The sequence below is a fragment of the Lathamus discolor genome, chromosome 1, assembly GCF_037157495.1.
Source record: "Lathamus discolor isolate bLatDis1 chromosome 1, bLatDis1.hap1, whole genome shotgun sequence".
NCBI classification, from domain to species: domain Eukaryota; kingdom Metazoa; phylum Chordata; class Aves; order Psittaciformes; family Psittacidae; genus Lathamus; species Lathamus discolor.
The window spans coordinates 139592063-139713958 of record NC_088884.1 but is presented as its reverse complement, the minus strand read 5'-3'; the positions used below and the strand labels follow the sequence as shown (position 1 = coordinate 139713958).

Here is a 121896-nt window from a genome sequence, read left to right as displayed (position 1 = left end):
ATTTCTTTCTTCTTTAGACGTTTCCGTCCCATTTTCACGATTCACCTTTTATTTTACTGCTATATTAATACTACCAATTCTAACAGTTCTTTATAACTTTTATTGTCTAATCAATGAGAATGTCATGAGATCTGTTTTTACAGTAGTTTCAAATAACATATTTATATTTCTTCAGAAAAATGCAAACAATCTTTGCTGCTTAAAACACATGGCCAAATACTCTCTCAAGAATTTTGCTACAGTTTAATGTTGTAGACCTGTGGTCCTTTCCTGAGGTGAAGCTGGTAGTAATGGAGAGTCTAGGACAGAATCTTTACCTGTATAAGCTGCTGAAACTGAAGTGTATATGTGTATATATATATGATGAACTCTGACAGCTAGATCTCACCTATATATTAAAGAAATAACGTCAGGGTTATAAATGAGACTAGAATCACAGAATCACTGGATGGTTTAGGTTGGAAGGGACCTTTTAAAGATGAGATTTAGATCATCTAGTTCCAAACCCCCTGCCATTGGCAGGGACACCTTCTGCTAGACCAGGTTGCTCAAAGCCCCATCCAGCCTGACCTTGAACAATGCCAGGGATGGGACAGCCACAACTTCTCGGCTCAACCTGTTCCATTGCTTCACCACCCACACAATAAAGAATTTCTTCCTTATATCTAACCTACTTTTCATCAAATGAAATAATGCTTTGAATGAAAAAAAATTTTGTTTAAAGAAGCTAGAAAATGATACATACATACAAATATAACAACTGTCAGGATGCAGTGTCAAAATGGGTAAGCGGAGTTAGTGTCAGCATTAGCTACAGATTTTATTCTATAGGAGGGACAGAGATGCTTAGTCAGTTCATCCTTTCTGTCTTTGTTGGGAACATGCACCCAGCAGATGGTACAAATATGTTCATTTAAGGTCTTTGAACTCTCAAATGTCATTTCATGAATACAATCACGAGTACACACGAGTCTGTAATCTATTTCCTACTGGCTCTGTGCACTTACCCCCACAGTCACATGTTTCTTCAGATAAGGTCCACAGCTGGAACATCAAGATGAAATCCCAATGAAAGTGTGTGTACATGCCTCCATCAGGGTTACACTCCACAGCCAGTTAACTGGTTTTTTTTTTCTGCAGAGAAAACTGTGCATTCAGTTTCTCGTTTGTCATAACCAAACATAAAAATATTTTCCAGTGAATAATGGAATTGCCATGAAACTAAATGATGAGCTAATTTCCTACTGACAGAGAATAGGATGCTAACAGTATTTGGAGTGCTTTTAAAATGTGATGCTGATTAATTCTGCATTTATTCAATGCTACATTAACTTTTTCAATCACTCAGCATCAAGTCCTTTGCACTACAGACTTTCCCAGCACTTGCAACAAGAATAAAATGATTTCTACGTTAAAGAATACACAGAATCAATTAGACGGGATAAAAATATTATTAAAGTATTGTACAACATATTTCTGTTATCAAAGCTCAGAATTCTGTATCTGTGGCAATTAATTGCAAAGGACTTGAGTTTTATTACTTAATTAAAATTAATATAAAAAATTACTTGAGATTTCTGAGGGGAGATAGCTCAGATAATCATGGAAACACTATGATATAGTTAACATTGGGTTTGGCACTAAGCAAAGTGTTTTTTTCAGCTATCTTGCAGCCCTGCAATTTTGCTACTAAGAATGTTCTTTGTTCTCAGTTTTTAGTAATAATAATCTGTACTTGTTAAAGCACCTGTGGGCAAGCAGCTATATCACAATCGGTGATTCAAACAACCCCTCCCAAATGAATTTCACAAGGTGTCTTTTAACTGTATTCATTAGTAGTGCAGACATTGATTCAAGCTATTTTTCTTCTCTGAAAGATGAGTAGCAATGCATTTTAACTCTCATAACATTATTTTTACCTTTTTTTCCTGTGTAAATCAATAATTGATAACACAGTGAATCATCTCATTTTAGAAAGAAGTGTGACAACCACTAGAGCTATCAGATGCCACTAATAATTTGTTTTTCCATTTTGTAGATGGAAAATAGGCAATTTTAGAGTTTAGTCACAAGAACTGTGATTTTGCTTAAGCTGAAGAGCAGTATTTTCATGCCTCTTGTTCAAAAGAAAGTTTCAATAACCCCCACCTCAATTGAAGAAAGATTTGAGCCTGCATTTCCAAAATCTTGGCCAGAAAGCCTCTTCAGATGCTTGAAGCTCTGCAGCTGCTTGTGACTGCAGGCATTGCCATTCTGGTTTGGCTGAGTATCTAGGGACTCATTTCATGCCTATACCTGTCAGGGGGTCACAGGTTTCAGGAAGCAATTCAGTATTCATGAGTCTAGAGAAAAAATGAAGCTGTAGGGAGTGTGTAGGGAATGCTTGCCAGGAAAGTGAGAAGGAGGTGGAGTTCTCAATGCTGCTGTAATGAATGCCTTGTATTTTGTTTTAAATGAAGAAAATGCAGGAATAGCACTGTAAGTAGGGATCATCATGCAAACTCAGGACCAGCTTGGGGGTCTAAGGTGCTACTACATGATATTGAGTTGACATAGGCCAGAAGCCTCAAGCGTGGCTTTGTTATATTTACATCTAGTGCTTGGTGCCTAACACCACATCAGCCTCTACTTGTGATTTGCTGGGATAGGGTAATTTGCTTCCCCTGTGGTTGGTTCCACGTTTTGTTTGGTTTACCCCTGTTGCCCCAATTAATTAGCTTTCTCCTCTTCCTTGTTCAGATTCCTTGGCCCTGTCCCTTGAAAAATTGACAAATAGACAGAGGCTGTGGTTAATGTGTGGCACTAGCTGTGGCTCAGTTTTATTTAATAACACTGTGTTACTCTGTGCAGTGAATTGTGATTAATTGCTTCTCCACTACTCTGCCAGTCTGTGAAAAGGCCAGCATTGCAAAAGACCAAATCAGAACTCCCCACCAAATCTCCATAAGCATATATAAAAGGTAAACTTTGGTGAATGAGGTCTGATTGGTAGAGGAATGAAGTGTTTTGACGAAAGAAATGTGCCCATCTCTGACTCCTCTTCAAGTTTGCAATTTTCCCCTCAGGTGTAATCATAGAATCAACTGGTTGGAAAAGACCTTTAAGGTCATCAAGTCCAACCTTTACCCTAGCACTGTCAAGTCTACCACTAAACCATGTACAAAACAGGTTTGACCTGCAGATCTTGTGAGAAGCTTTTCCTCTTCGTCTTTCTCAGCAAACAAAAACTGTGTTATGTAAACCTGTGTAGTTTCTGTTATTTGGTTTACCACGTGTGGTTTTGATTTTTTATTTTAGTCAGTAAATATAATTTCTCCCTCTCTTGCTTTCTTTCTTAGTGCCAAAAAGTACACAATGGCTTTTTAATATTTAATTAATGGGATCGTTTTACAGGTTTTAGTTTAAAGGTAACCATAGCACAAATACATTCATTATTAACTGCAGAACGGCAGCGTAGCTTCTTGGGAACCCTCTTTAGTATAATATGAGAACCCCTCTCAGCAGAAAACAGTGCTGATATTGTTGTTAAGTGTGACAAACTGGCAAATGCAATGGGCACCACACTGGAACAATGCAAACTGCTCATATCAATGGAAGAGGCGATGTTTAAAAGTGAGGTGAAGGGAGACAGTGAGAGGCTATCGAGGAAGGTTCGATTCCGTGTTGCATCCTCACACAGCGGGAGAGTGCTGAAGGAGGTGTACGCCGACGGGGAGGCTGCTGACTCACTGGACTCTGAGTATGCTAGTAGCTCGGAGACTGACCAAACCAGCCGGCTGAGTGAAGTGGATGGGCAGCAGAATGGACATGTAGGGTCTGAGTGTGACGAAAACGAGAACGAGCAGGACGACTTGCTCATTTTAGTCAGAGCCACTAAAGAGAGAGGTTTTGGTACAAAGCGAGTCAACATCCTCAGCAAAAATGGCACAGTCAGGGGAGTCAAGCATAAAGTCAGTGCTGGTCAAGCCCTCTTTGACAATTTGGCAAAAGTTTTTCAGGTAGGTGATGCAGTTCTGCTGGCTTTAAGCCCTGTGTCTGTCCCTTTTAACTCCCCGTGTTATTCTTCCCTTTGTACAAACCTCTCTCATTTTTGATTTCTCAATATTATGCCTCATTCCTATTGCTATCCACTTGCTGCTGTTGCACAGAAGGGGCTCATTGCTCTATCAGGTGCACAACAGCTCCACACTCCAAACCGACGGAACCTTTTCTTTCAAAATTGACCTAAGTTTTGCTGAGTTGAAATGTGTAAGTTGTGCTTCCCATGTATGGACCAGGAAAGAAACATAAGAATTAACTGGGCTTTATTGGAGGTCTCTATAGATCCACTGTGCACAAACGGATCCTGTTTCCACTCCTGTTATATTAGTCCTAATGAGTTTACAATGTTATCTGCTGTCCCCCACATGTAAATATGTATACTTGCAAGTTCCATTGTGTTTAAATTGCAAAGTAGATCAAATTAGGTGCAGGATGGCAGCAATGATCGTTCTCCCACATGAAAACTTCAGAGGAATTAAACTGTAGTCAGTGGTCTCTTACTAATATCTATTTTCAGTCTATTTTGCAGAAGGAGCAGAATATCTGTATTTGAAACAGTATATGCCATACTGATGCTTTACACAGAGAAACAGAGGCCTCAGAAAAATCAAGATGAAAGTTCTAAAAAATTTAGCTCATATATATAATTTATCTATATGCACTATTCAAGCCTTTAAATCATTAATATACCATTGAAGGAGCAACAAATATGAAACCAAACACTTTCTAAAGGTTTTTATAACACAAAAATTATGAAGGTCAGTTAAATTAACCTATAATTGGTTTCAAGGCACGGTTTAAAAAAACATTTATGCAGTTTTAAAGCATGAGGAATTCGATATTAGTAATGACTTTTTGTGAATTGAAATCTTCTAAAGTTATTTTGTACTTTGAGGCTAAGTAATTTCATAATTCATTTAGGAATGGCTATGGAATAACAGTTTCTTGCTTCTGAGTATAAATTTATCCTCTATGTTGTATGTAACTTGTAACAGTTTTTCTGTCAATACTGTTGTTCTTGTGAAAGTTGGATGTTTCAAAGATGAATTAGCTGCTCATTTCTGTTCTTTACATCACATAGCACTCAAGTAGCTTGCTCTCTTTCAAGCCACTTACCGAAGAGTTTGTCCTTGAGTTCTCTACTCTGATAAAATGTGTAACAAACTCACTTTCTCTAAACAGGTATGAGTTAGGAAGTGTTAACTGGAGCATATCTGGGTTCTTCTCCAAACTCGATTCCTAATACTTTTCTGTGTTGTTTCACTACATGGAGTACATCATTCCATCTCAGTAGCCTCATTCCCTCCTAAAAGCTTTTTTTCTGCTGCATCAGTGACACTCAGATAAGAAATCTGAATCAGCTAAAAAAGTGGGCCTATTTGAAGACATATGAACCTTACTAGTGTCCCTGTCACCATGCTGTTTCTGCTTCTGGTTTTGGGTTGGAAGTTCTTCAGATGAGGTTCATGAAATCAATGTACTTTGACTGCAGTGTTCTTTCTTTTATTCCTATCAGAGATACAGCTAGAACCAGCACTATTGCCATGAGGTGTTTTGCTGGAAGAAAGTAATACTTGAGAGGAGGCATAGCCATTTGATAACTTCATGAATTTCTATGTAGCTAAGTTTACCACAGTCCATAATTAAAACCTGCAAAATACTGAATGGTTTACAAGATGATGAGGATCTCGTATTGACAATATTTTACAGCAGAAGAAAGTGGAAGAATTAAATTGTCAGGTGAAAACAAACAAAACAGGTTTTCATTGAGTATGTAATTAAATTTAAGAATTTTCTGCCACAGACCAAAAGAATAGAATCATAGAATCACAGAATCAAATAGGTTGTAAAGACCTTTAAGATCATTGAGCCAAACCATTATCCCAGAACTGCCAAGACCACCACTAAACCATGTCACTGAGGGCCTCATCTACACAGTTTTTGAACACTACCAGGGACGGTGATTCCACCACTTCCCTGGGCAGCCTGTTCCAATGCCTGAACACCTTCTCTGTGAAGAAATTTTTCCTAATATCCAACCTAAACCTTCCCTGGCACAGCCTGAGGCCGTTACCTCTTGTCCTAGGTGGGTTTTGAAAGCAGATGAGGGAAAAAAATGGGAAACTGAGCAGCTTCTGCTTAGGCAAGTCTGGATGGCTGATTTCCAGAAGCAGCTGTATATTCTTACCTAAAGCATCCACTGGATCAAAGACATAGCAATACAGAGAACATAATGATTTGAGGTTTCTACACAAACAAGTTCCCATTTCCCCAGAGACAAGAGTCTAGTGAAGCAGAATGACAGTTTGCCTGTCTTTTATGCCATACTGTGAGCCAGTTTTCTATGCCACGTGGTGACCACATAGGAGAGCAAAGCACAAGGGCTGACTTTGGGACTGAGTCGGAACTGCCTGCTCCCAGTGTGAAATATGATCAAAATCCATCCAATTACAAGTGAAGTAATGACTTTCAGGATGAGATTAGGGGATGATTTCTAGTTTTCTGTAATTATATTCCAGATAAGTAATTTCACAGTAATGTCACTTATATATTCAAATATATGATAAAATAGAAATATGTCTTTATTAGAAGATAAAACTCAAAATCTCTTGACCTGGGCATTTCAGTAAGTTCTCTCCTTGATTATGGGAAGTCATCTGCAGTTACGTGTTTCGTTTCTCTTTGATAAGCAACAGCAGGTGTATAACAATAGTTAAAGTGTACAAAGTCCCTCATCCCTGAGGAGAGCCCATCTATGCCCCTTTGATGATTCAGCAGTAGATGAACTCATTATATATAGCTAAGAGTCGGTGTCAAAGCAGGTATTTATAATCTCAGAGTATGCACATGAACTCTTGACAGTCCTAAATCCAGAGCACTGTTAAATTCTTGAATGCAAACACTTCTTATTTAATGGATCACTTATTAACTAAAATGTGCATACAAGAAGCCAAATACTGAGTATGTGTGTATCCTGTGACCCTGAAACTAAATTTTTGTTGATTTTCTGCGGTGTCAGGATTCTGATTCTTCAGCCTATATCTGCCAGCTCCTGTACTGTGCTATTACTGTAGATCCACAGAAGCTTCCTGTGATAGAGAAGTCCTTTAATACAAATAACTCTGCTCAGATAGTCTAGGTATAAGCAGGGATTCATTAACTGGGCTTTGTTAAGTCACGCAGTCAAGACCTTTGGTGTTTTCTGTTCAAATATCTGTGCTAAAAGCACTTCTATATATTTTTATGTTCCATGGAATATTTTTTTCTGTTTTCTAGCTACAGTCTTTCTACAGAATTGGTTCAGGCAGTTTCTTTCCACACCAGACTCATCTGAAAAAGATCACATCTTCTGTAGTTTTGGGGAATTTTAAGAGACTGATGTAATACAGGAAGTATTTATAGATGAAAAGGTGGTTTTAGTTGTTGTTGCTATATGGTACAAGCCTGGCCTGAGAATGTATATCTCCTGCCAAGCAGACATGCATCCCCTACTGCATCTTCTATACACTGAGTAGTACTTCTATATTACGCTTTTATACACTGAACACTTTTATCACCAGCAGAATCAGCAATTTCCCATTTCCACTGTTCCCTGAGAAGCGAAGCTAAGTCCCTTGCAATGGCTGTCTGTGTCCCTGGATGTGAGCTGCTCCAGTTCTGCGACAGTCAAAGGCCTGTCCTGCACCACTGCTGAAGCTGCTGTGAGCCCATCGGGAGCAGCTGTGTGTGGCTAGGACCAGCATCGCCATGGGGACAGGGTTGGATAGGTCACGACATGTCCAGGGATTTTCTCAGCTTCATGGCAGGACATTCTGTGGAGGAGAAACCAGCCTTATTGATGCTTACAGGGATCATGGTTTCCATGGCAATCTCTCCAGCCTTTTCCTCCCAGGGGTGGATGCCATAAGGAGAGCGTTGACATGGCAACCACATCCTGGGGTGGATCCTGCTTGGTGGAGAAATGGAAGGCCAGTAAGTGGTCATCAGTGGAGGGCAGGGATGGTCACATATGTCCACCTGTCATGTGCACCTATCCTGGGACTGGAGGAGTGGCCTCCTACAGGGCTGGCAATACAGCGATCGAACAGTCAAGAATATTTTATTTGTGAAAAATGTGCACTACTGAAAAACCTGAATAACAGAAAGGATCTGGAGCTCCCAGTTTCCCTATTCATGCACCTCCTTGGTATAAGTCAGATTATCGCCTGCTGAAACACTAAAACTGATGGCATCAGCAGCTCTGGAACTGACCTGGGATGTGACCTGCTGATTGCATAAGAAGCATAAGTCCCTTCTCTGCATATCCAAAGCAATTGTGGTCTTATTTCAGAATATTACTAAAATTTTATTTTCTAATGCTTGGAATACTGTTAAAGTGCAGACAGGTATGAGTATTTCCTAAATTTCCCCATATAAAATAATAGAGAAATGGTTCTCGTTTCCTCGAAATAAATATAATTCTCTTCATTACCAATTTTTATGACTAGACCAACCCTATGATGTCTTCCAGGTGACACAAAGCAAAAATCCTTGGGTTGCCTGCAGTAAGTAGTGCAGCAATCATTTCACGCGAGACAGCGTTTCCTTCAATGTAATGGAGCTCAGCCAAAGGTTTTACACAGGTGTCTCCTCATTTGCACTGTTTCAGCATGGGTCTTTTCCTCCATTTCCATACTTACACACTCCACTGGCCTTCCAACCTCCTCTGAAAGGTCACCTTCTGCTAAATTAGCTACAGATCTCACTCTCATGCAGCTCCTGCTGACATCTATTATGAAAGGGCAGGCCTGGTTAACAAATGTGATTAATGCCTTTGTGAACATTGCATCAGAGGTGACATGGGTGAAAAGTCAGACATAATGTACCTTGTCTTTACCATATTCTCCAGCTCAATGTCTCAGGTAGAGCTAACATCTAAGGCTGCCAAGTGCAAGTCAGTGTTCAGCCTGATAAAGAATTAGCTTATTAATGCTTAGATAGAGAGGTAGGAAAGAGTTAAGAACTGGGTGGAAGCTCGTTAAGAGGAGAGCTTCTGGTGTGGTTAGGATCACCTTCAAATTTCTTTACTTGTAGGTGACCTGGGAAAGTGAATACACAGCAGGACATGCAGAGTTTACAGAGCAGCAGGGCTAGGTGATACCATCGAGAAAATAAAAGTCAACAGCAAAACCAACTGCCTCCCGAAGAAGGCAGATGCAGAAAAGTGCTGTTAAGGAAAGTTTCTGGTTCAATAGTACAAGGGTGAGTGGTGCACTGTATACCACTCCAGTCCCTGGAGCATCTATCACTACAATCCCCCAAACTCTGGGGAGGGGAGAGATTGAGAGAAAGGTCTGCACTTCCACTGGAGAAATCATGATGTTGTCCTCCTCGCTTCTTTGGCAGATGATCAGAGCTGTCACTCCAGCATCACTGGACTGTGAACTCACAGACTTCTGATAGGACTGGACTGAGATTGTAAAAGGTCTCCTGAATTTTCCTTTCATGTTTTTACCCATACACACTGATCTGTGACTCCCAAGTAGGCATAGCTTGTAAAATGAAAATACATGCTTGTACCTACTAATAGCAATCTTAGGGAAACCTGACAATAACCTAAAGCCATAGCATTTGCTGTGGTAATACCACTTACATGGGTGGAGATGAATCCCAGTGAGCTGTAGGTATGTAGGTATTTCCTCTAAGGTATGAAGTTCCTGTCTATGCTTCTAGTGCTAGCAAGTCTAGAAAACTAATTATTAAACAGTGTCACACTGAAATCCACTGAAGAACAGGAAAAATTGTAATGATGCAGGGCATCAAGTGATTAGGAAAAGTAGGTTTCTGTTGTTACAGGACAACTGTTGTTAGAAGGACAACTGGATCACCACTGGAACAGGCATCATGTCCTTTCACCACTTCCTTTGTGCTTTCCTAAGTGCTTTGATCTGTGATCACAGTGCATGGGACAGTGTTTCAGCTAATTCAGTTGATTAAGTCACAGTTAAACCAGGCAGTTTCTGGAGATGGTGGGTGAACAGTCACACTGATTTAAAAAGATGTTTGGGTCTGTGAGATTTTAAAAGGAGCCTGGGGTTGGTCAGTACTGAGGATATTGTATTGGCATTTATTGTTCTCATAGAATCCTATGAATCAGCTGTAAAGCAGAGCTCAGACAAGTCTGTTATTAGACTGTTCATGATATTTTAGGGTTTGCTGCTGTTGGACTTGAAATACATATTTGACATGGACTTGAAATGATCCTTTAAATAGACTTTAAACCTCTGAAAGTGATATACAAACTTTGAGTTAAAAATGTAAGTAATAGATAAGGGATATCTTGACTTTTCACACTTGACACTAGGAAGCTTAGCAACAAAACCATGGTTAAATTTGCCACTTCTTCAAGACTGAATCAATAACTGAAGAAAAAAAAAATTGTTAAACGTCTATGCTGGCGGCCCAATGGGCATGCATTGGACAAATGTCCAGAGCACCACAGGGCCTCCAAGTTATCTTTGCTGTGATGCATCTTGATCCTTAAATGAAGATATATAAACGAGGACTCTGTTCTTGAGACACTAAGATGCACTGTATGAGACAAAGCAGAGGGAAGCCCCGAGACAATAAATATTTCTGTTCTCTGTTCACATATGTTTCTGCTTCAGAAGATATAAAAAGCAGGTACTTCATTTGCTTCTTGAATCACACCTACATTTGCAAGTGAGTGAAAATTGTTATGATACTGAATTTATATTTCTCCACTCCCTGCAGTATTTTTATCTGTTTAGCATAGGCAATGACTACGTAAAGTGCAAGAGAATTAACTTTCACAAATTTGCAGTAGACGTCAAGCATTAGTGGCATGAGCAGTACTATCCTGAATCTGTGCACATCAGCCTTTCCTGAGACAGAGGCTGAACTGACACACTTCCTAGCAAGGGTCTGTGAAATACACTGAAGTCTCACAGAATCACAGGACCAGCTAGGTTAGAAAAGACCTTTAAGATCATCAAGTCCAACCATTACCGCAGGACTACCAAGACTAAACAATTATCACTGAGGGTCTCATCCACACAGGTTTTGAACATTTGCAGGGATGAAAGCAGCAGTAAGGAGAAGATAATTTTGCACTTCATTAGCACCTTTTCTCTTCTGTTGCTAGAAAACAGCTTATAACAACTGACTGGTACTGAGTAGTATTGTCTCAGGCTTCCTCCAGCCAGGGTCTCAGTGCCTGAGGTCTAAGCAGGTTGTGCAGCCTGTAGGAAAATACAGAGCTGTTGCCCTGGGCTGTGAAAGAGAACAAAATTAAATTGTTCCCTCTGTAAAGTCTACGCCATGTGTCTACTTTCCCAAACAGAGTCATTTATTAATAAGCCTCATTCCCTGGCCTGACAAAAGGCACCAAAGAAGGTATGGTGATACTGCAGGGAATATCTATATACAGAATATGTGGTACTAGAGTGAACTAAGACGTCAGGTCTTCAGATTCAAAAAAACCATAGACTTCTGTCTTAGACATCAGGATCCAAAACTATGATACTCCAAACCTCTCTTTAGTGCCATCTTGTCCCAAATGCAGCAAAAGCGTTTTAGTGATGAAAATTTGACTGATGATCTGCCTTGGCCTTGTGTCTCAGTATCTCAAGTATTGACAGGACATGACAGTTACTCCCACTCATGTCCCAGGAAACCACAAAAACAGGCGTTTCTTTGCCTGTTTCACCTGCAGAGGACTTGATGCATTCCTAGTGGATCAGATCCTACACAAACTCTACATAAGCAGACGTTGTTTTGTACAAATCGTGTCTGCAGGAGGCAGTGGTGGGAGTTATACTTTTAATTAGTCACAAGACAGCATGAATAAGTTACTGGAGGGAGTGGGACACAGGCTTGCTGATTCTCAACTTGCCATAACAAATACTACTAATACACAGCATCATGCTTGACTTCCATTTCTTTCTTACTCGCCCTTAAGCATTATAGTGATGGCATTGCGTCAGCATGGCGATATTCTATGAAATAGCTAGAAAAGCTGTGACTTGCTTGCTAGGGACAAGAGGTAGAGTGGAGATTGAATCCAGGTATCCAGGTAGCCAAGACACAAGAGACTGTGAATAGCCATGTTTTCCCACCTTGTTTCATCCTCTTTCTTTAAATCTAAAAACAAATTTGCTTTCTTTTGAAAGAAAGAACCAATGTACTTGCTTTCAGGCAATGGATGTGAATGCCAAGTGGGAAAGGATTCCTCCTAGTTGTACAAAGTGAGATTCCTGAATCATATTGGCCTCAGAAAATTCTCTGAGCTGAAAATAGTAAAAAAATGAGAGTATTAAAAGGAAATACCATATATACTTGTCATCCTCTTAATTATCTGTCTGATAGAAAACTTGGAATACTAGATGAACACTAAGTCCATGCCTATGTAGTGCGCTGGGACTCTTGCATAATGTGCCTTTGTGGAACTGCTCAATAAGGTGCTCAATCTTTGAATTAACATGGAAAATCCTTCATCTTCAAATGGACTTGAAAAAGAGTAATGCTATATAAACAGCCTATGAAAAAAATCTCAGGATGCCAGTACAGAATTTCTTCTATTTATTCTAACAGGATTTTTTTTTTTCCTGAATTCCCTCTTACAACAGAAATGAAAAAAATGAACTGATTACTCTTAATCATTATTAGTAACAATAACCCTGCACTTTTTCTAGCTGTGGGGCTCAACTCAGTAACTCAGCAGGACAATTAGGAGAAAATATTTTTCAAAGTATTCTTAAAACTAGGAATGTCAAGAAAAGTTGGGGCTATTCCCAACCTGCTAGCTCATTTGCTCCTGAATATCTTCATGCATTTGGCACAGCACATACAAATTTTGTGGAACACATAAACCTGAAATAAATTGCCTACAAATATGAGCTGGTTTATATGCTTAATTGCTAGCATAATTTTTGGTCATTGACCCCTATTTCATGTGCAAACAAATGACTCTGTGAGCAAATATTTAAGGGTCCTCATTGCATCTGAGTGCCTTAGGTGAGGTGTGTTTTAGTTAAATTTACAAATATGGTAGCAAATATTTGGCTACACTGGGCCAATATGTCACAAGATCACACAGCTGTGCAGTTTTGTGCAATTGCAGAAATAGGGTAATAAGGAAGATGAAGCACAGCTCCATTATTAAAAAAAAAAGTTCAACAAAGTGAGGAAGTTTTACCTTAGTGATACAATTCTCCAGGCATGAGCTAATGCATTGGTTTCATGCCATTAGAAGGCATTAACAAAGTTCATCTAGTAAGTTAATTACATTACAATTCCATCTAGTTTACAGATCTTAGAACTTTTCTGAGTTCTGAACTAGGATTTGCAATTAGTAGCACTAGAAATCTGACACAAACTAGACAAATATACATGTACATATGCCATAGTTACTGTGTTACAGTGACCCAGGAAAAGTCTATTTTAGCAGCTGAGCAAAACCACATTTCAGGAGTTACCTGCTGCCAGTTTAATAGGCATAGAGGTGTCATTGAGGACTATTTCCTTCCCTGAGAGAGAAGAAATGATGCCATGCTTTATTTGCAGATAACACTTGCGAGACTTCTCTGGTCTGTCAGCAGCCTGCTCTGACATTAATCTCCCAGTATTGACAGTTTATTACTCACTACACCAACACAAGGTACATGATTAACAGCTTGAAATGAAAAAATAGTCAAAGAAATACTATTCTTTTTTTATTTTATTTAATTTTTCTGGAGCTTTAACCCGTGTTTCGAAGCATCATAAATTTATAGCTTAAGTTCAATAAAATGTGCTTCAGAATGGAATTTGTAGCTAGAGAGAAAAGGGTACAGCTTTAATCCATGAAAATCTTCGTCATTGCTGCAGCATCCAGTACTAGGTAGTACAAAGCATGAAACACAAATCTCGCTGAATTTTTCTAAAACTTGATGAAAAGTAGTAGGAAAGCATCCCCATTCTGTTGATTTTGAAAAGGAGCTGGAAAAATACATCTCCCCATCCAAACAAGGTAATATTGTGGTTTTGCTTGACAGAGTAGTTATGTTGTGGAGAGGCTGCTGCAGCGCGACACTTTACAACCTCCATCATAAAAAGCAACAGAAATGGTCGCAGATGAGCAGCTGGACTCAGTGAAGTAGAGACTCATTTCACACATGGCAGAAAGAAGACAGGAAAGCCATCATTCATTGCTAGTACACATTGTGGAAAGCATTTTAACAACCGTAGTACAATTTTGTTTTGGAACTATATCTGGAGACACCATCCATCAATAGTGTCAGAGGAGAATGTCTTCTGTACTGCAGAAATACCACACAGAGACTCGTTCTTTCTCCAGTTCTTACAAAGAAATATAGAAAATCTTACTGGCCAATACTTGCACATGGTATATTCTGCACTGACAAATCAGTCAATGCTGGTGCAAAGGCATAGAAATTTTTCTTTGGGATTAACTCCTGCTAGCCTTGCTTGGAATACTACTGATTGATAATCATCTAACAAGCTTTAAAAATATTAAGAATTGACAGCAGTCATACACTATTACTTCAGAAAAGTCTACTTCTCCATGTAACTTCTATAGGACAGAAAGCAGTCAGTTTCTAAATCTGCAACTGAAGTTACAGTGTTTTAAAGAAGATGTGATCTTTTCTTGCCCAGCTTCTCATGTCCTGCTCTTGGTTTACTAAAACTAAATGCAAAGGACTCTGCTTCCTAGCCCCACAGGCAGCTTCGAAGCATTCTGTTGCTGTTCAAGTGGAGAATGCCGTAAGAGACAAATTGATAGACACAGCAAAATATGAGACCTTTAAATATTATTGCTGGAGTTTCTGCCAAGCATCACAGGTCTTAATCTGCCTCTTGAGAGCTTCCCTTTCCAGGTGTGGGCTGATGCCTTCGATCATATTCTAAAAGATGCAGTGGATAAGTCCAGTTGCTTTTCCAAATCCCACCATGATCCAAAAATATAGCCACTTATTATAGTCCCTCCAAGCCCAAACTTAAGCTGTCATGAAGATTTAAAAGAGACAGACGTTTCTAAATGACTTGTTCGGTAAATAGATTCTGTTCATTTAAATCTGTCTGCAAAATTTTGCTGGGACATCTAGTGTTTTTGTAGCTGCTGTGTGGTCAGGCAAACAGACAAACCTCTCTGCTTGGTACATGATGTTCTCGCGGATCCTCATGTGAGATACTGTGCAGTAGAAGGGTACTTTTACAGGCCAGTGTTTGCAGCTGGATACAGGTGACTGATACTGTTTTTTTTTTTTAATCTACTGCCGCTGATCAGGAGCAGCCTTGAACCATGTAATTCCTTCAACCAGGTTGTTTTATCCTCAGCTGCTCCAGCAGATCTCTTTTGAAGTCACAACAGATAAGGGCAAGAGTTGTCAAAAGAGGAGAGATGTCTAGTGAATTTTCTGACCTGTCTTTCATGTTGTCTCAATTCTCATTTTGGCACAAGGTTACACAACTGGCAGAAGTGCGATCAGTTTGGAGCTTCAGCATTGTTTGAAGATGTGATATAATATTAGACTAAAGGTTATTATTGATTTTTCTTGCTGCAGGGGATTAAATGATATCTATGCAAAGGAGACACTGAAATATTTTTCCAAAAGAAAAACAGCCAATTTAATCACCTCAGTAGCTGCGTATGTAGTCATATTCCTTGACAAGAACACATTTAACTCTATGACATGATATAGATTTTAACCCTATTATATGAACATTATGATATGAAAAGCATGATTATATGAATATCAATTTTTGGTTTATTTTAAAAATACACATCTTTGGTCCAAATTCTAAATCAGACTACAGCATAGAGCTGTTCACACTGACCTTGTTGAAAAATTACCCCAATCACAGATATGATATATATGGAATAACAAACTTGGCAGTTATTTTGACTAACAGGTTTAGAAGCCAATATAAAGCATACAACATGGTACATTCTTATTTTACCTGTTTGGTTAAAAAGTGATAAAAAAAAAGCTTACACCTTAGGGTTTTTTTTTCAGCAACAATATTTGTAACTCTGCGCCATGGAGATGTGTTCTATTTTGCTCACACAGAAATGGTGGATGAGACATCTCTCCCCTTTTGTACATCAAAAGGGGAGCAGCCACAGTATAGGCTATTCTAGGGCAGAGCTGGTTTATGTACGCTGTCTAGTTGTATCCTCTATTTCTGTACCAAAATATCAAGCCCTTTATCTTTCTTTTTGGAACCTATTGTATGAGAAAAGGAATGAAGCACTGTATGTATGCAATGCAGATGGATCTTTAATTTAAAGAAATGAAGATTGAGTGTATAACTAGTAATTAACTACTCAAGGTTTGAAAATGGAGGTACCAAACTGCTACGTATTATTAAGTAATGAGATAGCTGGGAGTGTAGTTCCAATTAGATTAACTAATATAGGAGGGAAACAAGGTCCTTCATCACTCAGTGCTAATACAGAACAAAGTAGTGCTATAACAAGAGATTCCATTTCATCACTCCTACATATTGAGTGATAAGGCTCTCTCTCATTGAGGAGTAAAGACTGAATCAGCACTTTATCAGCATTTTGTTCACTAAGCATGGTTTAACTTTGCCTCATTCAAAGACCTGTGCAAATTCGTGACAGGTTGCAGAGTGCTTTGTGACTCTGTGAGTGAATGCTCTCTGTCCACCTGCACAATGGTCATCCTTTTCCTTAACTGTTCAGTACAAATGACAGCTTCACCTTTTACAGAATAGCCTGTTTTTATCTCAGCCCAGACGAGTAACATTCTTAGGTAAAATTTTAATTGTATGAAGTGTCAGGAAGGAAAAAGAAATGCATTTGCCAGATGTTTGGAAATGAAAACAAAGCATATTGGGAGGGGCAGGGTTTCCCAGTTGTGTTCAACACTCCTTGGGAATTTCAGGATCTCAATGCATCTCACTTTAGCTTCCATTCACAGGAATGCAGTAAAAGAATAACTTTTGACAGAAACCTTTTTATCTGCCAAGCTTAAAAAAAGTCAGGTATTCTGAATCAAAACCAGACTTCATTTAACTCTTTCCTCTGCTTTTATTTCTTAGGAAGATCAGTTGTGAAGAATGGATTGTAATTTTGAACTTTCTCTGCAACTGCAGTTGAGAATGGCACCTTATTTCATGTTACCTTCTTTAGTTGTATTCTGAGTGAGCAGAAGTACTTCTGTTGTATAAGCCAGACTGACTCTAAGGTGTAATTAATCCATGATGAAAGGCTGAAATATCTGCCAATGGAAATGCAGCAGATTTTCAACTGAGTTAAGTCTTACTGACATGGGCTTTCCTGAACACCAGTTTTTATATGCTGATTATCTTCAACACAAAGAAAATCACCAGTTGCAGTACAGGTACAAATAAGTCAGAAGTCGTTCTTTCTTGGACTCTTGTGCTCTTTCCTGTGATATTCTAGTATACTGAAGGTAAGTCTCAGGAAAACAGATCACAGAATCACAGAATCCCAAGGGTTGGAAGGGACCTAAAAAGATCATCTAGTCCAATTCACTTTGCAGAGCATAGCCTGGCAAAGAAGGAAGCGCCACGTAAAACCATAAGCAGGAACTCACCAGCTAAATGTTTTATTCACCAGTCAGAAATATGCTGAATCACATTTGTAATAAGCTCAACAGACTAGAATTCATTTTCGTAGACCATTAATGCCTTTTAGTTAACCAAACTGTAATTGACACTTGAGAGCTATAAAGGGGATCACTGTATGAGTAAACTGCACCTGGCTATGTTTAAATGTAAAATGATTGAATCAGAGATCCAAGTGTTTTTTTATTATTATTATTAGCATCTGTCAGTGTCTCTAGCAATATAAGGATACACAGGGAGTATTTTAGAAAGCATAAATGAGGGTCTCATCAAAGAGAAGAGAAAAGAAAAAGAGGGAAGGGATAGCAATCTTCTTTTTTTTTTTAAACAACCTTTATCTGCCTGCCATAGAACACTAAACAGGGTTTTCCAAAGCTGCTGCCAAGTTAAAGAGAAACGGGCTAGGGCAGGCATAGTAATTTTTGTGACAGCCATTTGCTGCTGATCAACACAAGTCTCTTTCTCTGCTATGAAATGTTTTGTTGAGTGAAGCAGCAGTCTTTACAGACAGATGGGGCCAGCGTGCACCTGATCTATCAGACACCTCTAACTGCCCCCCTCAGCAAGTCCTCCTCTAGTTCACTTCTGGCTAAAGCCATCCATACTTACAAGGATGTAAGTACCTTACCTCAAAGAGGACATGAGCTCCTCAGTGATCCTCTGCAGACAGGCAGCTAAAGATTCAAACATCTGAACAGTGTGATAAATACGCAAAAGAAAAAGCTGCTTATAACAAGAGAAAATAGCATTTGGCCCCCACAGCTAAGAATGCTGTTTAGAACAAATGTAGTGTGAGGTTTTGTTGGTTTTTAATAATTCTGGGTGACATCCTGAGAAATGGCACATATGTAAATAGTAAAACTACCACCAAAGTCTGTGTAAGTAACAGGACATTTCCTCTCAAGACAATGAAACATGTTTGAAAAATCGTATTTGTATTACTGAAAAGCAAGTCCTAATGTAACTTAAAATTTGAACTGATAGTAAGAAAAATAACTTCACAAAAAAAATAACTAGTCACTTATTCAAGTATTTAATAGAAATATAACGAGTCTAGATACATTTAACAGTTCTTGCTGGGTAAGTGACCAGTAGTCATAATCCTTTCAAGTTGACCTGCATGCTCTCTTCTTTTATTTCCAGACCTCATTTTGTTTTGAGTAGAACCAGAAAACAGGAAGACCCAGGAAAAATGAATGGAAAAATTGAACATTTTTAAACTTTAAAGTTCCATTTTATTAAAGTTTGATTCTCATTTTACTGAGTCTATTTTGCCCTGTTGCTAAAGAGATAGATGTAAAATAAACACGGATCAAATGTTGAATAATAATTATTGTTCATACTCCTACATTTAACTGTTATCACTAGGTTGTAATTCACTACTGTTAAGCAATAGGAAATAAAATGGAGGACAAATCTTCTAAGAATAGAGACTTACTCTCAGCTTTGCAGGGCTTGCACATTGTTTGGAATTGTATAACTAATACCAACATTCTTCTCATGACCCACCTGCTACCCATTGTTTCAGTTCTCTGGTCTTCTACACTATTTACAGAGGTAGCTTTAGGCAGGCAGATGCTGTGCAGCTCAAGCCATACATTTTTAATTTACTGGCAGCAGCGTTTCTTCAGGTGGCATACAGTAGGCTTGTTTTGTTTTTTTTCTTTCCTTACATTAATTAGTTTCTGTTTGCAAGGTACATTGGAGAAGTAACAATGACCTCCCGATTTGCCTGTTCTCTGACTAACTTCATGCTGTCTTTTAGCAGGCACAGAAAATGGGTAGGGATGATAAATTGTGAATCTACTATTTTTATGTTCAAATTTTGTTTGAATTCCTGGTCTTCTGCACGTTTAAAGATGCCTGCGCCTTACTCATGTCAAAGCCACATTGCATAAACTGTCATGCTGCTGTTCTGCGACCAGAGTCTTCAGAAAATGATCTCAAGGTAAACAGCTGCAGACAGCCAAAGTAGAAATTTAGCTTTTTTCTTTCCTTGTTTTTCTTGTTGATGTAACACAATCATAAACCCTCACTGGGCTAATTAAAAAAGCTATGTCCCATTAGTTTTGCATACATCAGACATGCTACTGGAGCCAAAATTAGTCTAATATGCAAAGAAAATTCAGGTCAAAATTTAGACCTAAACTAAAACACCTCCAAGTAGTCACATAGTTTATGCAAAAATATTCATATGATATTCATATGAAAGGATAAGATATGTGTGACAGTTTCAGCGCGTAAGACATGTCCAGAAACCTGGAAACTGTTCACTGCAAATGCCTCTAGATTTGATTTGTGGATGTCTTTCTGATTAGTGTTGTGGGTCCTCTGGTGGGCTTCTGTCCCATTTCGACTGATTCATTATACTCCCAGCTCTACTGAAACACAGGGTGGAGGCACTGGCTACTTTTGTGTTGGCACCATGGACATCTCTGTCTCCCAGTTATTCTTGTATCCCTTGGGCAGCACAGGCTTCTAACTCTGACCTTACGTAAATCTTAGGAAAAGATAAGGGCTGCTATTGAATCAGTTCCTCAATAGCTGCCAGAAATATCAAGTGTGGCAGTGAAGAACTCTGTCTTGAGAGAATAAAGCAGAAAGCAAGAGGCAGAAGAAAGTGGAAAAGGAGAATCTATGGATTATGGAAGGAGGGGCTGGCCGCTTGGGAGGAATATAGGACAGTTGTTAGAGGATGTAGGGAGGCAATTAGGACAGCTAAGGCCTCCTTGGAACTCAATCTTGCTAGTCGGGTTAAAGACAATAGAAAGGGCTTCTTCAAATACATAGCAAATAAAACTAAAACAAGAGGCAATATAGGCCCACTGCTGAACGAAGTGGGTACCCTGGAGACAGAGGATATAAAGAAGGCAGAGGTGCTGAATGCCTTCTTTGCCTCTGTCTTTACTCCTGCAGACTCTCCCCGAGGGCCCCGGATTTCTATAGCCCCAGAAGGAGTCAGGACAAAGGAGGAGTTTGCTTTGGTAGATGGGAATTGGGTTAGGGATCAGCTATGCAAACTGGACATCTGTAAATCGATGGGTCCGGATGGAATGCACCCACGGGTGCTAAGGGAGCTGGCGGAGGTCATTGCTAGGCCACTTTCCATCATCTTTGGTAAGTCGTGGGAAACGGGCGAGGTGCCTGAGGATTGGCGGATGGCAAAGGTCACACCAGTCTATAAGAAGGGCAAGAAGGAGGACCCGGGTAATTATAGACCGGTCAGCCTTACCTCCATCCCTGGAAAGATGATGGAACAACTTATTCTTGACTCCATCACTAGGCATATCAAGGATGAGGGGGTCATTAAGAACAGCCAACATGGTTTTATGAAGGGGAAGTCATGTATGACCAACCTTATAGCCTTCTATGAGGAAGTGACTAGGTGGAGGGATGATGGTAGAGCGGTAGATGTAGTTTTTCTTGATTTCAGTAAGGCATTTGATACTGTCTCCCACAGCATCCTCACAGATAAGCTAAGGAAGTGTGGGCTTGACGATCAAGTAGTGAGGTGGATCGAGAACTGGTTGAAAGGAAGAAGGCAGAGAGTTGTGGTCAATGGCGCAGAATCTAGCTGGAGGTCTGTGACTAGTGGAGTTCCTCAGGGGTCGGTGCTGGGACCGGTGCTGTTTACTATTTTCATCAATGACCTGGATGAGGGAACTGAGTGCACCCTCAGCAAGTTTGCTGATGACACAAAACTGGGAGGAGTGGCTGACACACCAGAGGACTGTGCTGCCATTCAGCGAGACCTGGACAGGCTGGAGAGTTGGGCGGGGAGAAACTTGATGAAATTTAACAAGGGCAAGTGTAGAGTCTTGCATCTGGGGAAGAACAACCCCATGTACCAGTACAGGTTGGGGGTTGACCTGCTGGAAAGTAGTGAAGGGGAAAGGGACCTGGGGGTTCTGGTGGATAGGAGGATGACCATGAGCCAGCAATGTGCTCTTGTGGCCAAGAAGGCAAATGGCATCTTAGGGTGCATTAGAAAGGGAGTGGTTAGTAGGTCAAGAGAGGTTCTCCTCCCCCTCTACTCAGCCTTGGTGAGGCCGCATCTGGAATATTGCGTCCAGTTCTGGGCCCCTCTGTTCAAGAAGGACAGGGAATTGCTTGAAGGAGTCCAGCGCAGAGCCACAAAGATGATTAAGGGAGTGGAACATCTCCCTTATGAGGAGAGGCTGAGGGAGCTGGGTCTCTTTAGCTTGGAGAAGAGGAGACTGAGGGGTGACCTCATCAATGTTTACAAATATGTAAAGGGTAGGTGTCAGGATGATGGAGCTAGGCTTTTTTCAGTGATATCCAGTGATAGGACAAGGGGCAATGGGTGTAAACTGGAACATAGGAAGTTCCACGTTAACATCAGGAAGAACTTCTTTACTGTAAGAGTGACAGAGCACTGGAACAGGTTGCCCAGGGGGGTTGTGGAGTCTCCTACACTGGAGATATTCAAGGCCCGCCTGGACAAGTTCCTGTGTGATGTACTGTAGGTTACCCTGCTCTTGCAGGGGGGTTGGACTAGATGATCTTTTGAGGTCCCTTCCAACCCTTGGGATTCTGTGATTCTGTGATTCTGTAAAGGCTTCTGCATGCTGGCAGTGTTGGAAGAAGTACAGATCTCTCCTGGAGGCCTGGGGAAAACTGTGTGTTAAAGTCCTGACAGATTACTTTGACCTGGAAGAGAGATGAAGAGTAATCAGCTTTGCTGGAGGGGTAGGAAATCTGCAATCCAATCAGTTCCCTGAAATAAAGAGAAAGAAAAAAGGACTAGGGAAACATGAGGTTTGAATTACAGCTTGAAGTCAGAAGGTTTGGCAAAGCCAGGTGAATGGGAAGACATAGCCTGTTTTTTACACTGCATTGCAACAACACCTATTGGTGACCAAAATTAAGAATAATCCTTTGGTTCATTCTTTTGATTACAACTTAAAAATACCTGTATGTTAGCCACATCTATGGAGAATTTCCTCCCTAACTTTGTTTTAGCCAAAAGAACAATCTGTAGCATAATTTCCCACCAGAACTTCAGTCTTGACCACAAGGGAATTTGAAGCTTTGCAAAATCTTTGTGTTTTTTACCATTTAATTTTCCTGAAATAAGCTCCTCATCTGGCACAGCCTATTTCTTAATAGGTGATACAAAAATTTAATAAACATTTCTAATTAGTATTTGTTTTATGCTTTCAAGGACCCAAGCAGCAAACCAGAGAGATTATATATCCCGTAATACTGTAACACAGTTTTTCAGAAGTATGGTGCTCAATTTCCTAGTCCAGCAATTACATCAAACAAAGAGAAGTTGTTTATGTTGTCACTCACATTGTTCAACTGAAAGCCCTTTATCAAACATAGCAGATAATCAAACAGCAGCAAAATTAGCTTATAACTCTTCTACTAATGCTGCACCTGTAGAAAACAATTGTTTCCATGGTTGGATGCCAGGTTACAGCACACTCCAATCAGTCTTTCAACAGAGAGTAGGCACAGAGGACAAATATGGAATAACCCTTGCCAAAGAAAGTTCATTGTTAGGACAGGTGCTGGCTGAAGTTTGTATGATGTGTTCTCTATAGGCGAAGGTAGGTATGAAGTGTTTTCATATTAAATATACTGTAAAACAGCTATGAAACATGAAAACTATTATAAACAGCATCCTTTCCTCACTGAAAACCTGAGTTTGTTCTTCCTAAGAAAAAGTCATATAGGTCAGTGTTGGTCATTGTCTCAAAAGAGCCATTTTGCAAATGCTGTGTTTATAAGTAATCTAGCACATTTCCTCTTGTATAAGAAGTCTTGTTACTCTGAAATGAATTGATGAAGGAAAAGGAGGGTAACAGGCTTGATGAGTAGCATCAGAGCAATTTTTAACTTTCTTTACTCTCCCTTTTCCCTAGTAGCTGATTTCAGAGCTGATACCACAGTTACTGAGCTAAGTGACAAAAGAACAAGACTGGGTGGTGCTGTAGCCCTGCCACTGAAGGCTGAGAAGCAATCAAGCTCTCAGTGAAGACAAAGATCAGTACCAGGAGAAGAAAGTGCACTTCCCATGTGGTTTGAGGACACTTTGCTCACCTAAGAAGCAAACACTGTATTTTGTAAAATACATACAAGCAGGAACTCCCATGCAACTTTATGTGGGTGAATTGTCACTGACGTGTGCCCAAGGAGTTGTGGTCCAAGACACAGAAAATCACTGTAATTTACTTCCAGTCAACCTTCGTAGTGACAAATACTTTCATTTTCCATAGTGTATTCTAGGAAATCCTGCTGTTTCTTTCACTTTCTTTATTGAATGCCTCACAAATTGCAAAGTATTCCCTCCATCACATTTACTTTTACATGGCTGAATCTTGGTTATCAATTTGAACTAGCTAAAATCCTCCAAATGTATCTGTATCATTAGAGAAATTAATTGATGTAAAATAATCATCACAGAGTAATGCTTTCCATGACTTGTAAAGATTGATATGCTCAAAAAACCTCTACAGCCATGGGACAACACCAAAATCCTGATTTTAAGAGCTACATAATCCAAGAAATAGATGTCTCCAGAGACATATTTTTAGGCAAGATCATAACACTGAAAGATTGCATATCGGGTTTCAACTATCTGTTTTTGGTGTAAGATCCCACAGCACACTTTGCAAATGAAGGGGAAAGTTATACACCTTGCTGAAACTTAGTTTAGATATTTCCTGACTGCTGCCTTAAAATTGCACTGAGAGTTTCCGTTCAAACGGCAAAGTAAACTGAATCTGCCTGTCCTAAAAAAATAATTGCACATTATTTTTGCACTGGTTTATGAACACTTTCTGAAATCAGTTTCTCTGGCTATTGCTGTTAAGAAAAGTGATGAATTACTTGTCAGATTTTTCAGATATGGACAGAGTCATAAGAATTTTCTTTGTAATGGTGGTGGCACTTTCAAAGTTATTAGCAGTCCAAAGTTTATACAGGCCAACTGTAAAAAGATTAGCTCTGGGACCATTTGTCTGTCTCTAATATTTTATTGCTATTTGCTTTGTGCTTCCTAAAATTGTATTTTTCCTGGTGTCTTTGTAAAGCTGATGAGAGGGAAGGAGGATTCTAGCCAAGTGCATCACAGAGATCTCATTGTTTTTCAATAATAAAAAACTGAAATAGAGTCAATTAAGTAACAAACATCCATGCTTCATTATTGGACTACCTGAGAAAGATTTTTCAACTGCGTTTTAAGGACAATGCAACAGCATTTTGTAAATTAACACTGTAAATTATATTTCACTTATAAGCAACATTTTAGATAATAATAGAATGTAATGGGTACATAAACAGTATTTGATGAGAACTGTGTCAGTTGAAGGCTTTTCACAACACACCAGGATTGTGTTGGAAGGTTTTGCATGGAAATTGAAAAAGGGAGACCAAATGTTGGCAATTTTGTGGTATCTGTTGTTTCCAGAATGGTATTTTGGCCATTATTGCTCTTTGCTGTAATATTTTTTTCTACTGTTCTCCATGAATAGATGGAGATTATGATGGTTGCCTCATAAAAAGAGATAAGAAAGATAACACTTCACTAAGATGTGGTTTGATCCTCTAAATGTTTACCTTTTGTCACCTATAGAATACATTACTGTGCTAACTATGTAGCATAAGATAATTCAGGGACCAAAAATACACTACCACTTCTTCTGTCACTATATTTCCTTTGGAAAGAAAAAGAATGATGAGATCTACTAACCTGACAAAGACTGTAAGGTATGGAAGACAGAAACACAACTTGTCCATTTTCAGGCCTCTTCTGTTGAATACAGGAACAGCTCAAAGATCTGCATGATGTGAAACAAGAATGTTGGACACTTCTTTTTTCAAACAACTTCTAGTGCCTCATGTAAACTGCAAAGAACAAAACCTCCTCATTTGACTAGATGACCTTTGAAGGTCCCTTCCAATCCAAACTATTCTATGATTTTCAGTAGCTCTTTCTTCTTCCCCTTCTGTCTTTGTGGCAGTTTCCTTGCACAACAAAGAAATGCTTCTCCTTTCTTACAAACCTATGTATCGTTTCCAAGGGTCTTCCGAGAGACACTTTATCTTTTTAATCTGGGAAGAATTTATTGGAGATGGGTAAATATGAAAAGAGAATTAAAGAGCAAGCAAGCAAGAGAGCAATAAGCATTGTATCACAGTGTTGTTTCTTCCTGGGACAATTGCAGACTAGTTTAGGATTGGTCACAGGATTATCTTTTGCTCCTGATTTTCAAAAGTTTTACTTATTGCTATCATATGCAGAATAGCATAAATAAACTAATAAGAAAATACTGATAGTTCTTCCAGTGCTTGGTAAGTAAAATCCAATTAGGTATGGGCAGATATGGATCTTCTTTTGACTCATTTGAATACTGTAATAAATTTTTCCCTGGCTGAATTCCACAGCTGTGCCTCATTGAGTAGGAACTACTATTTTGCCAAGAGTCAGTGCCACACCTGCAGTAGGCAGTTTGACTTTAGAAAGTCTATGCAAGAAGAGGCAACAGGGTCTATCAGAGACCATGAACACAAGGGAGATAACCTGTTCTCTTATCTGAGCTCTGGTCAACTGAGAGCAGGATGTAGCATGGCTGTATGGGTGTGTGCTGGATGAACAGTAATAAGGACATTGGAGACAAGCTCAGACGCAGTCTTTGTACTTTCTGAACCTGCTGATAGCTGAAACATTACAAAGAGCAGGGAGAGGCAGGGTCATGCCCTGTACTCCTTTGCTCTGGTATTGTAAGTATTTTATCTGCTTTGAAGTGAAAACAGTTTGACACCCCCTGAATGGCGATCTGAGCCAGAAGACACGTGGGAAAGCCTGCAGTGGCAGAAAAAAAGGTATGATGTTACACTGTATTATCTGAGGAACAGAAAGGTTAATAGCACACATGTACATGGTGTCAGAGCATGGAAAGACCTCCTGATTTCTTTTTTTTTTAACTGTTCAGTCAAGTGATTTTAGGATGAAAGGAACAGTGTAAATATCACATGCAATATTATTATCATTTTTGTTATTTTCATCTAACCCCCCCCCCCCCCCCCGCAACATTGATACAGCCTGGAAAGTACGAATTAATTACAGACATATATGAATATACAATACAAATGTCTTAGGTAAAATGACATCCTATATTTTTTTATGCTGCAGCTGATGAACAAGTTTGAGGATGCCAACCTTGAGATAAAACTGTGCTATTTTACAGTCAGCAGTGTGTGGCAATTGTGTGGGTAAGAGAGACAGGAGTAGCCCAGGAGTTAGAAGATCAAAGAATTCAGGTTTTTCCAGGATCACATCCTTTCTGCGTACCTGTGACCAGCTCCTCAGTTATCTATCCCTATGAAACTGGATGATATGGTACATTCCCTGAGTTGGAACCCTTGGCCCAGCAGAGGAGCCTGAGCTCCCGTGCAGTTTTTGGAAAAGTATATATTTGTAGGATGTTCCTTGTTGGGGAGGTGAGTGCCAGAATACAGGCACACGAGTATTTGTGCTGTTTTAAAAGCTGAAAAAAAAAAGTGACCCGACTGCTTTCTTAGGGAAAACAAAACTAGTATCTTTATTTGGGAGTGTCCCAGACTCTTTGGCTACCTTGTTTAGGAGTGCAGCTCTTGATGCTCTCCATTGTAAATTGGCATTGACAGACTTTCCCAGCTTGCTGACGGTTATGAGGGTGAAAACTGGTGATATCATTCCATTGTAGACACCAAGTCCTACAGTTATGGTCCCTGTAGCTACCAAAACTGGATAAGAAAAAGTGCAGTGTTTTTGAAGTGATGTATTTAAGAGAAGGTGACATGAGTATACGACTTGCACTGTTGCAGAAATTAATCATCATTCCACTGAGCTTTTCTGATATGCACAGTTTTCTGAATTTAGTCTAGTTCAAGTTCTGAATATTCATAAATATTGATATAATGCCAGATGCTTGAACACAGTGCAAACAGGACCTAACGTAATAAAGCACTTAAGAAAGTGCTTAAATTTAACTGTGCACTGTGATTTGCTGTGTGAGAGCCCATGGAGAGTTGGAACTGCAAACAATTAAGTAGAAGGGAATGTGATTTTGTACCGAGTGCACACTGTGGCTGGGGACTGCAATTCCTCCTGTATGTGTAAATAGATCTTACCTGCCAAAGAAAACTATTTTACTTTGGTTGATAAAGTCTGTTTGTTGGAAGAGGTCTTCTGGCATGTGAATCAATTCTTGCTGAAAAATGCCAGTGAATCTTTAATTTGAACCAGGCAACCAGCAATGACAGACAGAAGGGACTGGTTCACAACTCCATTATCATTGTACGATGGTGTTGTGATAGCAAATATTGTAGTTTCCACTAGAACACAAACCTTCAGTCTCCAGCCATTTATTTCAAAGAATGTTGCCCATTTTCATCTAAACAGTGATGTGATGAAAAGTATACATTTCATTAAAAGCTATACATTTTGGAAAATGTATGTTCTGATGAAGTGTCATGTAGAAAAAAAACGATACATTTTGCTGATAGGTTTTTAATTGAAAATTGTCTTTCAGAACATATTCATTACTTTCAGTATAAAATTTGAAAGCCTTTCAAAACTCAGAAGCTAGTAAGAGCTTTTCAACCTTGCAGAAATGAAGTTTAAATTGATTTTAGTATTTTTTTTTCCCTGCAGAAGTTCTTCAACAAGAAAGTCATATCTGTTTTCTTCCTGTCCTGGGTTCAGCAGTAGCAGTCATTTTTCTCCTTCTTAGTAGCTAGTGCAGTGCTATGTTTTCATTTTCTGGCCTGGGAACAGTGCTGATAACGCCGATGTTTTTAGTTGCTGCTCAAATGTTTGGTCTGGCCAAGGACTTTCTGAGCCTCATGCTCTGCTAGGGAGGAGGGGAAGCTGGGAGGAAGCAGAGACCGGACACCTGACCCAAAGTGACCAAAGAGGTATTCCATACCACAGCATGTCATGCCCAGGATGTAACGGGGAGTGACCCGAAAGGGCTGGGGGACTGCAGGGCTGGAGGAGGTATCGGTCGGTGCTTGGCTGGGGGGAGTGGGGCAAGTTATTAGTTGGCTGGTGGTGAGGTGTTGTATTCTCTTCCCTTGTTATTTCCTTTATCATTATTATCACTGGTGGTAGCAGTAGTGATTTGTGTTATACCTTAGTTACTAAACTGTTCTTATCTCAACCTGTGGGAGTTGCGTTCTTTTTGATTTCTCCTCTCCGTCCCTCCGGGAGCAGGGGGAGGGCAAGAAAGGGGGGGAGTGAGTGGACGAGCTGTGTGGATCGGTTTAAACCACGGCACTTCCCTTCTGAGTGGAAAATGAAAAGTCCAAACCAGACTCTGGTCAGAAAATTAGTGTTAAACAATAATTCTTCTTGCCACTCACTTTTTGGTACTAATTCAAGCTATAAGCTATACATTACTGATTACGAAGTGAGCAGCTTAATTCAAAACTTCTACAAATGCAGGGCTACATAATCATATATGTATGCACATATATGCATGTTTTCTCTTGCTCAACATTTTCGCATTTCCTCTAGGTCATGAATTCTGCATTTTCTCACTGAAGTATCTCTGAACAGGGATGGTAATGTGCTCTAGATTTCTGCCTCAGCCTACTTAGTAGACAGCAGATACTTCTTCCAGTCTGATAGTATCTAATTACAGAGCCAAGAGGTGCGTATTTCAGTAGAACAGTCTGGGATGTTGAAAGATGATATTCTGAGACAGAGAAGGGCGTATCAGCCATTAATTTAGGTCACAGAAGCAATTCACTACTGCGTGAATAGCATTAAGTTGAATGTTATATCCGAACATAGTAAAAACCTATACAAATCTCATATGCGATACAGGTTGGTGTTAACATTTCAGATTTATGGAAGTAGTATACCAGCCCATTAATCTTAGCAGAAAAATATTCTGCTTTTGCTGGAATACAGTTGCTCATATAATGAATATAATGTATAGAGTAGGTTTGGTGGTGGATTTTATGTTATTTTTTTCATTTTGTACTTTGTACTTTGAAAGAACGGACTGCAAATTTATGAGTGATGCCACCATTGAAATAAACTATACATGGATATGATGGTAAATAGCTATACTTTTCACACCAATGAGGTAAAAAAACATGTTTATGCCTTCTACCCAGAGAGAAGATTTAAAAAATAAATAGTCCATGGTTACTTTTGCAGTGTTGTTGTCATAGTTTTCATTTGCAACAAAATCAAAATGGGGCTAAAGTCATGAGTATTCTTGCTGCTGGGCTTGTCTGCCTACTTGATTGCAGACATGGTTGTATACAAAGGTTTTCAAAACCCAAATGTTACCTCTGTTTCATGAGCAATCTTTTTATGCCCCAGGGTCCAGCAGTGGTCCTTACACCGCGAGTAGAAAAGCATTGGCTTGGACCACTTCCTGTGCTCTGAATTTGGCCAGCTCTTAGCTGTGCTGCAAAAATATACATGTTACGAGTACTGGTCCAAAGATAAAGAGCCACTCACAGTCAGCAAGGCAGATATAAAAATGCCATGAAAGATATTAAAGAATATCTATAGCCTTGGGAAAGCAATTTGTGTCAGACATGATGAAGAAATTATCTAGCATTATTATTCAGTAATTCATTTTATAAATTCCCTTCAGAAATAGAAGTGTGAGAGATAACTTCTCAAGCTAGGGGGACAGGACAGAGCAAGAGTAGTTATGGAACAAATAGAGAAATACAAAATCTTGTTGCTGCTACTTCAGTTGCAGCTGGATCCAGAAGCTAAGAATAGAATACAGTGGGGAAGGTCTGAGCCCAATGACGTCCATGAGAGTTTAATGGCTTACATATTCAGCTGGTTTTCAGAAGCACCATGGAAACACCTGACTGTTACACTATGTTTTCAGAGCTGCTGAGAAGACTGTTATTATTGTCATGGCAGCTAATATTTTAAACACATATTTTAGGAGTAAAATTCCCAAATATTTCATATTTCTGCAGCTCCAGTAATGCACACAGCTTTCTTAAAAAATATTCCAAAATATTAAAACCACTTGGAGAGTCACATATTTGTTGTTGGACACTTACACTGACTACCAGGATTTCTTTTAAAACAAGATGTTGTATTTCGGCGACCTTGTCTGCTTTATCATTTACCTTGTTTCATTTTACTGTCTCTTTTTTGTTATATTTTTAATCTCTTTGTTTACACACCTGCTTTGTGCTACTCTTCCTTTGTCAGTATTCTGACATATCAGGTTTTGGTTTATTATATATTTTTTGATATTTCTGGCTTTTTCACCCTTTTCAAGTCCCTTGCATCCCTCCATTTTCTTGCTTACATGCTCGCTCTATGAAGCTTTCTCTATTTCACCAGCAATTTCTTCCTTTGTTGTGTGGTGTCTCTTGATACTAAGCTCATGTATTTAGCCTCACGGGATGACATCCCTCATGCTTTTTGCAGAAGATTTGCTCAGTTAATGATTACAATTAATTTCAACCATGTCAGACGGATGCCATTGAGATGGCAGAGAGATAGATTTCCCCCAGTTGGGCACCAGAGTGTAACTAACTCCTCATTTGCAGAAGCCCTGATCCATCTGGTAGAGATGTCTGGGAAAAGACTGAGTCAGGTGCAAACTAAGAAAGATCTTTTCTCATGTATTCTATGTTCAGCCTTGAACTGGTAAGACAATTCCTTTTTCTCTCTGGACTGATCAAAAAAGGGCAGCTGCTCCGAAGTACTGAGAGTGGTGTCCCTGCCATGAAATGATGCTGGTCGTGCTACTGCTATTGCTGGCTGCTTGATGCTCCCAAGCAAAATACAAGCTCTGCAGGCTGATGTAGTAAAACAAATATTGCATTTGGACCTTTGGAGAGATGGTATCACTGTTAAAATAAGACCCGTGAATGTCTTAGAGAATTATTCCTAAAGCAACTTTAGTTCCCTCTGAAACTTTAATCCTTCTTTGGCAGCCTTTCTACATAGATGCTTTCTCTGAAGCATGTTCTAGGCCCATGTGCGTGGGGTTTTCTGATCTGACACAAAAGGTGCCACATCAGGCCAAACAATATCTGTAAATTTCAGGTTTCGATGAAAATCCCCCTTAGAGGAAGTGTGAGAAAGCGGTCAATTGCTCCAATCTTTTGTTCCGCAGCCTAAGTAAAGTTTTTCATGCTCACTAACCAGAAAATTGCCCTCTGCTTAACTTCAGCAAAAATTTTATGTGTATTTGTGAGTTATATGAGATTATTCTAATTTGAAGCTTGTTATGCAAAATTGCCTAAGCTAATTTTCTACAATATCCTTCTATTCATTTGTTTACATAGCTTGTCATTTGTTGTTTTTTTTTGCCACAGGAATTGCACAACCTGGGAAGAGCACAGTGTTCAAACATCATTGTGTTGATTTACCTCAAAGGCGTATTCTAGTAACCGAATATTACGAGCTGCAGCCAGTGAGCTGGGTAGAGAAATAAAAATTAGTATAGATTCTCATTAATAAAACCCTTATAAATCTCTCTGTCTTGATTCCTATTTTTAATTACCACTGTGGTTCCAGGCAGGTGACAGGAAGGATTTTCCTGGTATGATAAAGTCTTACAAAGGACAGGTTCTGTGCATTTGTAAGAGAGAAAACAGGTGTTTACAACAATTTCCCTAAAGAATTATTTAGTCTGTGTGCTTGATGTTTCTTCACAGGGGAAACAAGGATGTTTCTCTACTGCCACACGAGGAAAAAACAGAGGAATAAACATAAAAGTGACTCTGCGTACACACCTTCCACTTGATATCTCTCCAGATCACTTTACAACTTTCCATTTTTCCATCTCTTCAGCTGCTTATTTGTATGCTGCAGAGACACCACAGTCCTGATGCTTCACTAGATAATGACTGTATCTATGCTGCCAGACTCTGGTGTCTGGGAACAAACAGAATTTCCATCCAGTTGAATAGTTTTGTACTTCAAAATGTGTTTTCACTCCAAAGAGGAGAAAAGTAGCTCCCCTTTTTTATACCACTTGTTAATCTGGATTTTTGCATCCATTCAAAGATAAATAAGTACTGACCTATCACAAAATGCTGTCTTCCAGAATGGGAATTGGAAAGCCATTACACTACATATGTTTGCATTTACACTTCCAGTGATCTATAAATGAGCTGTGAAATACAACTGTTTTTCCTAAGTACTCTTCGCTGTATGTCAAACCTTGTAAGCACCTTTCTAAGCAGAATATGCTTTTTGAAATGACTTTTTTTTTTTCTCTTTTTTGTGTAAGATACATCACGACTTTGTTATGAGGCAAAATCTGCAGTGGCATCTGCCCAATTTTACAAATGTGTCTTTACAGTTATTACATGGCATAGTTCAAAAATTATCTATTCATCCATCCAGGTTCATTTTCCATAGGTTGCTACAGGCAGTACAGGTACCTTTGCTTTTTATTGTTTAACTTGTGGTTTTACTCTTGCAATACTGCTGAAATAATTAAATGTCAGTTGATGAATATAATGGCTAATATGAAAAGCTTGAAAATGCCTTTTTAAAAAGCTAGAGTTTTAGCTATTTTTCTGAACATAATATCTTTGTTTAAGGCAGTAATTCTCAGGCTCTTTGAAAAAGTACCACTCTCTTGGGCAAACTAATTCCTGCAGTGTTTGCAGTCCCTAATTGTTTTCATCCCAGAAAGGAAATATGGGGCATAAACTTTTATGTGCAAAGAAGTGGGTTAAAAGTGAAAACTGAACTGAATTGTAGTACGAAACTTTTCACAGCCAAGGGAACTGCCTCCTCTATCTGCAGCAGGATTTGAATCAGATGCTGAATATTCACAGAACATACATTTTTTTAATCGTTTGTTGGATGTTAGAGTAACTTGATATGGATCTGTGCTAAAAATGAGGGATATGACTGTCTCTTCTGCAGTCGTAATCTAGTTTAGAGTGGAGAGACCTAAAGTGTTCGAAGTTAACAGTGGCTTATGGATGTGATGAGGCTTAGACTTAGGCTCCCACCCTTGCTTAAAGGAGGCTGTCAACAGCACCTGAGCTAGCAAGTTTTGACTTAGTCTGGGTACTGCTAGGCTGTGCTTGTGGAAATGTGAGTCCCTGTTATAACAGATTCAGACATCAACAAAACAGTGATGATTTATTCACATTTCGAATTCTGCCAGGATCTAAAACATATCTGTTTTTTAAAAATGTTTAACTTGATTCACCATCTCCAAAACTTTCCAGCAGAAGTAAAGTTGCATCTTCCTTAGAGAAATGGCTTAAATTGCCTTAAGCTGGTCATTGCAGGAACTTAATTCCTCCCCTTCCATCTTTACGTTTAGAAAATGTAGAATGTTAGATTGTGTTTTCAAGATGCAATTTTATTTTCTTAAATAATAATTGAAATGAATCTTTTTTAATACTTGGAAGTTATTAACATCTTAATGTAATGGGAACCTTTTTTTTTTTTGCAGGTATCAACAGTGCTGGAGTTTGGCCGCATAGTGATTTATACTACCAGCCTTCGTGTGGTGAGAACCACTTTTGAACGATGTGAACTGGTTAGAAAGATCTTTCAAAATCACAGAGTTAAATTTGAAGAAAAAAACATTGCTCTGAACAGCGATTATGGAAAAGAACTGGATGAAAGATGTAGGAGGGTCTGTGAAGTTCCCTCACTCCCTGTGGTGTTTATTGATGGCCATTATCTTGGGGTAAGTAAAGCATAGGCCTATGTTTTATTTTGCAGTTTGGAAGAACAGAAGAAAATCTTGATGAATTAGAAACAAGGCTTTTAGAAAATTGCTTGCAATGCTGGAATGATGGGGACAATCAAAGACTGAGATCCCTTTGGGGTATGTGCTGCACAGATCCACACTGATAGGTTTGACCTGAAGATGCAATAGATAACCTGAGAGAGGCTATCAGGAAGGGAATAAGAGTCAGTAACACAATCTAAGCTGTCCCATGTTTCTTCAGTAATAGTTTATCTTTGTAGCTGAAACTGACAATCTAGAGAAATAGATTTTATTTTTTCTTCCCCTTATGGGAACTTGTATGTAAGATTGATGCAAGAAGATGAATACATATAGCATAAGCCTGTATTTTAGTAACACCTATTGTGAATATGAAACTAACAGCTGGGGAGTCAGACCTGAAACACATACTGAATTTTATGATGTAGTCTGTATGAGGATCTATAATCAACTGAACATTGTTTTCAATGCAGAATTGATCACTACTTTCTTTTAGTAAAGTCTAGCAGTAAGAGATAAAAAAACAGCCCAACTCTGTCCTGTTGCCAGACATAAAATCCAAATGGATAACTATAGTCCAAGTTTGGTCTCTGCTACTCTGGGTATAAAGCCTGTTGATATTTGAAATTACCTTTCCAGTAAGGCCAGCCTGTACTTTCAAAACACTTGGAAACTGAAAAAAATCAGAGTTTAGAAGCAAAAGATTCTGGAATGTGGCATAAAGAAAACAGCTTGAGAGCTCAGACAAGGTATTTGTCTTGAGCGGTAAAGATCAATTAGCTCCAACAGCAAGACTGTGATTTGTGAAGGCAAACTATATTTAAACACAGTGGGGTTATTGTGTTTGTATCGCTTAGCACTTTCATTTTCACAAAAGAGTTAAGTAATGAAATGAAATGTAATCAGCGATCAGCCCTAATTGATATTGGGCCTGTATAAACACTTGAATGCCCTTTCTCCCCTTCCTCCCCATCTCCTTCTTAGCACTCTATGTGCTCTGTGTGAAGCAGGCTTTCTGAGCACTGTAACAAATGCATTTGCTGCAACAGGGCTCACCAGACTGCTACAGCAACTGCCAAATCACCTATGTGCAGAATAATAGCAGACAGTACATTTTACTTCATAATAGAAGATGCTTTTATCAAACCCCTGAGTTGGAGAGTTCCCCAGGAGGAGCAGAAGTGCTTTATTCAAAAGCAGCTTAAAATTCAGCAGGATTCAGACTAAGATTCACACACCTAAATATAATGTTAAAAATAAAAGTAATGAATTATGACCAACTAAGAAAATCTCTGTAAGTGAGCAATTTGTCAAAAGAATTCAGTTAAAATACTGAATTGAATTGAATAAATTATTTGCTCAGCTGTACGGGAAACCTGGTTACAGTAATTTTGATATGATGGATGGCTCATTAATTCACTGCTTCTCTTTTTCTTTTTTTTTCCTAAAGATCATAGAATCATCATAGAATCATAGAACAGAATCATAGAATAGTTAGGGTTGGAAAGGACCTCAAGATCATCTAGTTCCAACCCCCCTGCCATGGGCAGGGACACCTCACACTAAATCGTGTTACCCAAGGCTCTGTCCAACCTGGCCTTGAACACCCCCAGGGACGGAGCATTCAAAACTTCTTTGAGCAACCCATTCCAGTGTCTCACCACCCTCACAGTAAAGAACTTCCTCTTTATATCCAATCTAACCTTCCCCTGTTTGAGTTTTAACCCATTACCCCTTGTCCTGTCACTACAGTCCCTGACGAAGAGTCCCTCCCCAGCATCCCTATAGCCCCCCTTCAAATACTGGAAGGCTGCTATGAGGTCAAAGCATATGATCATGGGAAACTTGTCTTTTAACAGGGGAACAACAGTGTAACAAGCAACACGATCTTGTTAGAACTCTTAGCATTGTATTAGATTCTTTGGAGAGGTATAGAAAAGGAAAGCAAGTGAGTTAGGGAGGTATCTGTCTGCGGGAGAGACAAATCTAGTTGGCCAACTACCTGCTTCCAGGTAGTCAAGAGGTTTTATCTCCTGTAGGTTAAAAAAATGAAAAAAGAATTTTGTGTTCTGGTCTACAGACGTTTATTACAGCACGACAACTGCATTCACACTGTATAACACAAGAAAACAAAAGGTATTGATCTTCTAAAAATAACGGAAGAAAATCAGACATGGGGAGTGTTTGGGGAGTGTTTCCTTTCTTCTTCCTCCCTCCCTCCCTCCCCCCCTTTTTTTTCTTTTTCATTAAATCCATGAAGAACACTGTAGTTAAATGGAACAGATGCTAGGTCGAGGAGAGGATTAAAGTTACTCCATGTCAAAGTGCTATTTTTGTAGAGAATCTGCTTTGTGGGCAGGGAGAAGTCCAGGAGATGCCAGCCAGGATGGCAGCAGCCCTTAACTTTGCCAGTGTGGGAGCCCCCGACCTGTGCCTGCAGACAAGGTATCTGTCCTCGACTGCCCTCCGCTAACTACCGTCGTACCGGGGGAGCACTGCTGCTTGCTACAGCACCACTCTCTAATGTGTTTTAGTTAAGATGAACCAGGATGGGAAAACCAAGTTCACTGTGAGCCCAGGGGGCCGCCAGTGGCGCACAATCAGGGTGATGGAAAAGGAGACACCCAGAGTGAACCTGTCATAGAATCATAGGATCAACAGGGCTGGAAAAGACCTCATCAAGTCCAACCATTACTTTAGGACTGACAGGACCACCAGTAAATCGTGTCACTAAGGGACACATATAAAGTTTTTTTGAACATTTACTGTTTTGAACACTTGCATGGGCAAGGGACCTGTGTTCGCACACTCTGGTAAATGTGGCAAACCCCATTATTTTATGGCAGATTTTTTCCTTCATAAGAGAGGCTGGCATTCATCCATTTAGGAAAAGAAATAAGAATGAGGAAACTCTGCTTATTAGGAAGGTCTGGAAATGAACTATTCATCCCCCAGATATATCAACGCCTGGTGGATTTGGCACCTTAAGAAGACAATGCATCTGTGACTCCAAAGACAGCAAGTTGGTTGGAACCTGTGCTGAGCTTATGTTTCATTAAAATGAAATTGAGAACTATTTACAGAATTTGGTCTCATTGGTAACAGTGGACATTTCTATAATGCTTTTAACGATAATTATCTTCTGATATGCAAATGCAACACAAGTTCAGAAGCCTGGTGTGTCAGTAAATTATTAGTGCAATAATTTTTTTTCTCTCTTTTAATTTTGAATATTTTTTTCTGGCAAATCCCTCCCTGAAAAAGTATGCCTGTAGCAATACAAAAGGGAATCTATATTAAGCCATCCATGCGCCTTTCAATGAGTCATAAGGAATAAAAAACCCACAAAACCACACACAACCCCTAATTAAAATAAGTACAATTTTGAAAGGGAACGACATTATTTTTAATGAGATAAATGTAACAAAAGCACCGTAACTCAGCATGTGTGCATCTGATAGAGGGTACAGTATCCAAGCCCTTAGAAGCACGGACAAGGCTGCTAGAGCACTGCAGGCTGTGAGGATAAATCTTCACAGTGCTGTAGAATTTACCATTATCTGCACAGGAGGAATGAAGCAAACCTATGACTTGGGCAGAAGCAATAGAAAAGTCATATTTAGTTCCTGTCAAGCAAAGCATGACAGAGGCTAAATATGAAGTACAGCAGGTATTTTAATCTTCTCATATTTTTAGGATTGACTTATGGTATTTCCTGACACACACAGTCTAAATATCAGTCTGTCAGGAAACTGCAGGTTCTTTCTGCAGCATGCTTTTTACCAGCTGATCTAATCCTTCCTTTTCACCTGAGGCTGTTTCCATTTGAAATAGAATTATGCCATCTGCTGGGATGCCAAAGCAGAATAGAAAGTGACTTCCAAAAAATAGCTATACAGAGAAAAAAAAAATAAATAAAAAAAGAACATTTATTTATGCTTTTACAAAGGCACTCAGGACTGTTAGATGGTCATGTTGTGCAAAGACCCATTCTGCTGGAAAACGGATGCACATAAAAAAGGCCGAATAGAATAATCCTTAATAAACATGTTAACTCACTGCATAATGGATTTAAAATACATTTATTTTATTTTTCACTTTGAATGCATGATTGAACTCTGGTGTTCACTTGCTATACAAACCTAAATGAATCTTTTTCGTATATGTGAATTCAACATTTTTTTCCTGAAGAAACTGTTTCCTATATAGTTTTCCCAGATGTGACGAATCCAGAACAGCATGAGATTTACAGTAAAATTATATTACCTCATTGCTTATGATTATTTCCCAAGAACAACGAAGCTATTTTTGTAACTGACTTTTAGAAAATATCTGTGTAGCATATTTTTAGTCATACAAGAATTATTATATGTATTGTTTATAAGTTTATTTTTGCTGCTCACCAGTGCCCACATATAATTAGTAGCTCTCAATTGCCTCCGGGTTTTGTCAGATTAAACGCATTCGCCTGGTGTTCACTTGGTGGGGTGGATATGAACAGATTTGTGTCAGTAGAACCATGACGTAATTATTGCAACGAGTCACCTAGCATTTTCCCACGTGTTTCCTCCGTTTTGCAGTTTAACATTTCAGGAACAACAGGGTTCAATTCATTTGATAGTTCTTTATTTATTTTTTTTCCATATCAAATCCAACATTTCTGGTACTGGGACTACACTGCAGTGTTAAGTTTCTCAGTTAATGGGCGGATTTCCAGGCATTTAATCACGCCCCATGTGTTTGTGACCAAGGGGCACCTCGCTGTGGGAGGTGTAGTGGTGTAGGTTGACAAGTGTGTGAGCTCTGGGCAGACAGGGGTGTATATACAGCCTGTCTCCTTGGTAAACCGCAGTGAAAAAACATGGCAGTTCCAGTGTTGGTAAGATGTGTGATTACAGTCTGATGCCTTAGCAAGAGGTCTTGTCTGTATACTTAGCCAAAGTTTGTTTTTAAGGAATTAAGGGATGCAGAGCAAGTGTGTGCACAAAAGAGATGTCCCAGTGACATGCTAATTTTTACCTGTAGAGAAAAAAAAGATGTGGAAGAGAAACTGCTTCCCAAAATAAGCATTCTGTGTTCTAGTTTAGCCAAATGCAGAGCCATATATCTATTTGTGTGTATTCCTTGATGAAGAATTACATCATGAAAATTGTAATGTTACATCCAAGACAGGTGAGCAACAGACAGGTTTAGTGACAGGTCAGGGCTGAGGCAGTAGGAAATGTAGTGGACTCTGGATTTGTCCTAGTGCCACGATTAGTGCGATAATACCTGAAATACTATGTTAATTTCTGGATGTTATCAAGGGAAAACTGTGAAAATATGTTGAAGAATGAAAATGATCTAAAAATGTGTTGAGTGATTTGGCATTTCCTTGAAAAAAGAAGGGTGAAGACCTGACCACAGCTCCTGGGCTCCTCCACAAATATAGTGAGCTATTGAAGGGAGTAGGTAAAGATTCACAGGCTGGTAGTTTGAAATTTAACTGGTTAATAAAACTGAAAACTCAATTCTCCCTGCTGCTTCTCTAACCATTATGGCCACTGTCCCTCATGCTCTGTATGTGTGTCTTAGGGGTGACAGACTCTTTAATGTTTCACATCCCTTTGTGGGTAATAGTGATTGAGCACAATGCAGGAACAAAGTCAGCATTTTCTGGTTAGAAAGCAGCTAATGGGCTTATTTAACAGCTGCTTTAATTATTCTGTTAATTATAGACTCTGTTAAAATTCACAGATCCAAAGGGAAGGTTAACCTCTGCAAAGTATCTTTTATGCAAATTTCTCTTGAGGCAGCCATTAATCTGAAAAGATATACTGAAACACTCGAAAAGTTTGATAGCCATTTGGAAGTTTGTTTTTTAATTTTAAAACCATAATAACAAGGCTTTCCACTTTGCAAGTAACACAGCTGGCCAAGTGAATGTCATCTGAAATATAAATCCTTTAAAGTATGAATCTATAACGGAAAGCCTGTCAGAGTTTTAATTATACTGCTGTAAAAGCTAATCAGCATTGTCATACAGCAGCACTGTCACATGGAGCAGGAGTCACAAGAATGTTTTTGCCAGCTGCTACCTCAGAGATCCTTTCTAAACAGCAGCAAACCGGGGCTTGTCTAGCTTAGGTAATTTGCAGTGCTGCAATTACATCAATAAAGCTGCAAATTCTTAATGTCTCTGCATTAGATGGGCAGTGAAAGCTTTCTCTTAAGCTGCTGCAGTGTACTCGGGCCCAGAGCAAATACACTGTGGGTTGCCTTGTCAAGCCCTCACTTTGTAATGCCAATCACTCCTATTGCCTGTTCTGTGTGCAAGCAGAAAGAGATTAGACAGCAAGTGTGAAAGGGGCCGACAGACTGCTAAAAGCTGCTTTGCTGGGGGGACAGCATAATGCATATGTCAAAGTTGGTAGACTATGTACCCATGATCTGTAACAGATTTCAATAGAAGAATCAGCACAAGTAGGGTTACCCAATCTGTTTTCTGTCATCTTCTGTGACTAATTAATCACACTAAATACCTTGTAGATAGTTATTTTTTTAAAATACTGCTTTTTGGCATGCACATCCACTAAAATACTATTTTGCTTTCTAACTGAAATGAAAATAATAAAAAAGCTGAGTCAAAAGTGCTTCTTTATATATATATTTGTGCAAAGCCAGAACACTTTCTGTAGGGAAACTAGCCTCAGTAGGGTGTCACATAAAATGCCTTGCAATATTTTGGTGGCCCTTAGTTGGCTTTTGGCCTGCACACTTGCAGCCTTTGCAGTCCTCAGCAAGGCACTATGAATGGTTGGACACTAACATGTACATTAGTGATCCTAATGTGTTCACTGTGCTCTGCAGCAGCCTTTCCTTTACCTTCCAGTAACAGGAAGAGCAGTGCTGGTGGGGGAGCTGGGGCTGAGACGCCCTTTGGCTGACTGTGGGCAGATCAAAGTAATGGGACATTCCAGCCATGTATCAGCATCCCACCGCACCTCAGCTGTGTACCAGCATCCCACTGCACTGCAGATGTGTACCAGCATCCCACCAAACCTTGCAGCTCACTCCAGAAGCAAACTTAGAGATGAAATTTAACAGTCTACGCCTGTAGGGATCAGCAAACTGGGGCAGAGTGATGGCACGAACCCACCATGGTTTAGACATGGCCAATCACCCTTAGCAGCAGGTACCTCACTTCCAGCCTCAGTTTCCTCAATTTTCATTGATTTCTCTTGATCCACTGATTGAAAGTGTCTATAAGTGCTTGGTAATATTTAGTATTCAGTGAATTTGGTTACATAAGTAAAGTGTAAGCATTCAAATGTGGCCATCCAATTGAAAGAAAAATAGTTTTATGTCATCTTTGACACTTTAATTTTGTCTGCAATAATCCCTTAGCATTTACTTTCAGGAGGAAAATAGAAAACCCACTTCAGTACTGCCCAGGTTCAGATCACAGAACCCCTCAGAGGCCTAATGCAGTTGCACTAAATTGTTATTATTCATTGCTGTGTCTGACTTTAATGTTACAGTATTTTCATTACCCTTTCTCTCCTTGTGTCATACATTAGGCATATTATGTCTTAATTCAATGCTCAACTGCCAGAATAGTTGAAATATAATTTCCTCCTTTAATTTTGTTACATTCTCTGATGTGTTGTATTTTTCTGTAATTGTAATTTTTGACAAGGTAACTAGACATGTTTTTTATTCTGTCGGGAAAGAGAATGTTTGTAAAATAAAGGGAACCATATCAGAATTCCAAAGCTGTGTCACCTTTTCCGAAAAGGCAAAGTGATACACCACCCGGCAGCAAACTTCAGGCACTACTGTCAGAACTGCAATTCTGTTCTCCTTCTAGCTTTCCTAAGTTTGACCTAATGACAAAATACTTTATTTTGAGTCAGATTTGTCCTCAGCCTGTTAAAATTTTCAAACCCAAATCTTTTAATCATCTCTGTTTTTTTCATGCTAAAATAGCTGACCTTTTCCTTTTTCTTCTTCAAATAGGGTGCTGAGAAAATTCTACTAATGAATGAGTCTGGGGAACTTCAGGATCTCTTGACAAAAATTGAGGTAATTGTATTTCTGCAAATAAGCATAAGAAATTGCACTGGATATTTTCAAATGAGTAAATTTCCTGTTTTAACAGTTACTTTTCTTCTTTTATGAACTATGATCCCAAATGTTTTGTTTTGTTTTTTTTTTTTCTCTTTGAATGAACGATATCAGAGTATCACAACCCAGTTAGTTTGAGAAAATGTGAATGACAAGAGCATCAAACCAAAATGTCCATCCTTATTTTCTCTTGATTTTGTCACAGCAGGAAAGGCAAGTAATTTTTATTTTCCCATAACTTTCGACACCATTTTTAATATTTAACCTTCACCATGCCCTGGGGTAAGCAAGCCTCTTGTGTGGATGCTGAGCCCCTTCCCTGTGTACTACTGTGAATACTCTGGGTACCCGCACATCTGCATTCTGACCAGAACCGAAGCTGGGCATCTACAAAATCTGAACAAATGCTGGAAGTTTCCAAATCCACCGATTTGCACAGATTTCAAATTACAAGTTGTCATGCTTTTTTCCAGCTCCGAGCTTGCCATGTACATTGAAGTTCTCTGGGATAAGTTTGCTTCTTATCGTGGTCAGCTGATGCATGCTCCCTGAAGACTCTTGAAGTGTGGGTCTGCTCTCACAGCTTTGCTGTAAGCTAGGAGCTCTACCAGTCACCAGTTTTCTGCTGGTCTTGTGCTCTTGTCTGCTCAAGGCATTTTCTGTTTTCCTTTGGATAGTCTGCAACAAAGAACATTTTGGGGAGACCTGTGTCATAATGTCTGGGTTATATAGATAGCTGTGTCATTAGAAAATGATTGTATTGCTATTAATTATCTTGTTATTTTGAAATCACCCCTAATCAAATTAAGATAACACATAAACTTCAGAAGTATGTAGCATCAACATTAAAAATAGATAATGAGGATATGATATTTGTAAAAGACACTGACAAGAAAGCAAAGATACATCTAGTTAATTTAACCCCAAAGGTTTTCTTGCCTTGCATTTATCCAAACTACAGCATATGCTTTCCTAACATGCTCTCAGTAACTCTTTGTATACCATACATCTTTGAGTTTATCACTTTGTGAGAGATGTTGGTTTCTCATAGCCAATCTCCCTCTTGAACTCCTCTAGAAGTTCCAGTCAGGCTGAGCCCAAGGGTTGTTCACCCCTGTCTTATTCAGGAGATAGATTTAACACTGTCCAGCAAATCACGAACTGCCTCATCCCCTAACAGTACAGGTGGTACCCTCTGCATTTGTGTGGCCTGTTCCTTAACTCAGCAGAACCTTCCTTGCCTCATGACATTTTATGTATTTCTGTATAAAATGCAGAAGAACCTGTTGACCATATTGAACCGCATTGGATAGCTAAGCAGAAACTATTAAACAAAAGTACAGATATGATTAAAACATGTAGCATTCCATGGATGAATACGAAAGTTAGCTAATACACCTCCTTAATATGTTTCATTATTTTGGAATTAAAGATCCTCAGATCCTGCTTTGGGGGGTTGCATAACATTATTTCCTAGCACAATGTGTGTCCTAATCTTGGGACAGAAATTGCATCTCTAAACCAAACGATGGCAGACTACAGCAGACTGATAACTGCTTACTGAATACAATCACTGCTTCACTGGCTTTTATTTGTTTGGTTTTTGTTGTTTGTTTGTTTTTTTTTTTTTAATGGATTTGCTACACTTGGAAGGGTCGGTCAGGTTTTCCCATTACTGGAGATGCAGATGGTGATGGCACAAACTGTCATCAGGTCAAGAAAGGAATGGCCATTTTTCAAGGAACTGAGCTAAAGCAATATTTCATTTGTTTGTTTTTTTTTTGTAAGTTCTCTTAACTACATGGAAAGGTAGTTACTTACAAACCTAACAAACAGTAATGAATGTAGAGATTAAAATATTGTTATTTTAAAATTTTAAGATTATTTTCAGTAATGTCCGATGAAGTAAAATGCCATCAAAAATTATAGAAGATGTGAGTACTTCTGAGATAAAAGGAATGTTAATTTTACATTAAATACTTACTAAAAAGTTAATAGTAACTTTAAAATTAGCATGTAGCTAATGAAGTAGCTTGCACAATGAAGAAGAACAGCGAGTTTATGAGCTACGGAGCAAAAAGCACTTTTTTTGTGTGTTCACCTGAGTTGTCAATAAGTGAATGCTACTATTAATGGTTTCGCAGAAAACTGTAGTTTCCTCTATGAAGCTACAAGAAGGACTATCTTACCTATATATATTTTAGTGCATGCTGGTAATAATTTGTGGCTGATTTTTTAGTGGTGCATAATTCCTCAGACTATGGAATTGTCTGGATTTTTCTTCCTTTGTCAATAAATCTGTAAAGTCTTTACTCAACAGTGTAATGTTAAAGCCACTTATCTGCACTGCGGTAAGTACCCAACCTGGGGTACCTTTTATTTCTCTGATAGAGAACTTTAAGGCTATCATTAAACAAACCAGCCACATTTTCAGCAAGTTAAACTTAAGAATGTCTTTGAATCCCCTTCTTGTGTTCCCCAATGCCTTTAATCCAATAAAAAATAGAGTAAAATTCTTGTTTTACTCAGGAATTAGGACAATTGAGGGAGCCCAAGCCTTGCTTGCAGCAATTTTCTCTAGGTATAACTGTTGAATACAGATAATTCTTCTTTACACTTAAAGCTTCAGCATTTTACACCCATAAATTTGAATACACCACTTATTTCCTCAAGCAGTATTTGTCAGAAGCTATGAATTGTTTTCTGATATGATCAACTCTAACTGTAATGGGAACAATATGTTCAGCATAAGCGTGCAAATGCTAAAAGTCATAATATCTTAATGTGCAGCATAGGAAATATAACATCAACATAAACTGCCTAGAGTTTAGATTCAATCAATCGCAATACCTCTTAGAATTCATCTAGACCTAAACTATATCAGAGTAATGTACAAAAGCTATCCTTTAGCTAGCTATTTTGGCAAGTATAAACACAGGCCACTAAGGTATAATGTGACTGATGATCCTGCAGTGAGCCTCTCTGACCATTGCATGTGGATCTGACCAAAGGAAAAGGCAGACATAATGGCCTTCCATGGTGGTATACTGTGAGATAGGGCAGTGGGTGGTGCTCAAGATGAGAACCAGAATGTGCATTCTCATCTGTTCTGAAGCCCTCATTTTCTAGAGCTTATGGTAGTTGATAAGGTAACATTTTTGTCTTTCTCACCCTCTTCTTTGAGCAGAGAGTCCAGCATCCTCACGAGTGCACCTCTTGTGGGGGCTTTGGTTTCCTGCCGTGCTCAGCGTGCCATGGGAGCAAGATGTCTGTGTTTCGGAACTGCTTTACGGACTCATTTAAAGCCCTCAAGTGTACTGCTTGTAATGAGAATGGGCTACAGCGCTGCAGGAGCTGTGCAGGCTAAGTATGGCATCTCCACATGTACAAACTGATTTCATGGCACTGCACCAGTTTGTAATATGATTTTTTAAAACTGATCTCTTTATCGAATTCAGTCAATAAAACTCCATTTGTAGTATACTTCTGCTTGTTTGGTCACTTCTGCTGTTTTAAACTTCGGTTGCTAACCATATAATGAACTCTGAAATATATTTTTCTACTTCCTTTATAGAGACATTTGTAGTCTTCAAAAGTTATTGTATAATCAGCCCTTTGGATGTGGAGTCTTCCTTTTTTCTATAGGCTATCATCAGCAAGAGTAAGTATTTCTGCATCATGCCCTCAACATTACAGCAAAAGGAAACATAAGCTTCAGATAATTAATTAAATAGTTGCTGCTTTCAAGACCGGCGAGAATATAGATTTTGTGATGTGGACTAGCCCAAGATGGCTGAATTCTGGCCTGAATTTCAAGTGGCAAGAGAACAGAAACATTTCTTAAAAGTCCATGAATCAATTTTCTCTTTCAGTACTGCTTTGTGTTTTTTACTAAATAGATGTTGTTAGATAAAGTCACATAAACTTTAACTATAGTAGATATTGATAACTGTTGTACTATCTCAGAGATTTATGATCCTATATATTACAGTAGATCTTACAGTGATCAACTGAGAATACCAAATAGCTTTATAAATTGCATATAAAGCAACTGAGGATGAGATTTCTGCTTTTTCAGGTTAGTGACTGTTGTGGTTTGATGGCTAACCTGGCATGAGTGTTTTAGGGATTCTGTTCCCCACAGGAAGGCCACTTCTTTATCCCTAGACATTACAAACACTATACACACCTTTGTCATTTTTGGTGGGTTTCCCTACCGGGACAAGAGACAGCAAATAGACTCATGGCACTGTGTGCTCTCCACATTGAAGATATTTCAGCTTGGCATAGCATTTATTCACATCCACAGAGTACTTTTTAATAGGGTACTTTAATGGAGCACCACCTTCTGCTTATGTAGATGTTGCATATCTTCCTCCTCTTCCTACAGTCAGTTTGTACTGGCACAAGCAATACATACGTTTAGTGTGTTGTTGAAATTGGTGGTGGCTAAAAAAGGCTTCCATGGTAGGCATTCTATCCTGCCCAAACTGCTTTAGCAAATGTCAAGACATGTAAATTTTTTTGCTTTTTGTTCATTCCTTGTAAAGCTGTGCTCACTAGGGTTAGGTAAGTGGATTTGGCTTTACCAGACGCTGCTTAATCTGGTGAGGATCCCATTTTCCTTCTCACTTCCCCATATAACCTTCCTTTGTCTGTGATGGGAAACTCAGCTTTCCTTTCAGTGTTTTGGGCACAACATAGCTGTGGTATAAAATAGGATAGCTACAGCTGCACAACATGTGGCTTACGAAAAAATGCACCTTCTGGTAATATTTGTGTTTCCTGATGCCTATATTCCCTCACCTGAAACAGCAGGCAACAAACTTTCCTCTACCTCCTCTCACTTGCTATGTTTAGAAGTGGCAGCTGTGCTGAAGAGTTGGACAAGCTGGGCTAGCTAATCTTTTTGACCATTTCAGTCTAAGGGAATTATGCATATTCTATGAGACATTGAATGTGCAGGCTTGATTCTACTGCTCCTACTACAGTGAGGCTCAGAAGGAGTGTCTGGATAAGATGAGAGAGATTAAGTTTTCTGCAGAGGTCATCCACAGTGCTTAGCATCACTCCAGCTATAAAACTCTGAACTACAGATGTGCTTAACTTATTACTGCCTGGATAAGCAGAAAAGAAAGAAAATACAGTTCCCTTTTTCTATGACTGTCATGTAGCCTCCATTTCTGGCTAAAATTGCAGCCTAGACTGTTATGATAAGGAATGGAATGTAACATACATATTCATATCAATATGTAGAATGTTGTCATTACTGATGCACAAAAACTTTCTTCAGTTGTTGACATGCTGTGGATCTAGGGAGAGAGCACATTCGCAGTAGTGAATACTGCACTTAAGATGTCATAAGCAAATTTGTCCTTGAGGGAAATTACTGTTGAAGAAAATGCCAGTCTTTTTGTGATGCTGCAATTCCACAGTCTTCACCCCAAGACATTTTGCTTGATGAGATAGTCCATATCACCATTCTCCTAGTAAGGAACCATGTGTCCAAACTTCTGTAACTTGTCAAAGTATGTTACACATTTTTAGTTTCATTGAAAATGTTTTTCATTGACCTGGAATAAGGGTTTGAAGCTGGTTTTCCCACCTCTCAGGCAATCAAAAGATGACTTATTTTCAGAGTAAGACAAATATACTAAGAAACTAAAAGTTTATTTCCTGATTTATCTCCAGGGGCCATGAAAGAAACTTAAAGAGAGTCCTAGCCAAGGTACTACTTTTCTAACAGAGGCACTTAACTCCTTCAAGCAAAGATGCAGCAAAACCTCCTTAGTTTTCCTTTTAGAAGGGAAATTATGAAAGCAAAAGGTCATGTTTAGTAAACCCTTTTATTTTTTTCAGATGTTTTTTATGGGAGACTAGAAGATAACAAAATAAAACACAGGAAATGTAATGCTCTCAAATAGAACATTCTTCAGGCACTATGTATTTCTCAAGACACCTATAACAAATTTCCAATACTGGAAAAGTTATTTTCTCCTCTGTCATCAACTGAATTACCATCTTTTTCTCTCCAGCTCTATTTTCCTTGTAACAGCCTTCATGAAAAAGAAAATAAGTTTGGTTTTTTTTTAAAGAGATGTTTTTATTACATGGTTTACCACCTTTGCTAGGGTTTTGAGTCTGGCTTCTCAGCTTGCTCTATCTTATAAGCACTGGAGGTGACAGAATGACAACATTATTAAGGCAAACCTAGGAACCAGCTCAGGGATATGACACTCCTGGTATAAGGTATGTATCAGGAAGCTAGCAATACAACTTTCAAGTCATTCTGAGAAAGGACAAAGGAATGAAGCTCAGGTCTGATTTATACCAGTATTGCAGCTTTGCTTTCAAGGAGTTAGCAGCAATCTCCTCTGATAAGATAAATAAAATTAATTCAGCTTCATCTTTGTGTAGGAAACTTTCTAAGTTCATCAAGCTCTGCTAACTAACTTTACCTAACTGGAGAAACTTGAAATAAAAAGAAATAAGAAGAGTGTTTAAAACAGAGGGGGAAATGAAACAGATGTGGACAGAAAACACTAGACTGGACATGGATAGCTTTCTCTGGCGAATTTTTGGGAAGGAATCAACTGCTTGTTGTGAGGTAGAGGAAAATATAGATGAGTACTTTCTAAAAATCAAATGCTGATGTGATGGGGACTAGCAACCTAATTCATACCTGGCCCAAGATCTCTGCAGAGGTTAGGTGCCGGTTCAGTATCTACACACATTCACAAATGTGAATTCAGACCCATCTGAGATGAACAAGTACTCTGAGAAGTTGTGTATGTGAAATTTTAGTGATCTGATGGTGATTAGGAGCTTCTTTTGAGATTTCTTTTCCTGAAGTTTGGCTCCAAGGCTGAAGTAGTATGTTTTCCTCTGTAGGTTTTGGCCTAAAATTTTTTTTCTTCACTTCCTCTTATTAATATCGATCTGATGAATTTTAAGAAAAGAATGAACCTTTTTAATGCATGTGACACTTTCCAAGTAAAAAGCCATGTCATACTGAAGAAACTAATCATATACTCAATTTCTACAGATGATCACATATTGACAAGCCTACATGGACTTTCACTTCATATAGACTCAGGCTGGAATCTGAGCATATGACTGGTCTTCTACTCTGCAGAAAATTTTACTGTTCATAAAAGCAGAGTGTAAGCAAATTTCTTACTCTAAATAGGGAGGAACACTTTAAGCAGAGTGTTCATCTTCTTCACTTGTTTTTTTGGCAATAATATTGGGGTATTTCAGAGTAATGTATTTCTCACTTGCACAGGTTAAGGCCATAGTGATTATGAATTTGATCTAATATTATGCTATTTAATATTACACCATTTAATAAACATGTCTGGGTTTGCTCTGTTAGGGAGTACCTTAGTTTTTTAACACACTAATGGACATTCATTTGTTGTGGAAAAAATCCATCCATTTTCAATAAAAAATAGTGCTCCTGGGAGTTGATTTCCATACAATCTCTGGTTGCTTCCTTGGAGTACTATTTCTAAAGATGCATAAAAGAGATAGGCTGTCTTACTTGCCAGCAGCCTACTGTAATAAAGTATTTTATATTAATTTGGAATGATGAGAGCTTTTGCAGGCAGTGCTGCATAAACAAGTCGCCCTTTCAGCTCATACCTAAAAATTGCATCAGGCATACTGCTTACTGACCTCCATACCTAATTCTAAAGTTTGCTGAACTCAGACACAGTCCTCCTGAATCAATGCAAAACAGCCTAATGTTTTAAATTCTTGGTTGATTTGGTCTAGACTATCTTCCCTTTGTAAGTGATGCACTGTGAAATACAGTTACATAATTAATATTATATAGCATATAGTATAAATGGGTCTTTTAAAATAAGAATGCAGTGTGTCTCAAAGCTCTCCAAGGTGTTCAGTCAGTCTGAGTTATTTTGCTGCACCTGGGAACTCGTAATTATGAATGAATAGAATCTGACAGGTCTTGAAAGAAGAGAAATTAATTATGCTGTAAGGAAACAGGTATTGGAAGAAAAATTCCTGCTTTTGACTCCAGTGTCACATGAAAAAAGGAACAGAAAGTTCCTGAGGGTTTTGGGGTTTTATTAATGAAAATAAGAAATGAATTTTACTGAGCTAAATTTTACAATTTTTATGAGTAAATACATAACGGAAGACACTGCAGGTACTTCTTTTAGCTATTGCCTTTGTATTATTGCATTAAAATTAATTTTATTCACTTAGCCTGAGATACATTGTTTGACCATAAAAACTTTCAACAGGATATATTTATGGCCTAAATAATTTAGTAAGGAAAAGAATTTAGGTTGGTTATCTCTAAATAATTTAGAGATGATAGTAAAGGACATTGTAATCCAATGATAATTTTAAAAGTAAAAATTATTAGAAATAAATCTTTATGTTTAATCTTTTTCTTTCCTCTTGCAATGATTCGTTTAGGGGTGATGAATCAGGAAATAATTGCATTAGAAGGAAATTAAATAATAAAAATACTGTTAAAATACTGTTAAAATAATAAAAGTACTGTTAAAAATACTTGCAGCTTAAGCTGCTTCTAGTTTCTAAGTTCTACTTTCAAAAATTGGTTTCAAATTAGTTAAAAGCTTTATGAAATCCAAGAAGTTTTCCATTCAAGAAAAACCTTGTTGCAATAAGACATGATGAGGCCTCATTTTTTTTCCACTAAGTGAAGTATCATCTTATTGAAAACCAAGGTTTATTTAAAAGATACTTCTTCCACCAATCAGATATTAAGTTCGACAAAAATAATTACCCTTTAGTGACCTAAAAGTTTAAAGCATATAAAAGAAATATGCTGCAGGTTACTGCCTTCTGGTGGCTGACAGAGAGTTGTATTTTGATTTGGAGAAAAAGCCTTTTGTAACTGTATAAAACAAGCAAGGGCTATGTAATCAGTCAGAAGGGCTGACTACAAGTTATTATTTTCATTATTGACCATGATTTGTTCAAAGTAGGCAAGTAATGATCAACACAAAATCTTCAAATGTCATCATTTTAATGTGAATGCTCATCAAATTGCCACTTAAGAGTGGCTATTTTACTTTATAAGTATTAAATCTGGTGGATGTATTTTTGCCTGTCATATATGGGAGAAACTCCTCTCTGATGTCAAGTCAGGTAAATTATAAATGAGTGAGAATGATAAATCTAAGAAACATCATCTAAATCTGAGTATCCTCTGAGCTAACCTATGGAACCAGTTTTATAGTGTTTTTGTTTGGGATTCTGCCCCTGATTTGAGCCAATGTCTGAGACTTTGAAGAACGTCTAGACTGTGTCTTACCCCCAAACTTCATTTGCACATTAGTTTTTCCCCATCATATGACAGGTGGGAATAGCACACAGTATGAAAGAGACATTGTACTCCAGCAAAAACCCTCTAAACCTGTGGGATGATATATTTATGTTAAACTTTATGTATTAAAATAGCTGCATTGAAAATGAGTGTTTTATACTGCCTCAGGCATCTAATAAGGCAGAGAGAAGAGTTCAATACCTCAGTCTGCAAAATTAAATGACTTAGTAAAAACTTGTCTTTTTTTTTTGTTAAATAAGCACAAATACAATAAACAGTAATCTCATATGTTTGAGATAATGAAATAATTGTTTTTAGTGTTATAGGAAAATCAAGCAGCCTCTCATTACAGCTTGATGGCAATAAATGATGCTGATAAGTTTTCCTTTTCATCATAATCACAGAATAAAATCTACTAGAATACTATCAAACAGCAGAACTATACTTCTAACTTAAATAGACCATCCCTCAATCAGCTGAGAAGCAAGAATAACTAAAGCAAGACTGACAAACAAACACCTATCAGAAAGTTTAATCTGTACTCCTCTTCCTCAGTATTTTAGAGAGACCCATTAATGTGCTTTCTGTGGGATGTGGGATCGCAACCAGGCTGTTTGATATTTGGTGTTGTACTCTTGCGATACCACCTGCAATGCCACAGGGCACTGAGATGATTAGTGCTGTGCAACCTTTTTCCATGTCCACATTATTTTACCAGCTTGGGGACTAATGATCCTAAATTTATCAGTCTTTTCTCACATTCTCAACCAAATGTTCACATCCTGTATCAGAGAAAATTTAACTATAAAATCCTCTCTTTCTATAGCCACTGTATCTGATCTTCCAGGACATACTTCATGAGCAATATGGTTTAAAAAACCCTATAATATTTTTCCACATTTATTTTCCACTCTTTTATCAGGTCTATGATGTCAGTAACTCATTCCTATTGCAGCCTATACTTCTTGCAGAACATCTAATGCTCAATAATGCCAAATATATCATGCTGTATGTTATGCTTACCTTCAGCCAACTTGGTGTATCTACAGCCCCAGTGCCCGGCCAGAAATCCTACTTTCCTGTCTTGGAGATTTCCTACTACCTGTCTTTCCTTACTGTACTATAACTTATGATCCAGAATATCTTGTTATACCATAACTTGGTTTTAGAATTTGATCCCAGATTCACTCATTTCATCTCCTCAAGGAGTTTTTTCACTTTGCTTAATACAGGTAGTTTATTCCACCCTGCTCTCCTAAATCCTCTGTTTGTGTGAGCCTTTGTCCTCTGACAAAGCCACCCTGAGTGGGTCTGTTCTCATCCTGTAACCAGCTGTCTTAAACCAATGTCAATCTGCAGAGAGACAGCTTTTCTTTTTTCTTTTCTTTTCTTTTCTTTTCTTTTCTTTTCTTTTCTTTTCTTTTCTTTTCTTTTCTTTTCTTTTCTTTTCTTTTCTTTTCTTTTCTTTTCTTTTCTTTTCTTTCTTTTCTTTTCTTTTCTTTTCTTTTCTTTTCTTTTCTTTTCTTTTCTTTTCTTTTCTCTTTTCTTTTCTTTTCTTTTCTTTTCTTTTCTTTTCTTTTCTTTTCTTTTCTTTTCTTTTCTTTTCTTTTCTTTCCTCTTCTTTCTTCTTTTCTTTTCTTTTCTTTTCTTTTCTTTTCTTTTCTTTTCTTTTCTTTTCTTTTCTTTTCTTTTCTTTTCTTTTCTTTTCTTTTCTTTTCTTTTCTTTTCTTTTCTTTTCTTTTCTTTTCTTTTCTTTTCTTTTCTTTTCTTTTCTTTTCTTTTCTTTTCTTTTTTCTTTTCTTTTCTTTTCTTTTCTTTTCTTTTCTTTTCTTTTCTTTTCTTTTCTTTTCTTTTCTTTTCTTTTCTTTTCTTTTCTTTTCTTTTCTTTTCTCTTTTCTTTCTTTGCTTTTTATCTTTTCTTTCTTTTTATTTATTTTATTTTTTTTGGCTTAACTTCGTGGTGAGTTTTATTTTCAAGACTTTTACTCACTCCCCAAAGCACTTTTTTTCCCCAACATGATCTTTCATATCAATTAATAGTAATAATTACAAGCTGATAAAGGGCTTACTGACTGTGAATCTGAAAGTACTTCACAGCAGTGAAGATCAGCACAGCACTACTAAACGGTAAATCAGATTTAACATCCCTATTTTAACATCCCTGCTTGCCTCTGAGACAATGAGGGGGAGAAAATTAATCTGAAGCTCCAGACAAAAACAATCTTTGTTGATGCCCAGATTCATGCAGATGTCATCAGGAAGAAACTGGAATACAGTAGGTCTTCTCACCCTAAAATTTTCTTTGTAGTATTTCCCCCTTTTTAAAGTATAAAGATGCTGTTTATATCTGAAAACCTAGCAATTTCTGACTTCTTTCCTTTCTCAGTTGAATCTATTAGATAACTAGAAATAATTAAATTAAGCATAGCTGTAACATAACTGTTTTAACTTCTTAAATCTGATTGTGTATAAAAATCAAATATGTTGTAATGTAAAAGAAAAAAATTGAGCTTTCTGTTGGAAATCTGTTACCTAACACTGAGTGGCAGATTCACTGTGTCATCACTCTTTATTCTGAGTGCATTTTACATGATAGCACAAAAGGATCATATTTTGTCTGCAGAAACAAGGATTTATGTTTCATACTAAGAAAGGACGTCACAAGCTTTTGAAACACTTCTTCAGTTTTGAGCTTTTTTGCTTAGTGATATTTTTTCTCCTGTAAGCTGCAATTGAAGCTGGCCACAAATATTTTGTCATTTTACACAGAGACTAAGTGCTTCTTCTATTGGCTAAATACTGGAAAACATCATGAGTGACCACCGTTGCCTTGATTGCAAGAGAAAATGCTTAATGATGACACTTGCATTAGGTGGATGCTTCCTCTAATTGAAGGAAAGATAACAGCAGCTCTTCATGGATGAAATAGTTTATGTGTTTTGCTATTAAATTAAATCAACCAAGTTAAAACTATTAACTACATTTTAGCTTCCTACTCTCGTGCACTTTTGTTCTATAGCTTGATATATGTGGTGCTGTTCAGAATGTTCTCTTTCATTTGAAGATTATGGAAAAAATAGAAGTATTATTTACCACAAGTAACATCAGTTATTGACTAAAAAACCCTACATAGAACTCATATCTTCCTCTCTTCAACCTTGGAAAACTCCTTGCTGCATTTTGCTGTGTCTTCTAATTTCTCAGATTTTCTTTCTATTATGGAAATTCTTCACTCATTTTCTTTCTTTTATACAATAGAACCTTGAGTTTTTCACAGAAATTTGGGGTTTCCTTTTTTGAAAGAAAATAAAAAGAAACAGCTATCTTTCTGGTCTGAGCTGGGGCAGAACATCATCCAGACTCATTACTCCTTGGACAGGGAATTACATGAAATTTTGAAATCACATCTAAGTTGTTGTTTGCTGGACATTTTTGTGTTCTGGAAAACAGCCACTTAACTTCTGACTCTGAACATTGACCCTCTGAAGTACAGGACGAAAGCTAAATTATTCCTTGGCATCTTCAGCAGTTCCTTTTAGGTCTACTTGATTCAGCTTTAATTTCTACTGTGTCAATAATCCAGCTAAGATAATTAAATAAACAAAATTTGTGTGTCTTGTATTAAAGTTATATTACGTAACAACAAATTCTTAATGGTTTGAATAGTGAAAAGGTATTTTGGTACACAAAGTCTGGAATCAAAGTCTTCTAGTGCAAGTAAGGGGGAATTTTTTCTTTTCCTTTATAATTAATTGATTTTTTAATAACAGTGAAAATTAATCTGATTAAATCTATTAGAGCCTTCCAACAAATGGAAATTGCTGTCTCAGTCCAAAGTCAATGGTCATATTTAACATACATTGAAACGAAGAGCAATCCCAAAAATCGCATTTAAGTAGTGCTAACGTATAACTTCACTAAAAGGGTCAGATAGATCTCTGATTACACTCTGGTCTCATGTTGCCTGTAAAATGCAATGAAATTACTGGCACTCTAGCATTAATTGTGAACATCCTTGCTGTGAAATTATTATATTCCTTTTTTTTTTTTCCCTGTCCTGTGATATTGGAGCAAATCACCATCCAGCACAAAGAAATTTATAATAGCTACACTAGAAGGCATGTCCTTTCTTCTTAATATAACATCATTATGCATAAATCTTATTTCTGTGGGGGAAAAGGACTGAGCAGAATAGCCCTAACCAAGAAGTAGTCTAGGTAGTAGTGTAGGCAAGCCAGAGTAGACAGTGAGACTGTGAGACTTGGGGGGGGGGGGGGGGGGGGGGGCAGGGAAAGACACATACTACTGTAGTTTGTTTTACTTATGCCATGTGGCCTTTTGTGGCTATTTTATCAAGTTTAGGATTTTTAGCAATGTATCTTCTGCTGCAAACTCTGCAGCAGTTGAACTTGTTAATGCATTTTTTGGATAGACATTTGCAGCATTGATTTCTCTAAAAAAATAAAATATTAGAAACTTGTACACAGTAGTAGCTGTAGAGAAGGCAGAGGCTGGACAGAAATGTTGCCTAGATGTGCTCAAAGTGATGTGATCTGGGGGCAGTCATTCATGGTTCTATTTTTACTTCGTTGAGGAAGGTCATAGAAACCTGAAAAATATTGCTGGAAAATGACAGGCTGCCAGTAGTAATCATGCAAAGAGGACATGTCTTCATGATTGAATGCCACAGAAATTGTGGTACAGCAGAAAGGAGGTTGACTTTGAGAGCAATCCTAAAGTAATCAGTAACAGAGGGGCAGAAGTGTTATTTACTTCTGGGGAAAGTAGGGATACCTTTGAGAAACAAGATCAGCCAAAAGGTGTCATTGCTTCTCTCTAACCTTGCTTAATGATATGTCTATATGAACGATGTAAATAAGATGGGGACTTTTGTAAATGAGAACTATGATGACCAGGAGTGAACAGGCAGCAAAACCTGTTTTGAAAGACGTGTTGATTTCCTTTGGATTGTAAGTTCCTGCTAAAAAATAGATGTTGGTTGTTAATGCACCTCTCTTACTCCAGGGGTTTACTCGCTCTAATTTAAGCTGCTCTAATTTAAGCTGCTCTAAGCTCATGATTTAAGTGCGTATCATATACCACAAGAGATCAGTTAGATGAGTTGGCTGAATTTTAATGTGGTGGTAGAAATCCCTTTTGTGAGGGCTCCTGGTGAGCCAGTGTGATAGCTCAGGCATCAAAGCTGCACAAATATTCCTTAGCATCACTTGATCCTGTATTTTTCTTGGAAGAGAATACTTTCTGCTTAGATATTTCACACCTAATGCCATATGTGGCCATAGTACCTGCATTGACAACAAGCCTGAGCCTATCATGTTACCCAGTATGCCAATGTGAAATTTGACACAAAGGAACTATGTAACCTCTGTAATATGACACATATTGGTACCATTATCTCAGCAACTCATGATCTCTGCAGAAGGTGAATCAAATGCTGACTGTCAAAAGCCAAAATGCTGATGCTGGCTTCAGTTTGGAAGGTGGCTTGTCAGCTTTGGCACACGTTTGTTATAGACCTGGAAGTCAAGAAGAAAGTTTTAGAATATTCTGGGGATTTGTCTAGTTTTCCATCCTCAGAGATAAGATGATACCAATTGGAGAATGAAGATAAATAATTTGGCTATTGCTAAATACTTGGAAACTGTGAAAGAGCCAGGTTTTCAAAGTCAAGTCCACTTCTTTACTTCGTCTTGAATTGAGGAATAATAATGAAAAAATATATAGGATTTTACTAGTAGGGCGATACAAGAGATAGGTTGCTCATGGGGAAAAGGAGATTCAGGTTTCATTTTGGAATACCCTGCATAAATTAACAGGCTTAAAGAAAGTGAAAAATAAACAAATGAAGAAAATCCCTAAGAAACTTCAGATTCCCAAAGCTGAAGCTGCTATCTTCTTCTGGCTTCTTTAGTCTTGTTTGACAAATCCAGGCCTGCTGCCAGAGATGCTGAGTGCTTTTAGCTTGAGCAGCTCTTGGAGGACCTCTTGAAGCACCACTCAGAAGAGGTGTAAAGTGGTGGTGTAGGAGAGCTGAAGTGCTTTCCTTTGCTTTCTTACTGCTGTACTGAATCATGATTTAGGTGGACAAAAGACAAGAAAGAACCTGCCTGTGGCAGGCTGGAGCCTAATTCCTCCTTTAGGTCTGCACCGTTCCTTGTGAGTGCTGCATGCTTAGTATTCCTCACTGAGAAAGTGCACAGTCATGGGCGGGTGGAATTGCAGTCAAAACCTGCTATGTGTGGTTTGTGCTCTGAACTTTCACATCCCAACGACCGCCATTCCTGGAAGTATGACATACACTGTAATATTGGCAATGAACCGAAGGGATCAGCAGAAACATCACCAACCACATACTAGACTAGATTTTTGTGTGATATCACAACTTTTGATGAAAATGATGGAAACAGCATCTGGAGCACATCAGAAGACAATGTCCTTCCTAATATGGTTGTAAATAAGAAACCGGCAGAGTAGGTAGAAGCCCATATGGGATATGCTGTATATTATCAGTGAAATTTTGTCCTGAAAGCATTTTATTGTCAGCAGTTTTACAAGGTACCAGAAGTAATTCAAAACAGTTGGGAAGCACCTTAATGACTGCATTGTTCACATGTTGGGCAAAATTTGTAGTCACACTGGGACAACTAGTGATACCACAGACATGTCATCACACATTGTTACAATATGGTTTTGTCATATTGTTGCTGTTTCTGGTAATAAAAAAGTGCACAAGAATAAGAAAATGCCAAGAAGCTAGCTGAACTTGATGGCTGTTCAGGAGTGTTTTCAGTGGTCCCAGTTGTTTCTATCCCCAGCGGTGCAGCTCTGCAACCTCAGCCTCAAGCTCTCTTTTATCATGATAGCAAAAATGTCACTGCTTTTCCCAGAGCTGCTCTTGCTTCCTGAGGGCTCACAGCTAATGCTGTGTACAGCGATGTAAGAGAGAAAGATCTGTTTACTTGCCTGCTGCTTTCTCTGCTGGCAGCACAATTCCCTGTTTCTGTATTCTGTTGCTCAGAAAGCTTCTGTCACTTTGATCAAAAATGAATCATAAGAAAAAGGCACAGTAATATGAGAGAAAATTTCTGTTTGAATAAGAAACAGGGGCACTACAGCTCCTGAAATTTCAGGACAGGGTAAGGTTAAAAGAGAAGGACAAAGCCTCCAGCTCTGGAACAGTGGGTTTATGTTGTCACAAGAATAATTAGTTGCCAGTGGAAAAGGGCTGTTCTTTTTCATATGAAATAGATTGCACAGAGACAACCCAGACCACGCTACTGGTGGACAAGGAGATGTCTGGTGAGCATCAGCATAAGCTGTGGACCTTCATTCACAGGCAGTTACACAGAAAGAGAGGCAAGCTAGGATGAGATTAAAGGAACAAATAATGTACTAACATAAAAGGGAACCACTTATTTTGCTCTAATGTGCCTAAACCATAGCTTAAAAGAATCTTCTTCAAAAAAATAATCTTCTTCAGTTAGTCAGTCTTTTTCAACCCAGAGGAATAAACAAATAGATTGTTGCTGTGGTGTTTCCTCTTCTGACCCATGCAAATATTACTGCGTTTAAGCTAGTAAAAATACATGAAAAATGTTTAAAATGCTTGTGATTGTTTGGATGATGTAAGCAGGCTTGAAAATATAGGAGTGGATCGATACTCTTTGGGCAACTGTAAATATGTATATGCAGATAATATATTCCAAACTGAAACCATGCCTCAGAATATTTTAAGTAGGTCATGGGCATGATAATGATACACAAGTATGTGTGTGTGTATACATATATATATAATATATATATACCATTGATATCATATCTATATGTATACACATACATATATATATAAAAACAATAATGTTTACACCATGAGCAACCATATGGGTCCCTGTAAGCCTTCCCTTTCATGATTTGATATTCATCATCAACTATTCATGAAATTCGTATTTAGAGTGCATGCCCTTTAGGACATTGAATGCTTTCTCTGAAATATTTTTATTGGAGAAAATGCAACAAATAACAAGAATATTTGCAATAACATTATTTTTATATTGTCTGATAATTTTTCTGAGGTCTTCCAGCACCACTGAGAGTTCAGCAAACAAGACTGCTCATGATTTAGTATGACACAGATTATTTTCCCTCCAGACTTGGCTCTGAAACTGAACCGCACTAAAGCATTATCTTTACAGGGCATTTCTGCAGTCTGCCAGGAGACGGCAGATTATAAAAATGTTGATGAGTTAATGTAGGAAGTTACCAAGGTAGAGCTGTCTCTAAACAAAAATATAACAGATACTGATAAAGCATGAAAATATATTGATCACTGATGATACTATGAACAGTGGATGAAAATGTAAAATAAAATGTGCTTGTATAGAATAAAAATATTCTATAACTTATAATTCAAAGTATGCAGTAATTTATATTTTTCTCCTGTAGCATCAAATCCTTCTAATACAGTTTTAATTTGTCGGTGATGATAAATTCATACCAGATAAATGTTTTGGTAGTAATTAATGAACTTGGGGTATATGAAGGTTTTAGGCTGGGTTATATACAGGGGAAAAACAGATGTTTCAGTTCCTAATTTTAAAACAATGTTGTTTCTCATGTTCCTTTTCCTTCCTTCCTGTACCTTCTAACACCACACTGACCAAGCACAGCCCTTCAAATGTGAGATTAAAAGTACTGTAAAGCACACTGGGCTCCTGTAATTCCCACTGAAACACCATTACATAAAGAAAAGCTGTCAGGTATAAAACCTGCTGATCCTTAGAGATGATTTGGAGTACATTTTGCCTTTAATAGTCTCATTCTTTGCCAGATGATTATTCACTTATATTTCTGTCAACAGCTTCATCAGTATATGACTATGGCTTTCATGAAAATTACTGTACTATAAAAGTTTCTTTACTGTGTGATCTTAATTGATTAATACACAGGAGCAGAAAGACAGCAGAAATGTGATATCGTATTATTTTGCCCTCTGCTCTCAATAACATGGAATAAAATGACAGGCAGAACCTTTGCAAACAGTTCTTACATGCCTTTGAAAAGACCATAAGCTAAAGGGCAAGCAACCTTAACCAGCAGAAATCTACAAAGATGTTTTAGAAAGGCACCTGAAGTGAAACACTCTTCTCAGGCTGGGGCTGGTCAGTCAGTCCAGCCCTTGCTCTCACGAGTAGCAGAGTTCATATGCAAGGCACTGCTTTGAAAAATGAGGCTTTGCAGTCTCTGAGCACTAGGAAAGCATTGTCAGCCTAGCATTTACTGGGAGATACTGATATCAATATGACGATCATATAGCAACACAGGAAGAAATAAGTATTTTTGGCTGTGTACATAAGATGATCTGGGTCACATTGTAAAACACAAGGGAAGACTGAAAACATTCTGAGGATGGCTTTGGCCTTACCCTGAAGGCAATGGCATTTTGGTGAAGGAAGCCCATAGGAACAAGATTCAGGCTTCTGTATGTAGACTATGTAAGAGAGGTGGCAATGAAAGCTGCCTTGTCCCAGTGTGGAAAGCTCAGCTTGCATTGACTGAGTCCGTGTGGTCACAGTGGAACCAGCTGGTTATGAGGGAATTTAATTGACTTCGGCAAAATTTGGGAAAAGACAGATGTTGCAGGGCTGGCTGTGTTCCTGCAATATGATTGTCATAGTGTAATTTCCCACTGGTGTGTTTTGCATCCTCGGAAGCCAATTAACCAACCAAGCTTTGCTTGCAGCAAGCAGAGCTAGGAATGCACTGGTTTTCCCTGGGGCAGCTACTTTCTTTTTTTTTTTTTTTTTTTACATGCAAGAAAGAATAAAAAGTTGTGTTTTCAGTTAACTGAACCAGAGCACCAGCAATTTGTATACTAGCAAGGCTTTAAAAAGCGGCTATTCTGTACATTCACAGTATCTTGTATCTCCAGTGCACTCTGATGCTTTCCTTTCAGAATGACACACTCAGGGCTTTTTGTCACTTTTTCTGGGCAGCACATAGCTTTACATCTGGCTCAACACTCCTCTCTCATTTCCTCTCCTGCAAGCAATTTCCAAAATACACTGTTTCTTTAGCTGTACAGCTCTACAGTCACTCTTTTCAGGAGCTTAGACCTCTCATCTAGGTGATTCTGCTTGCTCTTCTCTTTATTCTCCTATTCCCCTTATATCTACCGAAACCAGCTGTTCTCCAGCCAACTCCACATATACAGCATCCTTTCAATTCATTAAAGAATTCAGGGAAGATACTAGAGGTGCTCTGTCCTACGCAAGTTAGTCTGTGTACTCTACCTCTTTCATATGGACAGAAATGTGTTGAGCACTGCATCTATTAAAGAACAAATCTGACAGCAGAAGATTGAGATTATTCCTCTTATTGTCAAAAAACCAGTTTCCTAGTTTTCTCCTGCCTTTCCCTAAGACAAGCTGTGTGGTTGGATTTTTTGTGGGAAGGTGGTTGTTCACATTTGTATGACCTCCGTCATATTTAGTCAAGCCATCAGCATGTATTACTATGTAAGTCTTGTGCATTGCCAAAGATACTGCAAAGATACTTCTCATTCAATTGACTGGAGTTTTGGAGAATGTTGCTTATTACCATACGATCCATACTGTAAAAGAATTTGATAACCGTTATTCTATGGTACAAGGTGTGAAGATCAGCATTTGAAGACTGATTACCAACACATGGTCAACAACAAGAGTTTCCACTGGTGCTCTGAATGACTTGAAAATGTATATGAATAGTCCAAACTTCTTCATTTGTGGATCCAAAGGTGCTGAGGGAGCAGAATAATTCCTTCTCTTTGCAGCAACCCTAGAACCAGGCCCCACTGTGAAACAGAAGAAATGCACAAACAGAAAGTCCATACGCATAAAAATGAAAGTTAAAATGGAGAGTTACTAACTCTCTATAAAACTAATGTAACCAGCAAAGATTATAATCTACCTCCATCTGTTGAAGTTCCAGGCTTACCAAAACACCAAACTGAAAGCTTGTTGTATATTAACTCACAAAATATGTCCTATTATGATAAGCAGTGAAAGTTGGAGGCTCACAAATAGAAAGGAGGACTTCACTCTAACACGAAATGTGACGTTGGTACTGTGTGTGAATTGTTAGCATTACCAGGTGCTCTCAGACATCCCCAAAGAAACATGAGTATAGCCATATACATCCTTCCATTTAGGTTAATAGCTTCAGAAGATAAAACGGTTACTGGTGTATAGATCTGCAGGATTTATGAACATTACAGGATCTTGAATAATTTTCTTTCACCTAGTTAACACCAGACAGGTTGCATTTAACAAATGTGTATCACCAGGAGAAACATTTAATCTTGAAACAAAGACATGAAACAATTACAAATTCACCATTTCCCGTAGGATTTCCCTATAACGATTAATCATCTTCATTGCTGGAAAAATGTCATGCCAGAAATGTCTGGCATTACTTTCTCTCCATATGTTCTTATTATGACCCTACTATATTAATTATCCCCTTAATACATGATTTGTTGCTGTGAAGGCACTTGCAAGCAATAATCAAGCCACCTCTTAGTTCCCTCTTCTTGGGCTAAACAGATTGGGCTCTCAGACTATCACTGCAAAGAAATTTCTCCAGCCTTTAAATTGTTTATGTGACTTTCATCTAGAGATTTCCAAGCTAGCTTTTCACTATGCAGACAGTTTTGTAATATTAGTGTCAGTAATGGCATAGCTAAAAAGAAATTAACTTATTTTCTCATATACCTATTACTAATTTAAATATCACGTGACTGCCAGTCCTTTTTAGTGCTGCATCAGATGGAAGCTTATGTGAAGCTCTTTTTTTATTAGCAATACGATACCAGGTCCTTTATTTTTTTGAAGCCTGCACTTGGTTTCTAGTATTAAAACCTTGTTTAGACGTTTTATTTGAGTGTTCACTCAAATACTAATCTAGTTCACTCATCCTGCTAACCTGTTCAGCTTTTTGCTGTTGTCCCTGTGATCCCCAAGGAATCACAGAATCAGCTAGGCTGGAAAAGGCCTTTAAGATGATCAAGTCCAACCATTACCCCCAGGACTGCCAAGAGCACCACTAAACTATATCACTGCAGGCCTCATCTACTTGGTGTCTGAACACTTCCAGGGACGGTGACTCTACCACTTCCTTGGGCAGCCTGTTCCAATACCTATCATCTTCTCTGTGAAGAAATTTTTCCTAATATCCAATCTAAACCTTTCCTGGTGCAGCCCGAGGGCCATTTCCTCTTGTCCTATTGCTTTCTACTTGAGAGAAGAGAATCATAGAATCACAGAATAGTTAGGGTTGGAAAGGACCTCAAGGTCATCTATTTCCAACCCCCCTGCCATGGGCAGGGACACCTCACACTAAACCATCCCACACAAGGCTACGTCCAACCTGGCCTTGAACACTGCCAGGGATGGAGCATTCACAACCTCCCTGGGCAACTGATTCCAGTGTCTCACCACCCTAACAGGAAAGAATTTCCTCCTTATATCCAATCTAATCTTCCCCTGTTTAAGTTTTACCCCCGTTACCCCTTGTCCTGTCACTACAGTCCCTGATGAAGAGTCCCTCCCCAGCATCCCTACAGGCCCCCTTCAGGTACTGGAAGGCTGCTATGAGGTCTCCACGCAGCCTTCTCTTCTCCAGGCTGAACAGCCCCAACTTTCTCAGCCTGTCTTCATACGGGAGGTGCTCCAGTCCCCTGATCATCCTCGTGGCCCTCCTTTGGACTTGTTCCCACAGTTCCATGTCCTTTTTATGTTGAGGACACCAGAACTGCACACAATACTCCAGGTGAGGTCTCACAAGAGCAGAGCAGAGGGGCAGGATCACCTCCTTCGACCTGCTGGTCACGCTCCTTTTGATGCAGCCCAGGATACGGTTGGCTTTCTGGGCTGCGAGCGCACACTGAAGCCGGCTCATGTTCATTTTCTCATCGACCAGCACCCCCAAGTACTTCTCCACAGGGCCGCTCTGAATCTCTTCTCTGCCCAACCTGTAGTTGTGCCTGGGATTGCACTGACCCAGGTGTAGGACCTTGCACTTGGCATGGTTGAACTTCATAAGGTTGGCATCAGCCCACCTCACAAGCGTGTTGACGTCCCTCTGGATGGCATCCCTTCCCTCCAGCATATCAACCGGACCACACAGCTTGGTGTCATCGGCAAACTTGCTGAGGGCACACTCAATCCCACTGTCCATGCCAGTGACGGAGATGTTAAACAAGACCGGTCCCAACACCGACCCCTGAGGGACACCACTCGTTACCAGTCTCCAGCTGGGCATTGAACCACTGACCACAACTCTTTGTGCGCGGCCATCCAGCGAGTTCTTTATCCACCAAGTGGCCCATCCATCAAATTGGTGTCTCCAATTTAGAGACAATGATGTTGTGTGGGACAGTGTCGAACGCCTTGCACAAGTCCAGGTAGATGACATCAACTGCTTTACCCTTGTCCACCTCACTACAGCCACTGAACCCTACCTCACTACAGCCTCCTGTCAGGCAGTTGTAGCGAGCAATAACGTCCTCACTGAGCCTTCTTTTATCCAGCCTAAACACCCCCAGTTCCCTCAGCCATTCCTCTTGTGCTCCAGACCCTTTTTCAGCTTTGTTGCCCTTTTTTGGACCTGCTTTTTTGGACCTTCTACAGAACCTCAATGTCTTTCTTGTAGTGAGGGGAGCAGAACTGAACAGAGTATTCCATAATTTCACTTATCTATTCTATTCACTATGGACAAATATTTTAACACTTCTGCTGATTGCTAATGGACAAAGGCACTTTATGATGCCTGCAGTAGAAGCATAAAATGCTATCACAAGGGGGAAAAAAAGAAACATTACAGAAACAATACCAGATTAGTTATGAACACGTTTGCACTTCCCACATCCTGACTACCTGTGACGACTGTTTCTTAGGTTTCTAACTTTTTTTTTCCTTTTGTTCTTAGCACAAATTTAAACTTCTTACAAACCTTAGCTCTCTTTGGCATAGAGATCCATGTTTTTCATTGAGATCTTTAGCTTTGGTTTTTCATTCACAGCAAATTGATTGCTCATAAGCTGTATTAATTCTATTTTTATTTTCCCCTCTCCATATGTATTTACCAGACACTGATTTCCCACCCCATCCAAACTGCTGCCTTGACTTCAGTCTTGATCCAAATCTTCTAAATATGATTTTCCTCATTCTTGGAAATAGAGTTCTTAAAGCAGACCCATTTTTTATGGGTCTTTAACAACATTCCAGGAAAAGGTTCGTCGTGTCTCCTGTAGATCTCTTACCTTTTATTTTTTTCTCCCTCAGTCATAAATACAGTCAGTTTGGAAATGCAGACTTACTGGGCGCTGTCTGTCCTTCCTTAAGAAGCTGGGTCTTTAGCTCTTGTTACTGCAGAAACTCTACGAACTGTAGAAAAATCTTCAAGAATGTAAGGGCCACAAAAATACCTGGCAAGACGTAGGATATAAACATGCACAACAGAGAAACATAAAAAAAAGCTCAGCATAAACCACAAAATGAATAGCTAGGCTGCACTGCTTGGAGAGGTTTATTTTTACCTGACTAAACACTTGTTCTGCTTAAATAAGCAGACCGAACAAACAAGTTACAGCCTGGTAACCTACATATAGCTTGAAAACAAGCAGAGGCAGAAGGAAAATAAATCACTCCTTTACCTTAACAGAGCCTACCTAACCCTCTAGTGTTTTCCCTCTTTTTTTTTTCATTTATTTTATATTTCTTTTTATACTCTCTTTTGAATGTGTATCCTAGGTTTTTATTTTAAAATGGTTTTGAGATTAAATATATTCAGTTGCAAACAGTTACTTCCCAGCTGAGACAGCACCAAGCCTAAATGCTGATTCAACTTGCTTGATACCTGCTCACAGTCTAGCAAACAAACAAAGGTCATACCCTTAGGGGAAGGACTGTGTTGCTGAGAGCTGCTAAACCCAAGTGTATCTTCCCTTAAGTGGTACAGGAAAAAAACCTGCTCTCTCACCCCTCAGCTTGTTGTCCTGCTTCTCTGTGGTGCTGTGGGATAAATGCAGGCTCTGCAGTCTGTATTACAGCAGGGTAAATTCATTGTGCCTTTGCAACGCCTTAAAGCTTAGACCCTGTTCCTGGGGTGAAATCAGTTCCTCTGGTAATGTTGCAGGGTTGCTCTCACCTTTGCAGTCATGGAAGAGGAGACAGACTTTGGTCTTCCTCTGTGAACTTTAGAAAACTCTAGTTGTTGCAGTAATATTTAAAGCACTTACTACACTGTGCTCTTTTTTGATGCTTGGTTGATATTATTTCCACCCCTCTTTTAATTTCCTTTTCCTTTCTGTGCCCTCCCTTCCACTGCAACCCAAGGGATCTGTACTGCATTTTCAGGAGAGGCTGTCTCTCCTGCTATGTGGAATCATATTCTATCTTAAATAGGAGATTTTCATGAAAGGAAACACCCAGAGGTTACTGAGAAGCTTCACCATAACCACAGATGCAGCTTCCTTGGTATTAGAATTAGCACAATGGCTAGGAAAAGTATGCTAAGTATCTGTAATTGAATGCCCTAGATTTTCCACCAGATTAACAGCTGGGGTGCGAGAAGTATGCATGTAGTCCCAGGGATGGTGAAGCCAATATCCCTTAAAATTTTATGTGCAAAATAGCAAACATTTCACTAGAGTACGCTTTAAAAAAAAAAAAGAAAAAAAAAAGAAAAAAGAAGTTTATTTTTCTTGTCTTGTAAACTGACACTTAACACTTGGTTGATATCAAGCACAGGAAAAAGTTCCTCATCAGCCCCTTGTGGGACACAGCAATCACAGCTAACAGAAGGCACTGAGCAAGGATGTTGATAATTAGAAGCCTGAGTAAGTACAGCAGGAGCTAATAAGACAACCTGCTACATGTGGGGTGTGCTAAATATTAATAGCCGCTGTGCATTCACAGATGCAGTGGTGGATGATACTGGAACAAAGCACTTCATTGTACCCTTGGTAAGGGTAAAGCTTTGGGAACCTGCATCAAAAGAGTCTATTGTTAAGACTGTATTGCTCAGAAGTAGTACAAAACTTTGTTATTCAATTTCTGTGTGCACGCTGTTTTCTTTGCCTTTGTGGTCATCACGTTGGATTTGTTTTTTGGTTTTTTCCCTCCCTGTACATCTATGCCACTTTTGATTCTCTTTTTGCCTCTGGGGCAGCAGCCAGCCAAGACTTGGTTAGAGGACATCCATAGCAAGAGCTAGGACTGATTTGTGCTGTTCAGTAACCTGGTTTGGTCAACTGCAAGTTCTCCCACACCTGGAACAGATCTTAGGGTCTTCTGTCAGAGTTAAACTTCATAGAAAAACTAGCACAAAGTTGGTTTCGTTGACAGCTGCGTGTAAAAACAATGTTAGTAGGATTGCTTTGTTTTACCTGACCAAGGTATTTTCCAGTATCTTCCAGGTATCTTCTAAATCATTCATACTATGATTTAGAAGCTTTTAGAAACCTTACTCTGGGATTTGATCTTTCTTTTTTGTGTTTTGTGTTTTCGTTTTTTTTTTTTTCCCTCCAGTCTGGCCCCTTAAAGCTTAACAATGAAGGAAAAATAAATCATTGTTTAGCACATCTGCAAACTGTCAGAACTTGGTCAGAAAAATGTTTTCCCTGTCTTTGGTGTTATAGATCTTGAACTGGGTTCTGTGTTGGATGACTTAATGGCTACATACCAACCTGAGGTCTCCTAAGAAGGAGTTCTCTCATCGGTTGTGTTTACCTTGCTTCCCCCTGCACCAGCCAGATTTTCTTGAAAGAAGCTGTAAAATACAGGGTTCACTGGTTTCTATCCAAAATTCTCATCCTACCAGTTCTTCAGATAATTTTATTTGGTGGGCATAGGACGTGAAAATGCTGATTTACAAATTTTTTATGAGTAACCAGAAGCATATTCATTTTGACATAAAATCTATCTTATAAAGAAAAGACACAACCTTCTGAATTAAAAGTAAGTAGATCTTGAGATGACATTGTTAATGTATTTCTACTGAGTCATCTTTGAAGAGGGCTTTTATTGCAATCTGACCTGCTTTCACTGCTCATCTTGATATCAGCTGACTGCTACAAGTAAATAAATCCCATACCTACACTGGTATCTGGGTAGAGCTCCGCAGAAGCAGTTTCAGCAGATGGAGCTAGTGTGCTTCCAATCTCTGACAGCTGGGCTCACCGTGGGAAAAGATGAGCAGAAAAGTGTACAGGGCTGTGGTTAGGGATATGTCAGGGTCAGCGGTGAAGATTTCCTTTTGGCTTAGTGGAAAAGTAGCAAGCATGAATGGGAATTAACTGTCCTTTATTGAGCACTGGTGGATAAGAGGAGTGCAGCTTTGTGATTTGGATGCCAGCGATGGAAAAAAAACCCTGAGAAAAATATTGAATATTGCAGTGATCTCCAAAGGTTTTATGTTATTTTGCACAGTTATTCTCAAAAAGTGTCATAAAATATTAAAGTATTCAGAAAATGTGTAATTAAATTTTTAGACCTTATAGGACATGGTGGTCCTAGTGGTCTACAATAAACAAGGAGATGACTCTGTTGACCTGTAGTCAATTCAAGCCTGTACTGACCTGAATAACGTACTTCAGTTGTATTCGGTGACAAGGGCTTTGTACATTGAAATTTACTGAAACTTTAGAGTAGGGAGATGCTAGAATCACCCATGCTCCACAGCAAAGTGGTCATAAGATGCCTGATAATTAGTAAAAAATTAAGCCTGATGTTTTCCACTTCTTAAACCATGAATTTCCACACTGAAGTCCAAGTTTCCTAGCTCCAGAGGTACTTCCAACCCCTCAACAATGAGGGTACAGATTACAGTGAGAGGTCATCAACAGTTCATGTTAACAAAAAGTTCTCTCCTTTTTACCTCTGAGCTAATTCAAAAGGCCCTTTCCTGGGTGTTCCTGGAATAGTAGCTCCTGCTATGTGAACATCCACGGCTGTCCAAAGCTCAAAAATTTAGGAGAAAAGGATAGGTTCTTGGATATAATGAACAGGTATGTGGCACCTATAAGCCATATAGAGGTCTATGGTCACACGTGGCATTTCTTCCTAGCAGAAGGCCATGAGCTACACTGGGGAGTGTATGTAAGGGAGACAGAGAGATCATGTATCTACACCAGCAGGTCTGTCTTTGCTGTGGCAATTGTGCTGGGTTCAGTTCTGAAGAAACATCTGCTTCAATACAGTGTTGGAGGTACGCAGCAGATGAAAGAAAATGCTCGGAGATCTCAGCTCATTTTTGGAGTTGTCCTGTCTTGGGTAGACCACCTAAGAGACTTGGGATTTGATTTTCATATCCATATGTGCAGGCAGGGAAGGCAAGGCAAGAAAGAAAGGTTCAGGAAACTTTCCAGTCTGCACAAAACTTCAGGATTTTCTGTGTGTGACATAACTATTTGATAGCAAAATGTGCAGATGCTGGTGGCAGTGAGTGGCTGTGCTCTGCCTCAGGGTGGGCAAGGATTTACCCTGTTCATACGCCTGAGAACTTTATTTCAGTGAGCTGAGAAGCAGAGTTATGTGCTACTTCATCAGAAGTTAATATGCGGTACCAGTGCTATCATGTTGTACCTCTCTGCAGTTCTTACACTTTGATTTAGTGTAGCACGTTATCAGAGCAGTGCGTGAAAGTTTCAAAGCCATCATTGGTCATTGTTACAGCAGCATAACGCTGACAAGCAACTGATGGAAAGAAAGGTTTTATTCCTGTACTGTTCTCTCCTCCTTGCCTGTTTAGGTCTTCAGCTTCTGTACTTTAGTGACTCCATGTGCTACTGAATTCTTGAACAAAGTTTCACTAGGTATGAAGTAAGGCATTATTTTGTTATCTGCATACCTGATACTGAAAGGACAATTATACTTTACTGTAAATTGCCTACTGCAGCAATAAACTGAGCCATGGTTTGCACACACAGATATAAAATTATTGTTCTTCTATTGAATTCACACTGTTTTCATTTCATGACCTAATTTGCATTTAGTTGACTTTAAAAGATTCTCTTGTGCAAATTGTTATCTAGTGTTAGTATTTCAAGACTTTGTTCCATACATCTGTAAGATTTCGCTAATCCTGAACCCTTACTGGGGATTACTGCTCCCCGATACTAGGAATGTAGTATAAAACATAGGCAAAAAAATTAATCATTTATCAGAATCTCCTGTTTTCATACAGCAAATATCAGTTACATATAGCATACATCCATCACCAATTATACTTGAAATGTAATTTGCTTTAAAGGAGTGAAAACTATAAAGCGTTGCTTAATGTTCCTTGTTACAGTGACTCAGCTGAATATTGATGCTAAATTCCAGCTGTAAACCCAGAGATTTGAGGGTTGTCACACATCTCTGACTGAAGTCCTAAATTGTATCACTTGCAGTCTCAGTTTCTAAAACAGCACTTGTGCTCATCTGTTTCTGTAAATTCCTTAAAATCAATGGATGAAAAGTGTCTAAAAGTTTGGTTTAACATTGCAGCATTGTCTACAAAAGATGTCCACAGTTGCCTTCTTTTCTGTGAATGACTCGTCTATGTGGAAAGCTGGTGCACAATAACTTACAGTGTGAATTTACAGTATGATTAGTTTGCACTGGCTCCAGGTGAGGGCATTCTCAGCATAACTATCCATCTTGCTTAGCTGCAGGTGTCCCTAGGTTTCTGCATTGCCAATAGTCTCAAGCAAAGGGAGATTCAGAGCACATAAATTAGACATATGATGTGATCTTCACTTAAGAAAAACCTCTTTTCCTCTTTCCCCCCTCCTGCCCTCTCTTCTCTTTTCCTCTTCCTGTCCTACACACACCCCCCCCAATGAGTATGAAAAGAGTTTAGGGAGATTAACTTGCAGTTCAAGTGAGTGATAACTTTCCCTCTCACCTGCTCTGCCTCTTACCACTGCCTGCGAGACAAATTCTTGCAGTTTGGAATTAATTGTGTGTGCTCTAAGGGCTATACTCATGGGCACAGACTCCGTCTAATCCCTGAAACTGATTCAGAACAGGAGATTGAGATAGGTGTAAGAGAGATGCTTCTGCTTCTCTCTCTCTCTCATTCCCTATTAGAAATGTTAGCAGACTATTCTTCCAAGCATAAAGTTAACCTTTGTGATGAGCTGATAAGGGAGGGGCATGAAGGAACTCACAATTCACAAAATGCTTAGTTACAGCACTCTCTAACTTCTTTAAGTTTTGAAGTCAGTGATACATAGTTTAAGAACAAAAATGCTGTCTGTGTAGAAATTCCCAGAAAGCAAATCAGGGCCAAAGACTCCACATCCACTTCTGGGAGTTGTAGTACTCCAGGTATTGCCAGAATACTTCGATGAGTCACATGCGGTATTATTTTCCCAGTGGTAATACTTAATGAAACTAAAAGTACTTTTGGTCTTTACTACCGTGAAACATGGTACTTTGCACTTTACAACTGATATGACTATTTCAATGAAATATCATCATCTTACTCATGCTGTGTTTTTAAACCTATGTGACCAACCAAAACTGCATTATGCAGAAAAAAAACTTTAAAGGAAATGGGATCATATAGCATGGACAGCAACAGCATATGAGAGGCAGAGCTGTGCAAAGACTAATGTAGGTATTGTAGACTTTGCTAATAAATGCTTTCTGTCAGGTTTGTGGAAAGAAACAGAAAAGCTGTAAATCTATTGCAAAGACAAGTAGAGATGCTGTCTACTTGAACACCAGATAAAGTCTGACGACCTGAAGAAGAGATCTGAATTCTGGGCTGGCAAAGAGATCTCACCTTCTTGACAACATTGGTATAGCACTCATCGAGGACTGGAGTACTGAAAGTATGTGATGGAAAAGAGTTTCTATATTTTATCAGCTATGGTTAAGGAATGCATCAATTCATAATTATCGAACAAAATTCAGAACATCATGTAATAACATTTTCCTTTGAATTATCCCTGTACGCAACTTCAAGAACAATCGCAATGATGAATGAGATCTTAAATAGTCTTTCCAAAAGCAGGGGGGGGCAGGAAGTAGAAGAGGGAGCAAGAAGTTTAACTGTTGAAGTTGTTTTGGTTCTTCCTTAATAAGGAACCTACTCTTCCTTATGTTCTAAGAGCTGTGACTGCCAAAGACTGATTGTTACAGTATGAAAGTTTTTTTTTCTGTCCTGTGTATTACAGGATCTAACATAGTAGGCTTTTGGTATTAATTAGCTATGTTAATATAAACAATTATTAATAATGGAACTGAGAGATCAGTATACAGCGAGATAAATCCCCTCAGCCAAATACAATCTGAATTTTATGGATTGTTTCTTTTGAAGTTAGCTGAAAATTTTTCTGTAGTAATTTTTAAACATTTTCTCCCCCAGTGTGGATGTTTCATTTTTTTTCTTTGGCTTACATTGGTTTCTTATCATTCTCCGTTATCTTTACTGATGGGAATATAGGCAGTAAAAAGACATAACTTTCTTCTTTTGTACATAACAACTCTGTGTGGAGCAGGTGGAAAGTGTCCTATGCAATATATTTCATCTGGCTGACTATTCATGGGGTGTATATCTTGTTTAAAACTCAGGAGTTTTGTAAATGCCGTAAGTTTTAATTTGATGTACAGACTATTTTGTCTGGAGATTTATTTGGATTAACACGCATACATGCGCTTTTTTCTCGGTTCAAAGTTCTTGGTTCAACTTCCTCCTTATATCCAATCTAGACTTCCCCTGTTTGAGTTTTTACCCATTACCCCTCGTCCTATCACTACAGTCTGTAAAGTTCCTACAGTTCTCCACTGCTCTAGGGCTATTGCATACACCTTCAGTCTCATATTGTGAAAACGCCAGTTCAGATGTAGGCACCTACGTAATCTACTCAACATCCTTCCCCCTCTGGTCAGTTTTACAGGACACAGATGGAGAGATATAGAACTGCCCAGGTAGATGGGGAGTGTAGAAAATAGAATGCCTCTCATGTAGAAGTTAAAGGCAATCCTTGCTGCCTTTATGGGCAATATCTTGCCATTTTGGGATGTCAGCCACACAAAAATGTCATACTGGATAGAAGCTATCAACAATAACGTAGAAAAGCATGTTTGACAGGAGAAAGAAAACACATTAAACTTCCCACAGCACAGAAGAATGTACTGATGAGAGGAATGCTGTTTTCATCTGGGGAGTGACAGAAAAAGTCTCAGAGGCCCTTGTTGCTCTTTAGAGTCTCAAAGACAACACTGATTAAAAAAATAAACTATTCTGAGTGCCACACTATTGATGAAAACAACACCTGGAAAACTCGTCTCTTGATTGTGTCACAACAGATGGTGCTTCCTTTACTATGTTGAGCCAAAGGGGTGTTGCAGCACTTATGAACAAAAAAAGTTGTAGAGTCTAGAGATGAAGACACTGTTTTATTCATTAGCAAACTCTTGTTGCACACCTCCTTAAAATGGAGCATGTCATAAACAATGTTAAATCTATGAAAATCTTCATACCCAAAAGCCTAGTCCTCTGGAAGACCATAAAGCTGAATTTAGAGATGATGTGCATTCACAGCAATTCAGTGGTAATTAGGGGTGCAGACCTAAAGCACATTTGGGTTGGTTTGTTTTGTGGGAGGACTTAGATGTATTTCTGCAAAAGTGGAACAAGGCTAATGCTATCTATGAGGTACCGGCTGGGACTGCATGAGCTGTTTCAGTTTTCTTCATATCTCAGTGAAGTGAAACAGAAGCTGTTCAGTGGCAGAAGTTCCCATCTGCCCTAATGGACTGTATGAAATCTTTGAAGGGAAATCTCAAAATACTGCAGAAGCATAAGAAGCAGAGCGACACTGAGAGGTTGCAGCAGAGGAGGAACTAGTGGGGGATAAAATATTCCTTCAGGATGTGAGAAATAAAGGTCTTTATCCAAATTCTTAGAGATGCTAGAGCTCTTCCAGGAGCAATTCTTGGATCTGCAAGCAAACACCTGTGACCCAAGAAGTGCTCCAGAGATGCGCAGGTATGCAATTTTTACCTCAAGTGGACTGTGAAAGCAAAGATAACATAGCAAGAATAATGCCTTCCTATTTTGCATGAAAACTTTAATTATGAACCTTCCTAACTACTGCTGGCAACCTATAATATTATGCTTTATCTTCAAAGAATACCCATTTATGAGCAAATATTAATAAATCTACTTTGTGATCATGACAGACCAATGGTCACTTTATATCGGTCTTTTTCATTATGTCAAGTTTCAAACTCATGCCACCACTAGTAGTCAGCAATAAAAATCTGCTGTGCAAGTCCCAGTCAACCATAAATTAAATAATGGTGCTAAATTCCCTTTGTATATATATATGAACATACACAAGAATATACATCTGTGAAACTTTCTGAAGTCTTGCATTGCAGATGGGACATTTTTCTATGACTTGGAGCTTGGTGCCCATTCAGTATATCTCTTCTGAATAAATTCACAGGGGGACCACCTGAAACAGATGTTTCTAGGGTAACAGACAGATTTTATATATGATTCTAGATCTTTCCTCTTTTTGGAATGCCCCAGATAGAAGAAACTTAAATGGATCCAATTAGCAAAAAATGAGTGAACATCAGGAATTCACCTCATATTCCCCTGGAATCTAGTTCTCACAGCACTGATTTTACAATAGATTAGCTACTCTAAAAGTAACGTGTATCAAAATAAGAAAAACTTGTTGGAATTTCCTTAACTACATCCTAGAGGTATGCCCCTTGATTTTTAGCACACAGAGTTACTGAATCTCTGGAATGACTATAGCGTTTATTGAAAGCAAAAATGACTGTGTCCTGCTTTCTGCTGAGGTAGAGTTAATTTTATTCCTAATAGCTGCTGTAGTGCTGTGTTTTGGCTTTAGTCTGAGAACAGTGCTGATAACACACTGATGTTTTAGTTGTTGCTCAGTAGTGCTTACCCTGATCAAGGACTTTTCAGTTTTTTATGCTTTGTCAGTGAGGAGGGGCACAAGAAACCGGGAGGAAGCAGAGACAAGACACCTGATCCAAAGCAGCCAAAGGGATATTCTATATCACAGCACATCATGCCCAGTATATAAACTGGGGGGAGTTACCCAGCAGGGATTCTTATTTCAGCCTAAAGGTTTTTACATTTCTCCTGATTCTCCTCCCCTCCCCATCCTACTGTGGTGAGTTGCCGTGTGGTACTTAGTTTCTGGCTGGGTTTAAACCATGATGGACTGTGACAAAAAATGCTACTTCTAGACATAAAGGAGCTTTCTAACTTTCCTGCCACAGTTTCAATTGATTTACTTAGGATATCATCCACCTTTTCAGAACTGTTGCCTTCACAGTTTATTTCCTTTAGGCACCAGAGCTGTTGCAGTGGACGGGTGTCCATGCCTTCTGCATGGACTGCTGTCCATGCTTTCGTTTTTTTGTTGAGGTTATTTTCACTTCAACAGGGCAGTCTGGGAACAGGGGTTGTATGGTATCTGTTTTCTGGTCTAAAATTATTTTCCCACCTTGCAGTTTCCTTTTGCTTTACAGCTAGGAAAGGTGCAAAGCAGAGAGAGAGTTCTGAATTTTGCATATTCTACAAACTTCAGATTCCTTAATAGCAAATAAAGTCCACTGTCTGTAACAGCGCTCTGGAACGCTGCGCCAGGCAAGCTGAAGTGTGCAGGTTGGGGTGAGCACGTACAATTTCTTGTCTAAGACTTTTTGCCAGTCATACCAATGGTCATGGCCAAACACAAGTTTTTCCTTACATACGTAGAGAAAAATGGGTGTATGTATGTAGGTGTTATATTTTCATACTGTATATATGCATACTTCTAGTTTACTCAGATATGTAACCCACTGAATTGAGAGAAACCCCCTTTGTCAGTTTGAGAGAGAGACAGCTAGATGTTTTGGGGTTCAGGATTTGAGAACCTTGTCATTTACATTTGTTCTGTAAAGAGCATAATGGGTCTTGGCTGTGCCTCCATCCTGGAAAATACTTAAAAGTAGCAACAGCTCTAGTTCATGTATATCCAGTAGTTCTTAATGAAAAATAAATTAACAATGGAACAAATCCAAGTTGTGATGATAGTTCTGGCTCTAGGAAATGCTTTAGAATAGTTTATCACAAATATATATCTGAAGAATGAGTGCCCAGAATGTATTTCTTTAGGTATTATAATCCAAAAGAGTTGCTTTAAAGGAATTTCATTTTTTTATTTTCATTTTTCTTCTAGAAATGACACTTTTTCTTTCTTTCTTATCATCCTAAAACAATGATGTTTTTTGAAGCCTGAGTTTTCTCAAAAATGGGAAAAGCAAGCAGCTAACACTTAAAACTGCAATATGCAGTACCTGTTGTTTTGTGTGTGCAAATGTGACTGCAGGGCCAAGAGCATCTTTGAGCTGAAGAGACAACTAATTAAAGCACACAGCAAGTTCCAGCCCCTGCCTTAGAGTTATTTAGCTTCTAGAGTAAACTGTGTGTTTGCTAAATACAACTTGTTACTGCTTCACTGGAGTTTTGTGACATACTGAAGCAAAAGCTAGAGGGCAAGTGGAATGAATTAGCACCTGTTTGGTCCTTGGATAGCATGTTTACATACTTCTGGAGAATAACAAGGAATAATGTTCTGCAGGATTTTGACTGAGTACCTGTTGTGGTGGTAAATTAAAGGAGTGGAGCTGCAGGTTTCTTGGAGCTACTCCTGTTTCACACAGTTCTGGTTGGGAAATGTGCAGCTATCTTGTTTGTGTCTGCTTTGGTCCAAACAAACCTTGAGAGACAGGGGATAAAGTCAGTGGCCCATTTGAGCAAAGGGGCGATTCATGATCTAATATGAAATATTCATGTTTTGTTGAATCAAGTGTCTCGTAAGGAGAAGGTGAGCTGTCCTACTTAAACATTTACTCTTTCTGAAGCAAATAAAAAAATTCAGTAATTAAATGAAGAAAAAAATAAACCATCCACCCTCTCCCCCCTCAAAAAAAAGGCAGAAAAAACTCTCCCACAAACAAAGATAGTGCTTAAATATGTTGAACAGCTGCAGTGGTTTTCTGGTTTTCATATGTTTTAATCAAGTAATAGGATGCTGTCTGTAAGGGACCAAGTTACTGTTTGTATGTGGAGCTAGAGAGGGGACAGCCTGGTACCACTTTGTTCTGGCCAACTGTGTGACCAAGGGGGATTGCGCTGGCAGCATTTTCATCTAGGAGAGATGCAGAGGAAAGAGCAGAGTTGGTTGCCTTAGATCTTTTACACCACAATTTCTTAGAGAGTCCTCTAAGATGCAGTGAGTCTTTTAGTATCTGATAAAAGTATTCCTCTCCAGTGCCAGAGATAGTAATGCTTAACATGAAGGAGTAAAACTTTCAGCATGCTTAATGCAAAAATGTTATCTGGTGTGTCATGCTTCTTGCAAAATGATGCAGATCTGAAAACCTTAAAAAGGCTTTATTTTGTATTTGTTTAATAAATATTGTCAAGAAAGAAACGCTGCTATTAACCGATGATATTCTATATATGCATTATTTTGGACCTTTAATATACCAAGCTTTCACTACCTTGAATCTACTTAATCATCTATAGTTGCAGAAACAAACCAACAGGCAGCTTTAAAGATTCTAAAATACTTTATATTTCTTTCTTTTATTTTACTCAAATGACAAATCCCTGTTTGATAACTTTTAGCTCTCAAATTTCTCTTTTAAATCTGATTAAGCATTATCAGATCTTTGAAAGATTCAGTATCTCACTTCTCATGCTTTTTGTGATTAAGGAGATTACCAAGTTTTCCACAATTCAGAAATGAGTCCACAGTAATTAATACCTTTTTGTGTCAACTGTTTGCTCAGCTAATCTCAAAATAGGCATTTTGGCATTTTCATAAAAAAATACATAAAGACTCCCCATAAAGACTCATATAAAAACTTTTTTAAAGTCTGTATAGAGACATCCAAATACTGTGAAAATTAATGTAAGAGGAATCTGAAGTGTGTTAATCACATTTGAATATTGGGTGTTGAAACTCTTAAAAGCTGGTGCAAACAGACAGCTTTCTCTCTAGGTGAAACCAGGAGAGGGATAGTTACAGCCACATCATGCTGGTTAGGTGTTCTCCCCTGTTACATCCCCTGGCCTGTGAGGTGCTCAGGTCACAGGTTCCTTAAACCCTACCATTTTCCTGTGGAAAATCCAGACCCTCACTGCTGTTTATCTTAGATCAGATCTCAATAATGGCATCAGTAACCTGTCTGCAATGATTGGCGTCACCTTCTAACTTGCATCCCATACTCTTGCAGGATTTTGAATCTCAAGCATTCAGAAGTCATGACCTAGTCTAATAATTTACCAGAGTAATTATTATTTATTTTTTTTTTTTGTTAAATAGAAAATTAGAGGGAATAAAATACTAAGTTTGGAAGTTTGGGAGCAGTCTTTCTTTCCTTTTAGTGCTGATATATTTAGAATTCATGCTTCTGATTCCCAGAATGAAGGAACTTTTGTATTTAACGTAAACTGAGATTCCAAGCAATACCACGATTGTGATATTTGATAACTGTGGTGAGACTTGCTGAAGAGCTAGATATGTTGGAATTAATGTGACAGGAGTAAAACAGAAGAAATGGTTATGCACCTTCCTGAATGCTATGCTTCTTGGAATAGGTTGGTATTATTTGGTGCTTGACCTAAATGTGGTAGAAAGGTTGGAATAGGGTAGCAGGGTAAAAGTAGGTATTAGAAACAAATTAAGTTATTTAATGTTTCATACATCTGCATTTGAGTTTCCTACAGTGCTTATTACTATAATGCCTAAGTGTACCCTAAGTAATTTAGATCTGCTCTGTGGAGGTATTAATGCACTTCACTTGTACCATCTGTTCTTTTTCTTTTCCTGGTAGAGAGACATTGCTCAGGATCCCCCTCTCTTCATTTTTCTTACTTGCTAGGTTTTCCTCATGTTGTTAATAGTGGAAAAGCTTTCTTGGAGAACATAATGTTGCATGCATTCTGATGGTGGTGAGATATTTCTGAAAGCTGACTGCAGCTAACCCTGTCTTACTGAATGCTTTCTCTTTCTGGCCTTTATGGTCTTCACTCTTTGTGAACTGCCAAGCTGCAGCATAGCCAGGCACAGCCAGAGATGCATTTGCTTGGGGTCCCAGGTAACTTTTAAGAGCAGAACTTATGTTCTTGAAAAAGTAATAAAAATACCCTGGAACTGAGAGAAATGGGACCCAAGCATCATGTGGTTTACAGTCACAACAATATTAAGGAAGCAGCACTAGGCAGCCTCTCAAATAGAATCATAGAATCATAGAATAGTTAGGGTTGGAAAGGACCTCAAGATCATCTAGTTCCAACTCCCCTGCCATGGACAGGGACACCTCACACTAAACCATACCACACAAGGCTTCATCCAACCTGGCCTTGAACACCTCCAGGGATGGAGCACTCACAACCTCCCTGGGCAACCCATTCCAGTGCCTCACCACCCTAACAGGAAAGAATTTCCTCCTTATATCCAATTTAAACTTCCCCTGTTTAAGTTTTAACCCGTTACCCCTTGTCCTGTCACTACAGTCCCTGACGAAGAGTCCCTCCCCAGCATCCCTATAGGCCCCCTTCAGGTACTGGAAGGCTGCTATGAGGTCTCCACGCAGCCTTCTCTTCTCCAGGCTGAACAGCCCAACTTTCTCAGCAATGACTTTCTGTAAAATTATGTGGAATAACCTAAGAACAGCTAATGTTGCCAGAGCCGCCTCAACCAGTTATTTAATTTGGTTTAATACAAACCACGCATATGGAGTGCAAGGCCTTGGCATCATAACTGTGCTAGTTTACTACCTGGAAAGACTGTGACAGGAGGCTCAGTGCTTAATTGTTATTGAAGCATTTTTGAAAATACTTTTGAAAATCTTATGATGCATCTACCTACCTCTTCTAATCCCTAATTATTTCTGTGTATCCCCTTATTAAAAGGCTGTGCCTTCTCATTAGTGCGCTTTCCTGTCATTCCAATAGGGCAACGTTTATTCTAGTCTGTCAACATAACTGTCCAGGACTGGCATTACCAGGACCAACAGTACAGTTAGTACTGTTCCTAAATAATAATTGTATTTGCAGATTATCGCTTGGAAGACATGTATGTGTTCACTTCAGTATTTTTACATGCTTATTACAATGATAAATGTTACTTGGTTGTACCCGTTTGCAGTACTCTCACTAATATTCACTTTTTCAATAAGTTGTATGAAAAACTGCCAGTGGGGGTGTGGCAATATATATTTTCCCATTTACAAGATAATGGGAAGATGTGTAAAACATAGGTGTATCTGATTGCACACCTTCTTTTCTGCCTTTCTTCTTAGGTCAACAGTCCTCAATCTTTGACAAACTGAGAAGTTGAAACCATACAAGCCATAATCTGTATTCCTCTCAGCCATAATGAAACTGAATTATAGTTTGAAGGGGAATGAAACTGAAGGGGATTATAGTTTTTTTGAGAATTGCTTTTGGTTTGCTGAGATATGACTGAGCCCACTTGATTTCAATTAGCAAGCGATGCATGTATATACGTATTCATAGAGCTTCTAATGCCATAGATGTTCATCTCTGGACAGCAAAGATACTTATATTTGAAAAATGCATTCATGCTAAGAATACACAATAAAAAATCATGGTCTGCTAGTGTTCCTTCTTACAAAGTCTTCCTTTCAATTTTTTTTGTATTCAACAACATTGTATTTGGGAGTGTTTTTTAATTCTTATTGAATCTAGCAGAAAAGATAAAGCCAAAGGCAGTTATGGGCTTTTGTGAGCTGATTCTTTCCTTAGGTCATGTATTCTTATATTTTTGTCTTCTCTTCAAGATGTGCCATGTGAGACTCATTGAATGAACAGTGTTGACTGGAATATTGTTAAAAACAATTTTTGAGGGGATGGTATAAGAATTTGGCTTGTCTGGAGAAACTTTTGAAATAGCTCAGGACAATTACAGAAGATAACTGTAATGTATAGAGCTGACAGATATCATCAGCTTCATCTCTCTAGGTTTTGTTTTAAGGAGCCCAATTAATGACAAATCTACAAGAAAGGCATGCTTGTTAATACCATGTAGATATTGTGCTACTGATCTGGGATAAAACATCTGAATACTCAGGTCACTTATGATGACATTTGGCTCTCTGAATGATGTTCAGAGATGGTTCCAGTCTAATCCTGTCATCAGACCTGAAATCTGAGATCTTCAGCTCAATCCAGAGCTACAAGAACTTTAGAGGGTATTTTTTTAGCTCAGAAGCTGGTAGTGGAAGAAGAAATAGTGAAAAAGAACCCTGTTTGAACAGGATTTGTGCAGCTCCAGTAGTTACTTTCATGAGCATTTCTGGAATCTGATTTTATGCTCTGCAAACAATACATGAGAACACTAGCTATCTTTCAAAAATTGCATTATTGTAAGATATATAGCTGCAATATAGTAAGTATTTTGGGGATGTGTGCTGGCTGATATTTGTAGCAGAAATCTTTGTATATGGAAAGCAGAAAATATCAGTGGAACTCCTGGAGAATGAAACTTGTCAGCAGTATTTAGCTTCTGTAAGAAGACACTAGAGATAAACTACAGGAATTTGTTGCTGTGCTAAGCAGTACAGTAAATCTGAGTAGCTCAATTTCAATCCATTAGAGGTCTGTGAAATCATTTCCGAAGTATGTTCTTAATCTTGTTTTGAAGCAACCTTGCTGAGTCTGATTAAATAAAATAAACTTTTTATCCAGTTCCTATTGTTTCCAAATAAAAGACTACAGCTATACAGAGATCTATTTAATATACATGACTGAGTTGGGAAACAGTCCTAGCTGATCCTTTATTCTTGTACCAGCATAGAGAATTGCTCTAGCTACCAATTGACTAATATTTTAGGGAAAAAAATGCTTTCTTTACAAATAGTTGGGGTTTTTTTTTGGGTTTTTTTGTTTGTTTTTTTTTTTTTTTTAACAGGAAGAGTATCGTGGTGCAGAGACTTCACTAGTACAAAATACTCACCCCATCATAGTTCCTCATATTGCTAGATTTACTTAAGAGGTAAAGAAGCCAAGATCCATGGTCTAACATGGCTAATGAGCCATTCCAGAGCACCGGAAAGACGCAGGTGGTTATTTATTAGCAACTAGCTCAGACTGTTTGACTTGTTTTCAAATTGCTTGTTAAATCTGAAAGCTTGAGGTTCCAAATATTTCTAAGGTAATAGTTTGGGTTTGTGATGTTGTGGGGTTTTTTGGGTTTTTTTTTTTTTTGGTTTTGTTTTTGCTATGTTAACTCATTTCCTTTAATTTCTATCCTAATTACAGTTATATTAGAGTATATTTTATCCCTAATTATATGCTGCATATGTAGTCATTTCAACTTGGCACATAAAAAACAGCTGAAATAATGTTCTAAAAGGTGTTAGTAAATTTGTGATTTCCATAATAAAACCAGCGCCTGGCGATAGCATTCAAGAGCATGAGCACAGCATTACATATTGTAAGATAATTGTAGTTATTCAGAAAGATTCAGGTAAGCTCCATACAGCCTAATCTTAAATCCAGTTGCTGCAGTTCAGAGAGTTATTGTTGAAAGCATAAGCTGTAGTAAAAATAATGGTATTCAAAATTGCCTGAATTAATTTGAATGCATGTTTCTCATCTATGTTCAGAATTTAATATTTCACTTGGTTTCAGTTAAATTCCTTGTATTTGATTTTTTTTTTAATGTGTGGTTCATCTGTGCATCACTGGAGTGCTGCTGCACAATGGTTTCTATGTGCCTTGAAATATAATTAATGTAAAGCTGGGTATCATTGATAAATGGAGGCTACTTATCAGTATTTAGCATATAGGGAAATATGAAAGGAATAATGTAATTTGTCTGAGGCAATTAGTTGTCTAAATTAGAGCTAAAGGATTAAGGATGAGACATTTAAAGAACCAAACAGAATAAATACATTGAATGTTCAAAAATACAAACATGACACTTTCTAGTTCATAGCACCTTGTAAAATGATGGATGCCTTTGTACTTTCTATAAGCAAACACAGAGTACACAGTATTAAACGATGCCTAGGTGCGATATGTATAATCACCTTGAAAAGCAGCAAGATAGGAAAGGCTGCAATGCATTAGTCTTGAAGCGTGCTCATTGTGGCATATTTCCATTAAAATGAGTGGGAACTACTGGTGTAATAAAGTGATGGAGAGCCAAACCCTTCACTTAAAGAGACGGAAAACAGTATATTAAGTAGCTTACAACAGCGTTACTTTAATTGTTTGAAATACATTGTTATGCCTGTTAGATTGCAATGCACTTCAGCTGCCAGAAATCTGATTTACTGAGTTTTTTGGGGGACTATATGATGAAGTCTGACCATTGACAAATGCTGGGCCTTGCCTTGTCACTTGGATGTGTGTAAGAACAAATATCAAGTTATTCCAAGTATCTTCGGACATTAGTGGTGTTCAAAATGAATGTATTTAAAATGCAAATTCCCTTTTCCTTATCACCCATGTTTTCAGAGGTGATCCAACACAGATGTAGCATCATCTGCATGTTGACCCACCAGTCCCTTAGAACCTTAGCTTATCAGTTGCACCATAAACTAGAAAGTTGCGCAAAGCGTTCGACACTGTCCCACATGACATCCTTGTCTCTAAATATGAGAGACATCAATTTGATGGATGGACCACTCGGTGGATAAAGAACTGGCTGGATGGCCACACACAAAGAGTTGTGATCAATGGCTCAATGTCTGGCTGGAGACCAGTAATGAGTGGTGTCCCTCAGGGATCGCTGTTGGGACCGGTCTTGTTTAACATCTTTGTCACTGGCATGGACAGTGGGATTGAATGCGCCCTCAGCAAGTTTGCCGATGACACCAAGCTGTGTGGTTTGGTTGATACACTGGAGGGAAGGGATGCCATCCAGAGGGATGTCAACACGCTTGTGAGGTGGGCTGATGCCAACCTTATGAAGTTCAACCATGCCAAGTGCAAGGTCCTACACCTGGGTTGGAGCAATCCCAGGCACAGCTACAGATTGGGCAAAGAAGAGATTCAGAGCGGCCCTGCGGAGAAGGACTTGGGGGTGCTGGTCAATGAGAAAATGAACATGAGCCGGCTTCAGTGTGCGCTCGCAGCCCAGAAAGCCAACCGTATCCTGGGCTGCATCAAAAGGAGTGTGACCAGCAGGTTGAAGGAGGTGATCCTGCCCCTCTGCTCTGCTCTTGTGAGACCTCACCTGGAGTATTGTGTGCAGTTCTGGTGTCCTCAACATAAAAAGGACATGGAACTGTGGGAACAAGTCCAGAGGAGGGCCACGAGGATGATCAGGAGACTGGAGCACCTCCCGTATGAAGACAGGCTGAGGAAGTTGGGGGTGTTCAGCCTGGAGAAGAGAAGGCTGCGTGGAGACCTCATAGCAGCCTTCCAGTACCTGAAGGGGGCCTATAGGGATGCTGGGGAGGAACTCTTCATCAGGGACTGTGGTGACAGGACAAGGGGTAACGGGTTAAAACTTAAACAGAGGAAGTTTAGATTGGATATAAAGAGGAAATTCTTTCCTGTTAGGGTGGTGAGACACGGAAATCGGTTGCCCAGGGAGGTTGTGAGTGCTCCATCCCTGGCAGTGTTCAAGGCCAGGTTGGACGTAGCCTTGTGTGGGATGGTTTAGTGTGAGGTGTCCCTGCCCATGTCAGGGGAGTTGGAACTAGATGATCTTGAGGTCCTTTCCAACCCTAACTATTCTATGATTCTATTCTGTAATTTTTTGTGGCTTTTTTGTTTTTTTCAAGGATCAGGAGAGGAGAAACTCACAAAAGAGCCTGGGATACTTAGACTTTGTATAAAACTCTTATGCTATTTAGTGGGTGTTCCACAAGAGACAGAGATGACAGGAAGCTCTGAATGAATATTCAAATTCCTATGGGCTATCTTCCTAAAGGAAACTTCAAGTTTCCTGTGGGATGGGAAGTCTTTTCCTGAGCTTTCAAAATACATGAAGAGTTTCAGTATTTGAATAACAGAGCAAACATGACTTTTATTTGAATGAAAGGTACTGGTTTATTAGGCAGCTTGAGAAACAAGTGCAAGAGAAAGATCCTGCTCCGAAGGGTAGAATCAATTGCAAAACAAGGACCTTAATTCAAACAACAATACGACATATTTTTCTCATTGCTGTGAAACATGGGCTGGTGTAGTCATCATCACTACTATCATGAATAAACTGTAGTACGGTAATGAAAAAAAGTACCTTTGAAATAATTTTTTATGTATAATTTTTAGAACAAAATATAGAGGTATTGGGATGACTTTGTAAATTTATTTCATGGGCAATTTCACAGCCTTTCTCTCCTGTTGAGGATTTGATAATTGATATTGATTGTCTCTAAAGTGAGTGCAGGAATGTGTGTAATGGTATTGCTATGGTCTATTTGCTTTACATGCATTGTAGCTGGGAAAATAAATAAGAGTCCCCATGTTAACAATTATGTCACAGAGAAGATCATTTTTGCATTTCTGAATTATGGGAATATATTACTAAGCAGAGACAAGTCCTCAGTGTAACTCATAAGGTGTCAACTCCCACTTAAATGTCTACCTTCATATCCGGAGTGCAAGACTTCATACAGAGCTGTTCTAATCTGTGATTCTGAAAGGTGAAAAAGCAAACCATAATGATTCTGGAACAGCCTTTAGACAAAATATTGACCCCTTTTTGTAACAGGAAATAAACACACTGTATTTAGCGTAGACCTACTGTGTTGTGTGGTATCAGTATGTTTTGGCTGTCTGCTATGGTTATCAACCCACTGAAATGGAAGAGAATCTGATGAAGAGTTATTTTCTTCTGTCCTGCAAAGTACAGATGTGAAGGTCAGTAAAAGTTCAGGAATGACTTCATGCCACTCTATTTGCTTGTATACTGCAGAGATTTATTGCCAATGAGTAGAATCAAAAAGCAGATACACCTGCATCCAGCAGTGCATTATGGCTTGCATGTGGAAGTTACAGTGGTTTTCAGATGAGCACTGGATTTGTGGGAATGTGAGAAGATCAGAATCCTGAATTCACACTGCCCGTGTTTCAAAAGTAGATTGGACTTGTAACCAGACCAGCAGCATGTTCCTATTGTATTGCATATGAATATTCAGCACATTAGCTACAGTTAATCTGTTTTGTGTAAGTTACACTGCTTGTTCCTGCTTGCATTAGAAGGTGGAAAACTAAGAATAAAAACTTCGAAGATTCTGCTCTCCCTTGCCCCCTCCCATGTTTTCTTAGAAAGTGTTACTAGCATTTGCATCTCTTATCAATTTGACTATTTTTAGAGTGAAACTTTAGTTTTAGAGGACTGAAAGAACTTCCACAAGGAGGTATGCACTATTGTCAGAGTCCAATACACTCTGTCCAGGTTCTTTTAGATATTCCATACATGGAAGCTGTAATCTTCAATATCAAATTTACTTATTTGAAGATATTTATGTTACACGGGATTTCTGATTTATTAAAGTGAGACAAAATATACTGAAACCACAATACACATTGATTCGTAGAAACATTCTAAGAACTCACCAACAAAATTTAAGTTGACAAGCAGGAATTCTTTATTGCAGCACCAGGAGACGCATGGGATAGCTCCTCTGAGCTTGTCTTGTTTGAGCACCAAACAAGACATGATTATATAGTCATCAAACACACATATTCATTACATTACATGGATACTCACAAAGCTACTTGTACGTGACATCATTCTTCTAGAAAATTCCTCCCACATGAGCACAATAATGTGGTAGTAGTCTTTGGAACCCCTGGTGCTTGCTTCTTCCTCATCTTCCTCTTCATCACTTCATCCTTTGGCTGAACTTTGGAGTTGGCCAGCCTTGTTTTTCGTTAGCCAGCTCCTTAGTTGGTTCTAACTGGTTTCCCTAAACATTAACTGAAAAATTCTCTTCCTTATCATTGTTATAGAGTCCACCTGGAGTCCAGGTTGCTTAGTTACAAGCAAAATGTTCATTCTGTTTACAATGAGCTGTCCTTCATCCTGTCTTTCTTGTTCTTTCCCCATCTCAACATAAGTTACGCTTAGCAAAATAGCAATTGTACTGCACATCCTCAATCACCAGGAAGGAATATGTGGGTTGAAGTCAGCTCAAGCCCATTGCTTTCTTCAGAATTATTTTGCTAGTTGTCTAGATTTATACTTCATATTGGGCTGAGCCCCTTATCTATTCCCCTGCCCCCATGCTAGATTGCCTAACTCGGGGAGACATTCATACTCTTCATGGAGATAATTTTTCACCACAAGTTAATCCACTCAGCTGTTGGTAGCTTTTTCTAAAACAAATTCCACCTTCTACTCCCTTTTGTGTCGAGATAAAGTCAATTTCTATGCAACAGCTTTAGTCAGTCCCAGGCAGCATTATTCCCTGAGCTTCATAGGTTGTCCCCTGAGCCCATCTCATCTGAGCCTTCTTCCATTGTAGGGATTTATTGTACAGTCACAAGTAAGAAAAGCAATACTTTTTTGCTTTTCCTTCCAAATATTGAAATTACATGATCCATGACCACACCATGTACCAAAATGGATGTAAAACAGTAGTGCAGTTCTCCAGGTTCTTCAAAGTACCGCTGGCTTTTCTATATCAACGTGTTTTTAGAGGACGAACACATGTAGTGTTCTAATTGAATGTCTGAACAAATTTCTGTTTATATTGATACAGAGTTCCCAATAGTCTACCTCTAGTTGTGTCCTCAAAGAAACACCTATTTAACAAAGGCATGTAGCAGCTCACTACTGTAATGATCCCTCAAGAGGAATTTAATTTTTAATTAAGTGAAGCAGTGTGTTTACTCTTGCTATATAGCTGATTAATCAGGGCTTTGTTAGCTGTGTAGGGGAAAGAGGCTAAATTAAACACACCTTTAATGAGATGATAGGGAATTGACCTTTGCTGTCATGTGGAGGGCAATATATAAACACAGTCTTTCAGGGGATTGTTTCAGAGAGGTCAGATAATATTCGTTAAAAGGCATCTTAACTAGTGGCAGATTGGTGGTGTTCTGGGTTCAGCAGTAGCAGTCATTTTTCTCCTTTTTAGTAGCTGGTGCAGTGCTGTGTTTTTCACTTTCAGCCTGGGAACAGCGCTGATAACACCGATGATTTTAATTGTTGCTCAGTAATGGTTACTCTGACGAAGGACTTTGTGAGTCTCATCCTCTGCCAGGGAGGAGGGGAAGCCGGGAGGTAGCAGAGACAGAACACCTGACCCAAGCTAGCCAAAGGGGTATTCCATACCACAGCATGTCATGCCCAGTATATAAACTGGGGGCAGTTACTCAGAAGGCAGAGGTCACTGCTTGGGTTGGGCTAGGTATCGGTCAGCAGATGGTGAGTGGTTGTATTCCCTCCCCTTGTTATTTCCCTTATCATCATTATTACTGTTGGTAGTAGCAGCAGTGATTTGTGTTATACCTTCGTTACTGGACCGTTCTTATCTCAACCCATGAGAGTTACATTCTTTTGATTCTCTTCCTCATCCCTCCAGGAGGGGGGGAGGAAGCAGGGGGAAGTGAGCCGGCTGTGCTTAAACCACGACAGGTGGCAAAAATCCTAACCCATATGACTGAATGAGTTTCATGGAAATTGTTGAAGCACCTCTAGATTATTAATGATCAGGTCTGACAAAAAATCTAGTTAAGCACAGTTCAACCCTTCAGAAATATTAGATGATTTTAGGGTCCCCTGATGTTAAGGTCCTTGGTAAAACACATGGTTTATCAAAAGACCATTGTTATTTTCTGAATATCTTAGTTGGGAATTTGGGCAATGAAGAAAGGTGACTTAGATATAGCACTAGGAGATTTCTAGTCAAATTTCACTGCAATGAAGTTGGCAGCAAAACTACCAATTATTTCTACAGGACAGAAATTTCATAGATTTTCCTACTCCATCTCTACTGTAGTTATAATATTTATGTAAGTGCTTCTTTCAGACAGGTAACAACCGTTATTTTGTCAGTAAAGTCCTTTTACTGGGATAAATAGATCTGAGCATACACGTCTTGGCAAGTCAGAGGCTAGGGAGTATACTGACTCTATCATTGTGCTGGTGATTCAAGGCAGAATATATCTTGGCATATCATTCCTGTGACAGCAACAAATTTGTAACCTGAGAAATTTGTAACTTGCACTTTTATCTCTGAAAAGGTACTTTGTGAGATGGTTATTACCTATTTTACTTTAACAAGGGATCATATTTTATGATATGAGGTTATATTGCAAAACCTTCAAGCATTCAGTGGTTAAGAAATAGAAAAAATATCAATGTTATTCATTGAGAGAAAATTGGTTTTGTGTTTTCCTTTCTTGAATAAAGTATTACTAAATTCCAGTATTACTAAATACCAGTATTACTAAATTCTTCCTCTACCATTCAACCAATAGAAAGAATATTACTTCAGACTTTATATTATCTTTTCTCTCCTCTGGCCATTTTGGTTAAATAGGTATGTGGTCTCTGTACTCAGGACACCAAGGGGAATTAACCTCAATGATTTCTTCAGGTGTCTCTGCCCTCATTTATGCCTTAGGCACCACTCCAGGGATACAACTAGAAGGTAATTATCTAGACACAAGGGAAGGGAAAGTTAATGAATTGGAAAGCAGTATTGAGATGTAGCTTTTACTAGCATACACATTTATCAGCTCCATGGAATAATATCCATGGAAAGACAGCTGTAATAATGGCACAGTTTCAAAGGGAAGCCCTTTAGATATTTCCTCAGTTTTTTTATGTATGCAATTGAGCATTGACTTACAGATGCGGACTCATGAAATCGCACAAAGTGACATTCCGAACCAACCTTCCAATATGGCTTGTAGGGCTGAAAGTCAAATTGGTTTTAAGGTGGATCCTATTTAGTTTATGAAAAAAGTCATGTGTTTGAAAACTAGTGATTGGACTGGACCATATAGTCTCACATGGTCTTGACTCTGTGCTACCTAGGGGGTGATCATGAAGTCTTTCAGAATGCTGTATCTTTTGAGCAAATTTCTCATGACTTCTTCACAATGATTTATTTTCTTCCTGAGGAAACAAAGATCTCTGAAAATTGCAATGTATCCTTACAGAATAAGATAATACAAAACACAGAATAAGATAATACAAAACACCTTTTTGCCTGATGCCCATAGCTAAATCGCCCTCCTCTGTTTTCTGCGAAGAAATACATCTGGCATGTTGGATAGAGGTGGAGATGAGTGACTCACACTATGCATACATGGTGTGTAAAGAAGTCATGATTCTCCTTAGGAATACCAAAAGGTGCAAATCATGCAGGCGTGCAGCTGAGCCTGCGTAAAGCTACTTCTGTAGCTCTGTAGCCATTCCCAATGCATAAGGAAGAGAAGGATGCTTCCCTTTTGCTTCTTCTTTCAGGTCCTACATGTCCAGAGGCTGAGAATGCATTCAACTAGTGAAGCCTCTCTGGTCTATGCCTACTGTCAGAAATGAGTGGCTTATTCTTTCCTGCTAGAAGGAGGTAACCTAATTCCCAAATAAGATGTCTCCCTTTCCCTTTGTTGGAGGAAGCTGGTATGAACTTTGCTTTCCCTGGTATCAACACATTGCCATAGGTGTTCTGTCACAAGTTTGCCTTTGTAAGTCTGATTTGTGAGCTGGGTATTTTGAGATGTCAGGGCCAGGCTATTTCCCAAGTTCCCTTCCAGGTCTCTTTCCCATTTGGCTAATTACAGAAGGTGTGTTCATCTAACATCTAGCATGAGGTTTAAATCTCACTGTTGTAACTTCAGGAGGTTCCAGCATAGGTGGTGAGATAAAAAGCCCTTCTGTGAGGGCTCAGAGTTGTTTGTGTCTATATATGTCCATGACCACTTTGATGCATGAGTTTTACTCCAGTGCTTCTGACTTGTTCTGCACTGGTCTGGGATCAAAAGGCCTGTCTTCTGTATGGAAGAAGACATAACCTTTCCATTCTGTAAAAGAAGATGGCTATATTGTTGATTTGTCTTACATGGTGACTCTGGGATTGCAAGATCCTGGGCAAAGAGAGAATTTTCATTGTGCTTTCTTTCATCCTCAACAGGCACAGACATAATTTGATCTAAAGAAAAGCCATACTGTGAGCAATTACATATATTTGAGCCATTTTTACTATATTGTAATGGTTGCACCTCATGGACAAGCAGAATTTCTGAGTTTGCTTTAGCGACTGCACCCTGCCAACAGATTGGTTCATATTCTGGGAGCTATTTTTCCACTTCAGTTCCTTCTGTTCACAGATTTTTGTAAATGACAACTTAGGATGTGATTTACTGATGCTAACTATTGTCTCTACCATATCAATTAAATAAATACACATAAAGCATAATGATAATTGGCTGATGTTCTTCAGGGTTCACTCCCTGGCCTTCTGTTCTGTGCAGTTCATGCAGTTCATATCTGTACATTATAATGATGAACAATCAGGGTTGTAGAAGAAATATATTTTGCTTACTATCAACATTTTTCAGCCTCTATTAGTGACGGCGTTTTGCTGAACCGATGAACTGAATGTCCATAAAAAACCTGTGCTTTAGTGGAGATCAGATTTAGCATTTGAAATGGTTAGCTGCATAACTACTGTCAAGAACTTGAAGTACTCTGCCTTTGATTGGCACATTTTACAGTAAAGACACTATTCATCATTGCTGTAATAAAAGGTATTTATCTACATTTTAGTTTCTAAGACAAACAATAGAAAAAAAAAAGCTTTCTTTGTTTTTCAATAAATCTCCATTGCATAGGGATATATAAAATGCACGAAATATATTTTTTTACCTGTTGCTTTTTATCAGGATCTAGTAACAGAAATTCTGATTAGTCTTATGGATGGCTTGTATATTTCTGTCTTTTAGACTAATCTCTATTTTACACATTTCTAATTAAATTGCAATAATACTTTGAGAAGTTACTCCTAAAGGGGTTGGGAGGGGCCAATCACAATTATTGTTTTGATTTTATTTCCTGGGCTGTTAATGAATTCTGTATAAACTATATAAAGAAAATTAAAGCAACCAACTATGCAAATTTAATCAGATATGGAAGTCAACAGGGGAACGTTTTACAGTTTTCAATATATTATCTGTAGTAATTTTTTAAAAGGAGGCTGAATAAATCCATTGATGCTGTTTGAGCTGGAAAATAATCCACATGTATGATAGCTTATTTTACCTGTAGCGATTAAAAAGGGGCAAAATCATATTTTTTTATTTCACACAAATTGATAGAAATTAAAAGTAAAGTACAGAAATGAACTAAAATGTGCTTTACAACAAGCAAATTCATATGTTTGTCAGGCTGTATTTTATGTGCTTGTTCTAGTATAGATGTTTGTCTTTTTGTAATGAGTGACAATGTTGGCTCCTGGTCCTCTTGTAATCCATTATAAACTGTATATCTTTTCTGCAGAACTGCTGTCTAGGCAATCATTCCTGATCCTGTGTCATGCAATTGATTATTCTTGGCTGTATATACGCACATTCCTGTTGAGCTGTATTATTTTTTTCAGTCTGTTTCCCTGTTTGTCAAGACAGTATTGAATTCTAATGCTGCTTTCTAATGTAGTAGTGATATATTCCAGGGTGATATCACCTACTGATTTAGTGAGAATAATCTCTCTTCTACTACGCAGGTCTTTAATATATATATTAAATAATACCAATATATTAAGACCAAATAAAGAACCCTGCAAAACAACACTTCATATTTGTTTTGAATCCGATAATGAGCTAGTGATACAAGCTCTCTGCTAACAGTTTTCCAGCCAGTTTTTCAATCTATAATAGTTTTTCTGTAATAGTTTTGTCTGGACTAGGCTTCTGTAGACTGCTTGTAAGAATGTCACATTGAGAAAGTGTTAAAATCTTATTAGTTTTGGAAAGAGAAGAGATTGACTACTGATAGAAAGGTTCCTGGGAAACTTTACCAGGTTACTGGGAAAATTGATTTGCCATGTTTTCTCTCTTGCAAACCCATTTGTGCTCTTCTTCCCCTCTTTGTTCTCTTCACAACTCTTTCAGCTTGTTTGGCTGTCCATTCCTGGACTGAGGTTACACTGGTTGATGGTTCCTCAGCTCCCGTCCCACAGCTCTGTGTAAAGACAAGTCTGTGTCATCTGGTACCTCACCTCCTTCAAGCTCTGCAAAAAATAACTGCTAATGGATCTGAGATTGCTGGATTGAGTTAATATTTTTTATTTATTATTAATAATTTCTTTACATTTGTAAAATTCTTCAGGTTTAATCATTCACAAAAAACTAAGCTACATAAATATCTTGTAGCCTGTTGCTACCCTACATTTTTTTTTCCCAGCTAGTACTTTTTTTCCCCCAAGGTAAAAATAAACAATACCTGAAAATGCATATACATTTACAGCAAAAAAAGGACCAGATGTTCCATATATTTCATTGTTCTGTGAAACTTGGAGCCTTTATTATTACTAAGCTATGGTAGTAATTTAAGATAATTTCCAGATACAAAACATGAGGCAAAATAGCTGTGAAATTATGAGATCTTCTGTGAAATTGTTTTATTTCACACTCAGGAATGCACTTATTACGACAAGAAGGCTGAGCTGAAATATTGTTTTAGTGTTGATAAGGTTCAGTCTTATCGGCCATTAATCCATTTCCAGTCATCTTGCAGATAGAAGGTATTACACAGGAGCCTCGATTTGGACAGAAAGCAATATTATAGCCATATGCTTGCCAAGAAAAAACTGCAAAAGGCTTTGAATATGTAAAGGACTGTAGAAATGTTAAGGGTCACTGTTACTGAAGTACAAGATCTGTATAAATTGATGGTGTTCAAGCAGCTAACAAGATACAGTCTTCTATAACTGCTGAGTGACCTAACTTTCATCTTGTTTGAAAGATAATGTCAGGGTCAGGAGAAGTATTGGGAACTTCAGGATCAGCACTGTTTCAGAAAAACTAGGGTAATCTTGCAGCATCACTTTCCAATCTCAGAAACTTTTTAGACGATGTCAAAAAAGCCATTTGCCATACTGATATGTAGTACTCACTTCAGGAATATTTTATTAAGTTATGATCAAGATTTTATTATGACTAGGATCATCTATTTACCATTTCCTTTAAAATGTGAAACATCTGCTATTGTCATTATATCCCTATTTGCCTTATAGGCCATTGTTCATGCTGTAAAACAAGATATTGTGAGTTTTGTTTTCCCCCCCAGAAAATGCCTACAAATACAAACTTTGTTTGCCACCTTGACTGTATTCTTTGTCTTTTCCTTTTTTTTTTTTTTTTTATAAAGTAAAGGCGATTATAGAACTGTTATATCAGTTTGCTTCTATATCCTTTAGTCTGGTGGACAGCTTAACTCCCTTGGAAAGAAGGCTGGAGGGTTTGGGGGTGCATATCTCGCACCCTAAATGTTCACCTTGAACGTCTGCCCTCCTGCTGGGTGCCAGCAAGTGCTGGGTGATGTAGCAGGAGGGAGGAGGTGGCTGACAGGGCACCTGCAGGCCTGGGCTATGTGGGCTCTTTGCCCAGCCAAGGAGTAAGATAGACAGGGGACATGGGTGGGAGCTGAAAACAGCAGTGATGCAAAACTGGTGGTACTGAGGTCTGTCCACCTCTGGCTGGTAAAGCTATAGGTTTTGCTAGCTTTTCTACTCCCAGGACTAATTGTTGAAATAGTATTTTTTTCATCTTTATTAATGATACAGAATTATGTTAGAAGAATATTTTTTCCCGTCAGATGTTTAATCTGCTAGTTATTTGTATATATGCATTAAACCAGAGATCGTTATGGTATTACAAGTTTCTCCTAAGAGAAAAAGCATGATTTTTGTTTTTTTTTGAAGAAAAGAATAATCTTTGTGTTGCTTTTTTACACCTTTTGCCCTCTTTTGGTCCCAGATGTTTATTAATCTAAAGGAATATAGGGATTATTTTATCTGTATTACTGATGTACCCATTCTGGTGTGTCTAGAGGCAACATTTGAGTGACATAATTGAACTTGGTTCAGAGAGTGTTTTAATTACATTAATTTTAATTATATACAGTACATTTTAATTACATAGACTGAGACAGAGGGACTCCAATCTATTAAGATCTTCTGCAATGAATTTGCATAATGGGAGCCTATTTCTGTGTGCAGTGTTACACTTCATTATGGCTTACTTATTGGTGGAAGGTGGATTTTTCTTTTTAATTTCATTTACATGTGTGTTTTTAGCAGGTCATTTGAAAGCCACCTGACAGCCTTCATTTCCTCACACTGTAAAGATGCATTTTAAACTAAATATTAGAATTAGAGGAAAAATTCAATCTCTTTCTTGTTTTGTGTGTTACTCAGTTCTGTGCCAGACAGGGCTTTCAAGGACTCAACCGGGAAACCAATTTAAGAGTTTTAAAAACAGCTAGGGAGCACTCATGTAATAGATGAATAATGCCCTAACAGATGAATAATGCCCTACCTCTCCATTCATCACAAAAATTGCATGGCTATGGTCAAATGCATGTTGACAAGGGATATATATATTTACCAGTAAATACAGATTTCCCAAAGGGGGGTTTCATCTCTGATACCCTTCTTAGACCCATATTTTAATGTCCTTGCTGGGACCCAGGTCACACTTACCTTCTGATGTGCATTGTGTAGCTTCCCTTGAGTCCCTGAAGAATCTGTAGCTATTTCCTGTCCCAGACTCCCCCTTGGCACTCAGACCATTCAGGGTAATTAATTTTGCTTCCTAGAAGCATTATGATGAATGGCTGGCACAGGGCTGGCTTGTTTCCCATTAATGGGAGCTGAAGCTACTGGTGATCCCAAATACTAGGCTCAAAACCATGGATCTCAACCACAGGAGAGGTGTTGTTTAGTTAGTCATATTGTCACATTATTTGATTACAGTGACCCTGTGCCTTTGCATTTTGTAGTATGCTTTGACAGAGTGCTGCCTGATACATTCGCAACTGGCCTTCTGCTTTGTTTCTGAAACAGTAGTCACTCTCGTACTATATTAATTCACAGAGCCTAACCTCAATAACTTTTCTTCCCACAGAGCGGTATTTCTTTGCTTGAAATTCTTACGGTATTTTTGATATTTTTTCTTTTTCTTTTTTTCTTGTATTTTTTACTGACAGACTTTCACTCTGAAGTGAGACACTTATAATAGTAATTACAGCAAATACAGCAAGGGAGAAATCATAATTCATTTGGGAATAGCAAACCCTCAACTATATGAAAGTCTGACTCTGGGGGGTTATTTCTGGGTACCTCTAGCAGTCTGGAATCTAGACCATAAGTACACATCCAAACATACTTGAGTGATTCAGTAATTTATGTTTGGTATTTATGTTTGGTCTTTCAAAAGGAATGGAGCACTTGGTGGGATTTGAGGCACAGTCAGGTGGACTAACCCATCTAATCTGATTAACTACCCCCACACATCATGCTTTTTTTTTATTTACTCCTTCCAAGTGGACATTTTCCCCTCCCAAGTCAGATGACTGCTGCCTCCATTTATCTTTGATTTAAATCATTTTGGGGTACTGGTAAGACAGTAGTCACACAGGTAAACTGCCATGTGGGCTGGGGTAGCAAACACAATTTTCAGTATAGGGATAGTGATAGGCAGCTGGAGATAGTAATGATTAATCTTGAGTCATAAATAGATAGGGTAGTTTAGCCTGTAAATTCTCAGAATACTGAACTGCTTTCATTAGCACACCAAATTATGAGACCTGATCAGATATTTCCTTGTGGTATTTTAGTGACAGTAAATGATTAATGTAAAAAACCAATTCTTTGCCTCTCTGGAAAATCTTGATTTTGGCATTTGCTAATATTTAAGAATTAATTAAATCAATTATTTTTAATTAATTCAGTATTTAATAAGAAAACATATGCTGGCTCTGGTCATAGCCAATCTGAAGCAAAATCAATCTTTTCACTGAAACAAAATAAAATATTTAAATTCCAATTGGTTTAAGAAAATATTCATATGCAATTTTCTTCAGTTCATTACTGACTTAGTTGTAGTTTGAGTCCCTTTCTCCCTTACCAGCCACACTCTTGCACTATATTCTGTGTTATGCAGTGTGTTTTTTCTCTGACCAAACTATGCTTAGTGAATCATAAGAATCACGTTACTATCAGTGCATTTCAGGAGAGACAATTTCACCATATAGCCTAGCCTAGGCAGAAAATAGGCCTCACAGGGCACTGAAACAAGGTTGTCCTCATATCAGAAACACAGCTAACGCTGTCCTTGTTTGGAAAACTCATTTGTAGGAATCCAGAATTGAATTAAATTTTGGATCTTCCATTATGTAAAATGTATTTGTATATCAAAATGTTACCATAATCTGGGAGTCGAGCTGTTGATATGACAACTTTCTTTGCAATACAGTCATAAATCAACAGAATATGATACAAAAATTCTGTGTTTGCAATTCCTTTTTATCTAATACTGAACAACTCCAGGAATGAACAGTTCCAACATCATTATAATGGCTTTTGTTATCTTTTTGCTGTGACCATTAATTAATACTACTAACACTAAATTTCATCTTTCATCACTCGGTCATTCCACAACATACTTTAGTTTTGAATGATCTGAATACATTACTGTGGTGCAGCTAGAAGCCAAGCTTCCTGCCCGCTGCTCACTCACTCCTCCCCACTTAGCAGGAGGAACATTGAGGGGGACAAAACAGGTAAAAAACAGGAGCAAGATAAAGACAGGGAGATCCTTTATCAGTTAACAAAGTAAGTAAAAAAAATTAACTTGATCTGGGGAAAGTTAGCTTAATTTATTGCCAGTTAAGTGTTTTATTACTGATCTGGGTAGCTGGAAACAAAAAGACTGACATTAAATCAGCATCTCTCCTCCCCCTTTCCCAGGCTCACCTCCACTTCTTCACTCCAGACTCATCCCCTTTCCCCTTGCTGTCACTGCAGGTCACATTCAGATCCTTCAGTGAGGCAAGCAGCAGCACAAATTGGTGGCATCAGGACACAGCAGTTCCTTTCTGGTGTTCCTTCCTCCTTATGCTTCCATTCTGCTCCCGTGTGGGCTCTCCACAGGTTGCAGTGTACCTGCTCTACTATGCAAGGCCTGATCCCACATTTCATGTAGTGTAAGGATACGTGCTTAGCTTGTGTTTATGTGATATGTGTCATGTTTATCTGGAAGCAGGCACTTTTGTAGCCTGTAAAGCATTACCTCTCATGCATTGGGCATCAAAAAATTGTGCTGGATCTTCTGGCAAAATTTAGTACAATTATTAAAAGGAGTATAAAATTAAACCATTAGGCTGTTTTGTGAATTTAAACTTAGCAGTAGGATCTATAGAGATATAAGTACATGTAATATATTTGTTACAAGAAATTACTCTATAACCGCCTTCATGCATGCTGTCCTTGAATGCAGCATTGCAGCCCTGCCTTAAACCCTATAGGGTGCTGCTTTTCTCATTAGTTTTGAGTTTATGTCACAAAAGATATGAAGTCAAAAGGAGTTATTTTTTTACTGTCAACAGGTCCTGATCACTAGTCAGAAGCAGGATTCAGTTCGGTGGAAAGTAGCTGATGCAACATGAAAAATGTGTGCAAAAAGACACACAGAAGAAAGGATATGTAGAGACACAGGAAAAACTTACACAGAGGACAAGGAGGGCTGGATGGACTGAAAGGCACAGGACACAGAAAAAGTTAGCAACCAAACATACAGTGATTTGGGGCAAGAAGAATACAATAACCTTGTTAAAGAAGAAAGACTCCTTGTTCTTACCAGAGGAGATACAAACTGAGATAGGAGCAGTAAAAAATTATGTTTTTCAATGAGGTCCATTGTTTCAGAAAACTGGGGAGCTGGTCCTTCCTTCATTCAAATGGTGCCATGAGCCCCAACAGCACATTCATCCCTCTTGCCAGCCAAAACTGGTGCTGCAAAGCAGTGATGTTACATACTATCTTACAAAGGGGAAATTAATCTTTGCTGTTACCCTATTTTCTTAGAATTTGAATTGCTTCCACAATTATACTATTGGCTTGAAGGAAGACAAAACTGTTCATCCATTTGCTGTTGTCCTCAAGGGGAAGAAGGACTTTGTGTTTTTACCAGCACAATGGTTAATGAAGGCTAATGCTCCATGCTGCTTGTTTCTTGCTGAACACATATTTCTGTAAAATTTCTACTGCATTATTTCCACATATTCATGTGCTCAAGTCTGGAAATCAATTCTAGCTTGATTTCAGGATGTGAATCATAGGTTTTACTGTGGCAGCATTTAATCTGTTGCTCTTTTCAGGATTTCCCACTTCAGAAATAAAGTTGAAAAGATTTTGTTTTTAGTTTGACTTTGTTTTATTTTCTTTTTCCAGATGCATTTTCTTTTCTTGCATGTATTATAGCCTGAATAGGAAGTAAGCATGAGTTAGCTCATTTTGCAGTACCGTTGAGTTTGACTTTTTCTTTGTTGTTTTGCCTTTTATTATGCCATTTATGAGACCGATAGCTCTGGTTACTAAGTGCTCTGAACTCTGAGCAGACAATCAAATCTGCAACTTTCATTTTACAATCTCAATTAGAACTCAGTATTACCAATCAATAAAAGAATAAATAAAGATGTGCTGACTCATTTGGAAAAGTAATGGTGTTGGTAGCGAAGGAGAGTGGACAGAACAGGTGTTTGATGTCTGCCCTTGAGTAACTAAACCGGTAAAGCTGGGATTGAATTTGAGACCAGGTATAATGTCTGAAACAAAAACATTTTCTGCTACACCGGCTCACATCAGTCATATTCCACCACTCACTTGGTTTCAAGCCACAGTTCCACAGCAGTGTTTTTCCAGGTGGGGAATGCCTGAGCTGATTATTTAGAAAACAACTTGCCTGAGGATATTTTCTCATTGCTTGCATACAAGGAGGAAAATTACATGTGATTTATGTAATAAAAAAGATACTTGCCCAACCATAAACAGATATTGAAAAAGGGATCAGTTTTCTTCAGCAATATTTTTTTCCTTTTTCAATTATCAAATTAGTGATGTATTTCTAGCAGAAGGCTAAATTTTCAGGCCATGCTTTGATTAGTCCTATTGGGAATCAGCTCAGTAAGATCTGACAAGACCTAAACAGGAAATTACTGTGCATAACATGAAACATAAGAAATCTAAAAATATAACAACAACAAAACCCCTTAACAGAACAAACAAATACCCTCCATCTTTCCCTGGTCACTAATTTGGGCAAAACAGGCAGTGACCACGTACTCTCCAAGTTTTGGAGGCACTTGGCCTCTAGGTATTGATGTGGCACTTAAGGACATTGTTTAATGGTGGACTTAGTAGTGTTGGGTTCATGGCTGTACTCCATGATCTGAAGATTTTTTTCAGCTGAAATGACTCTATGATTCTATTTTGAGGTGCCCTGCTGTCAGTTTATTGTGGAGAAGAGCAAGCTGTCCTAAAAGAAGAGTTCTGAAAACTGGTGCTACAAACATCAGGTTTTAAGAGATCGTATTCCCTGGTGAAATGCCATAGTTTCAGAAAATTCCCAAATGAACATAGGTAATGTCCTTGGAGTCCAGGACCCAAAAAAGAGTATAATTCATGTAATTTAAATGCCTTTATAGATTAAATACTTTCCTAGCCAAGAACAAATTTGGGAAGTGGGAACATTTATCAAGGGTTTTGGCAGGGGTATTTGCTGAGATACATCTGCAGGTACCTTCTATATTGCTACAGTAGCAAGGACTCATTATGCAGATGCGCTGGGGAGCAGTATCCTATAGGTGTACCAAGTGGCTGATGCTGTCGCTCCAAAAAATATGGGTGTTCCTGGGCAGTGACATTAAATTCCTCCAAACTTCATTATTCACTGAGTCACCAACACCGCTTTAAATGGAGCAAGGACAAAAAAAAAATCCTCATATATCTCTTGCTGAAGCACCACCTCATGCTTCTGCTATATCTGGAGTCCTTTGCACAAGCTGATGTGAGAACATGATTTGCCCTTTAGCACATCCTGGTGGTTTGAGCACAGGGAAATGAGAGAGAAAAGTGAAAAGAGGAGCAGATAAGGGTCATAGATGCACTCTAAAGGATTTAGGATTTATTCACAACACATATACAGAATGAAATTATAGAAGTAGCCTTGGATAGAAAACAGTCTGAGAGGTGATAGGAAGGAACAAGAGACTGTAAAAAATACAGTACAATATACATGCTCAGTGTAACTACTTTTTTCCCTCTGATATCCCAGTGCTCTACAAATAACTCTTGTAACTCCGATCATGCTTTTTACTAAAAGAATGGTTATGTCTCATAGCAGGTAATAGAGATGTTAAGAAATGTCAGTAGTTTAATGTTAAATTTTCTGAATTGAATGATACTGGCACCTATTAGCAAACCTCTCTGGAGGGATCACATACTTAAACCTATGCATCCTAACCAGAAGATAGACCTGATGTGGGCGGTGCAGGTATCCAGATATAGCAGATAGCTTCCTAAACAGAAATAGACAAATTTTTGCTAAATGTCCGATTGAAAACCAGAACTATCCATTAGGAAATAGCACTGCATTGCCCTTACATATTGCTTTCCATAAGTTATATGGTGGGTTCCATCCTTTGTGAGCCACCAAAGTACTTCAGCAATGCACCCGTTATGATGTCTCAGGAGAAATGTAGCCTGATTGAGAGGTCTGTGGAATATAAGGAAAGAGGAAATGCCAATATCTAAGCATTATGATGAAATACCACTGCAACATTTTCCACCACAGATCTTGGTGCTGTAGATAACTTTTCTGTAGAAAAGTTCTTCTGCTGTAGATAATATTTTCTATTGAAAAACATATTTTCTTCAGCAAAAAGCACATTTTCCTGTCAAATTCTAGTTTCAAACAAATAAATTTCTTCAACTGTATCTGTAAGTCATCACTGTTTGGCAGAACTCCTTGCTGGTTGCTGGATACTCTGCATATCTGTTTTACTGTCATTCCAAAGAAGTAAATGTTTCACTTGGGCAGAGACTTCCAACTGAAAAGGTTAATCAAATATAGGGGAACAGATTGCAGGAAAACAGAATGGATGCATCAGCCACACATGACTAAATTCTGCTTTTGAGTGTGCTAGGACTACTGACAGCAGTGTCCCCATTCCTATTCAGCTGTAACTCAGCAGATGCTGGTTTTAGTACTTCAGTGCTATAGATGCTTATGTAAAAACCTCATTAAATTTGGGGTGTTTAAGTTAACTTTTTGGTGTATGGAAAGGTCTCCTGATGGGTTTCAAAGGGATACTGAATATATTATATTTTAAAAAGACACCTCAGAAATGAAAGTAAGTTATGATCATGTCATCTGAAAATTACAGGACTTTCTTGCTCGTAAAATAAACTTCATTTCTACATACTGCATTTAAAACAAGACATCAGTCTGCAGTGCTCTGAGTCTGATCTACAGAGAAAAATTTCCCTCAGTGCATACATTTAATAACCTGAACTGTATAAACAGAGTTTCTAATGGAGATCCCCAGGCCTGAAGACAACACAAGCAATGAGCTGAACACAGAACACTGTTTACAAGTCACTTTTTTCCCCTCAAAATATATTAGGTGAAGAACACCAGCATCATTCACCATTAGTCAGCAGTTCTGAACACTGGACATAAGGACAGCTGCTTTCCAAGCTCCTGACTGTACAGCTTCCCCAGCAGCATGTGGGCTCCTGCTGCTGCTATCACCCACACAGCTTTGCTCAGCTCATGCAACTTCAGTGGTTTATTCTAGTTCATCAAATTCACTTTCCCCCATTGTTAGCACTGTAGAAACGAACTAGGTAGTCCCTCAGGATAGTGTCCATGCTGGATTGCTAAAATCTCATAATACATTTATACACACAAGCTCCAAAAATGTTTTGGGTTTGGTTGGATGGTTTTGGGGTTTTGGTTGGGTTTGTTTTTTGGTTTTGTTTTTTTTTTTTTTTTTTATTTTATTTTCAAGTGCTATTTTACTGTGCAAACCAGCTTGTGGGTTCCTGGGGCAGCACTGTATGTTTTAGCTCTCCTACGTATCTCTTTTGTTTTCCTTTTTTTTTTTTTTTTCTTTCCCCTGGCAAAGTCAGTCTTTCCACTCAGGCAGGTTAATTTGTTTTCTTAACAAAATGCAAATATCATCTAACTTTTTGGGCAAAACCTACGGCATTCCTGGACTGCAAGAGGTCATTAAATCAGATACCTGCCCCACAAAGAACATAGATGCTAACTGATAGGGAAATATGCAGTGGAGCTTCTGATGCCCTCTCCTTCACATAAGATCCTGTTAATTTCTCTTCTGCTATGGGGTTGTGATCACAGCCTGTTTCTATACAGCTCTAACGAGAAGGAAAATACACACTGCTCTACAGAGCTGTTGTTTCCCCTCCCACCAAGAGGCCAAGGGTGGGAGAATAGCAAGGAAGCTGACTGCAGCCCTGCTCACACGATGGCTGCCTTTACCCTGTCACATTAACCCAGGGATAGGGATATTGGCTTTTGGGACATTTTTGATGTGTGTGTGTTTTTTTTTATGATTTATTAGTATTGATGGCTTTGTAATATATAAATCCTATTTAGTTGGTCTTTATGCATGATGGCAAGTGAAAAGAAGGGGCAAATATCACAACAGGAGCCTTCTCCCCAGTAAGAGGAAGGAACTGCTGGTTTTCCAATTGTACATGGGTGTTTGTTAATAGAAAGCGTCCTCTGTCTGTTTATAACGCTCTTGCCTGATCTTTTGGTTATAAGAGTAACACAGGTGATGGTGATCCTCCTCTCCCTGTCTGAAGGTCACCATGGATATATTCCTGAGCCCTGTAACAGCAGATGTTTAAGCTCATACAGCTAGTGAGACAATCATTATAAGGCTGTAATGTTTTAACAGGAATTGCATCAGGCTCTAAAACGTAGCAGTCATTGCTAGTTCTGCATTGTAAGCCATATGCCAAACCAGTAGAATTAGATCTTTTCACAGATGTCCACCCGTTGCTCTATGACCAAGAAGAGGAAAATGATTATAACACAAGGACAGTAATAAGGTTAAAATGCAATTACAGTTCTAAATGGATTTGGTGAAAACAAATCTTAAAGACTGGATACACATTTATAACTACTTCTGCCTTTGCTTGTGTTATAAAATATTTTAAAGAAGGCCTGACACATCATTCTATTTTAATACATGACTGACACAGCTTGGCTAAAATATCTTAGGAGAGAGTGGTGAAGACATTGCATGTGTTAACTTAAACAAAAGCTAGGATTTAAAAACAGAAAGCCTATAATGTCTTTGGAAATGTTTTTGTTAGAATCTTCTGTCTTAGTCTGAAGGCAGTTGAGGGTGCTGCCCAGGGGGGGAGACAAACTTCTTGGGATGCATGAGCAAATTCTTAGTACTCTTACATGGAGTTCTGCAATTTTCATGTGATTGCATCATATCTCTGTCTTGAAATATCAAATCCACCCAGAACTAGATGGTGCACAGCAATGAATTGAGTAAAATCCAGGGCTTTTTTAAAGCAGCTGAAGTAGTCAAGAAATTCCTGAATATCTTTTAACAGATTTTTCACTGTCATTTTGAATTTTATGGGGGTTTGAATACTATGGATAAGTCATCTTAGAAGTGCTTCTTATATTTATGTATGGAAGCAGGTAACGGCCTGTCATTTTGTATAGCATTTAACAGTAAAAGGTATGTCACTAACACTAATGTAAGTATATCTGTTTATTCGCAGAGAAGTTTGTTTAAATCTTGCTCTTTTCATCATGTTTTTGTCACTTTTCTTAAATTAATTGTAAGCCTAAACCTTGGACTTAAGCAATGAAATCAGAAGAGGAAGCAATTCATTATAAGTATCTTAGACTTAAGAAATTTTAAATCTGTAGACAAATTAGAAAAATGAAAATATTGTAGAAAGGAAAGGAGTTTTATTTTAGGTTTTGAATAACAAGCGTATGTGAGAAATTACCAAAATATTGTATGGCTGCAGACAATTCAGAAAGCATACAAATGTGGTCAGATGAGGTAAATAGTCTGTAGATATGATGTTTGAGGAGATTTATGTTTAATTTTCTTGGAAAGAAGAAAAAAATAAATCATTTATTAAGTGTTAACTCACAGACTTCCCACCTCCCCAGGTCAGTTCTGTCAAACACACAGCTACATTAGGCTGATTTCTCATTCACGAATCCTTATCTCATTTGATGATTTGGTATTATCATTTCATTGAACTCCTATGTCACTTCTTTCTACTTATGAAGTAGAAGACATCTTTTACAAAAGAAACGTTTTCTGCTCTCCTGTAAACAAATTCTAAAACCATTTTTTTCTACTCAATATGAGCTGTTAAAAATGTCTATCAATAAAGCAATTTCTTAGCGATTCCTATTGGCTTATTATTGCTGCTGACCTGTGCCCTGGTAGCATTTTCAGTCTCGTTTCATTTATTCCAACACTGTGAAACGCCAGAATAAAGTTGCTATAGTCCAGCTTTTCTCTTCCTAATACTAGACACTCATTTCTTCCAGCTTTTTACGGATTTCTTTGAAACTGAGGGATCCCAGGAACTACATTTCCAGGTTGACAAAGATGTGGTTTGTTATTGACACTATGCATCAATATGTATGTATTAAAGGACTGTTTCTAAATTCCTGACTCTAGTTAACCAGGAGAGATGAACATTACGTGGTGCCATTTATCATTACTTGTAAAATCAGCTTCCTTTGGCTCCATTCCATACAGCTGGTGGTAGCGCTACTTGCACCCTGTCTGCATATTATTTTGACCTTCTGAACAAGGTATTTTGGCATGTGTTGAAACACTGTTGGAGGAAAGTTAGTATTGCTCAGTTGTTTTCTTTTTCTGCTTTTAAAAACTAAACAACACCCCAAAAGCTAAGAATTATTTACTATATCTACAATAACACCTAGCAATAAAACATAGAAAGAATGATCAGAGAAAAATAACTTTAAAAAAGGGCATATGGTTTAGAACTCTCCATTCCATAGTGTTTCCATTAACATTTATATCTCCATAGAAATTGTCTTAATAAAATTTTCTCCAGACCCTAATTACACATACCTATCATAAAATTCTAGGGCTGCTAGTGTTTTACTTAGGATATTTTTCAGTATTTTAGTGATCTCTGGAGAAACAGGATCCACATGTGCTCACTGAGCAGATGATGATTATGAGACCCCAGTGCAGTACAGCTGTGAGAAAAACAAATGTTATCCTAGAATATAACAGCTGAGATATCTCAGCAGAAATGGGGGAGGTAAAGTACCCTCTACTGGTGCAAACTCAATTTATTGCAGCAGATTTTGGTAACCCACATCTAGTAAAATGCAGAGCAAACTTTCAACAGCCACTGTGAAATGATCCTGAAAACAGAAGATCCTCTTAGTCCATCAAAAACACAGCCAGAAGTTAATAACTCCCGTTAAATAACTGGGAGAAATAAGCATCAGGGAGAGAACAAGAACTGTTTGAATTATATGACTTTTTTTTTTTTTTGCATTAGACCAAATGTTTTAGACTGATGTAGAAACCCACAGAAATTCAAAGATGGGCATAAGTGAGCTTCTGGAATAGCACTGTAGCAGGAGCAAGGGTTCAGTCCCTCAAGATCTTTAGTGCAGTTCTAAGATGCCTCTCTGCTTTTCTGCCTCTAGTATTCTTATAAGCTGTCAAAGTCTTCCAGCTTTTTCTAAGTGAAGTGAAATAATATTTGCTGACAGCACCTAAACACACTCATCCTTTTTTTTTTTTTCTTTTCTTTTTTTTTCTTTTTTTTTTTTTTTTTATTTGGTGAAGAATCTAAAACAATTCTGCATGAGGCACATAAGTCCCAAAGTGATTACTGAAGTGCTCTCCTCTCAAACCTCAGATTAACCAGCCTTTTCCAGTACGGGTTTATATCAGATCTGATATACTCAAATATCCTATGTAATTAATGTAATAGGACTATAACAAAATCCAGACAAAAGACAGGTATTGTTTCACCTGTGCCTAGAGAATTTGTTGTGTGAAAGAAGTGTCAGGTCAATGCTGCAAGGGATAACAGGCAATGAATGGTATCTGAGGTGAAGCATGACGGTTTAACACTTGCTTAGACATGGAGATTGGATCTGATAACTCAGGATAGACTTTGTAGTCTACTTCACATAAAAAAGATAGATACAAGCTACAAAAATCTTTTGGCAACACATAAAGTGATCTTGAGGTTCAGGTGGGTTTCACGATTATTTCTATACTGAAATTCTATCAATGGGCTATAATTGTCCTGATTATCTTTCTTTTTTTTTTTTCCTTCTATTATATTTGTAATCTGACTCAGAGATTCCTCATGAGAACCTAGGGAATAGTTGGTACAATAATAACCCTTTAAAAGGAAGAAATTTTCAGCTTCCAGGAGGATATAAAGATGCATTAAATTGCTGTTCTTTAATTATGCTTACTATCTACATTTACAAGGCTCATAATCATTAGCAGGATGTTTTTTTATTGCTGAGCAGATCCCTAAACGAGGAAATTGAACAACAGGAGCATCCTTATGTTTCACTAATGATTGATCATTTAACCTCCATGATGTTGTGGTCTGGTAATTGCCCAGTGTTCTGAACTTTTTGCTGGAATAGAGTACATTTTGCACTTGGTCAGGAAAAGTGCTCTTTTAAGGGTGTTTGGCATAACATGAAAGGAGAAGAATAAGAATAAAAGAGTGGAAAGTTCATAAACCTGCTTGCATGTATTTAATTTGATCTATGCTGAGATCTAAATAAGGGTAAGTTTAGAAGGAAGATTTACCTGTTTTCACAGAAAATGGAACAAAAAATTTTTGTGCAAAATAGATCCAACTTTAGAACAGACTGTAGCTTCATCATGTTAAATTACATCCATTCTTTTCAGGTGGCAGTAGTTTAACATTTGACAATGAAGCTCAGATCTAGATCCCTCCTCTAATTTGTCTCTGACTGTCATGGTTTAAGCTGAACCCAGGACACTGACTAACATGCTCCCAAGAATACTGTGGCTTCCATACCACATACAGACCAAGGACAAAGGGATGAAAGAAATAAAGAAAAAGCAAAAGCAGAAACTAAACACATACAATGAAAGAATGAAAGTAATAAGAAATTCTTGATCAAAATTTAAAAAATTAATATAAATAGTACTTCTATGCAGTATAAGTTATAAATGAACTCTGTGCATTCAAGAAAACAGTAAGTATATCTGCTCATTTTTAAATGCTGTCATTGCTTAGCTTTTTAACAGTTACAGTTCCTTTTTCCTAGTCTTCCTGGTGTACTATTGAAATAAGAGTATTCTTTTAAAGCTAAAAAAGGTGATAATTGGGAGCCATCAACTTAACAATCATGATTTTGTCTGAAATCTATTTTCTCCTTCACGCAACACCACTCATAACATTACCAGCCTATTATTTAACTTTTTTCACTTATGTAATCAACTGGACAATCTGATGCCATCAGTTTCTCTCCTACCTATGTGGTCTCTCAGTCAATACTCTGTCTTGTTTGCTAGGGTTTTTCACAAAATTGCAGGAGTTAGGAGAATATTTAAAATGAAAAAATGTCACAAAAGCACAATACTAAATAGTAGCAGAGAAATGGGCAATAGAATTCAAAAATATACCCCCCCCCCAAATACTTCAGACTAATTTTCTTAAATTGACCATATTTTAGTTTGTTATCATGCCTTTTAATATGTAACTCATCTTTATTCAGTTTCCCTATTAAGTTCTGAATAAAGCATCTATCAGCTTAAATAAGTGGCTAGATATTTTTCAAAAAGATTATTCTTTGAGAGCAGTAAGGCCTCTGAACATCTTGTACATTATTTTCACAAACCTAAGCTATTATTCTTATGTCAGATAAACAGAAGTCATGACTTAGAGTTATTTTACACAACCTGGAGAAAGAATAAATTTTGTGTCTGGTGAGGTTGCAGGGATTGCTAATGTTATGTGACAGAAATAAGGAAGATTCTTAGACAAATGATCCCTACTTAAATTATGTATTAGTACTTAAATTATTTAAATCACTAGCTAACAGTCTCTGATTGGCAACATTTATATAGCAGGTATCCCATCTTGCAACCAAAACAAATGAATCCATTGATTTACCCAATGCAACCAGTATAGCCACATTTGTTCAGACATTTTACACCTAAAGGGAAGAGTCATTCCAGAATCACAGAGCTAGTAATCTAGCCTGGCTTGTTAGAGGCTTCGATTCTGTATCATCCTCCATCTGCAAACACATGACAAGAAAAGCATGGACAGAGAAGGTGACAGAACATGGTTTGATTGCTTAGGTTTCATTTGTGCTGTGAATCACATAGTGGAATCCACATATAGCACAAGGGTAAACAGCAGCAGCAGTGAAGGTACCGCAGCATCAGCTTTAGTATCTGCAAAAACATGACTGGGACACAAATTGCACAGACCTTGAACACTTGCTGGTTGCTGCAGTGAGCTAAAGCTAACATTTCTGCTCCTATTACTTGGGCTAGCTGAATTTAACTGCTTCATTATTTCTACTGACACATGTAGTAATCACAGCTTTATCCAGGCATGTAACTATAACCCAGGTGCAGGGCATCCTTGAGGAAATAAGGTATTAAATTTTCAAGGACACATATAATCAGGAGTGAAACCATTTTGGGCAATATGTTCATGGTCATCCACAGACTTTCTTGTCTATTGCATTGTCTACAAAATATTTGTCATTTTATAAAAATCAATCCAAAGCAAATGATTGTGAGAAAATTTACCACATGGAGCATCTAATAATACACCCCCATTACCTTCCCACTTTGCAGCCTTTTACAGTATTTATTCTGCTAGAACCATTGCACACAGGCCTCTGTTGGGTCCTTGGTATGAAAAATATCAATTCTTGATGCTTCTTTCTGCTTATTGTCAGGGCTGCCATCATGACTGCTGTGACACTGAACATGGGTCTTTGGCTCACCATTCAGCACGAGGTATGGTGTTCATCTGCTTCCAAACCCCATTGGTATTTCTAGAAAACAGGGCTATGAGCCATCCAACTCCTTCTCTTCATCAGTGAACCTGAAAAAATGCTCCTTCCCAAGGGAGCTCATGAGCTGTTGAGATGTGAGCAATAAGCTTCTGCTCCTAAGCCTTCAAAACACAGAAACAGTGCACCAAATAAGCATCAATTATAACTACTGATAATGACCTGCTCCATGTATCAGTTTTGGAGTAGAATTTTATGCACTCAGACCACTGACAAGTTTGGGGTTTTCCCCCTTCACAATGAAAATTAACTCAATTTCTATAGCTAATTAAGTGTAGCAGCCTCTTCAACTTCTGATTTGTCCTGCTGAGTGACTCATTGCTCTGGAGGACACTCGCTAAGCATATACTGCCTCTTTGAAAGCATAGGCTTTCCAGTGTAGAAAGCATAGGCTTTTCTAGCCTCTTTCAGTCACACTGAAGTGTTAATATAATGATGTGCCTATGCTGTCCCTGTGTTTTCCAAGTTAAAAGCAAAATTACAAAAAAAAAAAAAAAAAAAGGGAAAGGTTCCCCTCTCCAGAAAAAGATATGGGGAAAAAAATTCAAGACTTGCAATGCAAGGCATTTGAAATTCTCAAGCTTCCTCAATGCTTTTCTTTCATATTAAATGGAAAGAAAAAAAATAAGGAAGTACTTTTTATTTGTTCCATGCCAAATTTACTTCTGAAGAGGTCAGAGCTGACTGAATGAAGTGCAGTTCTCTGGAAAAGTCTTCCACTGTTCACTTAACAGCCCTCTCCCCACTACTCTTTTAAAGGTAGATATGACCCCATGAATGGGAGATAGCTGGCCAGGTCTCAGGGGGTCATTGTCAACTCAGGCCTATGAGAGCTCATGGGAGGCTTGCCCCTTTCCTCCCTATCCAGAAAATCTGTTGTGTTTAACACTTTGCTTTTTATGAACAAAGTCACTGCCTCTTGATTCCCACTGGCAAAAGACCATGTGCTATTTCAACATGGCGATTGCTTTTAAATATAATGTCTGCATCTCTGTGGGGCTTGAAAGACATCCAAAAGTTCCTTTATTGTCCAGGCTAGCACTGTACTTTTGTCAGATGCAGATTGATGGTTTACTTCAGCCCTTGCAAATCCTTGCTGAATGTTTTGATCTATTAGTTCAACCTTTCTTCTGCAAGTACAATTCCCTTTGCAGCATCAGGCACTCAGACAGCTCTATGGGGGGAAAAAATCACGCAGGAAAAATACTACCAGACTATTTCATTGTATATACATACTAAATATTTTTGGAAACGTCAAAATAAAATGCAATTCCTTTGTGCCAATAAAGCAATCATAATGGAGAGCCAACATGAATGCTTTGCAGCCTTACAACCTATACCATTGCTAAAGTATTTTGTTCTCCATTTGCATGCAAAACTCTCCCATCTCCACATAAAATGCATAATTTCAATCCAGGCTGACACATGCAGTTTCCATGACTGCATATATGTGATGTGCACATTTCTATTGTGCATTCAGAGCTCCTGAGCAAAACAAAATCACTGCTTGTGTACTTTACTCAGAGCTTTCAACACTTCTTCTGTTTTGAAAAATAAGTATTATCTCCTAAATAAGATTTCCTGTTCATAAACAACATGAAAAAACACTCTGAAATGGTATCTTTAGCTGCCTTATTTTAACAAGCAAATTTAAATGCCATGATAATTGAACTCTTTTGGTGTTATTGCTGCCAATAGTACAAAATAACTTTGTTTTATTGACCTTTTTTCCACACACCCAAGGTATTAATTTTTCATGCTAGACTAAAAAAGTGAGAAACAAACAAGTAGGAAGCAGTCAGCAAGGACACACAAACCTCAACTGAACAAAAGTCTTCCTTTTAACTCCTCAGACTCAAGAAAGAGATTTTTTTAAAAATCGTTTTGTAGCATTGTAAGCACTTCAGTGTTCTGACCTCTGCTTTTTTCTATCTTTTGTTTATCATGGGCTACTATTATTTTACCTATGCAGCAGGAGGTAGGATGTACTAAAGTAGAAATGCGCATGCTGCAAATTAAACCCTTCAAACAACATACTATAAAATATCTCCAGATGCTACCTGAAGTAAGAATTAAGACTTTTGTGCCAAAATAGTTTGCTTTTTGAGTTTCAAAGTTTGAGAGTTGTCAGTGTACTTTCATTCCACAATTAACTATAGACATGACATTAAAAAATTCCTTGGAGAAACTCCCCTCCGGAGAACCTGTCATCATACACTGGCATCACTCTGATATTCCTCTGCAAAAGCAACAAGAAAACTGATTGCTGGAAACAAATTCATCATAGCTATATAGTGAGAAGTCTTTTTGGACTGGAAAGAAACCATATCTACTATAATTTCATAGGTTTCTAATTCCTTTCTCTCTTTGTATTCTATTAAGCTCCTTGCCAGAATACCTGAATAAGTGTTAATGAAAGGGGATTTACAACATGCATTTACACGCAACCTGTAATTTTTGTTGATACTTTCTTAATTCTTTTTTTTTCCTGTAAACTCACAGCTGTTCTTTTATCCAGGACCCACCAGACTATGAAAATTATGAGCTTCATCAGGCTCTCAGCTGAGATTCTAGAGTATAATTTAAGCTGCCTGAAACTGCAAGCAATAAAGATAAAATAACAAAGAGCTGAGCTATATTTGTATATCTCTGCTCATTCAGCATCTAAATCACATTCACAGCAGAAGACTGCCAAATAGTTTCTTTATCCAGACAAGTCAAGGAAGCATCCCACGATTCCTCCATGTACTCCAAAGTGAACCTGTGATCATATACATCAATTGGTTTCCATTCCCAGGAGAAAGGCTGAAAATCATCAGGTTACTCAGCAGCACACCCCAGGGGTCCTTCATAGCACTTTCTTCTTTGTAAGTCATTGCACAGTCTGCTCTTTCTCCTCTTCCCAAAATCTTCATGAGTGTCCTACTCTTCCTTGCATCAAAACTGACTGCTGTTTTGTCAGATGTTCATTTTAATTCTTCCACCTTTCCCCCCATTTGGTGGGATGCTTCTGGAAATTCTGTTTCAGACACTACTTCCTTAGCACGGTGACGTTAATGTGTTTTGCCTCTTGTACTGTAGGAGCAGAAATCAGCTAAGATATCTTTTTTTACCAGAAGTTATATTCAGGGAACATCATGTGTCCCTATCCATCCTACAAGTTGTCACATATTAAATAACTGTACAGCAAATGTTTTTCTAATTTAGCTGCAAACTTCAAACTTTTTAGTATGTTTTGGATTACCAAAAAAAAAAAAAAAAGGGAAAAAGGCCAATCCACTCCATTGTCACCAAAAGGCAGGTGACGTTATTACACTGTCAGCATCTATCAGCATTTCAGAGAACCACTTGTGACAGCTTTTAAACTGCATTTACTTTCTCTTTTCCAATGTTTCTTCTTCAGTGCTCTTTCAGAGGTCACTGTTAACTGTATTTTGTGCCTCCTGCAGATAGTCTGGTAAGTTTGAGGGCAACAAGCCTTTTTCTCTGATCATTCTGAGAAGACCACTATACTGGGATCAAATAAATTGTTGTTCATATATAACAATAATAACAGTGACACAAAAACCAATAATAAGACGGTTTATATTTTTATTATTAAATGACATAATAATAATAATAATAATAAAAATAATAAATTAAAGTCCTTAGAGATTTCTGTTTATGCAGAACAGATTTGGAGAAAGATAGTTTTGCTTTCAGAAACAAAATTGGAAGTTTTATTTATGTCCAACATGTACTTTGGATGCATGAGAATTTGGTGCAATGATCTGTTTGCACACTCCTGGAACCAACTTTTTTATACTTGTTTTGTGATCAGATGTTCTTATATGAGACTGAGTCTTCAATGTTTTTAAATGCTCTCACAGCAGAGCTGAAAGCCAAGATTGTAAAATTTAGACTTGGTCCTTCTGCTAGATTACAACTCATGAGATAATCTCTGCCCATTATACACCAGTCAGTTGAAAGCTTCACTTGAAAGCAAGAAGCTGGCTAAATTTGTTCATAAAACAGAGTATTGTTTTTTTAATTGAAGATTTTATTCTAACATTGCAAAATTCTACATAGAGTCCCTGGAACATATATGCAAATTCTTGACCAAGCTGTGACAAAGCTAATGCTGCAGTAAAACAGCATTAGGAAAATAAAAATGCCATAATTTATGGTCACTTTATATTGTATCACTCTGCTTTATGAATTGTCTATAGATTTAGTTAATCTGTCACAATCTGCAACACTAGCTTTGTTTCAGACAAACTACTGAGAAAGTACTATTGTATCGCATAAATCATACTTTGCATCAGAGAAACGCTTTGTTGAATCACCTTGATCTCAGCTAGTACAAGTCAGAAACAAAGCTTAGTAACAGCCTCATAGAGGTAGTTTGGGATTTATATATGAAAGAAAAAAAACCTTTCTGTCCCAAACTAGTATAGAAAAAAGAACTTCCATCAGGTTCATGGAGACAAAACATTCTGCAGACCTCATAATCCATATGCCTCAGTTTTTTCACATAGCAGAAGAGATCCAGAACTTTAAGACTCTAAATACTGGGCCACAACCCTCCCCCAAGAAATTGCCACTAAATGAAACCCCTCTTTAAAAGATTTTCCCCAAAACTCTGTATTTCATATGGCATAAGTACACTGAAGTTGCTATAGCAAGGAAAATTCACATGTTCTCAGTAAAACTGGCCTTAAACATATCTTATTAACTGCCTGTAGGAGTAAAAACACTTTAGAGAGATAGCGAAAGCAGCTGAACAGCCCAGATATTTATGTTAAACAAGTCCAGGTATAATCACCAGAACTATAACAACAGCAGTACAGCTGAGTATAACTCTGAAATAACTTTCCAGAGTCACTCCCCTCATGGCATTTGGTTAGCAGTTAATCAGTAGCAATTTCACACCAGTCAAGCAAAGAAAAGCCCCAAAATCAACCCAATTAGACTGCCTAATTTCTGAGAAACCAGCTGCTACATCTGCTGAGGGATTTATAGCCTACAGCCCTGTGTGTGGTTCAGTGGGATTTGTTAGGAGCAGAAGCAATGAAGCATTTGCCAAAGGCAGGGGACTGCACAGGTGCACAAGTTCTTCCACCTGGATTAATGGCAAAACTCTGCCACATGGGAACGCTTCATCCCAAAACTAAAAGTCTGAATATCCTTAATAACTTGAAATAGAAACATACCATTACTGCTGTGCCTTTCCTCTATAGCTATGGTAGAGAGAGTGCTGCTCAAAGAAAGAATTCTTTCTGTTTAAGCTTTGGTTTTCAAATTTAAAAGAAATTAAAAAACTTGTGCATGTGTGTTCAGAAGCTCCTTGGGGTACCAGCATCCTGAGGTTTCATTTGTCGCTTTCCATTGCTGAAACATATTTTTTAATCAAGAAAGCTAAGAAATGTTCACGCTTTTTTTGGTAGTGTAAAAAAACCTTACCCCCTGAGTAATGTAAACTTTAAACTAAACTTTTTCAATGAAACACTGTAAATGGAATTTGGTGTGATTATTACACTATTAGTTTAATTCATCTTGCCAGGTATGAGACATACCTTTCTTTCTTTACTCAGCAAATCCTTATGCAGTAACCAACATTTTGTAAGTCAAATTTCTTTAAGTCTTCCTAAAAAAAACCCACCAAACAACCATTCATGAAACCCCAGCTTTTCATATATAAATGTAATTGATATTAATAAAACTAAAACAATAAAAAAGGAAATCCTGCACACACACACAAATCCCAAATTAAAGGAGAAAATAGCTTAATTATGAACACGGAAACAGAAAAGCCCCTCATGTGTCTTTAAGACTACCTGAGAGTGCTCTGATTTGAAGCATTACAATTTCAGTGTGAGCACAGGCCCTGTAACGGTCACTAATATTCAGTTATTGACTCAGAGGTCTCTGTGACAAGGCTTTTTCTCCTTCTTCCATCTTGTGAATACACATGGCTTCCTTCAACTCCAGTGGGAATTCTTCCAGTCCAAGGAGAACTTCAGCAAGTTTTGCAAAACTACTGTTTTAATAGAGAGTGTTTCTACTCTCTGTGTTTTAGCTTTGTCTTACTTTTATAGTTCCAAAGTGCTCTGGCAGATGTCAAGACTTCCTTTCTCTTGGAATCAATGCCAGCATTATTAATCATCTTCCTGGACTGAAGGCTGCTAAGCGACTGTGTGGACAGGTAAACTAAATCTTTGAAGTGAAAGAAGCAAAACTTCTCATTCCCTATAAAAGTCACCCTAAGGAGAGGCAGAAAGGTTTTTGATTCCAGTAAGACTTGGATTAGAAAATAATGAAACACACAGCACATACTTGTTGCTCATCTGCCCTTTAGTCAAAGCTTGTTGAAGTCAAAGGGAAGATAATCTTTCTGCTGAGATTTTTTTTTTAAGAGAGGGGTGTCCAGAATGTTGCATTATTGCTTTCATAAATCTAGATGAAAACCTCTTGCATTCTTCTCCCCCTCTTCTGATCTTGAGGTCATTGAAGAGAGTATCTGCAATGAAAGATGTAGTTTTACTTAGCTGAAACCCAATGACTTCAAAACTCAACAATAACAAGGTTTTAGTGGGAGATGAAAGGAGAAAGAGAAAGCAGAGAAAATATTGTGAGATATCACTTTAAAAGTGATTGCTTTTGATACTTGCTCAGTTCAGTAGCAATATGAAGAATAGAAATAAGAAATTCTGAGTCTAGTTACTGTATAATAAAATATTAAGATGGTGATTGGTTGGGTTTCTTACGAAGAGATGAGCCCAAAGGCAAAGAACTGCTACACTTTATCTTTCCCAAGGTTGCTGTATTCTCATCTGTTCTAGCAGGAATTAATTCCCCCAGATTCTTTGTCATTTTTAAAAGGCATCATTTCCAGGCATTAAAAATCCAAATGATCTAGCATATTGTGATAGAAAAATTCAGAATGTTGAAGAAAATTAATATATTGAAGCCTTTCCTCCTACCACCAGTCCAGCTCAGGAACTGCAGGGGAGAGGATAGATTATAGTATTTTTTGTAAATGGCCAAAGGTTTAAATGTCATATTTGAGAGCACACCAGCTCGGTTCAGAGTTACATTAGTGAAAGTCAGCCTTGCCTCTCTCCATACTGTCTCTAGTAAGACCTTTCATTAGCAGCCTTTAGTTTCCTTTATAAGATAGCCTTCAGTTTCAGTTCTATTCAAGCCATTAGTATGTCATAAAAATTTACATAAGCCTCAATTACAACTAGAGAACATTAAATTATAGAGAGAATATTGGGTACACAGTTTCTAATGGAACAAGGAGAAGAAATATACAGAAGAGAAATTCCATGAAGTCACACAGCTGTAGTCACTGAAAATGTCCCCATGGGCCTCAGATAGAGAAGCCGAACACATTTTTTGTAACCACTGTCAAGTTACTGACAGCAGCTTGGAGAGGTGATCTCTTTCACTAACTTAGATAGGTGGGGAAGTTAGGGGCTCACTGGTGAATGAAATTCAGGTGTCTCTCTCAGTCCAAAAGGCAAAGTCCTAATTCACTGATGCACCATCACAGTGATCCTGCTGCGGTCAGAGAAAATAACAGCCAGATCTGAGAGCCCTCTGGGACGTGTAGTTCAGGAGCACCAACCTGTCCTTCAGGTGAGATCCTGTCATCAGCTGTACCTTGCAGCTATGAGAGACTATTGCTACAGGGCCAGTTTGGTTCAGATTGCTTCAGGAATATAAAGGGAGGAGCTTGTCTCCAATCAGATGGAGATTAAGCTTATTTTTTAACTACGCAGAAGTGATGCCACATGGATAAACACTGGTTTCCCTTTCATACATTGTTCTGTAGCATGTCACAAAAGGTGATAACTATCTCTGCAATAGTATTTACATTAGTTCTTCCTCATCCTTAGGGCTTCCAGGATGTTCCCCTCTTTCTCCCTTCTATTTATATTTCATATTTTGGTTTTCTTTTCTCTTCCAAGGTTAGATTCCTTTCCCCAGGTTACAGAAAGGAGTGGATTCTTAAAAAGATTAATATTTAACAGGATAGTCAAAACTGCCACAGAGGTGAGAAGTCTCAAAAGGAGTAAGATTGGTTCTACTTTACATTGATCAGAGTAGTATGCTCAAGACACTCTGGAGAAAATCTAGCTATTTCCACATTTAATGTAAATGCAGAGTTATTTCTTGCACAAGGGATACTTTAGCTATAGCAGGATACAATTACCAGAAAAATTCATCCAAGTAGTTTTCTAGACTTCTCAGTCAACATTTTCCCAGTGTGTCATCTATTGATGTTCCCTATGAAAATGCACCAATACAACATGTACAGCATCCATCCATCTCTTTCAAGATGTGTTGTTTTGGATTTTAAAGATTGGGTATTCAAGGATAAACGTATGCAATAACTGTCTGCATTCACAAACTTTTCAAAACCCTGGGATTTTCCTCACAAAATTCACCATGGTAATAGAGCAAAAAAAAGCAACACTTCAGCCAAAAAGCAGCAGTGCCAAATTTCTGTTTCTTGAGCTTTCATTTCCCATCAGCTTCAGAGAAAATATTTGTTAGATGATATAGACAATTCACTGTGCTTTGGCTTGTTTGGAATTTTCTTTTTAAGTATGTTTATTCTTTTTAGGTAATAAGGAAAAAAAGCTGGAATTGCAAATAAATATTCTATGTGATGATGTATTTTTTATACTGGTTGACATAAACAGGAACCAAAAATGAGAGTTTCACAAGTGTTGCTGAGAAAGAAAAGTCCTGAGAGTTTGAAGTGGGTCACTTTATCTTTACAAGACTCTGCGAGCATTCACTCGGTTTGTTGTGTTGACTTTCAGGGGAATGAAAATGGCAACAAAGCTATAAAGGCAAAATGCTGTTTATAGAAACTCTCAGAAAGAAAAGTGGAGGTTGTTTTTTCCTGGCTAGTGAATAAAATTCAATGGCCTATCTCTTTTCACTTGCGAAAACCATCAGCCCATATTTATTGCCACATACCTATGGGAACACAAAGTTTCTAACCAGAACAGTTCTCTTGGTCCCAGAGTCCTAGTCCTAGTTTTCTTCATGTTTTTCATATTACAAAGCATATCTCAGGTTGCTTAATGATGACTAGTGGCCCTGAAGGCACCTGCGCTGTGTCCCCATCTGGACAATAAAAAGCCACAACGCTACATAAGTTTTGTCTCTTGTTGCTAATTGCACACTTTAAAGAAGAGTCTCTCAATCTCAGAATTCATTCAATCTCAAAAGTTTGATTGTGTCTATGGAGAATTTCCTGTCAATAACCCATAACACGTTTCATTGCCACTATTATGCCATCACTGTTACTATTCACAATTCAACAGCAGGCAGTCAAAAGAACATATTTTACTGAGATGAAAAGAGCCTTAAATTTTAAGCTGCGTTCTCTCAGTGCATAAAATAACTATTTTGAAAGCCTTCATACCAGGAGCATTTATGTACCCTATCACCTTAAAATAATCTTTTTATTTTCTGTTTTGCACTGCCTTTCAAGAAATTATTTGAAAAAAAATAATGAAAACTTCTTGAAGAAATACAGAACATATTTTTAAAGTTTACTTATGCAGTAAAAATGGTGTTAATTGTAACCAAGACCTTTGCTCTAGAAGATTGAGTGATGAAGAGGAGAAAGTTACAGCTCTATAATAAAGTGTCATTAATTTTGTTGCTTGAACCAATGAAACATATGGGTAGTTGAAAAGTTGGCAGAGGAGGGCTAGAAGACAATCTCTCTCCTCAATACCAGGTAAAGTAAAAAACCTATCTGAATCACTACAGTGATCTGGATTCAAGTGGGATAGTGAGACCTGCATTACCTTTTTCTAGGACAAGGTATTTCATATGCATAAAAACATCTCGAGGCTGTATGTGTTCCATTCTTTGTCTCACAAAGAGAAGTCAACAGCATGTTTTTAGCCTGTCCTCCAAACAATAAACGTAAGAAGTCACAGACACCCCTCCAAAAAACATAAAACATAATCTCAGAGCTGTAGAAAATCTTTACCACAGCTCAGGGGACATTCAAGTTCTATTTTGCTTTTTGTGACCCCTACTGTTTCCCATTCAGGAACCTGTTGCAAACACTTCTGTCTGATTCCTGTTTACCATAGAATGGTTTGGGTTGGAAGGGAACTTAGAACCCCCACTGCCACAGGCAGGGACTCCTTCCACTAGACCAGGTTGCTTAAAGCCCTTGAACACTGCTAAGGATGGGACAGCCACAACTTCTCTGGACAACCTGTTCCAGTGTTTCACCACACTCATAGTGAAGAATTTAAGCCTAATATGTCTTCTAAATCTACCCTTTCAGCTTGAAGCCACTACCCCTTGTCCTATCACTACATGTCCTTGTAAAAAGTCCTTCTTCAGATTTCTTGTAGACCCCCTTTAGGTACTGGAAGGCTGCTCTAAGGTCTCCCTGGAGACTTCTCTTCTCCAGGCTGAACAAGCCCAACTCTTTCAGCCTGTCTTCATAGGAGAGGTGCTCCAGCCTCTGATCATTTTTGTGGCCCTCCTCTGGACTTGCTTCAGTAGCTCCACCTCCCTCTTGTGTTTGGAGCCCCAGAGCTGAATGCAGAGCTCCAGGTAGGATTTGAGAACTGACTAGAGGGGGAGAATCACCTCCTTCGGCCTGCCGATCACACTCCTTTTGATGCAGCCTGGGATACGGTTGGCTTTCTGGGCTGTGAGAGCACACTTCTGGCTCATGTTGAGCTTTTTGTCAATCAACACACCCAAGTCCTTCTCTAAGTGTTTTTTAGATACTTAGTTTGCTCCGCAGCTCCTCCCTGCTGTTTACTAGGAAATAATCACAATTATATCTGAAGCTTTTAAAGCACCCACAAACTTTTATGGACACTCACTGCACATGTGGAGGCAGAGCAT

General features: G+C 38.3%; 1 protein-coding gene across 1 annotated transcript; it reads left to right on the top strand.

Annotated features, from left to right (window-relative positions):
- The first annotated feature begins 3602 nt into the window (after nucleotides 1-3602).
- GRXCR1 (glutaredoxin and cysteine rich domain containing 1) lies at nucleotides 3603-45886 on the top strand. Its single transcript, XM_065698117.1, has 5 exons — nucleotides 3603-3998; nucleotides 6738-6740; nucleotides 34098-34337; nucleotides 42378-42443; nucleotides 45673-45886. The coding sequence occupies exons 1-5, from the start codon at nucleotides 3603-3605 to the stop codon at nucleotides 45850-45852; spliced, it is 885 nt and encodes a 294-aa protein (XP_065554189.1). The 3' UTR covers nucleotides 45853-45886.
- The last annotated feature ends 76010 nt before the right edge of the window (nucleotides 45887-121896 follow it).

Coding starts and splice junctions, on each gene's coding strand:
- GRXCR1 (XM_065698117.1), top strand. CDS start 3,603: ATGTTTAAAAGTGAGGTGAAGGGAGACAGTGAGAGGCTATCGAGGAAG. Junction 34,338..42,377: donor TTGATGGCCATTATCTTGGG/GTAAGTAAAGCA, acceptor TTCTTCAAATAG/GGTGCTGAGAAAATTCTACT. Junction 42,444..45,672: donor ATCTCTTGACAAAAATTGAG/GTAATTGTATTT, acceptor TTCTTTGAGCAG/AGAGTCCAGCATCCTCACGA.